The 144,179-nt window shown below is 39.2% G+C and overlaps 3 protein-coding genes and 1 long non-coding RNA gene across 28 annotated transcripts; 2 read left to right on the top strand and 2 right to left on the bottom strand.

Moving 5' to 3' along the window:
- Positions 1 to 13,016: 13,016 nt before the first annotated feature.
- On the bottom strand, positions 13,017 to 15,886 carry LOC135969925 (olfactory receptor 2F2-like). The gene is given in 2 exon segments (XM_065541180.2): positions 13,017 to 15,499; positions 15,502 to 15,886. Coding segments are annotated over 2 exon segments (951 nt in total). The 3' UTR covers positions 13,017 to 14,933.
- Positions 15,887 to 50,667: 34,781 nt separating this feature from the next.
- Positions 50,668 to 102,374, top strand: TCAF1 (TRPM8 channel associated factor 1). 15 transcript variants are annotated; one of them, XM_045387393.2, is made up of 10 exons: positions 50,668 to 50,794; positions 70,675 to 70,847; positions 76,093 to 76,726; positions 90,082 to 91,076; positions 91,365 to 91,462; positions 92,593 to 92,806; positions 93,458 to 93,697; positions 94,556 to 94,893; positions 96,371 to 96,621; positions 99,588 to 102,374. In XM_045387393.2, the coding sequence occupies exons 3-10, from the start codon at positions 76,107 to 76,109 to the stop codon at positions 99,595 to 99,597; spliced, it is 2,766 nt and encodes a 921-aa protein (XP_045243328.2). In that variant the 5' UTR covers positions 50,668 to 50,794; positions 70,675 to 70,847; positions 76,093 to 76,106; the 3' UTR covers positions 99,598 to 102,374. The 15 variants fall into 15 exon arrangements, with proteins under 15 accessions (XP_045243328.2, XP_005551120.3, XP_073892305.1 ...); XM_005551063.4 differs by having other exon boundaries at positions 50,668 to 50,860; XM_074036204.1 differs by having other exon boundaries at positions 50,668 to 50,860; positions 96,371 to 96,647.
- A 4,777-nt stretch (positions 102,375 to 107,151) lies between these two features.
- Positions 107,152 to 116,618, bottom strand: LOC107129341 (uncharacterized). The gene is made up of 2 exons (XR_006696475.3): positions 116,469 to 116,618; positions 107,152 to 109,348 (listed from the first exon to the last, which is right to left on the bottom strand). It is a non-coding gene; the product is annotated as an uncharacterized lncRNA (long non-coding RNA).
- Positions 116,619 to 116,880: 262 nt separating this feature from the next.
- On the top strand, positions 116,881 to 143,418 carry LOC102135532 (TRPM8 channel-associated factor 2). 11 transcript variants are annotated; one of them, XR_012432980.1, is made up of 8 exons: positions 116,881 to 116,916; positions 119,655 to 120,288; positions 135,801 to 136,792; positions 137,445 to 137,542; positions 138,778 to 138,991; positions 139,331 to 139,923; positions 140,479 to 140,816; positions 142,999 to 143,418. XR_012432980.1 is itself a non-coding variant. In XM_045387394.3 (8 exons), the coding sequence occupies exons 2-8, from the start codon at positions 119,666 to 119,668 to the stop codon at positions 143,251 to 143,253; spliced, it is 2,760 nt and encodes a 919-aa protein (XP_045243329.2). In that variant the 5' UTR covers positions 116,881 to 116,916; positions 119,655 to 119,665; the 3' UTR covers positions 143,254 to 143,418. The 11 variants fall into 11 exon arrangements, 7 of the variants coding, with proteins under 7 accessions (XP_045243329.2, XP_005551125.3, XP_005551128.3 ...); XR_012432979.1 differs by having other exon boundaries at positions 119,652 to 120,288; XM_045387394.3 differs by having other exon boundaries at positions 139,331 to 139,570.
- The last annotated feature ends 761 nt before the right edge of the window (positions 143,419 to 144,179 follow it).

The raw sequence follows: 144,179 nt of genomic DNA, 5'->3' as shown, positions 1-144,179 counted from the left end.
AATGAATTAAAACGTATATTATAATCTATAGAGTAACCACTAAAAAGTGTAAGTGGTATAAAGATAAGCTAACAGCAATGACAAAATGGAATAATAAACAATACACACTTGATATGAAGTGAGACAAGAAGAAAAAGTGAAATGGGGAAAATGAAACAACATGATCCTAAATCATATATGGATCAAAGAAGAAATTTTGAAAGAAATTAAAAATACATTTAACTAAATGAAAATGGAAACACAACTTGTTAAAATTTGTGAAATGCGGTGAAAGTAGTGCTCAAGAGGAATTTACAGCATGCAATGCATACATTAGAAAAGAAGAAAGGTTCAAAATCAATGATCTAGGCTTCCACCCTAGAAAATTAGAAAAAGAGCAAATTAAATTCAAACTCAGCAGAGGAAAACAAATAATTAAAATTTGAGAAGAAATCAATGAAATTGAAAATAAGAAATCAAAATAAAACTGGAATAAAACCAAAAGCCAGTTCTTTAAAAATATCAATAATTTTGCTAAGCGTTTGGCCAGACTAATTAAGAAAAAAGAAGAGAAGACACAAACTGCTAATATCAGAGATGAAAAAGAAGACATGACTACGGAGCCCAGGGACATTAAAAGGATAGTCAAGGAATACTATCATAAGCAACTCTATGCCCACGTATTTGATAACCTAGATCAATGAATTTCTCAAAAGACAGAATCTGCTAAAACTCACAAAAGAAGAAATAAAACGTGAATAGGCCTTTATCTATTAAAAAGTTGAATCAATAATCAATGATCTTTTAAAACAGAAAGCACCATGCCTCGTTGGGTTTGCTGGTGAATACTACCAAATATTTAAGGAAGAAAATATACCAATTCTCTACAATTTGCTTTCAGAAGATACAAGCACAGGGACTCCTAACTCATTCTATAAGGCTAGCATTACCCAAATACAAGGACAAAAAGAGACAAAGGCATTATAAGAAAACTAGAGACCAATATCTCTTATGAGCATAGATGCAAAAATCTTCAACAAAATATTAACGAATTGAATCAAGCTACATATAAAAAGAATTATACAATATGACCAAGTAGGATTTATCCCAGTATGCAAGGTTGGCTCAATATTCAAATATCAGCTAATCCAATCTGTCACATCTGTAGGCTTAAAAAAAAATTACATGATCAAATAAATAGATGCAGAATAAAAACTGACAAAATTCAAAATTCAACACCTATTCATGATATATATAAAAAAAAAATCTCAGTAAACTAAGAATAGAAGGGATTTTATGCAGAGGTAAAAGATCCGCAAGAGCCAATACAACATTGAAGAAGAAGAGGAGGAAAGTTGGAAGACTGACATTGCCTGATATGGATTTACTACAAAGATTTCCTAGATTTGAAAAGAATATCTATCAAAACCTACAAGTAACATCATATTCAATAGTGAGAAACTTGAATCTTTCTCATGAAGATTAGGTATGAGACAAGGAAGTCCCCTCTCACCACTGCTTTTTAACATCATACCGAAAATCCTGTCCAACGCATGCAATAAAATAATACAAAGAAATAAAATGTATACAGATTGAGAAGGAAGAAATAAAATTGTCTTTACTCACAAAGGATATAATTATCTATGCAAAAAACCTGAAAGAATAAGAAAAAACTCCTAGACCTAAGTGACTAAATGCTAATATACAAAGTCAATTACTTTTCTATATATCAGCAATGTTCAAGTGGAATGGCAATTAAAAACACAATTTTATTTACATTAACACCTAAAAACGAAACATGTACAAATCTAACAAAATACGTACAAATCTAACAAAATATGTACATGACATATTTGAAGAAAATAAAACTCTGATGAAAGAAACCAAAGAAGAATTAAATAAACGGAGAGAAATTCCATGCTTATGAATAGGAAGACTCAATATTGTCAAGATATTATTTCTTCTTGGTTTGATCTATAGATTTAATGCAATCGCAAACAAATTCCCAGAAAGCTAATTTGTGAATATTGACAAACCAATTCCAAAGTTTTTATGCAGAGGTAAAAGACCCAGAAGAGCCAACACAATATTGAAGAATAATAATAAAGTTGGAAGGCTGACACTTCCTAGTATGGATTCACTATATACCTACAGTAATCAGAAAAGAATGGTATTGATGAAAGAATAGACAAATAGATCAATAGACCAGAACTGAGAATCCAAAAATTGACCCACATGCATATAGTCAACTGATCTTTGACAAAGGAGTAAAGGGAATACAATGGAGAAAAGGCAGTGTTTTCAACAAGTGGTGCTGGAAGAACTAGACACCCACATGCCAAAAAAAAAAAAAAAAAGGAATCCATGCAAAGAGCTGACATTCTTTACAATAATTAACTCAAAATGAATCATAGTCCTAAATGTGGAAACAAAACAAAAATACAAAACTTCTGGAAGATACCATAGGAGAAATTTTAGATGACCTTGAGTTTGGCAATAACTTTTTAGGTACAACATAAAAGCCAAAGGAATGATCCCTGAAATACATAATTAATATGTTGAATATAATAAAATTAAAATGTTCTGTTCTGTGAAATAAGCTGTCAAGAGAATGACAAGACAAGACACAGACTGGGAGAAAATATTTGCAAAAGACATATCTGATATAGGACTGCAGTCCAAAATCTACAAAGAACTCTTGAAACTCAAAAATAAGAAAATAAACAACTCGATTACATAATGGGCCAAAGACCTTAACAAATGACTTACCAAAGGAGAGATACAGTGGCAAATAAGCATAAGAAAAGAAGCTCCACATTATATATCATAAGGGAAATGCAAATTAAAACAACCACAAGATATCACTACACACCTATTAGAATGGTTAAAATCCAGAACACTGACAACACCAAATGCTGATAAAGATGTCATTAAACGGAAGACTCATTCAGTGCTGGTGCGAATGCAAAATGTTACTGCCATTTTGAAGGACACTTTGGCAGTTTCTTACAAAACTAACCATGCTTGTTATGAACTGAATATTTGTGTTCACCCAAAATTCATATATTGATGCCATAGTGTGATGGTAGTGGGAAGTGAGACCACTGGGAGTTAATTAGGTCAGAGGGTGGAGCTCTCATGATGGGATTACTGTTTCGTTTTTCTTTTTTTCCTTGAGGTCGCTCAGGCTGGAGTGCAATGGCAAGATCTCGGCTCACTCACTGCAGCCTCCGCTTCCTGGATTCAAGGGATTCTCCTGCCTCGGCCTCCCGAGTAGCTGGGATTACAGGCTCCTGCCAGCACGCCCAGCTAATTTTTGTATTTTTAGTAGAGATGGGGTTTCACTATGTTGGCCAAGCTGGTCTCGAACTCCTGATTTCATGATCCGCCCGCCTCAGCCTCCCAAAGCGCTGGGATTACAGGCATGAGCCACGGCGCCTGGCCGGGATTACTGTTTTTTACGAAAAGATCAAGAGACCTAGCCCTCTCTCCTTTTGCTCTTCATCCATGCAAACATACAAGGTGATATCCACCTACAGACCTGAAAGTGAGCTCCTGCCAAATGCCTGGTCTTTACCACACTGATCTTGAACTTTCCAGTTTTCACCAGTGGGAGAAGTAAAAGCTTGTTATTTAAGCCACTCAGTCTAAGGTAATTTGTTATAGAAGTGTAAACTAAGACAGTACTCTTACAGTACAGTTGAGCAATCACACTCTGTATTTCCCCAATGGAAGTGAAGACTTATGTCCACACAAAAACCTACACATGAATATGCATGGCAACTTTATTCATAATTGCTAAAACTTAGAAGCAAACAAGATGTTTCCTAGTAGATGTAAACTGTGGTACATCCAAACAATGAAATATTAAGTGCTGAAAAGAAATGAGCTATCAAGTCATGAAAAAACATGGAGGAAACTTAACCACATATTACTAAGTGAAACAAGTAAGTCTTAAAAGGCTATATATTGTACGATTCCAACTGCATGACATTCTAGAAAAGACAAAACTAAGAGTACAGCAGAAAAATCAGTGGTGGCCAGGGGTTGAGGTAGAAGGAGGGATCAACATGCAGAATACAGAGGATTTTTAGGGCAGTGAAACTACTCTGCATGATACTATAGTGATGAATACATTCATTATAAATGTTCCCAAACCCATGGAGTGTACAACTTCAAGAGTGAACTCTCATTTATACACTATCAAAACAATGACAAAGAAGTAAAGGCAATACAACGGGGAAAAGGCAATATTTTCAACAAGCAGTGCTGGAAGAACTGGACACCCACATGTCAAAAAAAAAAAAAAAAAAAGAAGAAAAAGGAACCTATACTGATTTCTTTATATAGTGTATTCCTTTATAAAGATCGGTCAGTGTGCATTGACCAATTGTACAGCTGACCTGTAGGGTATATAGGGGAAATCTTTGTACCTTCGGTTCAATTTTACTATGAACTAAAACTGCTCTAAGAAATATAGTCTATTATGGCCGGGCGCAGTGGCTCACACCTGTAATCCCAGCACTTTGGGAGACCGAGGTGGGCAGATAACGAGGTCAGGAGATCGAGACCATCCTGGTAACATGGTGAAACCCCATCTCTACTAAAAATACAAAAAATTAGCCAGGCGTGGTGGCAGGCACCTGTAGTCCCGACTACTTGGGAGACTGAGGCAGGAGAATGGCGTGAACCCGGGAGGCAGAGCTTGCAGTGAGCTGAGATTGCACCACTGCACTCCAGCCTGGGGACAGAGCGAGACTCTGTCTAAAAAAAAAAAAAAAAAAAAAAAAAAAATTATTATAGTTTATTTTTAAAAACCTGAAAAAAAGAACATGACAAAAAAAAAAAAACCCTAGCAAGATGGTAGATTTTAGCCCTAATAAATCAATAATTACATTAAATACAAGTGATCTAAGAGGACTAAAAGACAGAGATTGTCATATAAAAACCAGCAGACCTAACCATATTTCATCTATAGACTAAACTATATCTACAATAAAACAGTAAACCTAACTATAATAAAATAGTAAACCAAACTATATTTTATCTGAAAGAGTGAAAGGACTGAAAAATATGTATCATGAGAATTCTAATTGAAAGAAAGCTGAAGTAGCTATATTCACATCAGACAAAATAAACTTAAGAACAAAAAAAAATTAACAGCAACAAATAAGAACATTGCATAACAAAAAGGGTCAATTTATCAAAAACTCATAATGATCCTACTTGTATATGTACCTAAAACCAGGGTTTCAAAATTGATGAAGCAAAAACTGATAGAACCAAAAATGGAAATAGATAAATTCACATTTTTGCTTAAAAGTTTCAACATCATTATCTCAATAATTTCTAGAACAAGTCTGGAGAACATCTGTAAGAATAGAGAAGACTTGAACACTGTGAAACAATCTGATTTATTAGGCTGGTGCAAAATCAATTGTAGTTTTGTCACAAAAGTAATGGCAAAAACCGCAAATACTTCTGCACCAACTAGTAATTGGCATTTTTGGAACATTCCACACAACAATAGTAGAACAAACATTCTTTTCAAGTACACTAAAAATTTTCACCAAAATAAGCTACATTCTAAGCCACAAAAAGTTGAAATAATACAAACTCTGTTCCCTAACAAAAATGAAATTATAGTAGAAATCAACAACAGAAAGATGTGTAAAATCTACAAATATTAGAAAAATAAGCAACCCATTTCTAAATAATACGTGAATCACAGAAGAATTTACAAGAGAAATTTGAATATATTTCAATTACATGATTTTTTAAAATCTAAGTTTGCAAGATGCAACTAAACAGTGTTAGAAATTGAGCATCAAGTTCTTAAATGAGAATACAAGGAAAGTCCCAAATCAGTAATTTAAACTTCCAGGTAAAGAAATAAAACAAACCTAAATATATATACCTACTATGTAGTCACAAAAATTAAAAATTTAAAGTTTAAAAAAAGAACAAATTGAACTCAAAGAAGCGAAAATAAAGGCAAAATAAAGATACAGGCAGAAAAATATTGATAAAAGGAAAACAATAAAGAAAAATCAGTGAAACCAAAATCTGGCTCTTTGAAGAGATGGAACTGATAAACCTTTAGCCAGACCGACCAAGCCAGAGAGAGAGAGAGAGACATAAAAACAGAGTGTGATGGAGACTGAGAAAGGCACAGAGAGAGAAGATACAAATAACCAATATCAGGAAGGAAAAGAGGACAGCCTATAAAATGGACAAATTCCTTAAAACACACAAAACAAAGCTTTCTTTAGTAGAAAGAGATAACAGGAATAACTATATATATACTACATAATTAAATTCATTGTTAAAAGGTTTTCAACAAAGAAAACATCAGTCTCAGATTATTTCACTGGTAAATTCTATCAAATATTTAAGGAAGAAATAATACCAATTTTATACAAATGCTTCCATCAATGGAAGAGGGAACATCTTTCAACTCATTACATAAGGTCAGCATTACTCTGCTACAAAAATAAGAGAAAACATTACAAAAGAAAAAAGAAAAACAATAAAGCACTCTCCCACATGAATGTAGATATAAAAATTCTTAACAAAACATTCAAATTAAAATAATGAATATTAAAAATTATAGTACATACATACTAAGCAGGGCTTAGTCTTGGAATACAAAGCTGCCTTATTATTCAAAAATTTATATTCAAAACTTATAATGCATCTCACAACCTCATCAGTCTGAAAAAGTAAAATCACATAATCCTCTCAAATAATGCAGCAAAAAGTATTCATCACATTCAATATCCATTCATGGTTAAAAAGAAAAATCAGCAAAGCAGGAGAAAAGACCTTCTTCAAACTGGTAGATGTCATCGACAAAAACTTACAACTAAAATTTTAATCGTGAAAGATTAAATCATGTAATCATTTCATTCTGAGATAGGGTATAAGGAAATAATTTCTTTTCACATAACTCCTATTAACACTGTAATAAAGGCCCTTGCCAATTTTATAAGGCTACAGAAATAAATAAAGGATATTCAAATTGGAAAGGAAGAAATAATGTTTTGTCTCTTCATAAATGATATAATTATCTATGTAGAAATCCAATTATTCTATAAAACTAACTCATCAGTTTAGCAGGATCACTAGATATGGATCAATATTCAAAAATCACTTATACCTGTAATTACTAGCAATAAATAATTGAAAATTGGAATTTTCAAGCAGTGCTATTTACAATAGGACATAAAAACTTGATAGAATTAAGCATAAATCCAGCAAACTATGTGCTAGGTCTGTCTTCTGAAAACTATGAAACACTGGTGAAAAAAATCAGAGAAGGTCTTTAAAATGAAGACTTATTCACTACGCTCATGTTTAATATTTTTGTTGGTTTTTTTTTTTTTTTTTTTGAGAACGAGTCTCGCTCTGTCGCCCAGTCTGGAGTGCAGTGGCGCCATCTCAGCTCACTGCAAGCTCCGCCTCCCGGGTTCATGCCATTCTCCTGCCTCAACCTCCCGAGTAGCTGGGACTACAGGCCCCCGCCACCACGCCTGGCTCATTTTTTTTTTTTTTTTTTTTTTTTGTATTTTCAGTAGAGATGGGGTTTCACTGTGTTAGCCAGGACTGTCTTGATCTCCTGACCGCGTGATCCGCCCGCCTCGGCCTCCCAAAGTGCTGGGATTACAGGCGTGAGCCACCGCGCCCGGCCATGTTTAATATTTTTAAAAATATCAATTCTCTTCCAAACTGATCTATAGATAAAATGCAAGACCAATCAACATTGCAGTAGGAAGTTCTGTATGAATTAACAAACTGATTCTAAAATTTTTATTCCAAAGCAAAGGATGTTGAATAACTTAAACAATTTTGAAAAAGAATAACAAAGTTGGGCAATTTACACAACCTGATTTCAAAATCTACTATAAATTAAATAATTAAGACAATGTTGTATAGATAAAAGAATTTACACATTAATCAAAGGAAAAGAAAGGTCCAGAAATAGATCCAAATATACATAATTAAATGATTTTTGGAGAAGGTGAAAAGAAAATTTAATAGGGAAAAGATTGACTTTTCAATAAATGGTAATGGACAATTAGACATCTATATGCCAGAAAGGGACCTGAATTCAGAGTTGGAACTATACACAAAAATTAACTCAAATTGGATCATGGACTTAAATATAATGGACTAGAGACTTAAGTGATGATTAAAATCTTTGTGGTTTGGGTTAGGCAAAGACTTCTTAGGACACAAAGAGTACAATTTATAAATGAAACAAATAGATAAATTTGACTTCTTAAAATTAAAACTGCTTTTTAAAAGAAACTGTTAAGAGAATGAAAAGACAAGCTATAGACTAGAAGATATTTGCAAAACATGCATTCCATGTAAGATGTCTGTCTATACTATGTAACAAACCCTGAGAACTCAATAATAAGAAAATAAACATCTCAATCAAAACTCTTCAGGATCTGAAAAGACCGCCCACCAAAAAGTCATTCAGATGACTGCAATACATAGGAAAATATGTTCAATATCATTAGTCCTTTTAAAAAATTCAAATTAAAACCACAATGAGATGCTACTATCAATCTATTAGAATGTCTAATTTCAAAAAATTGTATTAAATTTCATTCCTAACAAGAGTGTACAAGGGTCTTTTATCTCTACGCCCTCCCCAACATGTTGCCTGTAGTATAATTTGAAGTTGGGTAGCCTGATGCCCCCAGCTTTGTTCTTTTTGCTTAGGATTGCCTTGGCTATTCAGTCCCTTTTTTGGCTCCATGTGAATTTTAAAATAGTGTTTTCTAGGTTCATGAGGAATGTCATTGGTAGTTTGATAGGAATAGCATTGAATCTGTAAATTGCTTTAGGCAGCATAGCCATTTTAATGATATTGGTCCTTCCTGTCCATGAGCATGTGATGTTTTTCCATTTGTTTGTGTCTTCTCTGATTTCTTTGAGCATGGTTTTGTAATTCTAATTGTAGATACCTTTCACCTCCCTGATTAGCTATATTCCTAGGTATTTTATTCTTTTTGTGGCACTTTGATTTGGCTCTCAGTTTGGCTGTTGTTGGTGTATAGGAATGCTAGTGATTGTTGTACATTGATTTTGTATCCTGCAACTTTGCTAAAGTGGTTTGTCAGCTGGAGGAGCTTTGGGACCAAGACTGTGTGGTTTCCTGGATATAGAATCAGGTTGTTTGCAGAGATAGTTTGACATCTATGCAGCCATAAAAAAGAATGAAATCATCTATGTAGCCATAAAAAAGAATGTCTTTTTCAGGAACGTGGATGGAGCTGGAGGCTATTATCCTTAGCAAACTAATGCAGGAACAGAAAACCAAATACTGCACGTTCTCACTTATAAGTGGGAGCTAAATGATAAGAACCTATGAACACAAACAAGGAAATAACAGACACTGGGGTCTACTTGAGAGGAGAGGATGGGAGGAGGAAGAGGAGCAGAAAAGATAGCTATTGGGAACTGGGTCTTAATACCTGGGTGATGAAATAATATGTACAACAAACCCCCGTGAAATGTGTTTACCTATGTAACAAACTTTCACATGTATCACCAAACCTAAAATAGACGTTTTTTAAAAAAAATATTTAAAAAGTTGAACTCATAGAAGTAGAGAGTATGATGATGGTTACTAGAGGTTGTGGTGGGGGTGGGATACAGAGGGAAACAAGGAGATATTGGTGAAAGGGTAAAAAGTTTTCGGACAGAAGGAATACATTTTGAGATCTATTGCACAGCATGATTACTATAATTAATAATGATGTATTGCATATTTTAAAATTGCTAAGAGCATAAATTTTAAGTGTTATCATCACAAAAAATAAGTGTATGAGAGGATGGATATGTTAATTACCTTGATTTAATTACTTCATAATATATGCATATATCAAAACCTCATATTGTATCTCATAAATATATACAAGTATTATTTGTCAGTTAGAAATAAAATACTATAATAATAATTATCATTAGTAAATGTTGACAATGATGTGGAATAACTAATATATGATAGTATGGATGCAAATGCAAATGCCAAGTGTACAACCACATTTAAAAGTAGTGCAGCACTTTCTTGTGAACATAGACATGCTCTTGGCATATAGCCTAGCCATACGACTCCTACAGGAGATTTTATTTTACCCAATTGAAATAAACACTTATGTTTACCTAAAAATCTGTACTTGAATGTTTACAATAGTTTTGGTCCAATTATAAAATGTAGAAACAATGCAAATGTACTTCAAAATAGCAAATTGACATATTATGCATGCCTATAATGGAATATTAGTTAGCAATTAAAAAGAATGATCTACTGTAACATGTAACATCATGAGTGCATTATGCAAAGATAAAAGTCAGAGCATTATGCAACTCAATGCATTATGCAAAGATAAAAGTCAGAGTAAAAAAGCTACATGCTACATATATTATTTCATGTATATGATATTTTGCATAGGCAAGCATATAAAGACAGAAATCTAATTAGTGATCACCAGTGAGTGATGTCCAAGAAAATAAATTGAGCACAAAGGAACACAAAGGTATGTTTGGGGAAATGAAACTCATATATCCTGATTGTGGTAGTGTTTATGTAGTTACATGCATTTTTCAAAACATAGAACTGAGAATAAAAAGGGTGAATTTCATAGTCTATAAATCATACCTTAATAAAGAATACAATATAAAAAAGTATTCCTTATTATTTATTAATAGTAGCATAGCATTTAGGCTCAAAAAAATCAAATGCAAATTACGGACTTTGCAATGTTGGTTCAACATCAGTTTATACCATAAAGACTTGAAGCTTTTTGATTGAACATTCTCGGTACTGGTTATTTACTTTAAAAGTTGAAAATCTAAAGCCATCTAAACACATTTATAATACTTACAAAGTCCAGGTTATAAGAAACAGATAACATTGTGAGTTACTTGAAGACAAAAAGCATTTGTAATATATAAGTAGTATAGTTCTAAATGGATATCCTAAGGATATTTCTGAAATGATTATATTAATAAAAATCTTTATGTGTTCTTCAGTAGGCTAATTGCTGAAATAAGCAATTCTAAAATAACCATCAGTTAGCACAAAAAACCTTTCTTTCTCATTTACACAAAATTTTTACGTAGGTGATACTGGTGAAGTGGTTCTTTTGGGTAACTCTCGTCCTATCAGTGACTCCGGACCCACACCTTGTCCACCAGGGACTCTTCTACTGCCTGGGCCCACCCTGTTCTAGAGTCCCAAGATTGAGATGATTTCAGAGCAAGACAATAAGCACCAGAGGCTGGCGATCAGGAGGTTTCAACCAGCCAGGTCTGGAGGTGGCATATTTTCTGTGTATTCATGCTCTAGTGGTTAGAACTTGGTCTTGTGGCCATAGCTGCCCTCAGAAATAGGCTCATATTTAGTTTAATTCTGTATCAAGGAGAAGAAAAAAATAAGTCCAATTAGCAACTAGCCAGTCCCTGCCACAGAATTAGACACTGATCAGATCAGGTCACAACTGAAGTCACGGGTTTATTTCAGACCTCTACAACAAGCCCCTTAGAAGAAAGCCCTGGATAGTAAGAAGCCTAGGATACAGGCTAATGAATACGCATTTGGAAACATTTAGCCTGATAATTTAATTCTCTGCATAACCTTAGCTTTGGAAAAATTATACCCTTGCATACACCTATGATTTCTCACTATTAAGATTTGACTGATACTCATTCTGCCACTTATAAAATTCTTCCCTCCTAAATCGCCTTATATGAAATTATCTAACCAGTTCTTCTATACACATCTATGCTTTCTTGATCACTAGAGCAGAAGGGCATTCCCTTCTTAAAAGTTTTTGGCTGTATCTTTATTCATTTCACAACTCAGAAGACAAGGACCCAGAGGCAGACACTATGCATACAGCATGGCAGCCCAGCCATGCAGGCCCCAGACCAGTCCATCTCTCAGGAAAGTCTGTGGAAACCAACCTACTTCCCTCCACAGGGAGGGATAAGGCCTGGGGAGTGTCTGTTCCATCTTGACACCACACACTTCACACTTCTTAACTCCCTGTCTGCAGGAGCCCAACCAGGGTCATCTTATGAGGACTCAGCAGAAGCACATGGTCTTAAGCCTCAACAGACCAGACCACAGAATCTGATCCAGATTGGAGATCCAGTTTCCTTCCAACTTGGTTTGCTCTTGATCCAAGAAACAAGTAGTGCAAAGAATAGGTTGAAATATAGGCAGGGGACAGGTTGTATTTCATAGAAGCTCATCATAAGTCAATAATCCTTGAAGTTCATCATAAGTCAATAATCCTTGAAGATAATTATGAATAATCTTCAATAAGCCTTGAAGAGTGAGTCATTCATGTCAGTATCTTCAACATTACACCATACTCAGCATAACTTTTCTAAATAGTGAGCTAGGTCATCAAGGCCTAATGTCTGGGTAATCAGACTTGAAATTTTTGCTATAATGATAATGATGCAATTTCCCCTTTTATCTGCACCTGTGCTTCAAAACTCAGTGATCTCCATATTTTCCATTTGGGATTTACCATGAGCTGACCCGGCTATGCTCACCCAGCCTGCTGAGCTCAGCCCTGCAGGCCTAAGATCACCGTCACACCCTTAGTTCAGATTCCTCTAGTGTCTAAATGGTATTAATGGAGCAGCCCACGAGATTGACTCCTTGCTTCCAATCTTTTATTCCTCTATCTCATTTGCCAGTGATATTTCAGAAATGTAAAATTTATCAAGCCATTCTTCTGCTTTAAAATCATTACTGACATCTGGTGGGTGCGGTGGCTCACACCTGTAATCCCAGCACTTTGGGAGGCTGATGTGGGTAGATCATGAGGTCAGGAGATCAAGACCATCCTGGGTAACATGGTGAAACCCCATCTCTACTAAAAATACAAAAAATTAGCCGGGTGTGGTGGCGGGCGCCTGTAGTCCCAGCTACTTGGAAGGCTGAGGCAGGATAATGGTGTGAACCCAGGAGGTGGAGCTTGCAGTGAGCGGAGATCACACCACTGTAATCTAGCCTGGGTGACAGAGTGAAACTCTGTCAAAAACAAAAAAACAAAAAAATCATTACTGACTTCCCATTGCTATTAAGATATAGTTGAAAGATAATTGGCATTCAGTGCCCACCATGAATCAATGCATACCCACTTCATCCTCACTACTTCCTCATTCTTCTCTGCCCTACAAGCACAGCTTCCAGGTATTTCTGGATACTCAACTCTCACCCTCTGCACTTTGGCTCAGGTTTTTCCTTTGCTCTAATTCCTTGTCATCTGGATAACTTGCTCTCACTTTCCTGGTCTCAATCTAGATCTTTTCTGTTGTTTTGTTTTAACAGGAAGATTTCTGTGACACCCCGGAGGGGCTTACCCTATCTGTAATATTTACAACATTACTTTATAATTGCTTCATTGTCCATCACCCCTGCTATGCAACCCAGAATTGTATCATATTCACCACAGAATCTCCAGAACTATTCATTGTCACTGACACGTACTAGACACTCTATTGATAATGCTTAAGTTAACAGCAATAGAAGTTTTAGTTTGCTGCCATTGACATCTTTGGGGATGCTTGCCTACCTTGCAAAATTTAAGACAGAATAGTAATTAAGGTAAAACTGATATTTCAAAAGGGCTTTGGATTATATGAACCTTCTTAAATACCTGAGGTTCTGTGACAACATGGTTACCAGTAGAAGAACAGAAAATTAACTTACTGAAAGAAGAAACAGGACTTAGATTACTTCAAGGAAGTGAGATGATCAGCTACTATCATATTTTTTCTCCTCTTTCCCCTTCTTTACCTTGTATATTTGTTTCTTCTTCTTTTGTATTATTTAGAAATTTTAGCAGCAGTGAGGCCCACTCTCGAGCTCAGATAACTAGGTTTAGAAAGTTGACCAGTGCTCTGTTGTATGTGTGAGAAGGAATAAGAAATATCCTTAATATGGAAACTTGAAAGTAACATTTGCACAGGTGAGGCATCTATCCTGACTCCCCAAAATTCATGCTAAAATTGTCTTCTTTTCACTGGTATTGGCTAAAGAGTGTCATTTCTTAGATTAACTATGTCTTTGATGTTTTATAAATTATCTCATAATTTATTGCTTATTTTGTTTCTAAACATTCAAAAATAGAGTTTGTGAATTTTCCTGAGATTGGACAATTTTAATATGTTAAACAATACCTCTTATGTGTAAAATTCCTCTCAAACTGAGTACTGTGAAGTAGTGCCTGAAACTTTTATTTTCCTTGGCTAATAATAGTCTTCATTACAAACAACCATTTTTTAACCCTATCAGGGCAAAACAAGAACTTTAGTTGATATTTCTTCACTGAATTACCTCCAGCACTCAGAGAAAAACATTTTGTTCACATTTAGAAAGTCCTGCACAAAATCATTTTAATAAGCCTTGACAACAACATCCTTCTTGGAATGTTGACTCATAATTACTGTATGTGGCTACATAAACAACCAATTATTTTAAGTGAGTCTTCAAATGTGAAAATGCATTTTGTTTTAAGTGCAAACACTACAACCTTTCACAAAATGTCAATAAATAAGAACCACTGTTCCAAGGTAAGATGTATGAATAGGTCTATGATTATAAATAATGTGACAAACCAAAACAGTAAGTAGTATTTTTTTCAGTTTTTATCAGAACATAAGAGTGGAGATTGAGAAATTGTGGAAGGTTCTGTTACAGCAGTAGCTAACTCCACTAATCATACTGCTGGGATATAAAATTATCCCCACATCCCACACCGCATCCAACTCAACCACTCAGCCTCCTACATAACATCCCCAGTACATGTTACATCATCTCCTTCCTGGTTGCCAGAGCAACATAGTTTATCCTTGCCATATCTGAGTTGGGTGGAGAACAATGAGGCAAAGCTTTTCCTCAAAGTGATGTTCACGAGTCAAGTTGCCAGCTTTGATGTTATCCCAGAGAATTTCTCTAATAGCTTATGCCAGGCCCCCTTCACCTCTTTATTCCTTAGACTATAAATCATAGGGTTCAGCAGAGGCATAACAATGGCATAGAAGACAGAGATCAGCTTTTCTTGAAGGACTGAGGGACCAGAGCGGGGCTGGATGTAAGTGAAAATGGTTGTGCCATAGCACAGGGAAACCACTGTAAGATGAGAGGCACACGTGTGAAAGGCTTTCTTTCTTCCTTCTCTGGACTGGATCTTTAGGATGGTGGAGATGATCTGGATGTAGGACAAAAGAACCAGGGAGAAGGGTGTCATCAGAAGAACAATGCTAGACACTATGATGGTGGCCTCATTGGAGGAGGTGTCCACACAAGCCAGTCTGACCACAGCTAGGAGTTCACAGGATATATGATCAATAAACTTGTTAGTGCACATGGGCAGCTGAAAGGTGATAGCAGTCTGCACAAGAGAGTTGATGGAGCCACTGACCCAGGATGTGATGGCCAACCTAGCACACAGTGCTCCATGCATGATGGCCGAGTATCGAGGGGGTCACACATAGCCACATAGCGGTCATAGGCCATCACAGCCAGGAGAACAAACTCAATCCCACCCAAAGCCAGGGAGAAAAATAACTGGGCTGCACAGCTCGGGAATGGGATGGATTTATGTTCTGCAAGAAAATGTGCCAGCAGCTGAGGGACTATACTTGTGGCATAGGAGACATCGACAAGTGAGAGGTTGGTGAGAAAGAAATACATGGGAGTGTGGAGTCGGCTGTCCAGTCTGATCAGAAGGACAATGAGACAGTTCCCCAGCACTGTCATGAGGTATGTGACCAAGAACAGGGAAAACAGGGAGACCTGAGTGCACCAGTCACTGGATAAGCCAAGAAGAATAAATTCTCTCACCCACGTCTGGTTATCTATTTCCATTTAAAAATGTGAGGAATATTAATCTGCAGAAAGAGTCAGAAAAAAACAGAAGCTGTTGAATCAGAGAATCACAAGAATAACTTCTTAGGAATGCATACTGTATACGACATTCCAGCCTTGGCCAAATATTTTAGATAATTCACGAGACCAAGATAACAGGCTTGTTTCCAACACACAATGTATTTACTTTGCATTAGAGAGACAGTAGGGCTTTCATAAGGACATGGTGTGGACTCACATAAGCCAGTTAAAGCCTGTACATAATGCAGTGCAATTTTTGCAAGCTTTACCTCTTTACTCACTTACCTCAGTATCCAGGGCAGGGAGTTTGTTTTCTGGTGATGTCAGCAAAAACGAAGAATAGAAAGTCCCAGACTCTACCCTTCTCTACAGAACATTCAGCTAGCAACTATCCCCAGACCAGAGTATCTTTTTTAAAACTCCATTACTTGGACACTAACGTGAGACAACCACAAGGTACATGGAATGAAAATGGAATTAGAAGGCTAAGAAGCATAGTTTCACTTCAACCCTGCCACCTTGCCCCCTGCCAAAGTTAACACAACACCAGACAAAGAGGGTTTTCCTGGGCCCATGGTTTTTAGTAGAGGAAAAGAAAACTAGAGGCAGTCATTCAGCATCTCTAGTATTCCCAGATGCTTCTCAGAAATCCCACTCTGGGCTTACCTCATGGAGAACACTGGAGGTAACAGCATAGCTAGACTACCTGGTGTCAAGTAGAAACAAAGAAAGGAGGCAGAGGTCGTAGTGACTAGCACACAGATCATGGCGTTACCTTTGTATTCTTGCTAGCTGTGGTGCCCAATCAGAGACACTAGTCAACTTCATCGTTCATTTACAAAGCTAAGCTGGTCATCTTCAGAAGCATGGTAGGAAGTGCAACCTAGCTTGAGGCCTTAGATAGCTAGTCCCCATGTCCTGTCTCAGAGCCCACACCAGTGACCTCTGCCAAGACAAGGAGATACACACCTCCACTCATTTCAGAAAGACACATGAGGTAGACCTGCTTGACCCAGGAAGTCATTCCACGGCTCTACTCAGCTAAAAAGCCCCATCAAGGACATCTATATGCCTTTCAGAGAAGCATGAGGGCTAGACCTGCTTGACCTGGGAAGTCAAACTCAATTCAGCCAAAAGTCCATCTTACAGGGAAGAAACCCCACAGGGAAGCTCCACCTTAACAAGCAAGCAACCCTCCACTGTGCTTTTCTAAGGAGTGTAGCCTCTGACCCCCATCATTCTAAGCAGCAACTTCTCCTAACTTTGGAGTTCAGCCTATAGCCCTGCCCAACTGCAAATCCCTGAGGGGGTGGCCTGTCCTTCCACACCTGTGGGCATTTCTCGTTAGGTGGAACGAGAGACTTGAGAAAAGAAATGAGGTACAGAGACAAAGTATAGAGAAAGAAAAAGTGGTCCCAGGGGACGGCGCTCAGCATACAGAGGACCCACGCCGGCACCGGTCTCTGAGTTCCCTTAGTATTTATTGATAATTATCTTTACCATCTTAAAGAAAAGGAAGTGGCAGGATAATAGGATCATTGTAGGGAGAAAGTCAGCAGTGAGACATATGAATGAAGATCTCTGTGACATGAATAAGTTTAAGGAAAAGTGCTGTGCCTTGATATGCATATGTAAACATCTCCATAAACCTTTTTAGTGCATAAAGAGCAGCATTGCGCTAGCAAGTCCTGCCTTTCGCCCTAAGGCGGTTTTCTCCTTTCTCAGTAAACAGGACATAAAATCGGGTTTTATACTGAGATGTTCCATTGCCCAGGGGCGGGCGGGAGACAGATGCTTTTCTCTATCTCAACTGCCAACAACCGCCAAGAGGCCTTCTTTCCTCTTGTACTAGTCCTCCTCAGCACAGACCATTCACGGGTGTCAGGCTGGGGGACGATCAGGTCTTTCCCTTCCCACGAGGCCACATTTCAGACCATCACATGGGGAGAAACCTTGGACAATACCTAGCTTTCCTAGGCAGAGGTCCCTGTGACCTTTGGCAGTGTGCGTATCCTGGGTACTTTAGATTAAGAGAACAGTGATGACTTTTAACCAGCAAGCTGCCTTCAGGCACTTGTTTAACAAAGCACACCCTGCACAGCCCAAAATCCTTTAAACCTTGAGTCACCATAGCACATGTCTCTTGCAAGGACAAGGTTGTGGGCAGGGTCACAGATTAACAGCATCTCAAATACAGAACAAAATGGAGTCTCTTATGTCTGCTTCTTTCTATATAGACACAGTAACAGGCTGATCTTTCTTTCTTTTCCCCACAATCCCCCAAAGCACAATTTTCCAGCCAGGGAATAAATTCTGTGACTAGTCTGACCAGAAGATATTTAAGCACCCAGTCAGTAGCTCTGTGTGATAACAGAGCCCAGTCAGTGGTCTTGCCAGACAGCAGGACCAGTCAATAGCCCCAGCCAATATCAGAGCAAAGGCAGCATCCCAGGCAGGTAGAAAATGCACAGTTAGCTTTGCCTGCCCAGGGTCATTACCAGCTGGTCCTTGAAGAATTACAGGCTACACTAAATAGTATAGGTCTAGCCCTGCCAAAGAACACCTGTAAAGGCCAGAAGGAGGGGGTACCTCTTCAAATGAAAAGATAACAATGCAAAGACACAAGGATTACAAAGCACTGGGGAGTTATGACACCTCCAACAGAAACTAATAAAGTGCTAATAATGGACCCTAAAGAAATGGAGATCTATGGAGTGACAAAGAATTCAGAATAATCATTTTAAGTTAAAAAAAGTACAAATAGAAATTAAATAAAATTTGGAAAAACTACACAAACAAGATGAGAAGTTTTACAAATAAGTAGAAACAACAAAAGAGAACCAAACAGAAATCCTAGAGATGAAGAATAAAAAGACTGGACTGAAAAATTCAATTAAAAGTTTCAATGGCAGACTCAAGCAGAAGAAATATCAGTGAGCTGAAAGAGAACATTTGAAATTATCCAGTCAGAGGTGCAAACAGACAAAAGAATGAAAAAGAATGAAGAAAGCCTATGGGAATTACGGGAGACCAATCCTTTATATAATAGGAGTTGCAGAAGAGAAGTAGGAGAAAAAGGGGCAAAAACCATATTTAAAGAAATAATGGCTGAAAAATTCCCTAATCTGGAGACAGAAACCAACATCCAGGTACAAGAAGTTCAGAGATCTCCAACCAAATTCAACCCAAAAAGGAGTTCTGGAAAACACGTAATAATCAAACTATCAAAATTCAAAGACAAAAACAAAAAAAAAAACCGATTCTAAGAGGAGCAAGAGATAAGAAACACATCACATATAAATGAGTTTCAATACAACTCTTAGCAGATTTCTCAGCAGAAATCCTGCCGGCCAGGAAAGGTTGGGATGATATAGTCAAAGTGCTGAAAGCAAAAAACTTGCCAATCAAAAATACTTTACCCAGAAAAATCTGCATTTCAGAAATGAAAAAGAAATAAAAACTTTCACAGACAAACAAAGGCTAAGGGAGCTCATCACCACTAGGCCTGCCTTATAGGAATTATTAAAGAAAGTTATTTAATCTGAAACAAAATGTGGCTAATTAATAACATATAACTTACAAAAATAGAAAATTCAGTAATATAAGTAAAACAGAGCCATACTCAGAATACTCTAGGACTGTAATGATGGTATATAAAGCAATTATATCCCTAGTACAAGTATTAAAAGGCAAAATTACTAATAACAACTACAGCTAAAATAAATTATCAAAATATACACATTAAAAGTAATGGTAAATTCTGGGCCAGGCGCAGTGCCTCACACCTGTAATCCCAACACTTTGGGAGGCTGAGGCAGGCGGATCATTTGAGGTCAGGAGTTTGAGACCAGCCTGGCCAACATGGGGAAACCCTGTCTCGACTAAAAATACAAAAATTAGCTGGGCGTGGTGGCAGGCGCCTGTAAATCCAGCTACTTGGAAGGCTGGCACAGGGGGAGAATTGCTTGAACTCGGGAGGCAGAAGTTGCAGTGAACTGAGATCATACCATTGTACTCCAGCCTGGATGACAAGAGAGAAACATGGTATCAAAAAAAAAAAAAAAAAGTAATGGTAAATTTCAGTATCAAAAACATAAAATGTGGCTGGGGGACTAAAAGTGTAAAGTTATTGGATGCAATCAAAGTTAAGCTGTTATCAGCTTGAAATAGTCTGTTTTAACTATAAGATATTTTATGTAAGCCTCTTGGTAACCACAAAGCAAAAATATTTAGTCAAAGCACAAAACAAAAATAGAATTAATTCAAAACATACCACTAAAACCACAAAGGAAGACAGCAAGAGAGTGAGGAAGAAAAAAAAAAAAACAGAAAACAATTAACAAATGGTTGTAGTAAGTCATACCTATCAATAATTACTTCAAATGAAACTGGACTAAATGGACTAAATTCTCCAATAAAAAAGACATAGAATAGCTGAACGGATTAAAAAAAAAAAGAAGAAGAAGAAGACTCAACTATATGCTGCCTACAAGAGACTCTGCTTACTTTTAAGGATACACATGTACTGAAAGGGAAGAGATGAGAAAAGATAATCCACACAAACAGAAAACAAAATACAGCAAGGATAGCTATACATATATCAGAGAAATAGATTTTAAGTCAAAATTATAAAAACAAAGAAGACTAGTTATGGTGGCTCACGCCTGTAATTCCAGCACTTTGGGAGGCTGAGGCAACTGGATCACCTGAGGTCAGGAGTTCGAGACCAGCCTGGGCAACATGGTGAAACCCCATCTCCACTAAAAATACAAAAATTAGCTGAGTCCAGTGGCATGTGCCTGTAATCCCAGCTACTCGGGAGGCTGAGGCAGGAGAATCACTTGAGCCTGGGAGGCAGAGATTGCAGTGAGCCCAGACTGCATCACTGCACTCCAGCCTGGGTGACAGAGCAAGACTCCATCTCAAAAAAAACAAAAACAAAAAACAAACAAAAAAAACAGACAAAGAAAAATATTATATAATGATAAAAGGATCAATTCATCAAGAGGATATAAATATTGTAAATATATATGCACCCAACATTGGAGCACCTAAATAAATAAAAGAACTATTAAAGGATCTGAAGTGAGAGATAGATAGCAACACAATAACAGTAGGGGACTTCAATATGCTATGTTCAACAACGGATGAATCATTTAGACAGAAAATTAATGAGGAAACATTAGACACGAAAAACACATTAGACCAAATAGACCTAACAAACATATACAGAGCATTCCATCCAACAGCAGCAGAATACACCTTCTTTTCAAATGCACACTGAACATCCTTCCATATAGTACCTAGGCGAGGAAGGATGGTAGGTAAAATGATAAACAATGAAGACAAACATGGTTCAAATCTCAAGGACTACCCTGCATATACCTACTACATCAAACATGATGAAATGTATAAATAAATTACCAGAAAAGATTCAGAAGAGACAGATGCATAGTAACAATGGAAAGACAGGGTATTAGAGAATCTGGATGTGAATCTTGTTTTTTATGACTTACCAGGTGTGTGATTTGGATTATAAACTTAATTTTTTATGTTCAAAATGGGATAATATTACATAACTCACTAGAATATATAAGCTCAAATATACATAACTCATGGAGAAACCTCTTCATAAACTGAGCCTCAGAGTCAAACAAGCCACATCCCTTTCTGCTTCTTGAGACTTGGAACAAGCTACTTAGCCTTGATGTGCTTCATATTTCTTTATCTGTAAAATATAGATAAATATTGGTTAATCGAAAGGTATGTTGGTGAAAGGTATGTTAGGTAGTAGTACTCTGGTAGTACAGATATTGGTGGTAATATGACCTCTACCCTGGGGGAGACAAAGTAACAAACGAGCTTTCCCCTTATATCCCCTCAAGTTCAGACTTTTTGAAAAAGGAAGAAAAACTGTTAATATATTTAAAGTCTTGGAGGTAACTTATACTATTTGAAGTTCCTGGGAACTTTGGGTCTTACTGAGGATTTAGGCTCTTTCAATCTCTGGTAAAAGAGGAAGGGGAGTGGTAAATATATCTTGTTGTTTTTATTTTTCTATTGTTCTGTTTATTCCTACTCACTCTTTTTATTTTTCTAAGAAAGCCTTTGCATAGGGTCTCAGAAAAAAGATGGTAGGAAAATGGCTGCTTAAGCTTTCTAGCATAAAAGGAAAAACGTGTCTGGTAAGCTTTGTTGACTATATAGCAGATCTGCCTCCAAAGTAGATATTTCATTTCAATTAATTTGGCAAACAACTATGAAGTGCCATTTTTACTAGATGCTGAGATTTCAAGGTGAGTATTACATTTCCCTGTCCTCAAAGAGCTGACCTGGCAAGTGGAGTAAAAGACACTGGACAAATTGTTATCACAAAATTTGTTCCTCTGCTGCACTATGACAGCTGCCTGGAGAACATGCAAGCCCATGACTCATATGCTCTTCTCACCCACTCTGCATATCTCTCTACTACAGCCTTTGTCTCACTATGACTGAATGACAGCATCACATCCTAGAAAAAGCAAGAGCCTCACAGCCAAATAATCCACATCCCTTTCTGCTTCTTGAGACCTGGAACAAACTACTTAGCATTTATGCACTTCATATTTCTTTATCTGTAAAATATGGATAAATATTGGTTAATTGAAAGATATGTTGGTGAAACCTAATGCATTGAAGTTCTAAAGTTGCTACACTAATGACTGAACCACTTTATTGCTCATCATTTAGTGATGATAATTGGTTGGCCTTTCATTTCATGTCCTTGATAACTTTCAGTAGCATATTCTTTCATTTATTCTCCCTCTAGCATCCTCTGGTTTTATTGCTCTTGATGGACTCCCACTTGCTCATTATAAAAACTATACAGACTCTTTTGGGGAGAAGACCTTTTGCTACATAATTATTATTTTAATTCTCTCTTTTCTTTCACATCCAGCGTTCCCAAATGATTGATATCCACTTGTTGGGTTTATTTCCTCATAACATTCATTCTTTAGGCCCTGAAAATCTAATTTCCATCTTCACTAATCTATAGAAACTGCACTCTTAAAGGTCACTTGTAGTTCCTAAAAATCATATCCAGAGACCTTCCTTCTACCTTCATTGTTTGTCTTTTAACCTATTTAACTATGTGTTTCTTAAAACTCTCAACTCTGTGAAACTCTTCCGTCCTGATTTTATTCCAAACTTATTTTTTTTCTGTATTCCTGGATAATTATTTCAAATTTTTCTTATTCCATTGCTGTAAGTATTTTCTAAGTTTCTGTGCTCAGAACTTGCTTTCTCCTTTCTATAGCTTTTTCTTGAAGGGCTTAACTGTAATAATCATTATCAACTCTATATGGCCCAATCTCAATTCTACATTTATCTCCTATACTTCTCTCCAAAGGTTCAGTTGCCTCCTTCAACAGCTTAATGGATGTATTCTAAATATTTCACCGTAGGCTCAACTTGTAGAGTCAGGTCTCTACAACCACCTGACTCCCATATTTCTATCAACGGAACTAAATGTATCACGTTTAATTTTTCTCTTTCTCGCCCCTGCATGGAATACATCAGCTTCTTGTATTCTTGTATTACATACCTCCCATCTCTCCTTAGTTTTCATTCACACTGCTAATGCCTTAACACATGCCCCATCACTCTCCATCTGATGAAATACAACAACCTCTTTATGAATCTCCCTGATTTGCCCTGTGCCAACTCCAAACCACCTTACACTGTACTCCAAACTGATTATCCTAAAATATATTCATACCTAAATTATAACCATGCACAAACATATCTTATGATGTCTGACTACAGGATTAAGTATATTCCGGACAGAAGAGTGTCCAAATTCTTGATAGTAAGTTCTACCCTATCTTTTATTTTATTAGTTGTAGCATTTACTACCATGTATGTGTTTAGAGCAAAGTATTTTACTAAAATATCCCCCTAATGCTAAATACCATTCACAAGTATGTCAGCTAATTATTTTTAATCCATGAAAGACTATATTTAGCATTGCCTTCATTTTAAAATAACTTAACTTTAAAATAACTGATATCCAAATATTCCTGGTTTTTAGCCATAGAGTCCCTTCTTAGATTCATGGTAGATAAAGAAAAATAGAAATAGTGTCAGCATTTAAAAAGATAAATGGAGGAGGAAATGTGTTAGATGATTTTGACACACCCACAGTTAACACCATCTCCTCATTATCTTGGACTCAGTTTTCAGCTAAATAGAGACGGATTCCTAATCTGTCTTCAGAATGAAGAATGAAATAATTGCTAGATAGTGTTTTGCATATCCAAACACTTGGTGTCAGAAGTCTAAAGCTTGGTCTACTCAACTTCAGTGTTTCAGGGGATCTGAAACTATTCCAAAGCCTGTTTCTCATTGAAAATCAACATCAGTGAAAGATAATATCAAAAAAGATAGATTTTTGAGAACGTTTGATCCATTTTTCTCTGTACAAAGCATTCTGGTTTGGTTACCTGGCTTTTCACACATCTGAGTCCAATTATCTAGACCCAATTTCTCAAATATGTGTATCTCCAACATTCACCTTTGGTAGCATAGTTTATTATGGTCTTGTGTAAATTTTCAACTTTATATTTCTCATCCCCCTAGTCTTATTATAGGGCTAAGGACGCAGCTTTTGTTCAAAAGCCAGTTTTGAACATCAGCACAGGTAAGAGTCAGTTCTGTTGAGATTTTCCTCCTCTACAAGCCTGTTTTTGTGCTCTTTTCTCAGTACTCATCCCAACTCCAGCTGTTTTATCTTTTTGAAAGCACCTCATTTTCCTTTAATAATCAATAAAATCCAATTTGACATCTGCTGAGTCCTATTATCCTCATACTGGACACACCTCAAACCATACCTCTCTCTATGTTTTGAGATTTATCTATTCAAAAATAAAGAATGTGCTCTGTCTGTTCAGAACATAGTATTGAAAAATGACATGCCTCTGAGGTTCATGTTCTTAGACATGAGAACCAAGGAAAAAAGACTTCATCATGCCTGCTTTATGAATTCTGGTGGATATAGAGTAATTTTTGTGGTCAGAACAAATAGAACACAATAAGCGATATAAGAAAGTTGCCATTAAAATATTCTGCTACAAATTATCTCCTTGTTGCCATCAATAATGACTGAAATTCCAATATTAGTAATTTATTATTTTATATTGAAATTTTCTTCCTTGTGAATTTTTAGATGGAATTATTCTAAATGGAATTTTAAAAATATGAATTACCTGGCCTTATTGTGATCCTTTAAAATAAGTCATGCAAGAGCAGAAAACTGAGACCCTTACAAATGGGTAGAGATGAGGAATGACATTTAAATTGTAGGAAAAATTAGACACGAGGTATAGATAGCAAAGACCAACTCCTCATTGTTAAGATATTACTTTTGTTTGCCCTAGTTAAAAGTACCATCATATACTGTCTGTTATTAACTTTTATTAATAGTTAAACAGTGAACAGAGCCACGATGTCTTCTATGACAGACGATAAAAGCAAAAAACAAATATTTAGATTCCTAATTTATAAAATGTTTTATATAACAATACAGATAATTTAAAAGTTCAATTGTAGTCAGTTATGGTTTTTTGTGTAAATGGAGAGAATCTAATTATTTAGCATTGAACATATTTGACCTTCTGTTTTGGGGTTCTAAATAATCTTGGCTGGGACAAGTGAAAGCCTAAATACAGAAACAGAGCAAAAAAAGGCAAATGTTTCTTTCTACTAGTCAAAACAACTCAAAGTCATACCTTTATTTTTATTTATTTATTTATTTATTTATTTATTTTTTGAGACAGAGTCTCGCTCTGCCGCTGGGGCTGGAGTGCAGTGGCCGGATCTCAGCTCACTGCAAGCTCTGCCTCTCGGGTTTACGCCATTCTCCTGCCTCAGCCTCCTGAGTAGCTGGGACTACAGGCGCCCACCACCTCGCCCGGCTAGTTTTTTGTATTTTTAGTAGAGACGGGGTTTCACTGTGTTAGCCAGGATGGTCTCGATCTCCTGACCTCGTGATCCGCCCGTCTCAGCCTCCCAAAGTGCTGGGATTACAGGCTTGAGCCACCGCGCCCCGCCAGTCATACCTTTATAAAGTTGAACTGTCAAGAAAAATGGCACCTTCATTTAGAGAAAGATTTCTCTGACTGGTGTTTGAAGAGTTGGTTGATGTAAATACAGTGCGCGTCCACCATGAGCAGGAATATTTGCACTATCCTAATGTTTGGAAACAAAGAACCCCAGGACCCTCTGGATGATGAATATCTCAAAGATAGGTTTGACATCCTGAAAGAACAATTTTTTTTCCTCTTTGGGATCTTGTTATCTTCTTTCAGTCTGGTTTGATTATCTGACTTTTCACATACCAGAGTCCAATTATTTAGATCCAGCTTCTAAAATAGGTGCAACCTTGATGTTCACTTTTGATAGCATAGTTTACTATGGTCTTATTGCGTAAATGTTCACCTTCTTTATATCTCTTGCCACCTGTAGTTAAGAATAAGGCATTCTTTTGCAGTATAAAGTATAATTCTTTCCATTAGCAAGTCTTCATAGTGCAATCCCTACAGCCAATTCTAGGAAGAATAGGGCATTCTTTTGCAGTATAAAGTATAATTCTTTCCATTAGCAAGTCTTCATAGTGCAATCCCTACAGCCAATTCTAGGAAAACCAACCCTAGAATAAGATTTAGGAGACCTAAATTCTAGCTCTAGTTCACTCTCTGAGTGCCAAAGTTCTTTGAATAAGCTATTAATCAACTTACATTTCCATTTATCTGTTATTAAAAGGAAAATCATAATTTTGTGTAGATGAAACCCTTAGGGAAATAATTGAAATAGGAAGCTTTAAAGCAATTGGCAATTTATCTTACTTGGAAATGTACTATACTAATATTCCTACCACCTACTAATCAATATCAATACCTAAATAAAAATTTTATACTTCTGGGATTCTCTAAGTATTATTCTCTCTCTAGGTCAGTACTAAATATCGAAATTGAGAAGTCTGTTGAAAATAAAATGTACCCAAGTCTCAAGCTTCTGCAAAGCAGTTATTTTACATTTGCTATAATACTTAGGATAAGACGATTTTTACCAGCCATGTCCCATACTCCTAATCCAAAGTCCCTAAGAAGTCAAATTATTTCTATTTCATTCCCTTCTAAACCTACAATCCCACATTCTGTGGAAGACTCTCTAAGATTAATCAGTGCCTGACAAAATAGGCATGTCTACTTCATTCTAGGTTTAAGTTGGCTTCTAAAGATTGCCTTCCTCCAACAAAGTGACAGACCATGTAGATTAGATATCCCAAACTCCTTGGGCTCCTGAACTCACAAATCACTGAAGATTAATTGTGATTATGAGAAACACTGCTGGGAGGAAGTTGACAAGAGTTCCAAAAACAGCCAGAACACAGGCCTGACTAACGAAGCTTGGCAGCGGCTCCATTGACAATGTAAGTGGACGGATTCCCCTTAGGAGCCTTAGAATGTTAATTGTTGTCACCACTCCCATTTCTCAAGGGCAGGACCTCGCTTCTGCCCTTCTTCTCCCAGTGGAAAGCTGTTCTCCTCCATTCCTCTCTCCTGTAACACCTTTACTGAAGTCTTAGGTCATTCCAAAAAGTCAGAGGAAGCTAGTACATTTCTTATGGTACAATTTAAAGTCCAATTATCGTAGCATCACATAGACATATTGAAAACTGCAAATCTGAGTAAAGTTGGTAAAAGGAAGTATTACTGGCTATTGCAAAAATAAAATAAAAAAGAATCAAGATCATCCAAAATCCTTAATTTTGTGAAAGTATGACATTTCTACAGCTCTTCAAATTTTATTGTCACTTAACCTTTGTATTTTCAGATCATTGTGGATTCATGCATTATTTTATGAAATAACACAGAAGTATTCCTTGTGCCCTTTGTCCAGTTTTCATCGATGGTAGCATCTTGCAAAGCTATACTAAAATATCATAACCAGGATATTGGCATCGATATGTTAAAGACACAGAACATTTCCATCACCACAAGAAAACCTAATGCTGATATGTTTTCATAGCCATACCCAACCCAATTCTGTCCTGCCCCATCCTCTCCATAACTCTGGTAGTCACTATCTGTTCTCCATATCTATAATTTTGGCATTTCAAGAATGATCTATAAGTGAAATCATGCAGTAAATCCCTTTTGTGATTGGCTTTTTTCACTCAGCATAATTTTATGAAGATTCATTTAGGTTTTCATGTATGTCAATACTTCATTTCTTTTTATTGCTAAGAAATATTCTGTTGTAGGTACCTTTTATTTAACCATACTCACGTTGAAGGACATCTGGGTTATTTCTGGTTTCAGGCAATAATTAATAAAGCTGCCACAAATGTTCATGTACAGGTTTTTGTGTAAGCATTGTGTTCATTTCACTGGGATAAATGCTCAGGGATACAATTGCTGGTAGTTGCTTGATTAGGTCTTGGGGTTTTTTGCTTGTTGTTTTAGGAAACTGCCAAACCATTTTCCAGAATGACCGCACTGTTTTATATTTCCGCCAGGAATGGATGAATGATCCAGTTTTTCTTCATCCTCATCAACACTTGCTATTGTCAGCCATTTTTACTCTAGTCATTCTGATGGTTTTTCTTTTAATTTTACTAACAGTTAATAATGTTGAAAATCATATGTGCTTATTTGCCTTCTGTATATCTTACTCAGTAAAATACCTCTACATGTCTTTTGTCCAAGTTCTATCTGGATTGTTTGCTTTTCTACTGTTGGATATTGGGAGTTTTTATGTACTCTAGAAAGCAGTACTTTGTTGGACATTGGGTTTGTAAATATTTTCTCCCAGTCTATAATTTAACTTTTTGTCTTCTTAATAGATTCTTTCTCATAGAGGAAGTTTTTAACTCTTGAAGTCCAATTTATCATTTTTCATTTTATGGATCTTGCATTTTGTCTCAAGTCTAAGAATTCTGCCCATTCTACATCTCAAAGTGTTTTTCTTATTTTTTTTTTTTTTTGAAAAAAAAAATGTGTAGTTTTGCATTTTACATTTAAGTATATGACCCATTTGGGTTAACTTTTTTATAAGTTGTAAGGTCAATGGAGTTGCTTTTATTTATTTATCTAGTTATTTTTGGCCTATGGATGGCCAATTTCTCCAGCATCATTTGTCAAAAAGGCTATCTTTCCTCCACTGAATTGCTTTTGCACCTTTGTCAAAGGTCAGTAGATTGTTTTTGTGTGGGTTTATTCCTGCTTTTCTATGGTGCTCCAGTTATCTATGTGTCTATTCCTTTGCATTCCAATATTGACTTGATCACTGAAAATCTATCATAAATATTAAAATTGCATAGACTGCTTCCTCTCACTTTATTTTCCTTTTGCAAAGTTGTTATTAACTCTTCTACATTCTTTGTCATTGCTATTTTGTATAAATTGTAAAATACTCTTGTCTATATTTACAAAAAGAAATCCTGCTGAAATTTTGTGTTTTCTTTTTTTATTTTGTTTTGTTATTTTTTGTTCTTACTGAAACTTTGATATGTTAAACACATATATTGATTTGTAGAGAACTAAAAGTTTTACTCTTTTGAGTTTTCTAATTTGTGAACATAGTATTTCTTTCTAGTTACTTAAATCCTTACTAAAACTTTATTTCATTAAGATTATGTAGCTTTCTACATGTTTCTGTAATTCCTGTACATAATTTGTTGGATTTCTACCTAATTATTTTGTTTCTGAGCTCTTATAAAGGGTATTATACTTTGAATTCCAGTGTCGACTTTCTCACTACTAGCATGTAGAAATACAAGATTGCAGTATATTTATCTTGTATCCTCTAACTTTGCTTAACTCATTAATTCTAGAAACTTTTTAGAGATTTCTTAGGATTTTCTGTGTACACAATTATGTTTCTATCTGCAAATACAGACAGTTTTATTTCATATTTTCAAATCTATACGTTTTTATTTTCTTTCTTATTTTATTACATGGATAGAATGTTTAGCACTATGTTGAATTGAGAGAAGATATCATCATCTTCTTCCTGATCTTGGGAAAGAACACTCATTTACCACTGAGTAGAGCATTAACTGTAGACATTTTGTTGACACTTTCATCAAGCTAAGAAGTTCCCTCCTATTCCCATTATTCTGAGGGATTTTTTAATCAGAAATATGTATTGAACTTTGTCAAATGCTTTTTCTGCAAGAATTGATATAATCGTGTAATTTTTCTTTTCTAGACTGTTAATATGGTGAATTACATTGATTTATTTTCAAACATTGCGTGTCTTACATTCCTGAAATAAATCTTGCCTTGATCATGCTGTATAACTTTTTATACATTTATTAATTTTATTTGCAAGTATTTTGTTAAGAATTTTTGCATCTATATTCTAGAAAGATATTGCTTTGGAGAATATTACTAGCTTCATAAATAAAATTGGAAGCTTTCCTCTACTATTTCTGGCCAACACTGGATAGAATTAATATTACTTCTTCTGTAAACATTGGTAGAAATTTCTGCTAAGATCATATGAGCCTGTGGAGTTCTTCAGGAAAGTTATTATTGTTTTTTAATTACTACATCATCTGAAATCAGATGAGATCAGGCATATTTGGGGAAGTAAAGACACTATAAAGCAACTATACAATCAAGTTTACAAAACAACTAGCTAACAATATGATGACAGGATCAAAATCTCACATAGCAATGCTAACTTTGAAAGTAAGCCATCTAAACATTCCACTTAAAAGCATAGAGTAAACTGGATAAAAAGATAAGACCCAACTATCTGTTGTCTTTAAGAGATCCATCACACATGTAACAACACGGATAAGCTCAAAGTAAAAGGGTGAGAAAAGATCTATCACGCAATCAGAAAACAGAATAGAACAGGGATCACTAGTCTTATATCAGATAAAACAGATTTTATATAAACTATAGTCAAAATGGGCAAAGAATAATATTATATAATGATAATGGATTCAATACAACAAGAAGACAACTATTATATAGAAATACATACATATATATTCTAAATCTATCTATACATATGCATATATATATGCACCCAACTTTGGAAGCACCCACCTTCATAAACGACTTTCTCTAGACTGATGAAAAGAGTTATAAATAACTGGGGTCTACTTGAGGGTAGGAGGAGGGAGAGGAGCAGAAAAGATAACTATTAGGTACTAGGCTTAATAGCTGAGTGATGAAATAATATTTACGACAAACTCTCCTGACACATGTTTACCTATCTAACAGACCTTCACATGTACCCTCAAACCTAAAATAAAAGTTACCAAAAAAACAGACTTAGACAGCCACAGAATAACAGACTTCAACATCTGATTGACAACATTAGACAGATCATTAAGGCAGAAAACTAACAAAGAAATTCTGGACTTAAACTCAACACTTGACCAAATGGCCTAACAGACATCTACCAAATATTCCACCCAACAACCACATTCTTCTCGTCTGCACATAGTATACACTCTAATATCAACAACATGTTGGCTGTGAAGCAAGTCTCTATAAATTAAAAAAAAAAAAAAAGGAAATCATACTAAGCACACTGTAAGACTACAGGGCAATAAAAACAGAAATTACCACCTAAAAGACATCTCAAAACCACACATTCCTTGGAAGTTAAACAACTTGCTTCTGAGTGACTTTTGGATAAACAACAAAATTAAAGATAAAACAAAAATTATTTGAAATAAATGAAAATAGAGACACAAGATACTAAAATCAGAGCAGAATTGAATGAAATCGAGACACCAAAATCCATACAAAGATTGATAAAACCAAAAGTTTGTCCTTTGAGAGAATGATATTGATAAACCACTAGCTAGATTAACAAAGAAAAAAACAGAGAAGATCCAAATAAACACAACCAGAAATAACAAGGATGACATTATAACTAATCCCACAGAAATACAAAAGACTATCAGAGAGTATAATGAACACCTCTAAGCACACAAATTAGAAAATCTAGAGAAAATAGATGCGTCCCTGGAAGCACACAATCTCTCAGGATTGAACCAGAAAGAAACTGAAAACCTGAACAGACCAATAATGAGTTCGGAAATCAGTAATAAAAAAATCTACCAACAACAATAGAAGCAGCCCTGGACCAGATGAATTCACGACCATAATCTACCAGATGTACAAAGAAGAACTGATACCAATCTTATTGAAATTATTTCAAACCATTGAGGACGAACAACTTCTTCCTAATTCATTCTATGAAGCCAGCATTATCCTGATACCAAACTCTAGTAGAGACACAATGAAAAGAAAAACTTCAGGCCAATATCCCTGATGAACATAGATATAAACATCCTCAACAAAATACTAGCAAACTGAATCCAGCAGCCTATCAAAAAGTTAATTCACCATGATCAAGTAGGCTTTATTCCTGGTATGCAAGATTGGTTCAATATATTCAAATCAATAAATATGTAATTCACCATATAAACAAAATAAAAACAAAAATCATATGATCATCTCAATAGATGCAGAAAAAGCCTTCAATAAAATTAAACATCCCTTCATGATAAAAAGTTGCAACAAACTAGGCATCAAAAGAACATACCTGAAAATAGTAAGAGCCATCTATGGCAAACCAGCACCCAAAGTTATACTAAGTGGGCAAACGCTGGAAGCAATGCCCTTGATAACTGGAACAAGAAAGGATGCCCACTGTCACCACTCCTATTGAATATACTATTGGAAGTCCCAGCCAGAGCAATTAGGCAAGAGAAATAAAGCATCCAAATAGGAAAAAAGAAGTCAAACTATCTTTCTTTACTGACGATATGATTCTATACCTAGGAAACCCTAAAGACACCACCAAATGGCTCTTGGAATTGATAAACTACTTCAGCAAAGTTTCAGGATACATAATAAATGTAAAAAAAAAATCAATTGCATTTCTATACACCAATAATGTTCTAGCTGAGAGCCAAATCAAGAATGCAATCCTATTTACAATAGCCACAAAAAGAATAAAATACCTAGGAATAGAGCTAACTTAGGAGGTGAAAGACCTTTACAAGGAGAACTACAAAACATTGTTGACAAAAAATCAGAGACAACACAAATAAAGAGAGAAACATCCCACGCTCATGGATTGGAAGAAAATGTATCATTAATATGACCATACTGCCCAAAGCAATTTACAAATTCAATGCTATTACTATCAAATTGCCAACATCATTTTCACAGAATTAAAAAAAAAAAAAAACTATTCTAAATTTATATGGAACCAAAAAAGAGCCCAAAGAGCCAAAACATTCCTAAGCGAGAAGAACAAACCAGAAGTATCACATTACCTGACTCCAAACTATACTACAAGGTTATAGTAACCAAAAAATCATGGTGCTGGTACAAAAACAAACACGTATACCAATGGAACAGAGTAGAGAACCCAGAAATAAAGTCACACATTTATAAACATCTGATCTTCAACAGAGTCAACAAAAAAAGCAATTTGGAAAATACTCCTTTCTTCAATAAATGGTGCTAAGAAAACTGGCTATCCATATGCAGAAGAATGAAACTGGACCCCTACCCATCCCCATAAGCAAAAATTAACTCAAAATGGATTAAAGACTTAATGTAAGACCTCAAACCACAAAAATCCTAGAAGAAAACTTAGGAAATACCTTCTCAATATTGACCTTGGTAAAGAATTTATGGTTAAGTCATCAAAAGCAATTGAAACAAAAACAAAAATTGAGATGTGGGACCTAATTAAACTACAGAGCTTCTGCACAGCAAAAGAAACTATTAACAGAGTAAACAGACAACACACAGAATGGGAGAAAATATTCACAACTATGCATCCAACAAAGGTCTAATATCCTGAACAACCTATAAGGAATTTAAATCAACAAGCAAAAAGTAAATAACCCCATTAAAAAGTGGACAAATAACGTAACAGATACTTCTCAAAAGAAGACATATAAGCAACTCACAGGCATATGAAAAATACTCATCATCACTAATCGTCAGAGAAATGCAAATCAAAACCACCATGAGATACCATATCATACCAGTCAGAATGGCTTTTGTTAAAAAGTCCAAAAATCACAGATGTTGTTGAGGCTGTTGAGAAAAGGGGTCACTTATACACTGTTGGAAAGCAAATTAGTCCAGCCATTGTGGAGGGCAGTTTGGAGTTTCTCAAACAACTGAGAGTTGCACTACCATTCTACCTAGCAATCCCATTACTGGGTATATACTCAAAGGCAAATAAATTGTTCTTCCAAAAATATAGCTGCACTAATATGTTCATCACAGCACTATCCACAGTAGCAAAGACATGAAGTGTATCCAGGTGCCCATCAGCAGTGGACTGAATAAAGAAAATGTGGTGTATGGAATACTATGCAGCCATAAACAAGCACAAAATCATGTACTCTGCAGCAATATGGATGTAGCTGGAGGCCACTATCTTAATTGAACTAACACAGAAATAGAAAACTAAATACCACATGTTCTCACTTATAAGTGGGAGATAAACATTGGGTACACACAGACACAGAGACAAAGATGGGAACAATAGATGCTGAAGGTTCCAAAACATGACAGAAAAGGAGGGGGCAAGTGTTAAAAATTACCTACCAGGTATTATTTTTACTCCTTAGTTGACAGGATCATTAGAATCCCAAACCTTATCATCCATATACCCATGAAACAAACCTGCACATGGACCCCCAATTTCAACATTTCTAAATCCAGTAATAAAATAATAATAATAATAATAAATTTAAAAACCAATTTTCAAAATCTTGGCTCTATCCTCTAACAATTTCACATTAAGGAAGTTTCTTATCCTATTTGTGCCTCAGGAATAAAAGTGCCTTCCCCAAAGGGCAGCACTCAATGCTAAATGAGTTAACACATCAGAAGTGCTTCCAACCACTCCAAGTAAGAACTGAAAACTCAAAATTTTCCCTATATTGTTCAGAATTTTTTTTAAAGTAATTAGTCTAATGCTTAAGGGTTCACAGACTTCATAAGGTAATCCATTACCCAAGTATAATAACTTATTGAAGAATGAATATGACTCCAACTACAAAACAACATTTTGTGAGGTTGCTTTGTTGTGTATGCTCTTTTTGAGTGGTCTCGATTGGGGCAAATGCCCACCTGTGGACATTTGGCAGTGTCTGGAGAAATTTTCGGTTGTCTAATGAATAGAGGCCAGGGATGCTGCTAAACACTCTACATTACACGGGACAGTCCCCCACAGCAAAGTATTGTATGATTCAAAATGTCAGTAGTGCCAGGATTGAGAACTGCTCTAATCTGTGACCAACATATGGTTCTGTTGTTTCCAGAGCCAGACGAGTAGTCAGATCTAGGTTCCAAAGGGCATATTTTTCACTGTTAACACCTGTTGTATCAAAAATTACTCAAGCTGCATCCATGTCCCTACAAAGGACACAAACTTATCCTTTTTTATGGCTGCATAGTATTCCATGGTGTGTATGTGCCACATTTTCTTAATCCAGTCTGTCACTGATGGACATTTGGGTTGATTCTAAGTCTTTGCTATTGTGAATAGTGCCGCAATAAACATATGTGTGCATGTGTCTTTATAACAGCATGATTTATAATCCTTTGGGTATATACCCAGTAATGGGATGGCTGGGTCATATGGTACTTCTAGTTCTAGATCCTTGAGGAATCGCCGTACTGTTTTCCATAATGGTTGAACTAGTTTACAATCCCACCAACATCATTCTTAGCAAACTATGGCAAGAACAGAAAACCAAACACCAAATGTTCTCACTCATAGGTGGGAACTGAACAATGAGATCACTTGGACTGGGGAAGGGGAACATCACACACCAGGGCCTATCATGGGGAGGGGGGAGGGGGGATGGATTGCATTGGGAGTTATCCCTGATGTAAATGACGAGTTGATGGGTGCTGACGAGTTGATGGGTGCAGCACACCAACATGGCACAAGTATACATATGTAACAAACCTGCACGTTATGCACATGTACCCTAGAACTTAAAGTATAATAATGATAATAATAATAATAATAAAAAGAAAAAAATTACTCAAATTCATAATTTTAAAATTAGGAATATTCTAAAATCCTTTATTTACTTTTATACGATGGAGAAAATAGAAAGACAAATCAAGATATTTTTGATTAACAAAAAAATGACTATTTATACATGTTCTAAAATTATACATATTAAGTAATGTTATCCATAGCGACCAATTATCATAAAGGCCTATGGAGATTTAAAGAGAAGTCAATCTTTGAAAGCCAGATGTCCACTGCTTCTCAGCCTTTTGGCTAAGATCAAGTGAAAGTCAAATGTCCCCAAAGGGCATGTTTTATAGATAACCTTCAAGGATGTCTTCATGCCTATTGGAGACTGAATCAGATTTTTATTCTCAAATATTTTCTGGTGCTCGACTTTAAAAAACAAATTTCTTCTTAATGGCTTTCTTGGTTAGAATTTCATCTTATTTTGTCCCTGTATCAATAGCTCCTTCCTTCCTCCTATATGTCCAAATGTCTTTCATAAGCAACTACTAAGTATGAGCGCTTGTAGTCTCAAGGTGGCCCACAGGACTTTAATTTATTAGCACTGGCTGGTAAAATGCCATCCTAAAAACTTAAGACTAGGCCGGGCGCCGTGGCTCATGCCTGTAATCCCAGCACTTTGAAAGGCCCAGGCGGATGGATAACGAGGTCAAGAGTTCAAGACCAGCCTGGCCAAGATGGTGAAATCCCATCTCTACTAAGAATACCAAAACAATTAGCCAGGTGTGGTGGTGGGTGCCTGTAATCCCAGCTACTCAGGAGGCTGAGGCATGAGAATCACTTGAACTTGGGAGGCGGAGGTTGCAGTGTGCCGAGATTGCACCACTGCATTCCAGCCTGGGTGACAAAGTAAGGCTGTGTCTCAAAAATAAAATTAAAAAAAAAACAAAAAACAAAGTAAGGCTATAAAATAAAAAAAGAGAAAAATAGAAGTCTAATAGGTTGACTATGACGTACATGATATTCAGTTTCCACATACTTAATGCCCACTCTAACATTTCTTCTTCAGAATGAAGATTCAGATAACCCCTCGGGTGAATAATCCAAACAAGCTAAGGAGCTGTGTGAGGGCAAAGGGATTATGGAATGGGTGGAGCAGAAAAGTCACAAACACTGTGACCACGTGGCCAGTCACAGAAATGAGGATATAGCATCTTCACAAATTTTTCTCCTTGATGTGTCACGTGTATATTGGTATGTTTGATTAATTCTTTGTTCATCTCTTGTCTTACTATTTTATTTGGGTTTATTCATGGCTGCATATTTTTTAGATTGGTTCGCAGGTTATGGAATATCAAGGCAGGATTTTGACCTTCCAGAGGAGGCCTGGTATTCATCGAAAACATCCAGTCTCGAAGATGGATGAAACTCTAACATCATCTGAGAAGATGGCTAGTGTGTTCTAACTGTGCACAGTGTCAGATGAGAGCATTTTAAGTGGGAGGAGTTGTTAACATGAGAAGAAAGAAGTGTATGTATGTTGAAGGACCCAAAGATGTGAAATGTAAACATCTGTCATGATGTTTTTCTGTCTAGCGTCTTCTTCCTCTGATGCTTGGGGTATCCTCTCTTAGGAGAGGCTAAAATATTCTCAGCGTTGTCTGCAGTAGGGGCTCAGGTTTGTGACCCGGTCTCTATTATTCAGGTGTTTTTGTGCCATTCAAGGACTAGTGATACAAAAAGGGAGGAACTGCCCAGAATTAAATGTGGTGAGACTGACACTAGAGGCAGTAGTAACTCCAGTTTCCTGAATAACTAGTGTTAACAATTCTAGGATTATCTGGTGTACCATGGGTATCAGCAGCACACACAACCCTGTCTGGGCCCCCCACAAAAAACTGCATCGATGCTTCAGAGAATCACTTCTGTAGAATGATTTTTTAAATGTTTTTCTTGATGGTAGTCAACTCCAAACATTATTCTCAGAGATTATGTGAGCTATTAACACTCCTTAATAAATGTGCTTTCTGCTGAAAGTAACCAAAGTTTGCATCTGTTGCTTGCAACTATAAATACCGGATGATGATGATAATGATGATGATGATACATGGAAACTTGGTAAAGGCCATTGCCACCACACCCAGCTAATTTTTGTATTTCTAGCGGAGACGGGATTTCACTATGATCTTTTAAAAACACCACACTTTCTTAATTACTGTAGCTTTATAGAAAGGCTTAGAAGCAAATAGTGCAAATCCTCCGAATTTGTAATTCTTTTTCAAGAGAATTTTGGCTGTTATACACCATTATAAAATACTTGAGATCAGAAAATAACTACTTGTAAGGGTTAAAAGGAACAAAACCCAGTGCTACAATGGGCCAGGAGCAATGCTTATTCCCATCAATCAGACCAGAAGAAAAAAACCCCGCTAATTTATAAGCCTTTGCATAGAGTACCGAGAGCTTCTTGCCTCAGCAGTGCTGAATAATTAACTCTAGAGTAAATGCTGCTCTCGTCCTACCTAACAAATTCGAAAAGCAAGACCCGAAAGAATCAAACTAATTCCAGGTAATTTAATTGAATCCCAGAACAAAGTTCATAAATATTTAGAGGAATACAAAAATACCTAGCACTCAAAATGACAAAAACTCACAATGACTATCAACCATGTATACAAAGGAGCAGGAAAATATGACCAATTTTAAGAAGGAAACTTTATCAGTCAAGAAAGACCCACTTGGTAGACTGAAGTGAGTGGTTGCTTGAGCCCAGGAGTTTGAGGATGTAGTGTGGTATGATCTCACCTGTGAAGTAGCCACAGCCCTCCAGCCTGAGCAACATAGTTTGAGATTCCATCTCTAAAAAAAAATTAAGATTAAAAGAAGACCCAAATCTGGTATAGGCATTTGAACTAGCAGTGAAAAACATCAAAGCAATTATTATAACTGCAATCATATGTTTAAAAGATTAAAGTCATGGAAAATATTTTTAAAGAACCAAAACAAACTTCTAGACATGAAAACATACAGTCCCTAAAAGAAAAACACAACTGGATGGAATTAACAGCAGGATTATGCATTGTAAAAAAAATTAGTGAAGTTGGTGACACAGCAATAGGAACTATTCAAAATGAAATACAAAGAGGAAAAAGAGCAAAAATCTAACTAAGCATATATAAAATATGAGAAACTTAATCTACCTAATTTACATGTAATTGGAAAAATATTTGGAGAAAGAATTCCCCCTCAATTACCAAATTTGATGAAAACTATAAATCCAAAGGTCAAAGAACCTTGGTGATCCCCAAGTACACACACACACATACACACACACACACACAAAACTATACAAAGACATATAATAATTAAATTGCTTAAAATCAGTAATAAAGAGAAAACCTTAAAAATTGTCAGAGGGAAAAAATATACATACAAAAGTACAAAAAGAATGATGAAATCTGACTTCTTATCCTAAACAATGCAAGCCGAAGATAGTGGAGCCACATCTTTTAAGTCAGAGATGAGTAGAAGAGAGGGATTGTAAATGAGCATAGGGAAGGTCTTGGAGATCACCTCCAAATGTTCATTATCTTGATTGTAGTAATGTTTCCACTGGCATATACAGATATCAAAACTTACCAAGTTTTACACTGTTAGAATGTGCTGTTTACTGTAGGTCAGTTACACCTCAATAAAGCTATTAAAAAAATAAATGTATGAAAACAAGGTCAACTTCACTAATAATGAAATGAGTATGAATCAAATCAACAATGATATTTCTTTGTCTCTTTCATGTGCCTGAATATATCATTTTGATCTTAGTAACTAATGCTCTTGATAGTCTAGTGAGAAATGACACTCAATGAATTTTTAATAGAAACAACACTTTGGAAAACAACTTGGAAGTAAGCCTCAGAAACTTTGAGCCATTAGTTCCACTTCTAGTCATATACCAAGAAAATAATCTCAAACAGAAAAAATATTTAATCCAGAATGATTTTTCAATGCAATATTATATGTAAGAGTCCAAAAACTGAACTCAAGGCGACTACTGTGAAAATAAACAACACAATGGCTTTGCACACAGAAGTTTATTTCTTCCTTACGCAAAAATGCAAGCCAAGGGGCATTCTTTCATCCACTGATCAGAGATCCATACTTGCTCTGTCATGAGATTCTGCTATCTCAATACATGGCTTTTACAGGCACTTGTGACAGGGGAAGAGAATATGACAAACTCATACGTTTACTGCTTCTGACCGGAAGTGAACCACGTAATTTTACTCACAGCCCATTGGCCAGCACTAATCCCATGTGCCCTATCCTGAATAAATGAAAGGCTGGTAACTGTGGAACATACAAAACAGCACCACAGGCGCTACTATAATCCACAAGACAAGAATTGCTTTGTAAAACATTGCCTAGCATAGCTCATGTCTTGGATATCCACCAAAAAATATTACATAGAAATTTAAATAACGTTTTAAAAGAGCTGTTAATAACATGAAAGAAAGCTTATGCTAGGATGTTTTAAAAAACACATTATAAACTTCCATATTTTACTCATTCATCTTGCAGCCTTGTGATTTCAGATTAAATCATTTAATCTTTATACATCTTATTTTGTTCATAAGCAAAATGCAGAAAATATATCTCCCTCATCAGATTTCTGCAAAGAAAAACAAAACAGCTATGCATGTTGAATTCTTAGCCTAGTGCCTAAATCTATAAGCTTGTCAAGAAATAATACCAATTTTAAAAATGTATTTTTATCTATAGAACTCATCATCTAATACATATTATATATTCAGTTTTTGGAATTGCTTATTTTTTGTTTCTTCTCAATAGAGACTCAATAGACTTTTACTTGCTTAGTGATGCATTCCTAGGATCTAGAACAGTGCTTGGTACATAGAAAGTGTGCAAAAATTATATGTCGTTAGGGGTCTATATGGCTATAGAGTGGTAGCACAAGGGAGTCTTGTGGTAATGGAATAGTTCTGTACCTAGATTGTGATGGGTATACAAATCTAAACACATGATAAAGTCACATATAACTATATATGCATATATACAAATGAATGCATATAAAAGTAGTAAAATCTGAATAAGCTCTGTAGATTATTCAGATAATCTATTTCCTGCTTGTGCTATTGTACTATAATTATGCAAGATGTTACCATGACAGAAAACAAAGTAAAGGGTGCACAGGAATTCCCTGCACATTTTTCTGCAACTTCTTACAAATCTATCATTATTTCAAAAGGAAAACGTTTATTAAGTTGCTGCACAAATAAACGCAATTTGCAGCTATGTTTTAAAAATAGAAATTTGAAAAGCGAGAAGTAAATCTTTCTTTGGACCTTGTAACGATGGGATACTTATTTTTATCTTTCTATCTTTCTCTTAAAATTCTTAATGGATAAAAAATTAACATTAGGCCTTAATTTTTGGTTTGTTTCTTTATTTCTTCTTTAGCTATTCATTTAATCTCCTGCCACAGGAAGAGGCTTTCAAATAATCTTTGGAATTTAAAGGCATCAATCTTACCTCAACTTCAGCCCCTAATTCAAGCCCCTAATTTGCACTAAGGTGAGAGAAGGTCCATGGAGCATAGTGAACCACATGGATTCTTAGAGAAGCTGTTTGGAGGTTTTCTGATCCTCACAATCTCTCTAAAAGGCTTTCTAATCTGCTTGCCTGCCTTCTGCCACTGCAACAGTCTATTCTTCTTGCTTAGAATTGGAAAACTCATTGAAAGAACAGATTTAGTTTGTGTTTTTTAGCTACTTTGCCTAAAGGAAATATTTTCTCCTTGCCCCACCCACCTGAAACAGAAAGAGATGCTCTGTGGGCAAGTAGTTGCAAAGCCCAAGCCCATGACTAATTCTTTCCATTCCTGGAAGGCAGTGCAGCTTTTACAATCATACTCATTTAGTTAATTTAATACAAAAGAACCTCCTTTCTTCTCCTTTATGCCACTTTACCAGATGGCCACTTGGCGATAATTTTCATAAATCTGTTGGAACTAGTAATCTCCCAAGGTGCAGAATGTCTCTGATAGTACTTCAGTGAGAAGGCTGTATCAGAACCAATGCCTAAGAAAGAACTTCATTAATAATAATAATAAAGCACATTTTCACAAGAGTACACTATTTCTAAATGGTTTTGTAATTTCTTTCCACACAGCTCTATAAATTTCCTAAGCACAGAAGTCCCATAAGTTGTCTCTATAAATAAATCTCACTGAATCATGGGGAAGCTCCACAGCAAAACTCCAGCCCCCTCCAACCTCCAGTCAAGCCCAGAAAGAAAGATGGCGACGTCTATGAACAATAATTCTGCTTTTCACGCTCTTTTCCTACTTTTTTAATCTCCAGGCTGTTTGTCTGTCTCCTCACCACTTCTGTGAAGGTAAATCTCACTCTAAGCACATGTGAACTACAACATTAGTAGCAAAGAGGGTGTCTTTACCCCTAGGAGTTTCTGAAATATAACACATTTAGCTTAAAAGGCTGCAAGGACAATGGGGACAGAGGGACAGTTCCATGGAAAGCAGTCCTAAAGCTTGTGTGCGGTGGAACCTTTGGAAATGTGTGAAACACAGGAAGGTGTGTCTATGGGTTAGAAGTTCTGTAAGCCCAAAGGGGACAAAAGTGTCCTTGATGTTTATGCTTCTGTTTTTCTCATCTCAGAATTTTACGGTCCTGACCTATTCCTTTTTTATTGTGCAGTGTTGAAAGGGATTCCTCTCTCCTCATTTCCACAGCGTGAAAACTAAGGTCCCGAGAAGAAAAAAGGTTGCTTAGCATTACACAAGAGTTCATAACAGAGCACAGGCTGCTTTCCCCAAGTTCTCGGTCTTTCATCTTGCTCTTCTTACTACATGACCGTTAGAGCTGATCTCATTCACCCACTGGCTCCCTGTGTTGGGAGACAGGAGGCAGGGACACCCCACCCAACTGTCACTCTTGGCACACAGACCCAGGTGCAGGCACGACTCCTGATGGTGGAGGAGGACACAGCCCTCCCTCTTCAGTATAACTTTCCCACTTCACCCCCTCCTGACCTTCCCTTCAACTTCTCATTTGAAAATCAAAATTGTACTTCATATTTAACTTTCCAACAACTTAATATTTAGACAAATAATTTTAGTACATATATGTATATATGTATGTACTTGATTTGTATATACTTGATTTTGTATATATACATAAATACACATATTTATGTACTTAAGTTTGTTTGTATACAGAATAAAAGGAATTCTTTGGTCAGTCTTCCACACAAGAGATTGCACAGACCTGGAAATATAAATAAACTTTCTGTACATTAATGTGTATATTAAAAGTAAGATGGTGGAAACCAGTGGTACGGTGTTCCTATGTTTATATTGGGAACAAGTGATACTGTATATATAAAAAAAGGAGATGTTCTAAATAATTAAATAAAAAGTCTTATGTATTTGTACAAATACAAATAATGCCAAATTAGTGGCCTTAATGATGCCATTGGTGCCACAGTTGGAAAGAGTGACTAGTTGGGACTGTAAGGTAGGATACACTAAATTATATTATACGAGAGCTTGGAAGATACCCCCTTAATCAGGTAATGATCATGAACATCATTAGTAATTGGATAAATTGAGATCATGTGACATCTGACAGAATGAAGAGCTCAGCTTCACAGAAGTGATGATCTTGTTAAAATGCATAACCTGAAACTAATCATAAGGAAACACCAGGAAGATCCAAAATAAGGAAATATAAAATAAGTGTCCTGTAGTGTTCAAAAGCGTCAGTCATAAAAGTCAAAGAAAGACTGAGGAACTATTCCAAACTGAAGGTTAAAGAAAGATAACAACCAAATGGAACACACAACTCTAGACTAGATCCTATTGCTATTAGCGCCACTATTGAGATAACTGGCAAAATTCAAATGGGGTATGGAGATTAGAAAGTAGTGATATATCAATGATAGCTTTTCTGATTGTGATGATTATATGAAGCTTATATAGGAGAACTTTCTTAATATTCAGGGGTGATTTGTGGCACTATTTTAGCAACTTGTTCTCACATGGTTCAGGGAATAAAATGTTCTCTACACTTTAAACTCCTGTAGAGTTTGGACAATTTAAATGGTGTTGATTGCATCCTTATAATGCCCTTTTACATACTCCTTTGTTCACTATTTTTTAACGTATTTCTAAAAAAAAAAAAAAGTAGTTCATTTTTTCCACATTTTAAAGTATGCTAAACAAGGATGCCTTTTATAATCAGTGTCAAAAGAACCTGCTGTTTTCCAAACAGAGGAGTACCCCAGGCTTGAACCAGAATTGTTAAGACATTTTTAATATCCTGCTTTAAAATAGATTGGTTTTTGTTTTTCCTTTAGGAGGATGTTAGGGCATTTTTTTCCTTTCTCCAAACCACCCTATTTGAATTTCTTAAATGGGATTGAGGTGGGGCAGGAGAAAGGGGTACAGGTTTAGGGTACAGAGGCTATATATTTCAGGGACCAGAAAAAAAAAAACTTACAAATGTTTCCATTAGATAGTGTAAAAACTATGACTGCTTGAGAAGTCTGTCAAAGAAAATTGGTGAAATCTTTCCAGGAATGAGTTGGCTAGCATAAATGTTTACTTCTGTTAAAAGGCAAAGGCAGAAATTGCCAAATAAAGATGCCAGAAAAATAGATTTCCTATCAATATGTCATACAATAAATTTAAATAAAGTTTTAAAAACATAAGGAATTTTGTAGCATAAACCAAAGTAGGAATGGGACACAATCTCATTCCATAAACTTTGAGCAGTGAATATAATTTAATAGAAAATACAGGTAGGGCACAGTGGTTAACAACTGTAATCCCAGCACTTTGGGAGGCCAAGGCAGGCAGATCACGAGGTCAGGAGATCAAGACCATCCTGGCCAACGTGGTGAAACCTGTCACTACTAAAAATACAAAAAAATTAGCTGGGTGTGGTGGCGCATGCCTATAGTCCCAGCTACTTGGGAGGCTGAGGCAGGAAAATTGCTTGAACCCGGGAGGCGGAGGTTGCAGTAAGTCGAGATTGCACCACTGCATTCCAGCCTGGCCACAGAGCAAGACTCCATCTCAAAAAAACAAAAAAAAAAAAAAGAAAGAAAAAGAAAATACAATGGCATTTGCTGAGCATTTACTATGTGCTAGGCTTTCTTCACACTACATCTTATACAAGAATGTATATTTGAAGCCAGACTATTTGGTTGCAAAATCTGCCTCCATAAAAATAAGAGTCTGGTTCATCTTGGAATGATGCTTAAACACTATCCCCCACTCATTCTGCCAAAGGGCCCACTCTGAGAGATTGTACAAAGGAAAGAAGTTTACAAAACACTAAGAATTCCAACTGATATCATCCTGTCTTCAAATAGTGGCCTGAGGTAATGAGTAGCCCCGAATAAGTCAGAATATTATCCTTCAAGTGTAGAAATGTTTTCCTACCTCCACCAGTGTCTTCTCAGAAACCCAAAAATAACCCCGCAGCACTCACAGTTTCCACCATTCATGGGTACCATTCCTTAATGGGATATCCCCCAATCACATGGAGAAAACCCCACACTTAACAATATTTCAAATGTTCATATTGTGGAGAACCACTTACCTGAGCAATTCTTTGGTTTCCTTATTGAATTCTAGTGAAACTTTTCTTCTGGAGCCTGTCAGGTCACCTTGTGAGGCTGTATCTGCTTTCCCTATTCAGGTTGCAACACTGCAGAAATCCCTTTCACCCACCCATGGGAGTACTACGCAGTGAAAGGGCATGGTTGGGAAACATTCAGGACCTGATTACAAGTCCCACTGCCTACAAAGGTCAGGCAGTAATGTGAAGGGGCAAAGTGGGCCTGGTACAGGATGTTGGGAAGGTAGGGCAGTCTAGCCAACAGAACACTCTTCTAAAGGGGGGCTTTAGATTGTCATGCCTTGAGAATGCAGGCCCTCTGATGCTCTGTTTCCAAATTATTCAAGAGAAGCTGGGAGTCTCCTGCTTATGTAAAAACTCCTGATTCCTTAAATGTTGGAAATTAGTGAAAAGATTTAGAGGACTATCCAGTTCCCCTAAACAGACCCTTGGGGACCAAGTCCAGCCTATGGGCTGCTGATCTGGGACCTCTATTATAAGTAAATTTGGAAAACATTTTTCCGCTTGCACATGAGGCAAGCATCAGTCTCAGCTGAAAATTTCATGTATGTAAAACAAAAATGATTTTGTTTTTATTCAGTCAACTCAGTGCTGACATTGAGTTCCTATCCCACTGATTTAACAGAAAATTCTGTCATAGTCATTGATGGGGTCCCCTGGGCATCCCCTCTGGAGTCTGGTCAGCTCCTTAGGGTACCCCAATAACACATGCGTAGGTCAGCCCATCACTGCTCTTCTAGGGTCCACAGGTCCTACCCCAGGTCTCTGCATTCTCTCCTCTTGGCTTTGGTGCTTTTCCAAGGCCCTCCCACCCTCACCTCACTGTCTAAGCACCTTTGGTAATCTGCCCAGTGGCTCAGGCTTTGACTAAAGACTGACTCCTTCAGGATGCTTTGCAGAAGCAGCTACATAATTTGGGGGCATGGTGCAAAATGAAAATGTGGGGCCTCTTGTTCAAAACATATTAAGAATTCCAAGGTGGAGACAACAGAGCATTAAACCAAGGGTGAGGCTCTCCTGAGTGTGGGGATCCATGGGACTGCAGTGGTCACACATCCATGAAGTGGCCCTGACGCTTTGCTTTCTGCATTGGAAAAGTGCCTAAGGCAAGGAATTACAAATCCTAGCTACCGGACTGAGAGGTGGCAGGCAAGTTGGGAAATGGAGAGGATTACATTGCCATGTTTTCGAGAACTGGTTCAGGTTTAGACATCCTAAAGACAAGACTACAAATTTCATAAAGCTGAGAGCAATTTGCAGGCCACATCACCAAGGACTGGTTTCAGAATTCAGCACCAACCCTCTCCATCCATCCTTTCCAGCTTCCAGTCAAGCCAGAAGGAAGGGAATCAGATGGGTTCTCTCTCTCTTTCTGTTTCTCTGTCTCTCTCTCTCTCCCCCCAATGACCTCACTCTAATATAAATAAGATCTTCTCCCTGCACTGTGGGTTCCTTCACCCCCACCGCTGTCTCTCTCCTCCCTACAGCACCTTTCTCAAAATCAAAACCCTTCCACTTCCCTTATGAGCCCATTTGACCTGTTTTGCCTTTCTGCCCCAATCTCACAGGCCTCCCTCAATTCTAAACCCTGCTCCCCTTTGAATGCTCATTTCACTTGGGTCTTTCTGTCCATCTTCTCTCTTCTATATTGTTCACTTTCATCCCCGAGATAATTTAGTTCCTTACAGGTAGAGAGCATCGTGGGCAGAAACTCTTACCAACAGACCACTTGCCTTGTTGTCTAGTACTGCACTTATTAGCCACCAAAAAGACTGCTGCTCTTCAGAGCTGTAACACATGCGATGATGTGTAAGAAAGGTCATCCTAAACTCCTAGGGGCTGTCAGCACTCTGCTTGCAATCTGGCGGGGCTCCCCTCTCTCCTCCTTTCCTCCCAGGCTCGCAGCCAGTCTGCAAAGAGCAAGTCTGAGAAGGAGAGGAATGGGTGGGGGAGTGGTGGGTGAGGGGTGGAGGAACCGAGGGGTGGCCAGTAGTGGGAGGAGGCAGGTGAAATGGAAACTCCTGGCTTCAGCTAGCCCAGACCTCGCAACGGCCCAGGTCCAGGAGTCTTGGTGTGCTTGCTGGTGAAGGGGTTTTCTCAGCTACACTGGCCCCATGTCCTGCCAGCCCCTAAAACATAAACACACACACACACACACACACACACACACAGAGAGAGAGAGAGAGAGAGAGAGAGAGAGAGACAGAGAGAGAGAGAGAAACATGAGGCGCCGAGAGGACTAGCCAGTGATCTCAGCCTCAAGGACTTTGTACTGCAAGAGCGTTGGCAACTGAATTCCAAGGTCATGCTCCATCTCTACCTGCTGCAAACCCCTTCTGCTGTTTGCATTTACTGTTCCTTTTTCTGTTACTATAAAGGAGGAGAGTGGATGAGATGTTTTAGCTCTGAAATTCTATGAGCAATTGCACCGCAAAAACAACAGCAACCAAAAATGGTGGGTTTTGCTTGTGTGCCTGGAGAGAGAGTGGGGGTGGGCAGGCTTATGTCCTGTTGACTATCAGCTTCTGAGGGGAGGAGGTATCTGGCAAGAGAGACGTGCAGCTGTCTTGGCAGAGAGAATGAGAAATGAGAGAATGAGAAAGAGAGGTAACTGCAAGCAACCCTGGTCTTTTAGAAACACTCAGTCTACAATCCCCAAACACCCACCTGCCCCCACAGTTTCCCCCCCAACACCCCATTTAACTGCACAAATACACCCAGACGCTGGCTTTTCCTTTCACCATAGTAGTCATAAACTACGCCTCTGTGCTAGTAGCTGGGTGTGTTCACTTCTAGAAATCTTTTAGAAGTAAACTACCAATGTCTGTCCTCCAATCTCAGGCCAGGCCTGTGTAGTTTTGAAGGAGACTAGATTTACAGGGAAATGAGGAGAGAATACACAGCTTGGAGATTTGAAGAGCAAAGGAGGCAAGGGTCAAGGAAATCATGGAAGAAGTCTGGAAGGATCTGTCCCTTCTCTGGTTATGGTGAACATTCACATAGGGTTTTCTATGTGCCAGACACTGCTTTAAGAGCTTTATCTGTATTAAGTCATTTAATCCTCATAAACATTCCATGAAGTAGAGACAGTCACTATCCCCAATGTTACAGATGAAAACACTAAGACAGAAGCTAACAAGCCCTTTGTGATAGGCAGGAAAATGGCTCCCTAAAGATGTTGATATGGTTTGGCTCTGTGCCCCCACCCAAATCTCATCTCGTAGCTCCCATAATTCCCATGTGTTATGGGAGGGACTTGGTAGGAGATGATTGAATCAAGGGGGCGGATCTTTCCCATGCCTTCTCATGACAGTGGAGGGGTCGCAGGAGATCTGATGGTTTTAAAAATAGGAGTTTCTCTGCACAAGCTGTCTCTTTGCCTGGCGCCATCCATGTGAGATGTGACTTGCTCCTCCTTGCCTTCTGCCATGATTGTGAGGCCTCCCCAGCCACGTGGAACTGTGAGTCCAATTAAACCTCTTTCTTTTGTAAATTGCCAAGTCTCAGGAATGTCTTTATCGGCAGCACGAAAATGGATTAATACAGATGTCCAGATCCTAATTCCCAGAACTTGTGATATGCAATGCTGCATGGCAAGGGAGAATTAAGGTTGCAGACAGAATGAAGGCTGCTGATTAGCTGACCTTGAGATGGGAAATTATCTAGATTAGCAGATAGGTCCAATGTAATCACAGGGTCTTTCAAAGTGAAAGAGGGAAGCAGGAGACTCGGAGAAGGAGATGTGACACAGAAGCAGAGGCTGGAGCCATGAAATTGCTGACTTTGAAGATGAAGGAAAGGGCTGCAAGCCAGGGAATGCGGGCAGCCTCTGGAAGCTGGAAAAAGCAAGGAAAATAGATTTGCCCCTAGATCCTGCAGAGAGAAACGCATCCCTGCCTACACCAGGATGATAGTCCAGTAAGACCTGTGCTGGACTTCTGACCTATAGTCCTGGAAGATGTAGTAAATCTGTGTTGTTTTAAGCCACTAAATGTGTGGTAATTTATCACAGCAGCCTTAGCAATGAATATACTCCCCAGCTTTTAAGCAGGGGATGTGGTGGCTTCAAAGTCCAGGCTTTTTCCCTGCTACTCCTTTCTTTGTTTCCTCCCTCATGCTCAATATCTGTCATCTATTGATTGGTTAGTAACATTCTCAACGCCTTGCTGTTTTATTAAACTTATAAAAACAATGTATGTGATTTTTTAAAAAACAATTCAGTGGTTGTGAAAGTAAGAATCAACAGACAATTTCTCCACCGTTAGCCCCGCCTCTTACATAAGCACATGCAGCATGTCTTCTTCATGCAAGAATTTAATGCTAAAGCTGGTGCGGTGGCTCAGGCCTGCTATCCCAGCACTTTGGGATGCCGAGGCAGGAGGATCACTTGAGCCCTGGTGTTCGAGACCAGCCTGGGCAGCAAAGTGAAACCCCCTCTCTAACAAAAAATCAAAAACTTAGCTGGGCGCGGTGGCGGAGCACTTGTGGTCCCAGCCACTGAGGAGGTGGAAGGATCGCTTGAGCCTGGGAGGTTGAGGCTGCAGTGAGCTATGACTGCACCACTGCACTCCAGCCTGGGTGGCAGAACCAGACCCAGCCCCGGAAGAAAAAAAAAAAAAAGGAAATTAAGAAAGAAAGAAAGAAAGAAAGAAAGAGATCCTACTCTCAATTTTAATACAACTTGCTTTTTTAATTAAAAAATATATCTAGAACCGATAGATTTTACTCGTCCTTAAAAACAGTCGTGTATTATTTTATATAAACATCTCTCGCTATTTATCAAGGCCCTCACTTGTTCAGAAATAGTCTCACTTTTGTTTTGTTTTCAACAATTTACTCCCTATATTCCTGGGCGGGCGCCTAGGCCTGCATCCGGGATTCGGAGCCACATCTGGGGGCAGGGCCTCTGATGTCTAGGGGTGGGGCGGCAACGCCCAAGCCCCGCCCCCGTGCGCATCGACCAATCAGCTCCCGGGACGGCACCTCCTCGCCACCCCCCGCCCCCGCAGTCTCCGCCTACGGTTTTCCACATCCTGCAGTCTCCAGCCCGCCGCCCTGTGCCTCCTGGGCAGAGAAGCTGCTTCCTCCTGGGAACAACTGCCTGCCGCTCCTAGCAGGTTCCTACTGCCCCGAACCCGCGCTGCAGGGAACAGCGGGGCAAACAGTGAGTGGGGTTCAGCGTAGACTCTGGACCCGGAGAGGCCCGCGGTGACCAAGGCCTGGGCTCCGGGTTAGTGTCCGGGGCGGGGAGCGGTGAGCGGGGTGCGATGCTGAGCGTCTGGGGAGGGCCGGGCGTAGACTGCGGCCTCTCCGCGCTCCCCCAGGTGATAGAGCCGTTCCACCGAGGATCCCTTCCTTAGTCTCTACCCCGTTGATGATTTTTCTCTGCAGCTCGGTCCCTATTTCATCTCGCCGCATTGTTATGCCCTCTGCTGGGCGGGAGGCGATGACCCTCCCTATTTTCGTAGGATTTGTTTTTTGCTCCCAAGAAGCCATTAAGATCTAGATCTGAGCTAGCAGGCACCCTCGAGGCGATTTGATCTCGCCTGCTGGGGGCTTGCATTCTTCTAGGCTAGCTTGTCTCTGTTAAGCCCAGGTGGAAGTTCTTATCCACCCCAGTGCTCTAGGCGCCCACGGGCTGGCTGTGGGTTTGTGGTGGGGGAAGGGACCTGGGGAGGGGTTGCGGTGAGAGCCGCGCGGGGATTCAGGCTGAATGTTAGTCTGGAATGCATTTGGCCTGAAGCAGCAAGTGCTGGATGATACAGTTCGCTGGTAAACAGCCGACAGCTGGCCGCTGGTTTGGCCCAACCTGCAACGGAAGAAGGCCTTGAGTACAGGAGAAAAAGATCTTTGCGAATTGGATAATCATGGAAATTTAGAAGAAGTACAGCTCGAACTAGACATAAAGGACATAATGTGTCTGTCTAGCTGACCAGCCAACCATCGGTCCATCACTTTCATCCTCCAAACTAGTGATTTGTTGATGAATTGGTTTCAATACTTGGTTTTTAAAATGTTTAATAAAAAGTACATGAAACATCTCAGAATGGTCTAAAAAATAATGAAACGAATGCCTGACCATCTCCTTGGGTCAAGAAATAGGGTGCCACAGTACCTTAGAAGCCCATGAGTCCAAACTGATGCCCATTCTCCTCCCTTCTCTGAGATGTGACATCTTTCGTGATTTTTGTCTTAATGATTCCCTTGCTTTTCTTTTTAGTTTTACCATATTTGTGTGTGTATTCCTAAAACATATGTGTTTGCTTTCTCAATTTTGTACTTTTATATCAATGACATTATCCTGTACGTATTCCTAAGTTTTATAGATTCATCTTTCATGCTTCCTTCCATTTTCGTCGTTTATGGTGTAAATGTACATAATTTATCCATTCTACTGCTGATGGACATTGGATTGTTTCTAGTTTTGGAGGTGTATGAATTATCTATAAGCTATGTAACAAATTACCGCAACACCTAGCAGCTTCAAACCAAAGCGAACAAGCAAAATAAATCATGTTACCTCCTATCTTACAGTTTCTGTGATTAGGAATCCAGGAGGGGCTTAGCTGGGAGTCTCTGTCTGACTCAGGGTCTCTCACAGGCTGTATCAACAATCAAGGTATTGACTGGGCCTCAGTCATTTCAAGACTAGGTGTAGGGTCGAGGACCTCGCCCAGGCTTACTCACGTGATTGCTGGCAGGCCGATTGGCCTCAATGACCCTGGCTGGATACATCAGTTCTTTGCCACATGGGCCTCTGTGTAAAGAATGGTTGCAACATGGCAGCTTACTCCCCCCAGAGTGAAGGCTCCCACAGAGAAAAAGAGAAGACAGAAGTCAGATTCTTTTTGTAACCTTAGAAGCGACATTCCATTATTTTTGCCATTTTTTATCCATTAGAAGTGAGTCCCTAGGTCCATCTCACACTGAAGGGAAGGGGGTGATACAAGGACATGAACACGTGGAGGCAGGGATTATTGGGGCCACTTTAAAGCCTGCCCACGTCCTCTAATATTCAAGTACACTTGCGTGGGAGCTTCCCTAGAGTATACAGCTGGGAGTAGAATTGCTGAATTATAAGATTTATGTATATTCAATTTTATTAGGTCATTTCTAAACTGTTTCCAAAGTGTTAAACCAGTTTGCACTCCCTCCAGCAGTGGATGAACGTTTGTTGCTCTACATACTTGCCATAGCTTGGTCTTGTAAAATTTCATTTTTTGTCAGTCTGGCAGGTATGAAATAACATTTCACTGTGATTTTAATTAGCATTTTCCCATAACTAATGAGATTGGCTGTCTTTTTATATGTTGATCAGTTTTTGTGCTCTGTGAAATTTTGATTCCTGTCTCGTATTCATTTTTATATTGGATTGTTTACCTTTTTTGACTCATTGGAATGCTTTCTTTATATAATCTAGGTACTAAACAATAATTGTTAGCTATATATGCCACAGACATCTTTCCGAATTGCTTTTGAGGTTTGTTTTTTCTCTGTCTTTATGTCAGTTTCTTTCTCTGTCTCTATCAATGAATCTAAGTTTTGAATTTAATTTCAAGTTAGTAGTACTTTCTTTTATAGCTTGTCTTGTTTGATAATTATTTTCTCAAGATCATAGATGAATTTTAGTGTATCGTTTTCTAAAAGTGTTATGGTTTTGCCTTTGGCTGTTAGACTTAATTCACATGGAAACTGATTTTTATGTTGTTTATTCCATATGGATAATCAATTGCCCCAGCACCAGTGATTTGCATGAATCAGGATTTCCATATAAGCATGAATTTGTTTTAAGCCCATTCTTATTTTCTATTTGTCTAACTCTGCCTCAATACTAATAATTTTTAACCACTATAGTTTTATTAAAAGCCTTGAAATTTGGTAGGAAAAGTCCTATCACCTGTTTTTTCTTCGTTAAGAGTGTTTTAGTTTTACTTGGACCTTTGACCTTCCATATAAATATTTAAATAAACTTATCAAGTTCTCCAAAACAAGAAACAAACAAGCAAATAAACCTGCTGGAATTCTGATTGATATTGGATCAACTCTGTGTCTTAGTCTGTTTTGCGCTACTGTAGCAAAATACCTGAGACTGAGTAATGTATAAGAAACTGAAATTTATCAGCTCACAGTTCTGGAGGCTGGGAGGTCCAAGATTGACTGGCTGGCATCTGGCAGGAGCCTTCTTACTGTGTCATCATGGCATAAAGGCAGAAAAAGGGCCAAAGAAAGTAAAAGGAGGGTGAACGCCGCCTTTTATAATGAACTCACTCCCGTAGTGACGGCATTAATTCATACACTCTGCCGTCATGGCCTGATGGCCTCTCATTAAGCCCACCTCTCAACACGGTTACATTGGGGATTAAGTTTCCAACACCTGCTTTTTGAGGGACACATTCAAACCATTGCGCTATAAATCATTTTGGGAAGAAATTACTTCTAAGACATTGGCTCTCTTCCTCAATGATCATGGTTTATGACACTATGTCATCTTCAATGTTTTGTACTATTTTTTATTGTTTTCTTTTGGCTCAGTTTTTGTTAAATTTCTAGGCACGTTATATTTTTACTGCTATTGTAAGTATTTCCTTTTGTGAAAGTTATATTTTGTAGCTTATTGTTGCTGGCATACAGAAATTCAGTTGCCTTTTATATATTATATATCAATCAAACTTGAAAATTAATAATTCTAAATTTACCTGTAGCTTCTTTCAGATTTGCAACATAGGCAGTCATCTGAAAATAAGGATAATTTTGTTTATTCCTTTCCAATTCTTATACCTTTAATTTCTTTTTTCTGTCTTATGACAATGACTAGGAGCTCCAGTACACTGTTGAATGAAAGTAGTAAAGGGCATCTTGTTTTGTCCTTAAGATAATAAAGAGAAATATTTCACTATATCAACTTAAAAATGGCATTTGCTATAGTTACTTTGTAACCATCTTCCCCATGATAAGAAAGTTCTGTTCTTCTTTTGGTAAGCACTTTTATTATAAATGGATGTTTTTTCAAATGGTTTTCCTGTAGCTGTTGAGAATATATATACTTTTTTCCTTTAACTATATTAAGAACATAGTATAGTATTTAATTTCTGATATTAAACCAATTTTGTATTCTTGGAATAAACCTTTCCTGGTAAATATGTAGTAACTTCTGTATGTGGATATAGATACAAAGGTAAACATTAGATATTTATATTTATATGTGTGATTTAAGATTGGCATGTAATTATACTTTTCTGTACTATCCTTTTCTGATGTTGGTATTATCATAAAATAATATGAATAGTATTCTCCCTTATGCTATTCTTTGGAAGAATTTGTGCAAGATTGGGATTATCTGGTCCTTGAATATTTCCTTGAATCACCTGTAAAATCATCTGCGTTTGGAGTGTTTGTTGTCAGAAGATTTTAATGATTGTAGAACTACTTAGGTTTCCCTATGGAGTCAGTAGTGATAAATTGTATTTTCCAAGATATGTAACAATTTCACATATACATGAGTGTATTAGTATACATATATGTTTATGTTTATTCAATATATAAAAATACATTTGACCATTGAAGAATGCAGTAGTTGGGATACTGACCCCTGTCAGAATTGAAAATTTGTATATAACTTTTGAGTCCTCTAAAACTCAATACTAATAGCCTACTGGTGAGTGGAAGTCTTACTGTTAATGTAAGCAGTTGATTAACACATATTTTATATGTTATATTCTTAACCAGAGAAAAGAGAATGTTATTAAGAAAATCATAAGGAAGAGAAACATATTTCTCGTTCATTAAGTAAAAGTGAATCATCATGAAGGTCTTCCTTGTCATCTTCACATTGAGTGGGCTGAGGATGAGGAGGAAGGGGAGGGATTGGTGTTGCTGTCTCTGGGGTGGCAGAGATACAAGAAAATCCAGATATAAGTGGACCAAAGCAGTTCAAACCTGCATTGTTCAAGGGTCAAATGTATATACATGAATATATATATTCAAGATCAATAAAATTGTTTATAATATCCTCTTATTCTGTTTATAAATCTTTCCATTATCTATTGATATGGCCACTTTTTTATTATTAGTATGTGTATATTTTCTTTCTCTTTTTGTTTTATTTTTTCCAGAACTTGGTCTACTTTATTAGTTGTTCAAACAGCAACATAAAAGCTTTATGTCTTTTTCATATTTTTACTTATTTTATTACTTCTTCCTTCTTTCTTGGAATTTTTTCTATGATTTATATTCTAAGCTTTTATATGCTTAGCTCATTAATGTTGAGCTTTTCTTCATATGTAAGTTTTTAAAGCTATAAATTTCTATCACTACTTTTTAGCTACATCTTACAAGTTTTGATATGATTATTTTTGATCATGTAGCTTTAATTATAATTTTCCTTATAGTCTCTTCTTTCAGACATGAATTTTTTAGATAAGTACCTTTTAAATTCCGTTTGGCCATTTGAAGTTTCTTTTGTTATCTTGTGGCTGTAGTTGCCTAATTTATATCGTGGTCAGAGATTGCATGGTACCAATTCTTTTAAATTCATTGAAGCTAGCTTTAAAACCCAGTAAGTTTTCTTTGTGTGCGTAAAAAGAATGTGTCGCCTGTAATTACATGATGTTCTGTGTATATCTTTAAAACAACTTTTAATTATACAGCCCAATCTTACATATCTTTAATTTTTTATTTGCATGAATCGTCAATTACAGAAATAGGTATGTTAAATATTCTCACTATGATGGTGGATTTGACAATTTCTCATTAATCTATATATTTTTGCTTCATATATTTTGAGGCTATGTTATCAGTGAGTTGTTGTAAATTGAACATTTTATAATATAGGGACCTTGCATTATGATACCTGTTAATGATTTTTGTTTTAAAATCCTATTTTTTTTTCAAAGATCAAATCAAGGTTTCTTTGGTTTTTGCCTCATTTATCTCTCTTTTATCATTTGGCTCTAAATCTTCTGAATCTATGTTTCAAGTATATATGTAGTAAACTTACTTGCATTTTTTTTAAGTTTGGATTTTAAAAATATTGTTTGACAATTTATAACTTGTCATTGAATAATTCATGTATATTTATTGTGACTAGTAATACATTTAGATTTATTTCTACCATCTTATTATTTGCTTTTTATTTTTCCTGCCTTTTATGTTTCTTTTTTCTTCCTCTCCCCACCTTTTCTTCTAACTTTCTTTGTTTGCCCATTTTTTCCTTTCTATTATTTGGACGTTACATGTTTTAGTTCTGATGTTTTAATTTTATAATATATTTAACCCATATAATTCCTATTTTTTAAGATGTTTAACTAGTTTTATAACAGATTTAATTTAGCATACTTAAGTTAAATTGATCCTTAGTACTTTGTCTCTTACCCTGCAAGTATCAAATGTTGATTGTTATTTAATACCATCAGTGTATTAAATATGTGTTTACCAATGTGTGTTTACAGATTTTTCTTTTTACAAAAAAGCCCGAGGTATAACGTAGAGTAAGGTTGACAAATACTAAGTGTACAGCTCAATAAATTTTAAATATGTATATGGTCAGATCAAGATATAGAATATTTACAGCACTTCGGAAGACTTTGATTTTCCCTACTCCAGGTAATTTTCACTCTCAGAAATAACCACTATTCAGAACTCTGTCATGATATTGGTCCAATCTTGATCTTCACATAAATTGAGTCATAAATAGGTATCCTTTTGTGTTTGTTTTATGCAGCATTAGTTCGATGAAGATTCTTCCATATAGTGGCATATAGCAGTACTTTTTTCTATAGTAATGTATGGTTATTTATCCATTCTACTGTTGATGGACTTTTATTTTTTCCAGTTTTTGACTATTACAAATAAATCTCATTTGAACATATCTTTGGTAGACATAAAAACTTACTTTTCATGAACATACATCTAATCAGCCTAAGTAATGTCAAACAGTTTAGCCACATAGCTGTATCAGTTTACACTCCCATCAGAAATATATATAAGTCCCATCAGCTCCAGATCCTTATCACCATTTGATATTGTCACTATAATTAATTTTAGCCACCTGGAATGGATATAGGTATCTTACTATGGTTTTAATTTGCATTGTTTTGATGACTAATTAAGCATCTTTTTGTATGCTTACTGGCCATTTGAATGCCATATTTTGTGATGCACCTGTAGATGTATTTTGTCCATTTGGGGGTAAAGGGATAGTTTCTTTTTTAAATCAATTTCGTGAGTGTGTTAAATTATATTCTGGATAGGCATATACGTTTTTTCTTGTATCAGCGATTTGCAGATATCCTCTTCCAATCTTTGACTTGCCTTTTCACATTGGCAATTATGTCTTTTAATGAAAATAACCTCTTTATTTAATTTTTATAATATCTAATTTTTTTGTTAGTAAACCCAAACATTTATGCTTAGGACTTGAGTTGTATTGAAGAGAATTTTGCCTACCTCTAGATCACAAAAAGATTCCCTATGCTTAATAGTTCTGTCATTCACATTTTGTTTTATAATTTAGATTATTTTTTGTATATGATATGAGGGATGGGTTAGAGTTCATTGGTTTTTATACAGACATCCAATCGATCAAGAATTACTTATTGAAAGGCCTTTCACACCATTAGACTTTTTGAATCTATGTTCATTGAGTAATATTCGTCTCTAGCTTTTTGTTCTTGTAATGTACATATGTGATTTTGCTATCAAAGTTATGCTGGGTGTAATAAAAATGAGTTGGGAAGGATTTCTTTGTTTACTATTCTCTGGAAGAAGTTTTATAATATTAGTATTATATTTTTCTCAAGTGTTTAGGAAAATTCGCCATAAAAATCCTTCTGGGCCCAAACTCTTTTGCGGAATGTTTTGATTTTGGACTACATTTTTTTGATGTATAGGATTATTTATACTTTGTTTCTTCTTGCTATTTTGGATAAATTATGTTGTTTAAGGAATTTGAAAATTCATCTGAATTTGTTAAATTTATTGGCATATGGTTACTCATAATAGCACTTTGTTATATTTTTAATGTCTTTTGGGATTGTAATAACATCCCCTGATAATTATAATGGATTCACTCTCTGTGTCTCTTTATTGATCATTCTTAGTTTGGTTCATTAAAACCAACTTTTGGTTTTACTGAATTTCTAAATATTTTTGAATTTGATTCTTGCTTTTATGTTTATTATATTCTTTGATTTACTTCAAATTTGTTGTTCTTTTTCTAATATTTGAAATAGTTTACTTTCAGTCTTTCCCTTTTACTAATGTAGGCATTTAGAGCTATATAGTTTTCCTTTATTAAGTAATTGCTCTTGCTGCCTCCCACAAATTTTGATAAATTGTATTTTAATTATTATTTAATTAAAATATTTTCTAATTTCTCTTGTGATTTCTTATCTGACCTTAGGAGTGTTCAGAAGTGTACTCCTTAATTTCCAAACATGGGAATTTTCTAATTAACTTAGGGTTATTTATTTCTGGTTTAATTCCATTAAGATCAGAGAATATATTCTACACCTTTTTGAGTTTCTTGAGACTTGCTTCATGCCAATATATGTTTTATTTGAGAAAATGTTTGACATACACTAAAAATCAAGTATATTCTGTTGTTGGTGGGTGTATATGTACCATATGTGTCAACAGGGTCAAATTTGTTAATTATGTCATTCAAATCCTGTATATCCTTACTGATTTTTTATGCACATGTTTTATCAGATTACTGAGAAAGATGTACTTAAATCTTCAACTATGCTTGTGGACTTGTCTGTTACTTCTTTTATTATTGTCAACTTTGCTTTATAAATTTTGAAGTTGTATTATTAGGGATACAAATTTAAAATTTTTGTATTGCTGTACTGAATTGATCCTTTTATCATTATGAAATGTGTTTTATATCTATAGTAACACTTGTTGACAGTAATGTTTACTTTGCCCATTGTACATCTAGCCATACTAGCTTTCTTTTGGTTAACGTTTGCATGGTATACCTTTTTCCATCCTTTTACTTTCAATATTTCTCTTCTAAATGAACTCTTTTTCTAATTGGATTTTTTAATCCATTTATATTTAGTATAATTATTTACATAGTTGGTATCTTAGTCGTTTCGGGCTGCTGTGACACAAATGTGATAGACTGGTAGTTAAACAAAAAACATTTAAAGATAAACCAGCAAATTTAATGTCTGGTGAGGGCTGGCCTCCTAGCTTATAGACAGCTACCTTTCTCACTGTATTTTCACATGGCCAAGAGAGGGAGCTCTAGTCACTTTTCTCTTCTTAGAAAGATACTAATCCCATCATGAGTGTTTCACACTAATTACCTACATCTAATTACCTCCCAAAGGCCCACTTCCTAATACCATTCCACTGGGGGTTAGAATTTCAACATACAAATTTTGGAGGGACACAAACATGCAATCTATAAAAATTGGGTTTAAGCAAGGTTGCAGTGAGCAAAGATCGTACCACTGCACTCTAGCCTGGCAACAGAGCGACACGCTGTCTCAAAAAAAAAAAAAAAAAAAATTGGGTTCAAGTCTACCAATTTGCACAGTTTTCTCTTTGTCCAATCTCTTCTTTCTTATTTTCTCTTTTCTTGATTTCTTTTGAATTCAACACTTTCTATTAATTTTTCTTCTATATTTTGAATTATAAATTTTTTTATTATTTTATTGGTTACTTGAGATATTACAGTTCACCTTACTGATTTGTTATGACCTACTTTAAATTATTACTTCTGTGTACTCTCAATGTAAAATTTTAAAAGTTTATCTCCATCTTGCAGCTGTACTGATTTCTGTTTTTTTTATATGCTTCTATATTCCATAAGGAATTATATTTGTTTATTTAAACAGTCAGTATTCATTTATATTTGCCTGTGTATTTACTCTTTTCAGTGTTCTCTATTAATTCCTAAAGCACTGTGCTTCTATGAGGAATAATTGTCCTTAATCATGAAAAAATAGTTTTAGTTGTTATATTCTGCTGGGAATACATTCTTTCAGCTTTGGTATATCTAAAATTATCTTTACATTGCCTTTATTTTGGGGGAATATTTTTCTTATGTATAGAATTTTAGGTTGGCAGATTTTTCTTTTTCTGCTTTTAGGAATTCTGTTGTGTTCTCATTTTCATCGTTGTTTTGAAAACTTAGCTGTATTTTTTGTTCATTTAAATGAGAAGTATCCTTTATCTCTGGCAGCTTTTCAGATTTTCTCTATGAATTTGGTTTTCAGCAGTTTGAATGTGATGTGTCTGAATGTAGTTTTCTTTCTGTTTATTCTGCTTGGGAAACGTAAAGTTTCTTCAGCTTGTGGTTTGATATTTTTCAAATCATTAATTAATAACATTTCGCTTGTTTTATTATCTCTCTCCTTTCCTTCTGGGACTCTGATTACTCATATGTCACAACTTTTCACCCTGTCTTGTAATCCTGTTACACTCTTTCTGTATCTTTTGATCTCTTTGTATATCATGTTTTCTTTCCTCTTATGTATGAATACTTTCTACTTACCTTTGCTATACTTCATGAATTCTCTGGTCTTTTGTGTTTAATATGCTATTAAAGCAATCTATCAAGTACCAATTTTAATTATTATTTTTCTTTTTTAATTTTTTATTTTACTTTTTTATGAGTTTTATTTCTGTGCTGAAATTCCACAGCCTTGTTTCTATAGAATTTCTTAACATATTTATCCCAGTTGCTTTGAACCACTTATGCCCATGTCTGTTTTCTGTTCTCTTGAGTTATTGGCAATTTATTCTGTTTTTTAACCTCTTTCTTAATTTTTGATTGAATGCAGAATATTGTGGATGAAAAAATATTAAGGTTTTGGTTGATGTTATTTTCTTTCAAGGGGATTTTTTGGGGAAGTGGGCAGATAAAGTACCAGCAGATTACTTTGATGCTATCAAAGATTAGTTTTAGGCTTTGTTAGGACTAGCCCATTTAAGGTTTGATCTTTCTCCAAGAACATAGTCCTTAAACCATAAGATATGCTTCTTCTTCATATGTCAGGGATTTTCTTATGTGTCAACTGAAATCATGGAGTGTTTATAAGAACCTTTCTTTTTGTTGGGGCATAAACTCCATTGCTTTTCTCAGAACAATATAACCACTGAAATGACTGCTCAAATGTTTAGCTTTTTGGCCACTATTTCCTACAAGTAGCCCTGAGGTCTCTCCTCTTGCATGTATAGCTTAGGAATAAGCCAGTGACATTAGGGGAATTCATATATAAAATTTTATATTAACTTCTCTGGTTTCTTCATGTCTGAAACTTTGCCCTTTGAGCTCCAACTGGTTTGATAGTCTTGAACCAGTAAGACTGACACTTCCTGTTCAGCCTCAGTAACCCTGCACTGTAAAATGGAAAATGTCCCAAAGTAAAAAGCCATAGCAAATATACAACTCATGTCCTGTTTTGTGTTCATCAAGGATTATAGTCCTCTTGTCCTGTTTATGTTGTTTACTTTTCCGAGTCTTCAGTTGTTTCCTATATTTTGTCAAGATTTTATTATTGTTTCAGCCTCAGTAACCCTGCACTGTAAAATGGAAAATGTCCCAAAGTAAAAAGCCATAGCAAATATACAACTCATGTCCTGTTTTGTGTTCATCAAGGATTATAGTCCTCTTGTCCTGTTTATGTTGTTTACTTTTCCGAGTCTTCAGTTGTTTCCTATATTTTGTTAAGATTTTATTATTGTTTCCAATGGGAGGATTGTTCCAAAGATATGAGGGAATTTCAAGAAGTTTGTGGAAAAAATGGAATTAAACAATTAAAAAAAAATGTTGCCTCAACATAAGCCCTTTCAAGTTCAAGACACTTTTATAAGCAGTGATAAAAGCAATTTCATCCCTCACTAAGAAACTGAAGGTCTGGGAATTTAGCCATGTAGATACAGTCTTTTTACATTATTAACTAAAGAAAAATGGGTGCCCTTCACAGATTTTTTAAGATAAGGAAACAAAAGTCAGAAGGAGCCAAATCAGGATTCTAAGGTGGATGCCTAGTGATTCCCCATTGAAACTCTTTCAAAATTGCCCTTACTTGATGAGAGGAATGGGCAAAGTCATTGCCATGGTGGAGGAGGACTGTCTGGTGAAGCTTTCATGGGTGTTTTCCTGCTAAAGCTATGGCTGACTTTCTCAGAGCACTACAGTAATAAGCAGATGTTATCATTCTTTGGTCTTCCAGAAAGTCAACAAGCAAAACACCTCGAGCATCTCAAAAAACTGTCGCCATGGCCTTTGCTTTTGACCAATCTGCTTTTGCTTTGACTGGACCACTTCTGCCTCTTGGTAGCCATTGCTTTGATTCTGCTTTGTCTTCAGGATCACACTGGTAAAGCCATGTTTCCTCTCCTGTTACAGTTCTTTGAGGATATGCTTCAGAATCTTGATCTTACTTGTTTAAAATCTCCATTGAAAGTTCTTCTCTTTTCTGCAGCTGGTCTTGATGCATCCCCTCAAGTGGAGAATTTGCTCAACTTTCATTTTTCAGTCAGAATTGTGTAAGCTGAACCAATTGAGATGTCTTTGGTGTCTTCTCTTCTTTGATTCACTACAAATATTTAGATGAGTATTTCTTTTTATCATTTTAGGATTTGTTAGACTCCCTGGATCTGAGGATTGGTGTCTTTCAAGATCTCTGGAAAATTCAATCTTTTATTTCAATAATAGCTCTCCCACAATCTTTCTGTTCCATCTCTTTGAACCTCAGATCAGATGTGTCTTAGGTCTTCTCACTATACGTTCTATGTCATCTATCCTTTTTCATATTTTCCATCATTTTTTCGATTTTAGACTAAATTATGGATAATTTCCTCTACTCCAGATCCAGCTCGGTAATTCTTTCTTCAACTTTAATCTTCTATTTAGTCTCTTCAATAATTTTTTTGAATTATTTTATTTCAATTATTTTTTATTTCTAGTTTTATTTGATTCTTTTTATAAATACAATTATTTTCTGTTCAAGTTTCTAGTTTCTATTTTATTTTTCAAATGTACAAAACATAGCTATTCTATATTCTGTGACTAGTAATTCATGCGTTTCTGATCTCTTGTTTGTAATGGCTCTCTTTCATTGTGCTTTATTTCCTGAGTGTTATGTGATTTTAAAAATTATTAATGTGAGCTTCTCCTTTCATGTGAATTTTTGTCCTAGAAATTATTTCTAGACATATTAAAGTTAAATTTCTCTAGAAAAGATATGCATGTGCATCTTCCAATTGAATACATTAGCAAATCGGGACCACCTCAAATTATTTGCTTAGGGTTTTTCAATCCACAGACGTAGCATGAATTAATATTGCAAACCTACATGGAAAACTGGTTTGTGGTTATTCATTCTCATTGATCTTTTTCCCCTTCATCTTTCATCAGGGTCAGGACAAGCAAATTGCATCGATTTCTTGTGTGATACGAATTTACTTACTATTTACCTTTACCCTGTTGGAATACCCCTTTGGTGTCTGAGCTTTGTGCCGGGATGTCACTTTAAATTAAATTCTTTATGTGAGCTTGGTCCTAATGTCCTAGGCTGGAAACTCCATAGAGTCACTCCCCATACATTCTCCAGGGTTTTGTGGAAGCATTGTGGTGACAGCCAGCTTTCATGCTTGCTTCCTTCAGTGTTTCCTGCTTTTAGTTTGTTTCTGGCTTTGTGTACTCTTCAATATCATCTCAGTGATGAATTTATAATATTTTGTGTATATATGTTGTTTGCATCAGTAGTATGTTTTGGGACATTTATCTACATTTCTAGAACTAAAACATTATTTTTAATACCTTATTAAAGTTAGATATTTGCATGTGTGGTTATATATCAGTATATCATAAATGTACAGCTTGATACATTTTTACAAACTGAACACGACCTTGGGCCAGCACCTAAATTGATTAAGAGAACATTACCAGTGACCCAGAAGTCTCCTTTGTGTTCCTCTCTAGTCACTACCTGGCCCAAGAGTAAATATTATTCTGAGTCTTAGTATCAAATATTAGTTTCACCTGTTTTTATATTTATGTAAATATAACAATATAGTATGTACTCTCTTGTTTCTGGCTTAGTTCACTACAATATGTTGGTGAGATTCAGCTATATTGTGAAAAATGCAAATCATTCATTCTCATTGCTGTACCATATTTCATTGTGAATATGCCACAATTTATTTAAACATTCTACTGTTGATGGTACCCAGCTGATAGAGAGCAGGGTGGATTAGAGCTGAGAAAGCAGGGAGGGTAGGATTTGAGTAGTTTCCAGTTTTAGACTATATTGGATGGTGATGCTTTGAGGATTCCATTGTCCTTCAGTAAAAATGTGTATATTGGGTGCACACCTAAGAGTGGTATTACTGAATAGTCTTATTTTGCGTTTCAAAATGATACTTGTAACATTTTCAAAATACGAAGTGTCTAAAGAAAAAAATTACTGCTCAACCCTCCCCCACTTTCTGAAGCAGCGAAATTTGTCCTTATGTTTTCTGTGCTTCGGTAAACATAAACACGCAATTACAGTTTTTTCCCCTGCAAAAAGTAGGGTCATACTTTTATTGCTGAAAATATACATTCAGACAATTTCTCAAGGTATGAATTGAGCTCATTTTAAAGAATTGCATAATATTTTTAATATGGATTTTTAGTTGTTCATTTATTCACATGTTGTGGAATATTTACCAAACTTAGTATCTCAAAAGTTATTTGAATACTTTCAGGATTTCATGGCAGTCTTCATTACTCAGAGCTACTCCAAGCAGAACATTAGAAAGGAGAAAAAACTCAAGGGGAAGTAGAAATAAGAAAGGATCCAGGATTTAAAATTGAGCTTGTAATGTGGTGTCTGAGACTGAGAAAGAGGAGATGGAACCAGCTCAATTTGAGGAAGCAGCCAGACAGGGTGGCTTGCTTATACCTGTAATCCCAGTACTTTGGGAGGGGAAGCAGGAGGATCACTTGAGCCCAGGACTTCAAGACCAGCCTGGGCAACAAAGTGAGACCCCATCTCTATAAAAAAAAAAAACAAAAAACAAAAAACTCCCTGGGCATGATGGCACAGGTATCTGTAGTCCCAACTACTGGGGAGGCTGAGGTGGGCGGATCGATTGACCCGAGAGGTGGAGGTTGCTGTGAGCCTCGCTCCATTGCACTCCAGCACAAGACCCTGTCTCAAAAAAAAAAAAAAAAAAAGTAAAATTTGAGGAAGCATTAAAACAAAAGAGCATGAAGGAAGGAGAAAACTTACAGCACAAGAAGTTTGTAGTTTGATCCATTTTGTGCGTTAGGCTGCTGTTTGTTTTGTTGAGGAATGATTCTAAGGATTTTCTTACTCCATTTCATCCATCCATCCAGTGGACATTACAGAGCACCTGTTTGTGATCTAGGTGAAGTGGGGGAATAGAAAGAATAAAATCCAGTTCTTAACCTATGCTTCTCTAGTTGGTGCAGTTGAAATGAAACCGTTAATTTATACGGGATGTCGTACCCCATCCTCTTCACCTCTAAAGCCACCTTCCCCTGGAAGGTCCACTCTGGACACTACACTTTTGTAGTAGGGGAGAAGGCTTTGTGATGGTCTCTTCCTGAGAACAGTTTGGTCCCAGGACAACCCTTCCTTAGGTACCCAGCAAACAGGGGCCAGGGCAGTGAGGGGTGAGGAATCTGGAGACAGGACAGGGGCCATGCAAATCTCCCTGGGTCCCTGGGGACCAGCCATAAGAAGAGACTCCAGGTTTTACAGTTGAGCTCTCCAGGTTAGATAAGCAGATGCGAGTGCAGGACCTGGTCAGGCATAAAGCCAGTTCCTGGTTCCATGGTAAGGTCTCCTGTTCCACTCAAATAACATGGATCAGAATTAGGAACAAAGTTCAAGAACCCTTTCCACAGAGAGAAATCTTATTTGTTGAGAAGCCGCTGCCAGCCGCTTGTGCGAGGATATTTCATGTCGTGTTTTAGTTGATTAAATTTATTTTTATTACAAAATAATACGTGTGACTGTTGAAACGCTAATGAGGTGTATCAAGAAAAAAATAACAAGTAATCCACTTTCCTGTTTGAAGTAACTGGTTCAAGTAGTCTATCTTCCATACAATTTCTGTGTTTATATAAGTACATATGAACAGTTTTGAAGTTTTTTTACACAAAATGGAACGTTTTTTACTATGTTAAATGTTTATTTTAAAAATAGTATATAAACATATATATAGATAGATAGAGGCAATATATAAGTAGATTTATGTAAGTAGATTTAACCCATCCCTGGAAATAGTTGCATATTATTTTATATAGAGATCGTCATTATTTATCTATCGCTCCCTTGTTAATAGTCTCAACGATTTACTTTGAAACAAATGGTCCTGCCGCACCCTCGGGGCGGGCGCCTGGGCCTCCATCCCGGATCTGGGGCTGCATCTTGAGGTAGAAACTGACACAAAGCGGGGCCTCAGCGCTCCGGGGGCGGCGGCCAAGCTCCGCCCCCACCCGCGGCAGCCAATCAGCTCCCGGGGACGCTCCCACCCCCACAGTCTGCACTGCAGCCCACCTCCCCCCACACGCCGCTTCCCAGCCACTTCACTACCAATTTGCAAATCCCCAAGGCGTCTGCCCCGGCGCCTTCCCCTACCTCTGTGGAAGACTCCCCTGCTCCGAAGTAGCCCGGTGTGGAAATTGCTGGACGAAAGGGTGAGTCTCGTCCAAAGCTGGTTTCTGGGACTAGAGCAGGCCTGGGCACACGGACCAATTCAGGGGCGGCTCCCGATGCAGTCCGCTGAGGTGCGGGTGGGAGGAGGAGGCTCCCTGGGGAGTGGCAGCTGGGCTGCCAAAGTGGTCGCGTTTTGGGCCTGAGACTCGTTGGGTTTTGGGTCCAGGGAGATAGATGTCTTTCAAAGAGGGTTCCCTACGCTTCTCCATTGCTGTTTCTGTTTCAGCTTCTTTCTACCCGTCTCTTATTTCTTTCGTACTGCATTTCTTCTCCAGGAACCTAACCAGCAAGTCTGCCCCTTATAAACATGTTTTATTGTGAAATATATTTCAAAGCTACGCACAGAAGATAATATGACAGATTTATTATATGCTGACATTTTATCACCTTTGCTTCAGCACTCCCTCTCTTCCTCCACCCCCCTTTCTTTCTAAGAAATAAAACAATTAAAACCTCTTCCCCCCCACCAAATCTCATGCCCCCATCCTCCGAGGTAAGTTAGCTTGCATCCCTTCCCTTGTATATTTCGTCCTTTATAATTAATGTTTATTTTTAGGTAACCAATATATGCGTTTTTGTTCTGAATTTAAAATTTTTGCACGAGATTCAGTATTACAGGGTTTTAACCTGTGGTGCTGTTAGTCCTGACATTGCAGACCCGGAAGGGACTTAGTGGGTGCCAGTCACCAGCCCATCTCATTTAGCTGAAAAATCTGAACGCTGAAGAAGATAAAAGATGTGTTCACTGTCTCTCAGGTGGCCCGTGACTTGGCAGGATCCTGAATTCAGGTTCTCTTGATATCTCTCCCTGCCATTTCTTTTACATAAAACCTGCCGCTGACTTGTTCCTAATGATCCAATTTGGAGAAAAGGAGTTGAAGGAAGATGGGGAAAGGGAGTATGGCTTGGGTTGGGACTCAAACCCTAGTCAGGATTAAAAGGTATGCATTTTCCTGAAATATGGAATATTGAATCTTAGGATGATTTGAATATTTATCAGGCACTCATCCAGTTTTACCGTATACCAAACTTTTTTTTTTTTTTTTTTTTTTTTTTGAGACGGAGTCTCTCTGTCGCCCAGGCTGGAGTGCAGTGGCACGATCTCAGCTCACTGCAAGCTCCGCCTCCCGGGTTCCCGCCATTCTCCTGCCTCAGCCTCCAGAGTAGCTGGGACTACAGGTGCCGCCACCACGCCCGACTAATTTTTTGTATTTTTAGTAGAGTCGGGGTTTCACCGTGTTAGCCAGGATGGTCTCGATCTCCTGACCTCATGATCCGCCCGCCTCGACCGCCCAAAGTGCTGGGATTACAGGCATGAGCCACCGCGCCCGGCCCGTATACCAAACATTGATTCAAGAACTTTACAAGCATAAACTCACCTAACTGAAGCCTTATAATAAGGCTTAGTATAGGTATTGATTTTTTTTATCCCCGTTGTGTAGGTAATAGCACTGAGGCACTGAGGAATTAGGTAACTTGCCCAAAGTCACACCGTTGGTAAAGTGTAGCTCTGGGATTTGAATCCAGTCCACCTAGTCTGGGTCCCTGTCACCACCCTGCATTTCCCATGCTGGAGCCAGCACCTGTGAAAGGTGAAGTGGCCACACACACAAGAGAGAGGAGCAGCTCTCAGCTGATATCAGAAAGGAAAGAAATGGGGAGCGGGTGTGATGGCTCACACCTGTAATCCCAACATTTTGGGAGGCCGAAGCGGGCGGATCATTCGAGGTCAGTAATTTGAGACCAGCCTGGCCAACTTGGTGAAATCCCGTCTCTACAAAAATACAAAAATTAGCCAGGCGTGATGGCGGGCGCCTGTAATCCCAGCTATTTGGGAGACTGAGGCAGGAGAATCTCTTGAACTCGGAAGGCGGAGGTTGCAGAGAGCGGAGATCGCGCCGTTGCACTCCAGCCTGGGCGACAGAGGGAGACTCCGTCTCCAAAGAAAAAGAAAAAAAGGAAACAGGAAAGAAAGAAATGCGATTTGAACTGTACACCGAAGAATACATTTTAGTTAACTATTGTTTGAACTGTATATTATTTTTAATTTACAGAAGTAACACGTAACTGCAAACAGTGCAGTTATAAAAAGTTGCACCTCTCTTATTTCTCAAGTTAAACAATACTAACGGGTAGAAATAGCCTTGCGTTCTCCCCACCATAATACAAATATATACGGGGTTTGTTTTTCTTATAAAAACAAAAGCATATTCAACAATTTCTACAATTTGTATTTTCCCTTTGGCAATATATCACTGTGTATTCACCGACTAAATGGAGATTCAGGCTCTTCCTAAGAACTGAATAATACTAAGCAGAATGTTTGTCCCACAATTTGCTCAGCCTTTCCCTTACTAATGGAGAGTCAAAGAAGTTTGTATCTTTAATGAAACGGCCATCCACACTGCCAGGATGGGGTCGCCAGGCGTCCCTAAGCCGCAGCAATACCAAGCCACCAGGGCCGGCGACACAAAGAAGCGCTGTCCCCCGCCAAGCGCCGCCCTCTCGAGCTCCCACTCCAGCCTGGGAGGAAGTGAGGAGGAGGGGACTCCCGTGGAAACCCCTCCTCTCCTCCTGCTCCGGTCTCCTCCCCGCTCCCAAATCCCGGCTCGGTCGCCCAGTCACTGTGGTACAGGGAAGCCTCTTCCCTGTGCGACCGTCTCTACGCCAGGCTGCCCGCTCCCACCTGCCCCCGTGGAAATCGCAGGGTAACCTGGTGAGTGGCCCTCTCCAAAAGCCTCGCAGGCTGGAGAAGGGGCCAGCGATGGTGGACTCGGCCTGGGTGCTTGCGGAGGGTGGTGCGGGAGGCCGGGGCGGGGGTGCGGGGCGCGATCGGCGCGCTGTGGGTCTGGGTGTGCTGAAGTCGGGGACAGAGAATCCCCTTTGTGTGCGTGTTTCTGCTGGTGATTTTCCTCTGCACTCGGGCCCTGCATCCCCCTGCCGCATTGCTCCTCCCCTCCAGGTTCTGACATCTGATGTTTGTGTGTGCTTGCTTTGTGTGGTTGAGTTACCTAAGGGCCTGACCTAGAGAACTGCGTCTAATCCGCTGTTTTGGCTGTTTTGTCGGATGAGAATGCCCGGAGCTTGAGCAGGGTCGCGGGTAGCTGGGACAGAGCATCGCTTGTGGCCTACTGTCCTACTGCCCTTTGATCTTTGTGAACACTATCTTCGGGACTGAGATCTGTCCCCCACTGGCACTGGCCCCTGGAGACTGGAGTGAGCGTTCGTGTGTGTGTGTGTGTGTGTGTGTGTGTGTGTTTACGCGCACGGAGGAGCGCCCCCTCCTCCCTGCCGGCTGCCCCCACTCCCCAGCCCTCTCCCTCCTCAGACGTCACCGTTGTGCTCTTTGCAGACTGGCTTTGGGCCTGGGAGGAAAAGAGAGTGGAGCCCCGCCAGACTCCAAGCTGAGTGCTGACAGCCCCTGGGAGTTTAGAACATCCCTTCTCACACACCGTGCATTGGATAGAACACTCCCTGAGGCACGCAGATCCACAGCTGGGGGAGGCAGCACCCACATTTAAAAAGGTAGTAATACCCAGGTCTTCTCACTCCTGGGCTTTTGCTCCTCAATTATGTCATCCTCTTGAGTGACCTGGGAGGGAAGTGAGCGAATAGGGGTGAAAGCAGAGCCTCCGGGGAACTCGAGAATTAAGTAGGCAGTTTGGTAAGGTAGAAATAGAGGACTAGAAGAAGCAAAGACCCCAACCCTGCTTACTCCTGTGGGGATAGTGGAGGGGCTGAATGGGGAGGATCACAGAAGGGGCTTCAAAGATGGTGGTAAAAGTCTGTTTTTTAAGCTAAATGGTAGGTATATGGGAGTTTAATTTTTCAGATTGTTTTATTGTTATTTTACCATCTATATCCCTCCACATGTATTATATACTCTTACAGATGTATGAATTAAACAATCTTAAGTGAAAAATAAATAAGACTGAGCTGGGAATGTCTAGGACAGAATTCAAAAAAGGAGTTGAACTAGCCCCCAATATCTTGGAAAAGATACTGGATGTAGAAAGAAAAAGAAACAGAAGGTTCATGAGAAAACAAAACAAAACAAAACAAAAAAACATGAAGGAGAGAAGACCCATAGAATTGAATGTCTGTAATATAAACCAATTTTCAAGGTCAGGTTAGCCATTTGCTGAAAAAATGATCCTGGGTTTACCCTTATACCCTCATCTGTCATGTAATCATCCAGACATGGAATATCTATTCATCCAAAGAATACAATGTATACTCTGGCCTCACACACTTACTCTAGGTTCAGGATTTGAAATCACACTACCATACGGGACATGGGTGGCGCAGCATCCAGCAGGGCCCTCCATCCACCTGCCCTTCCACGCATTTCTCAAAGGGAAACCAGGTTTACGAGCCATGGCGCTGCTCTGTGGTAGGAGTGGAAGCTCTGCTCTCTCCCTGAGTTACAGGTTGTGCCTTTAATACCTTCTGCTTTGGCAGTGGCTTTGTTTCCAGCAAGCTAAAAGGGGCCAGAGGTGGGCCCAGGAGAAAGAAAGCAGGAACCATGGGAGGGGTTAGGGAGAGAAATAAAAGGACATTTCTTCCAGGTTTTATTCATTTGAGCTTACCAAGATTGGAGGACAAATATGGATTCGGGCATAAAGGGGGCATTTGGTTCAAAAATCAAGTGATGAAGTCACTGATAGCTGGTTAAAGTGGGGACACAACCAGCTGCAGAGTTCAAGGAACCCCCGTAGAGGAGGAAATCAAATTCATAGGTGGGCAGATGCACAACCCGATCAGAGATGAAGGAAGACCTTTTAGGTCCAGTGAGCCAGGATCAGTTGATCAGTCTACCTCATCATGTAAAAACTGTATCTAATATTTTAATGTGTGTTTACATGCTTTGACTAAATTTGTATTAACTCGGTGTTGTTTCTCGTTGTAGTAGCAATACAATTTAAAGGATGCAGATTTGTATAAAGGCAGAGAGAATGGTTCACCTCTCTTCCTAATGTAATCAATGTGATTATGTTGAAATGTGGCCTCCATAGATTTTCAATGCCTATAAAGCCTGGTATGTAACAGATACTTTTGTATTCCTGGTGCTTGAGAGTATGGACTCCAGCACTGGGTTTCCTGGATTTGAATCCTAGATCCACCACCACTTACCACCTGTGTGATTTTGAGCAAATAACTAATTCTCTGGGCATTATGATTTTGGAGTTTTTGTTTTGCCCATCCATAAAATGGGGATGGTGATAGTAAATACCTCATAGGTTTATTGTCAGCATTAAATAAGTTACAGAAATCACGTGTAGTAATGCCAGGAACCTGGTAAGCATTGTGTTGTTACTACTACTAATAATAATTATACTACTGCTACTAATTACTACTACTACTATTATTATCTTTGCCCATACAAAAATGACTTCATGTTCTGCATATCATAGTGACTTGAAATTTTCACTTAAAATGTATCTAGGACATTCTTCTAGGTGGATGTAAAATTTATTCAACTCATCCTTGAACTAGCTCAGAAAACAAGTAGTGAGACAGATATGTGAGGTCTCTGTTCTGGTTGTACTTGTGCCAGCACTAGAGGCAGCAGAGGCTGAGGGAGAAGGGTTCTAATGGGCAACTCTTTAGGGGGTGTGTATGGGTAGATGACTGGGGGCAGTGCTACAGGGTCTTATGCTGTGTACAATGGGATATCTGGGGGCTATGTGAAAGCTGGATAGGTGTGGGTTTGGGTTAGAGATGCTGCACCCACAAGAATCAAAAATGGTTCTAGGAAACATTCTTTGTCATTAGTCTATCTATCTGTACTTCTAGGTTTTCATTTATCTCCATTTGTAATTTGGTGTAGCAGTAAGCATCCTTGTACATATATCTTTGATACTGTCCTTATTTCTGTAAGAAGGGTTATTAGAAGAAGGGTTGTTGGGTCTAAATATAGGCACACCTTTGAAGCCAAGTAGGCACCATAAAATTGTTTTTGAAAAAGAGTGCAGACATTCTCCGTCGTTCTTGCAGATTGTGATGGTCTTTCAGTATTGAACATTATTAGCCTTTCAAATATTAAACCTTATTAGCCACCTTTGTCATCTTCATCTTCATTTTCTTCCCCTTCTCCTCCTCCACTTTCTCCTAGAAAGGAGTATTGTCTTTTTTGACAATATTATGAGCAACACACAATATATTTTCCATTACTTGACTACTAGTGAGATTGAGCATCTTTTCCACAGAAGTGGCCATTTAAATTTTCTTTTCTGTGCCATATCTGCTCTTGGAAGGATAGTATTTCCATAGATAGAAAGATTTGGGAGAGGGAACGGAATGGAAAGAGAATGGGAAGATCATCTAAAATGAAAGCAGGGCATGTCCAGGGGCACCTGGCGACTGGATGCTGCAGGGAGACAGGCAGCAGGAGAAAAGGCAGGAGAAGCCAGGGAGTGGCCAGCTCTGCAGGCAGTCCACACCGGAAGGCAGTAGATTGTCCCTAGAGACCAAGATGGAGCTTTGAGAGTAAATAACATGGTTAGAGTGGTTTTAGAAAAGTAAAGGGTGGGAACAGGTCCTGGTAACTTTGAAATTGGGTCAGTTGAGTCCAGGCATGAATTACTAAGGACCTAAACTAGGTTAATGGCAGTGTGATTGGAAACCATGAACAAGGACATTGATAAGACTTGTGACCAGCTGGATATGGGAGCAGCAGGGAGAAGGGACATACGGTGACACTGTGCGCTTTGCTGTCCTGATTATTTATGAGCACCAGGAGGAGCAGGGAAGAGAAAAGCTTCTTGCTTACCAAATGTTCATGTCAGTATCTTCTCAATAGTTCCCTGAGATAGGTAGGTTATTAATGCTTCTGTTTAACTACTAGAAACATTGAGCTTATGTAATTTGCCTTAAAAGAGCTCCCTTAGAGGGAAATTAATAAATTTAAGACTTTTTTAGTTTAGAGACTGGCTATAAATGGCCAGTGGGGTCTTGAACTCGTTACCTCAAGACTGGGGCTATTTTATCCTGGCTTGCGGAAGGCATATAGAGATACATGAGAAATGAATGTAATAGTAGTTAGCATTAGTGTTAGTATTAATATTGGTAACAAAGTATGAAAACTATTAAATCAGAATCAGTACATGCTCAATTCAGTGCTTATAAAACCTATGTTAGGTTAAATTCTTTTTCCACTTTGCAAGAATTCTCTATTACTCACATACTTAAATGGTTTATTCTTAACCAAATAATTATAAGCATATATGAGTATGCATATATAAATAATTGAATACTTATGAAAAGGCATTTAACCTATGTTATTTCCTTTAATCCTCAGGACAAGCTTATATGGCAGATATTATAATTCCTATTTAATTAACAAGGAAACTAAATCTGAGATGTGTTGTCTAAGTCTCACAATTGTTAAGTAGCAGAGCTGAAATTCAAACTCAGACTGCCATAAGTCCAAAGCCCAAGTTTATAATCATGTTGCGTATTATGTTGAGAGTGAGCATGTTATCTGACAAGGGAAATAGACAAGTGGTAAGGGCCAAAGATTAAAATGTAAGGACTATCTGCATATTCCAAGAGGAGGTCAGAAAAGGACAGAAAGTAAGTGGTTCTAGAGGTTGGATACAAAGAGGTTACCTTGGGCCATACTGACAGAGGTGGTTCAGCCTCATGGACTGGGAGAGCAGTGGTGTCCTGTGCTGCTGAGGGGTCACTGAAGATGAGACACACTGCATGACCTGACCATGAAAACACATCTGCCCTTGGAGGAAGTGTTTCAGTACAGCGCTTGTAGCAGAGGTCAGACCATAGAGCATCGTTAGTGGGGATCTCATTGTGAAGAAGCAGAGGATATTTGTGAGTTCACCTCCACACTGTTGTCAGCTGCAATTAGGATTCTGCAATAATTTCATATCTTGTTACCTTCTGCTCCTGGTGGTAGGAGACTTGCATTTAAACCACAGAGGACTTCCACTTTCCTCTTACCTAGCCTGTGACATTGACCAAAGAACCTTCTCTGAAAGCCCAGGCATTTCACATGGAAGTTCTGAGTAATCTGATTAGTGTGGGAGCCAAGAGGGATGGAATGGGCAGGGAGCACAACATGCCGCTCCACTCTATGAATTCCCAGCAGCTGCTGAAGCAAATGACCACAAATGGGGTGGCTTAAAATAACAGGAAGACATCATTTCACAGTTCTGAAGGCTTAGAAGTTTGAAATCCAGGTGTCAGCAGTGTGGAGATTCTGAGGCAGAATCTGTTCCATGCCTCTCTCTTAGCTCCTGGTGTTTGCCGGCAATTCTTGGTCTTCCTTGGCTTGTAGACTCATCACTCCAATCTCTGCCCCCATTTTCTGATAGCATTCTCCCCTGTGTTTCCAAATGTCCTCTTACGAGGATATCAGTCATTAGACTATGACCCATTTAAATCACCTATGACCTCATCTTAGCTTCATTACATCTATGAAAACCTCTTTCCAAATAAGTCCTATGGGTTAGGATTTCAAATGTCTCTTTGGGGGACACAATTCCATGTTCATTCCTTCCTTCTGTTTGTTTCCGTCTGTGATGGAAAAGTATCAAGCTCTCTAAGTTTGACCACAGAGTTTAAGAGGAGAGGGCCCAGTGGGGTCTCCTGGACTTCAGTCACTAACACCAAGTGCTTGAATCGTTTCCCAGTGTCAACCTCATCTGCATAGTGGGAAGAATCGCCCAGCTACTGGAAGAGTGAACTGCTCTATTTGTTTCTTTGTTTATCCATTGTTCGCCAAGCTGAGCCTTTGCTTTCTTCTCTGCAGAAACCAACAGAGCCATGGCGACTCCTTCTGCTGCCTTCGAGGCCCTTATGAATGGCGTGACAAGCTGGGATGTACCCGAAGATGCCGTTCCATGTGAACTGCTTCTTATTGGAGAGGCTTCATTTCCTGTGATGGTGAACGACATGGGCCAGGTCCTCATTGCTGCCTCCTCCTATGGCCGCGGCCGCCTGGTGGTCATGTCCCATGAGGACTACCTGGTGGAAGCCCAACTCACGCCCTTTCTCCTGAACGCAGTGGGGTGGCTTTGCTCTTCCCCTGGGGCTCCCATTGGTGTACACCCATCCCTGGCACCTTTGGCCAAAATCCTCGAGGGCTCTGGAATGGATGCAAAGGTTGAGCCAGAAGTGAAAGACTCCCTGGGGGTTTACTGTATTGATGCCTACAATGAAACCATGACAGAAAAGCTGGTCAAGTTCATGAAACGTGGTGGCGGCTTGCTCATAGGAGGACAAGCCTGGGACTGGGCCAACCAGGGTGATGATGAAAGGGTTCTCTTCACATTCCCTGGGAACCTCGTGACCAGTGTGGCTGGCATTTACTTTACTGACAACAAAGGGGACACGAGTTTCTTTAAAGTCTCCAAGAAGATGCCCAAGATCCCAGTGTTGGTTAGGTGAGTACCTTACCCCCACTCGGGAGTTGGCTCCAGGGTTAAAAAGCAGACCCGGTTCTTAGCTTCAGGTTGCTCCAAGGCTAACGGAAGAGTGCTCCCCCACACTCAGTTATGGAATCACTACATATCAACTAGATTTTTTAAATGCCCTGAGGCATAGGAGGGGCAAGGTCCTCACTGACCCTGTCTTCCCAGACCAGACCATTTAGCTCTTTGATAGTTGGAACTTACTGATGGCTATGGTCCCAGTGTCTTGCATAATCAAAACTGTGCTGTTGACCCCAACAGTTGGCGTAGTTAATCCACATGGTTTATAAGAGAGGTTGCTTTCAACAGGAATGTGAAGAAAAGGAAAACAGGCATGAAGGACCCCATGAACCAAAGCCTAGAGATGTGTGGGAAAGGTTTTAAAATGTCCTTCCAGGTGAGGTTAGGATGCGATAGGAAGTAGAAGCCTTCAGAAGTTAAGATATCAGAAAAGATGGTGCAAGTTATATGTGCTAAATCTAGGATTTAGGAGGGGCAAAAGATTGATGATCAGTAATGAAGGAGTCAGGTGATGGGTACAGGACAGCCTGCACGGGAAGTTATTGGAGTGTACTGCCCTGTCTGCTTTGCTCTCATTGCACTCCAGCACCACATATAGTGCCTAACAGATAGCAGGTCAGTAGGTGCTCAGTAAACATCTCTTACATGCATGACTGCATGAATGAATGAGAGGGATTAGAAGCTGGATTAGTCCCAGGAGCAGAAAAAGTACATTAGGTTACTCTTTATATTCTATATTAGCATTCTCAGCATCCTCAGAACAAACAACACTGATATTTCTGACTGATGGGAATGGAGCAAGGAAGGATTGGGTGAGGAAGACACACTAAGGGTACCACGAAGGTGTGGGAAATGAGCTATGACTTCTCCTTGGCGTGGTACTTTTAGGGAAGTTTTAGGAAGATCAACCAGAATAGTTAGTCTACTCTGGTTTTGGACAAAAAGATGACTCGTATCATTTTAGCCCAAATATTGGGCTTCTGCAAAGGAGTTCAAACTCTGTTCATTCATCCATTTATTTAGCCAGAGTTTATTGAATAGATTATATATCCCAGGCATTATTTCTTATTTCAAGAACCTGATTTGAAAAGATCTGAGAATTAGGGGTGCAGGAACATCTCCAATTATAAGACTTGGAAACAAAAGTTGAAAACCAAGTAACTGTTGTAGGAAGAGGGCTATGCTGTCAGTGTTCATAAAACCTGGAAACCTGGATCTAATCTACAACCAGTAATTGCACAGTGTGACCTTAGCATGTCCTTTCAATTCTCTTTTTCTCTCTAAAGGAAAGTGTTGGCATAGAAGCTCCTACTGTCCCTTGTAGCTATTATTCCATTTTTCAATCTACAGTGATCTCCGTATACTCACAAAGTCATCAGAGATGCATAGAAAAGAACGCCGTGCAAATGGTCATACTCTAAATGCCCAAATGCTCCAATAAATTTGGTTTGAAAATACCCCCACGAAACCTGAATTGATCAACCTTATAAATTAATGCTATCCATGCCCCCTTCAGTTTGAAAAACGGTGAAGGGATATTAGACACACAAGAGACTTGGTTGTAAGTTTATTTCTAATAAGCATCTTGCACAGCCTTGGAGGTCACTGCTGGTTATTGCTGGTTATATGTTAGGCATATATAGAATCCTAATTAGAGGTTTTAGGTCAGAATCAATGCTCAAGCATGGTGGGTGAATGTATTTACCTAACTCATGCTTTGTACTTCTTACTATTTTCTTAGCCATATATACTAAAGTTGTTTTAACTGATTTTCACAAAATAGAACTTTTTAGAGAGTGAGCACAAGTGGCAAAATATGCTATTTTATACGAGAGATTGCCTCATCACAATTGTTTTCTTTTCCTTTTAATGAACATTTTTTCCTTTTTAATTTTAAAATACGTGCTTCTTGGGAAAAAAGTAAAATAATTCAGAAGCATACAAAGTAAAAAGTGAAAGAACTTTGTTCTCCACCTCATCCTCTGCCTCTCGCTAATTCTTTTCTTCCCCCCTTCCCAAGAAATGATCACTGCTAATGGTTTGGATGGTATCTTTTCTGATGTTTTTCCTCCATTTATGTATTGGAGTTAGAGTTGGGAGAGCTGGACTGGTAGAAAGAGAAGACAGAGAAAAAGAGAGAGATCTGCAACTTGCTCTTTCATTTACTATATCCTGAGCATTTTTTCATATCCCTATAAGAAGATGGGCATCATCCTTTTGAAAACCATCTTGCATTCATTTGGATTGTCCTGAAATTCATTTAACCATTTGCCTATTAGCACATTAATGTTATTTCTAGTTTTTTCTTATAAATAATAATACATTGACTATCTTTTCACTACAATCCCTAAGCTTGACGTACCCCTTTTCATTTTAAAGACTTGGCAATTTCCTTTTAGAAACATCTAATTTTGGAAATTTTTAAATACATAACAGAAATAGAAATAGAACAATGAGCACATGTACTCATCAACCAGGTGATGGTATCAAATCACACCCCACCCACTCCTCCACCTTTCCCGTTTGTTTTGAAGCCAGTCTCCAACAGTGTATCGTTTTACCCATAAAACAGTATATCTCCAAAAGATAAAGACAAATTTTTAAATATAGTCACAATACTGTTAGCCCATTTTTAAAACTATCACTATTTTTCTGTCCTAACAAAATGTCAATAACCATATCATTTTCAAAAGGATTCCATAAGTGTCATCTGTTATGTATGTATGTCTGTACTTACTCTTTAAATCAACTGATTATATAATCAGTTAAGTCATGGAAATATAAATAATATATTTATATTATATATTGATCTAAAGGTTAAGTATAGAGATATGTATATCACAATTGTTTGATACTCTCAATGTGATTTTAGAACTGAATTTGGCTTTTGCTTTATATATTTTCAAAGCTATATTTTACGTTTATAAAAACTCATGACTTTTTTATGGCTCATACATTTTTGACATCTAAAATATTATTTCTTGCATTTAGTATTTTTCACCTTACACTCTATTTTGTCTAACATAATTATGACTCCTACTTTGTTTTATTTGTTGATCTTTTTATTCTGTCTTCTGTTTTTAAAGATATATCTCTTAGTACAAATCTGATTTTTTAACCCAATTAAGAGTTAAAAATGTATATAATTAAGGACATTGATGTTTTTATATAATTAAAGACATTGATGTTTTTCTTCTAGGTCCATCATCTTATTTGATGTTCTTTGTTAAACATCCTTGTTGCTTCTTTTTAAATTTTCCTTTGATGCCTTTAGCTTGATTGGAGTTTCTTTTCTCCTTCTCTCTGTTTGGAAATTATACACAATTTTTGTATCATTATTGTAGCTACCTTTAATTTTTCCCAGCTCTTTCTTTTAAATTTTTCACACTTAAGGAAAAGTCAGAATAACATAATAATCACGACACCCTTTACCTAGATTCACCAGTGGTTACGTTTTGTCACATATACTGCATAAGTATACATAGGAAGAGATTATTTGGCCTAGCCATTTGAGAGTAACCTACAGATCTCAAGAATGAAGGATGCAGGTGATAGGTATGACACATCATACCTGACTACTTCAGCCTGTAGCTCCTAACAAGGACATTCTCCCATATAACCACAATACAGTTATCTCGCTCAAAACATGTAACATTGATAGAATGCTGTTATCTAATGTCCATGTTCAAATGTCTCTAATTGTTCCAAAAATATCCCTTTTTTTAGATTTTTAAAAATATAGGATTTAATCAAGTTTCTGTATCATGTTTCTTTAGTCTCCTTTAATCAAAATAGTTCCCTAGCTTTTTAAAAATCTTCCAGGACATTAGTATTTTTGAAGTCTGCAGTTCAGTTGTTTTATGGAATGGCCTTCAATTTGGCTTTGCCTAATTGTTTTTTTTTTTTCCATGATTACACTCAGTTCACACATTTTTGGCGAGAAAATAATTTATGTTGCTTTCATCACAGTGTCACAAATTAAAGGCGCATGAGCTCAGTTTGTCCAATTATTGGTGATGTTCAAATTGATCATTTAATTAAATTGGAGTTTGCCAGATTTTCCTATTTTACTGATTTTATTTATTATATTTTATTTCTATTTATTTTATTCCTTTTCCCCTTTTTTAAAAAACTAATTTAGTGTGTGGTGTGACAATTTGAGATCTGTACGAATATCCTGTTTGCCAACAACCTTTCACCCAGTGGTTTTAGCCTTCATTGGTGATCTGTGCCTGAGTAAATATTTATGAAAGTGGCTACTTCTACCACTTCTGAACCTTTCTTCAAAATTCATCTCAGGTATCACATCTTTAGAAAGCTGTCCCTACTCCTCTCCTCTCATTCTGATATAGATGAGTCTTTTGTGCTCCTATATTAACCTAATATCATAGCACTTACCTCAGGCTACGTGTTGGTTTACTTGTAAATTTCTCCAAGAACTGATTGACATCCTTTGGTAAATAAGACCTTTGCCTCCCCACCTTCACATTTACTGTTAGGTTTGTTCTTTTTAAATGTTTGTTTTAGTATCACTCTATACTCATGGATCCTTTTCTTTTAAGATCGAATTTTTTTACAATCCATTTATAGTCAGTATTTTTTAAAGGTCAAGTTGTCTCACATTTGGCAAGTTAAAGCCTCATTAAGCTGTCTCCTGGGCCCATCAGTTTTTTTTTTTTTTTTTAGTATTTACTTAATTTCTGACATAAAACGATGTTGCAAGTTTATGTTGTACTTTTCTGGTTCAAAACCTGGATTCAGCCATTTCCTCAAGGAATGCTAGTTCCTTTTAGTGGTGAATGGTATTTAGAAACCAAGATCTAAAGCATGCTCACTGCTATGGTGTCATCATTTCTGGGTTCCTCAGAAGAGACAGCCATGATATCTTTTAATCATACATTCATACTGATACCCCCAATTTTAATTCAAAACCACAGGATTCTTCTTCTCTTTCACTCATTCCATATTAGTATTCTTCTGCCATAGTGAGAATCCTGGTTTCAGCAGCTTCAGCATTTCCTTATTTGCCCAGTCCAGTAATACACACAAATGAGTTTCATGATTACTATACCCATACTGTTACCAATAACAAACTTGATAAGTTATTTTTACCTTCCGAATAGACCACCCTGAGCATATAGAGTCCAGCAAGTACTATATTCAAAAGTATTTGAGTTGCTTTTTACATTTGGGCCTGTTTTTATTCCATGTGGGGTTTTCTCCATATTTGTTTATTTAATTTTATTTTATGAATGCTAACAGTTAGCATGGCTACAATAGCAGAATACACATTCTTTTATGTGCACATGAAATATTCATGAAGATAGACCATTTGCTGTGCTATAAAATAAGCCTTAGCAAGAGTAAAAGAATTGAAATCATACCATGTATGTCCTCATCACAGTGGAATTAAATTAGAATTAAATAACATAAAACATATCTGAAAAATTCCTAAATATTTGTAAATTTAAAAACGTGTTTCTAAATACTCCTTAAGTCAAAGCAGAAATTACAAAGGAAATTAGAAAATATTTAGAACTGAATAAAAATGAAAGCATAACATGTAGAATTCTATTAAAACATTGCTAAGAAAGATATGCCTTTAAATACTTTTATTAGGAAAGAAGAAAAGTTGAAACTCAATTAACTATGTTTCCATATTAAGAATCTAAAAAAGGAAATTGAATTAAACCAAAATTTGTAGAAGAAACAAGGAAATAATAAAGAGAGCAGAAATCTGTGAAACAACTTAAAAAAAAAAAAAGTAAATCACTAAAACCAAAAGCTGATTAGTTGAAAAAAAGTCATTAGAAGTGATTAACCTCTAGATAGACTATGACAATAGGAGAGATAACACAAATTATGAATTTCAGGAATAGAAGAAGGAACATTAGTACTGATCCTACAGACATTACAAGGATAATAAGGGAATATTACAACTTTATGCCAACGAATTTGACAACTTAGATGAGATAGACCAATTTCCTGACAGACAAAAATTACCAAAATTGGTACAAAAAGAAACTTGAAATATATGCTAAATAAATTTAATTGTAATTTTAAACATTCCAACACTAAATGCAATGTGGTATCCTGGATTGGGTCCTAAAAGACATTGGTGTGAAGACTGATGATATTTATATAAAATCTGGAGTTTAGTTAGTAGTATTTGATCACTGTTGACTTCTTAGTTTTGACAAATGTGCAATGGATGTTTTACTATTGCAAGTTTTCAATTTTCTTACACTTCAAAATAGAAATTGTATTTAAAATCAACAACACAAAGAAAATTCCAGGCTCAGACAGCTTCATTGATGAATTTTATCAAACATTCAAGGAACAAATAATACAAATCCTACATAAACTCTTTTTAAAAATAGAAAAGGAGGGAAGATTTTCCAACTTGATTTATTAAAACAGCATTTCTCTAATACTGAAACCAGAAAAGGACATGGTAAGAAAGCTACAAAACAATATCCTTCATAAATATAGATGAAAAGGTTCTTAATAAAATATTAATAGAATACAGAAATATATAAAAAGAATAATACATTATGACCAAGTAAGGCTATCCTAGGATGAATGACTGGTTTAACATTCAATAATCAGATTAACTCACCATATTAATAGAATGAATGAGAAAAACCGGGCATGGTGGCTCACACCTGTAATCCCAGCACTTTGGGAGGCCAAGGTGAGTGGATCATTTGAGATCAGGAGTTTATTTGAGACCGGCCTGACCACCATGGTGAAACACTGCCTCTATTAAAATATAAAAGTTAGCTGGGCATGGTGGTGTGTGCCTGCAGTCCCAGCTACTGGGGAGGCTGAGGCGTGAGAATTATTTGAACCTGGGAGGCGGAGGTTGCAGTGAGCTGAGATCGTGCCTCTGTACTAAGCCTGGGCAACAGAGTGAGACTGTCTCAAAAAAAAAAAAAAAAAAAAGAAGAAGAAAAACCATATAATTCAATAATACACATACAAAATATTGACCGAATTCAATACCAAATCATACCAAATTATGATAAAATTTCAGCAAATGAGAAATAAAAAGGAACTTCTTCAACCTGATAAAAATGTCTATGAAAAATATATAGTTAAAAATATTCTTAATGGTGAATACTGAACATTTCCCCCTAAGACTGAGAACAAGACAAGGAATAATACCTGCTCTCACCTCTTCTATTCAACATTGTGCTACAGGTCCTACCCAGTGTAATAAGGCAAGGAAAATGAGGCATAGAGATTGGAAACTAAAAATAAAAATTTATATATGTGTTTTGTTTTTCTAGAACACTGAGCCAAAAGACAGGAAATGATTGAATCTTGGTGTCAGAAAACAAATTTAAAAGAAAAAAGTATTTTACACATTTAGAAGATTTTTAAATGACAAGATCCATTTAAACATGAAGTCAGCAGAGCATTTCCTAGAATGGAATTATTTTATTTTTATAAGTATTTGCAAAAAGCATGATCATCTATGTAAAAAAAAATCCTAAAATATCTACAGAAAAACTATAATAATTAATTTTAACATGGTTGTAAGATACAAAAATCAATTTACAAAAACCAATTACTTTTTTAATGTATTAGCAACCAACAATTGGTAATTAAAATTTAAAAATACAACATTTAGAATAGAACCCAAATTATGAAGTAATAAGTGTTAAAGTTAACAAGATATGTCATGAGACCTGTATGGTGAAAACTACAAAACATCTTTGAGAGAAATTAAATAAAACCTAAAGAGATGGAGAAATATACCATGTTGATGGATCAGAAAACTTGATATTTTAAGATGTCAGTTTCCCCCCATTAACCTACAGATTTAATGCAGTCCATAGTTCAAATTGATTCTAAAAATATACAAATGAAATAGAACTAACACAGGCTAGTTTTAAGACTTTTTACAGAGATGAAGTAGTCAAAACACTTTGATATTGGCATAAAGATAGACATGCAGATCAATGAAACAGACCAGATAGTTTAGAGATAGACCCACAGATTTATGGTCAATTGTTTTTTGACAAAGTTGCTCAGGTAATTCAATGAGGAAATGACAGTCTTTTCAACATATGGTTCTGGAACAACTGGTGAATTGTGACCCTCACCCCACTCCATAAAAGCAAATATTTAAAAATAGATCTAGACCTAAATGCAAAAGCTAAATTTTAAAAACTTCTAAATGAAAACATAGGAGAAAATATCTGTGACCTTGACCTTTGCAATTTTTGCCTACATAGAACACAAAAAGTACATAAACCATAAAAGGAAAAGATTAATAAATTGAGCGCTATTTTTTTTTTTTTTTGAGACGGAGTCTCGCTGTGTCGCCCAGGCTGGAGTGCAGTGGCCGGATCTCAGCTCACTGCAAGCTCCGCCTCCCGGGTTCACGCCATTCTCCTGCCTCAGCCTCCCGAGTAGCTGGGACTACAGGCGCCCGCCACCTCGCCCGGCTAGTTTTTCGTATTTTTTTAGTAGAGACGGGGTTTCACCGTGTTAGCCAGGATGGTCTCGAACTCCTGACCTCGTGATCCGCCCGTCTCGGCCTCCCAAAGTGCTGGGATTACAGGCTTGAGCCACCGCGCCCGGCCTGAGCGTTATTTTTTAAAAGTAAATAGCTTCTTCAGTTCAATAGTCAGTATTAAGGAAACAAAAAGGCAAGCCGCAGACTGGAAAAAAAATATTCGCAATACTTATATCTGACAATGGACTTGCATTCAGAATACACAGAGAACTCTTACATTCCAATAATAAGACCACCCATGTTTGTTTGTTTTTGTTTCTGTTTCCTGAGACAGGGTCTCCCTTTCTGTCCCAGGCTGAAGTGCAGTGGCACAAACATGGCACTCATGCAGTCCTTTCTCCTCAGTCTCCTGAGTAGCCGGGACTACAGGTGCACACCACCACACCTGGCCATTTAAAAAATTTTTTGTAGACATGGAGTCTCGCCATATTGCCCAGGCTGTTCTCAGCCTCCTGGGCTCAAGCAGTCCTGCCTTGGCCTCCCAAAGTGCTGGGATTATAGGCATGAGATACCACATCCTGCAAGTTTGTTTTTTTTTTAAGCCTAAATATTTTAACACATTTCACAAAAGATAAAATATAAAAGGCCAAAAAGCCCATATGATTGTATCATTAATCCTCAGAGAAATGCAAAAACTAAAATCACAATGAAATACCCTATGGCACCATAAAAATGGCTAAAATTAAAGACTCGCTATATGAATTGTTGACAAGAATGTGGTTTTATACATCGCCAGTGGGAATATAAAATGACACAACCACTTTGGAAGATGGTTTGGCAATTTCATATAAAGTTAACTGACAATTAACATACAATTTAGCCATTTCATCACCCTTTATCCAAGAGAAAGGAAAACATGTCCACACAAAAACTTGTACATTAATGTTTAGGGCAGCAAGCCCAAACCAAAGACTACCCAAATGTCCATCAACAGATGACAGGATTAACAAAGTGGAGACTATCCCCAGGATGGCATAATACACAGCCGTAGATGAGGATGCATTACAGATAGTGCCACAGTATGCATGGTTCTCACGAAGTTATTCTGAGTGAAAGAAGCCAAACTCAAAGGAGTACATACTTTATTATTACATTATATGAAGCTTTAGAAAAGACAAATCTAATGTTTATGGATAGAAAGTACATCAGTAGTTGCCTGTGGTTGTGTGTGGGACCTGGATTGATCATACTGGGGCAAAAGGTAGCTTTTGAGAGTGATAAAAAAGTTGTATATTTTCACTGTGGTGGTGGTAGTGGTGGTTACTCAGATGTATAAACTTAGCAAAAGCTCATCAAGATGTACTTTGTGAATTTTATCACATCAATGAAGATGATTGTTAAAAATGGGCATGTTTGAAATTTCAACACCATTTAAATGGGTGCAATTAAAGAAGTCTCATTCTCTTCCCTATTACTTGTAATCTGTTCCCAGTAACTCCTGTAGGTACCCAATTTCATTAGTTTCTTTATTTTTTTTCTCTGTTTGTTTTTGATGGAAGTATATGTGCATAGATACATATTGTTCCAGATATTTCACAAATTAAATATAGCATACGATGCATAAATTTTTGAAACTTGCTCTTTTCTTTTTTATATTTAAATCAACCCATTTACCATTTTTAATTTATATATTTAAGTGTACAACAAGTTTTGATATACAGAGCAAAATGGTTACCATAATCAGACAAATTTACATATCCATCACCTTCCGTAGTTACTTCTGTTCAATATGTGTGTGGTAAAAGCACCCTACTCTCTTAGCAAAATTTCAGTATACATTATTCAAGATAGTCTTCATGTCATCCATAGTTATCTAGGCTTATTCATTCTACCTAAGTGAAAATTTCCACCCTCTGACGTACTCCTCCCTGTTTCCTCCCCTCCTCATCCCTAGTAACCACCATTGTTTTATTCTCTTTTCCTATTTATTTGACTTTTTTTGTTTCTTTGTTTTTGTTGTTGTTTGAGACGGAGTCTTGCTCTGTCACCCAGGCTGGAATGCAGTGGCGTGATCTCGGCTCACTGCAAGCTCTGCCTCCCCAGTTCACGCCATTCTCCTGCCTCAACTTCCCGAGTAGCAGGAGGCACCCGCCACCGCGCCTGGCTATTTTTTTTGTATTTTTAGTAGAGACAGGGTTTCACCGTGTTAGCCAGATGGTCTTAGTCTCCAGACCTTGTGATCCGCCCGCCTCGGCCTCCCAAAATGCTGGGATTACAGGCGTGAGCCACCGCGCCCGGCCTAATCAATAACTTTTTAGAGTAGCCTGTCCCATTTTTCCAAGAGAGAGATAATATATCTTCTTAGAACTTTCTGATGACATGCAATTCATACTTAGAACATTCTTCTCCATTTGTTGCTGTTGTTCCCTTGGGAGTTTAGTTGGGTGCTTCTCTTTCATGCTGTTAATTCTCGTCAAATATTTGGTGGTTCTTGTCTATTTAAATTTTAAATTACATTTAAATCCTAGGTTGATCATTATTGATTACTGCAGAGCATTTTCTTGGGACAAATGATAATCCTTGGTCCTTTGTTCTCCTGATCTTCTCTTTCACATGTATGCAGTTAGAGTCTTCTGTTCTCATGGCTTTCTGATCAATCAGATTCCATTTGATTTATATTTTTTATAAATGTCCCCACTATCCCAGTTTGCAGATGGCACTCTTCTCAAAATCCCGTGCTATTACGGATTTATTTATTTGTTTATTTATTTATTTATATTGAGACGGAGTTTCACTCTGTCGCCCAGGCTGGAGTGCATTGGCACGATCTCAGCTCACTGCAACCTCCACCTCCTGGGTTCAAGCAATTCTCCTGCCTCAGCCTCCTGAATAGCTGGGATTATAGGCACCTGCCATCATGCCCAGCTAATTTTTGTATTTTTGTAGAGACAGGGTTTCACCAGGATTTATTTTTTTAAATAACTTTTGTTTCACTTCAGAAGAGGGTAAGGAAGAAAAGTAAAATCCAACTCATTTTTTCAATATATGAAAGAACTACTTAGCCCCTACTGTATATAAATCATGGCTGTTGGAACTAATAGACAGATGCCTCCCAGGGTGCCCCCTGGCTAAGCACTGAGCAAGACCTCATGTAGTCTCATTGTTCAGATGAAGTTCTAATAACTCAGTGTCTGAATCTCAGCTTTGCAGGTTTAATATCTCTCATCTTGTCAGTAGACTCGTGTAGAAATCCTGAAGCTGATGTATTCACTTAGAGCACAGTAGCCCACCTCTTCACTGATTTTACTCTTAAAAAAAAATAATTGCATGAAATCTGTAGAGAAGGCCAGGTGCCATGGCTCATGCCTACAATCCCAGCACTTTGGGAGGCCAAGGCAGGAGGATTGCTTGAGCCCAGGAGTTCAAGACCAATCTGAGCAACATAGTGAGCCCCCCTCTCCATTAAATTAAAAAATCAAAAATAAAAGAGAAAAAAATGTATAAACAGAACTCTAATTATGAGAACTAAAACACATTTTTCATTAAATTTTGCATACATGTTTAAAGTACTACAATTAAAAATGAATTTTAAAAAAATTTTAGAGTCACCAAATTAAATACAGACTATCCAAAATGTTGCTTGAATAAAATAAATCAATGTTACAAATCTAGAATATTCTGGTTGGCCTAGCCAGTGACTTCTTTCTCTCATTAGGCAGGTGATCATGGAAAGCAATATTATAATCAGAGAGTTGTTTGGTAAGCCTCAAAACAGAGCAAGAAGAGATAGTTGAATGATGTTAATGATAGTTGTTTATGGAGTTAGAGACTTATCTGCCAATTAGTATGGTGGTAGCTGTATCTTTAGTAAAGGTTTGTACTTGCTAAGACGACCATAGCTTTCCCATCGGTAGAGCTCTGCCAGCCATAGAGAGTACAGCACGAATACTGCAAATTTGTTGTCTACCTGACCCCTATTTTTTGGTGTTATCTTACAGCTGCATCCTGCTATACAATTGCCATAGCTTTACCTAACAAAAGTGACAGAACCAACTCTGGAATCTCAAGCTAGAGAAGCCACTCTACTCCTTAACCCCACCTTATCCAGTGTTCCATCTCAGTTCGGATCTGTGGGCATCTTGAGGACTTCTAGGGCTGGGTTACTACCCACAGACAGTAAACAGATGGTGCTGAGCAAAACCTTATAGCATGGATGTGCATCGCTTCTGTTGGGCAGGCAGTGAACAAGTGGAGTTCTAGATGCAGACAGTAAAGTCCTCTTGGGCTCCAGTAACCAGAAGTTCCCACTAGAGTTGAGGCCAGTCAGTTCCCCTACCCCACCTTTTGAGATAATGATTCTTCACTAGCACTACTGACTTGGCCTTCCAGACTTTATTTGTAGGAAATTAGCAGCAATTTCCTGCATTTATAAATAAGACGCCTTACAAGGAAAAAAAAAAAACCACGATTTCCCATTCTTTTTTTTATATATGTATTGCTTAGAGGGTTGAAATAACCATGAACTTAAATCTGGAGTATTTAAGACATGGTATTGGGTAAACACAGCAGGGCTCCCTTTGCAATTTCCATTGGAGAATTTGTGCTCTAAGAATGAGCAGAGCAGAATTAACACTGAGTCCCTCTGCCACCCCTCCAACAAGTCTCCATACCCAGTGAGGTCAGATGTGTCCATTTTGTTCTCCCAACTTTCCCCTAAGAACTCAAAACAACAATATTAGCAAAGTTAACACATCTATAGCACTCACTGTATGCTGTCCACTGTTCTAACAGCTTTGTACAGAACTGTACCTCTCATAAAGAATGCATGTGTCTTTTGCAGTTGTGAAGATGACCTCTCCGAGGACAGAGAGGAGCTTCTGCATGGGATTTCAGAGCTGGACATCAGCAACTCGGATTGTTTCCCATCCCAGCTGCTAGTGCATGGGGCTTTAGCCTTTCCTCTAGGGTTAGATTCCTACCATGGCTGTGTTATAGCGGCTGCCCGCTATGGCCGGGGCCGGGTGGTTGTGACTGGCCATAAGGTATTATTCACTGTTGGTAAACTGGGCCCCTTTCTGCTCAATGCCGTCCGCTGGCTGGATGGGGGCCGCAGAGGCAAGATCGTGGTGCAGACAGAGCTGAGAACCCTGAGTGGCCTCCTCGCAGTGGGGGGCATAGACACCAGCATCGAGCCCAATCTGACCAGTGATGCAAGTGTCTATTGCTTTGAACCCGTGAGCGAAGTGGGGGTCAAAGAACTGCAGGAGTTTGTAGCAGAGGGTGGCGGGCTGTTTGTTGGAGCCCAAGCCTGGTGGTGGGCCTTCAAGAATCCCGGAGTGTCCCCTTTGGCTCGATTCCCAGGAAACCTCCTCCTCAACCCCTTTGGCATCAGCATTACAAGCCAAAGCCTCAATCCAGGGCCCTTTCGTACTCCTAAAGCAGGGATAAGGACCTATCACTTCCGCTCCACCTTGGCCGAGTTCCAGGTTATAATGGGCAGGAAGAGAGGAAATGTGGAAAAGGGCTGGTTGGCAAAGCTGGGACCAGATGGTGCAGCTTTCCTGCAGATTCCCGCAGAAGAGATCCCTGCCTACATGTCTGTGCATCGACTCCTGAGGAAGCTGCTAAGTCGATACCGGCTCCCAGTAGCAACCCGAGAGAACCCTGTTATCAATGACTGCTGCAGGGGTGCTATGCTTTCCCTGGCCACAGGGCTGGCCCACTCCGGAAGTGACCTCTCTCTGTTAGTCCCAGAAATTGAAGATATGTACAGCAGCCCCTATCTGCGCCCCTCAGAATCTCCTATCACCGTCGAGGTCAACTGCACCAATCCAGGTAAGGAACAAGGGTTGGGAGCTCAGTATTACGGGAACGGAGGAACGGGGACAGGCTGACGTCAGCAGTCCATTTCACGGACCCGATCATGTCCAGAGGGTGGTCTCCATTTTTTACCATGAACTTTGAAGAAGATAAGGGTTGGGATTTTAAGTACTGTTTGGAAGAGTTGAGTCGGGGCAGCACGAAGGGGAAGATATGTGCTTATGAGGGGTCTCTGGTGACGCTGGGTGGAGATGGCATCATGGAGGAGGGATAAAGTCTGCCTACCCCTCCTGCTTTTGGCAGGCACCAGATATTGCTGGATGAGTACTGGGCTCTACATACCTGGAAGGCAAATTATAGAAGTCTCACTGCCTGAAGCTGCTGCCTCTGCTGACCTGAAGGTAAGGCCATGCCCCACCTCACCATGTGACATGCAACCCAAAGGCTTTTCCTAGCACAGTCAGTATCTTATTTGATCCTCACAAAGCCCTGTTGGTAATACAGAGCAGGTGATTTTACCCTTGTTTTAAGGATGAAGTAACTAAGGTGCAGAAAAGCTGATTGATTGATTGATTGATTGAAATGTATAGAGCTAATACAAATAAGTGCCCAGGACTCATACCTAACTAATTTCTGGCTCTTAAGTTTTGTGCTTTTGACTTACATCCTAGAGTAGGGAATAAGAGATATGAAATGGAAGGTAACCTCGCACAGAGTAGGCATTCAGTAAATCTGAGTTCACTGTTCATCTCCGTATCCATTCCCATGGTAGCACAAGGTCTTTCTGACTTTGGCTTCTTCCCCGTGACACCCAAGACCATTCCTCAATTGCCCAGTTCACCTTCCCTCTGTCAGTTTCACGTAGAGATACACCCCATTTGCAAAATGAGCTTGCTGTCCTTCCCTATCCCCCTTGAGGGTCACTGTGATGGTTAGCATCTATTCTGTGCCTGTGCCTATCCTGGAACTTGGTGAGCATAAACCCAGGGAAAAGAATCCTAGGACTCTGCCAAGTACCTGCCCAGGAAGAGAGCTTGGAGAAAGGGGAGAAACTGAATCAACCCTCCACTATCTTAGCCAGATTACACCGCCTCCCACTGGGCCCTCTCTCTGATCAGCAAAAGGCAGGGTTCCCTCTGCCCCATTCCAAATGCCGGAATCACCACCATGAGATAGGAGACCGAGTGTTCTATTTGTTAGCAACACCAGAGGACTGGGCATGGGAGTCAGCCCTCCTCAGAATTGGCCTTATAGGTTACACCTGGCACTCCTCACATTAATATCTATCTAACATGACCCATTATGGAGCTGTTTGAATGCCTTGGGAAAATATTTATACATTCTTCAGCCCATATGCCCCAAGGAATGCTACAGTTTCGCGGGGGTATCACACATGGTTCATCAGTGGTGGGAAGGCTGGGCTCGCGTGGGGTCATGGCTGAATGACCCATCCTGAGTCCCTTGCTGGGCTCTCTTCTTCCACCCATTCGTGTCCCATGGTGACTCTGTGGGGGGAATCTCTCTACTCCAGATACAGATCGGCTGCCACACAGATGACCTGACCAGGGCCAGCAAGCTTTTCCGAGGCCCACTCGTAATTAACCGGTGCTGCTTGGACAAACCCACAAAATCGATCACGTGCCTCTGGGGTGGACTCCTCTATATAATTGTGCCTCAGAACAGCAAACTGGGTTCTGTGCCCATCACCGTGAAGGGGGCTGTGCATGCTCCATACTACAAGCTGGGTGAGTGGAAGCCCTGGGTGCTCCCAAGGGAAGGGGAAGAACTGGGATGACTCCAGAGAGCATGGGAGTCCACGAGGTGACTAAAGCCTGTTTAATGCACAAGGAGAGAGACATGGACTAATAGAGGAAGGAGGGTCAGCTTCCTTAGATTCGGCTTTGGGGTTGTACAGATAAAGACCAAACCACATCCTTGGGGACTTCATAGAAAAAGCATAGAGAAAAGGGATATGGCCTCAGCAAACTAATGCAGGAACAGAAAACCAAACACGACGTGTTCTTACTTGTAAGTGGGAGCTGAAGAGTGAGAACACATGGACACAGGGAGGGTAACAACACACATGGGGGCATATCAGTGGGGTGGGTAGCAGGGCAGATGGAGGGAAAGCATCAGGATAAATAGCTAATGCATGCTAGGCTTAATACGTAGGTGGTGGGTTGATAGGTGCAGCAAACCACCATCACACACTTTCACCTATGGAACAAACCTGCATGTCCTGCACACGTATCCCGGAACTTTAAATTAATTTTTTTCAAAAAGAGGAGGGATGTGGCAGTTCATGATTTTGGTGTTCTCTTCCTGGAGTCCAAGCTGTATGTTGTCATTTGTGGGATTTGGGAAAGGATTTCAAGCTCCATGATCTCTCTTCCTAGGGGAGACCACCCTGGAGGAGTGGAAGAGGCGTATCCAGGAGAATCCAGGGCCCTGGGGAGAGCTGGCCACGGACAACATCATTCTGACCGTGCCGACCGCAAATCTTCGTACTCTGGAGAACCCTGAGCCGCTGCTCCGCCTCTGGGACGAGGTGATGCAGGCTGTGGCGCGACTGGGAGCTGAGCCCTTCCCTCTGCGCCTGCCTCAGAGGATTGTTGCCGACGTGCAGATCTCAGTGGGTGGGTGCTCCAAGCAAACCCTCTGTGCATGCTGCCTCCGAGCGCCTTCCTGTGCTTCATCAGCCATGCAGTAGGCAGCCATTAGGGGAAACATATTTTGCTAGCAAGACATATAGATGTATCCTTGATATTTAAATGGGAAGGAAATATATATATATAATATATATATAACAGTTTATGTCAGCATGTCAAGGACATCAAGAAATGTCACCTGAGCTTTCACAGGCATTCATCAGGGACTTCAAGCCGGTAAAAATGGCAGAGGGCCTTGACCTAGGTCAGAATTGTTGGGTTGGAACAGGGATATTTTACAACTTTATGAACACACTGAATAAAGTGATCTTTGCCTATGGTCAAGTAACATGAAAAATGAGGGAAATATACAGACATTAAAGAAACATGGGAATTTCTCTGGACCCTCATTTTCTTCTCTTATACAGATGCTCACTGTAAACTTGTGTTGATGTGGCAACGCCATATCTGAACAGTGAGAGAGGAGCTACCTTAAAGAGCTCTGAATTTTGAGAAAAGGTTATAGTGACACAGGTTCCCATGGATAAGGCATCCTCATCAAAATAGAAAAATTGAATGGTAACATGAATGGCTCCTTATCTCTAAGCTGCGTCTCCTTCCATAGTCGCACTATTTTGTGTCAGAGTGAAGATGAAGGAATTCTTACAGAATGAGAAGAGGAGAAGGAACACCTAGCAGGGTTTGGGTTTGGGTTGCTTTTCTGAGCGTTATGGTGTGCTGGAATTTGGCTGGGGTTACTGTTTTCAAACAGACACAATACACAGAAGAATGTTACCAGTTAAATGGGGAGGACCCTAACTCTCTCTTCCCTCCTGCATTTTCCAGGCTGGATGCATGCAGGGTACCCCATCATGTGCCATCTGGAGTCAGTGCAGGAGCTCATCAACGAGAAGCTCATCAGAACCAAGGGGCTGTGGGGCCCCGTCCACGAGCTGGGCCGCAACCAGCAGCGGCAGGAGTGGGAGTTTCCACCACACACCACCGAGGCCACTTGCAACCTGTGGTGTGTGTATGTGCATGAGACGGTCTTGGGCATTCCTCGAAGCCGTGCCAATATTGCTCTGTGGCCCCCAGTTCGGGAGAAAAGAGTCAGAATCTACCTGAGCAAGGGTCCCAATGTGAAAAACTGGAATGCATGGACCGCACTGGAAACGTATTTACAGGTACTGGGCAAGAATGGCAGGTGATGGGGGACCCCTACTGTGGGGACCATCTGGGGAACTGTCAGATAATATTCTAGTGGCCCAGAAGACCTCCCATGGCCCCTGTCTCCCACACCAGGATATGGGGGCCCTGACAAAGTCCAACTGTGACAGTCGTATTGATGATGTCTCTCCGTGTATCGCTTTGCATGACCCTCAAGTGGATTTAATTGCCTGAGCCTCACCTTCCACCCCATAGAGCTACATGATAGTAAATAGAAAGCACTGAGAAAGGTTAAAAATGGTAGAGGCAAATAAAGTACTATACATGTACTCACTGTCTCTGGCTTTAAAGCCAGACATACCTGAGACTGAAGCCAAACTCTCCTACTTGATAGCTATCTAAAACCAGTCTCCCCTCCCCCATACACATAATCCATAGGCTATGACTTACGTTTTTTTCCTTAGATGAATGTACCATCTTCTCATTATGCCTTGGCCATGCCTCAGAGTCCCCGTTATGTAGGCAGTCCAAGAGTCCTCACTGACCTGGACAAGGAGGTGGCCTTGCCTTTGACCAGTTGTTTAATGCCCAGTTCCCTCCCTGCAATGCCTGGATCAGTTCCTGGCATGAAACTGGAGAGTTTCATCACCTTGAATTTCAGAACTCAGTCTCAGGCCAAGCATGCGCTATTCTGGTTCTTCCACCTGCTGGAGGCTCTCTTATTCATTCCCACTGCCATGAGAATTATGGGAAACAGCCAGCGAGGCTCCACTTCAACCTTGTTATGGCTGCTTTGCCCCAGGAACACCAAGTTTCTCACTGGTGAAATAAATGTGAAGTTGGTCTGGAGAGCTGCTCAAGTGCTTCATAATTCAAGCTCTGTAACTCAACAGCCTCAGGATGGCTGCCTTTATCAAAAATTACAACTCACTCTTAATTCTAGTTACCCAGACAATCTGTAGTCTTCTACTTCTATCCAAGTCACTTTTTTCCCCAAAGGCCATTTTAATAGCCTTGCACATTGACAAAGATCTATGATTAATGAGGATTTCTTTGTGCCAGGATGAGGTGGAAGTTTCCCTATTATTGAGGTTTCACTTTTCAACTCTTGAGAGATAAGAGGATTTTTCCAATTCTGCCCATTTTAAATCCTTGTGTAATATCGTATCTCCATTTGCATGATCTAGTGGGATATATGGATAATGACAGTGGTAGAAAATATTGATATTAAGCATTGCAGTTATTACCATGGCCCTCACTGATTGAGTGTTCACTTGGTGTTGAGCACCGTGCTGGTCCCAAGGCCCTTCCTAAGATTAGAATGTGGGAGAGCAGGGCATGAGGCCAGTAGGCAAAATGGAGGAGAGCAGGTCGGTGATAGACGTGAAGCTGATGGGTAAGGGGTTACATACACTAAGTTCACTTACTATAGTGGTTCTTGTTGGACCCTCTTTTATTTCTCAATCTCACCTGTATTTTTCTTTCTCTTTCCAGCTACAGGAAGCCTTTGGTTGGGAGCCATTCATCCGTCTCTTCACCGAGTACAGGAACCAGACCAACTTACCCACAGATAATGTTGACAAAATGAATCTGTGGGTCAAGATGTTCTCCCACCAAGTGCAGAAGAACCTGGCTCCGTTCTTTGAGGCCTGGGCCTGGCCCATCCAGAAGGAAGTGGCTACCAGCCTGGCCTATCTGCCTGAATGGAAGGAAAATATTATGAAATTGTACCTCCTCACACAGATGTAAGGAGTGCCCATCGAGGTGGCAGGTAGAGAGGTTTGGGGAGGTAGGCAGAGGTGGGGATTCATTCCTCTACCTCTGCCTCCCAGGGTCTGGCCTTGTCCTCTTAGTTCATTGCCGTATACCTTATTACCGACTTCTGTCTCTAGGAAGTGGGTTCAGAACACAGCCAAAAGTGGAATCAGAATTTCTCAGGTGCAAGGGCTTCTGTTTCTGCATCTTATTCCTCTGCTCTCAGCTGCCACATTCCCTCCTAACCCTGCACTGGCCCAGTTCCGAGAGCTTTGGCACCTGCTTCTATATCAGCCCTGATTCACCATCATAGGCCATAGCCCAGAGGGGGTAGTTCTCATGTTGGCATCCTGAGGACTCCCTTTGGGCTTTTGTTTTTGATCATTTGTTCCAAAAACTTGACCATAAAACTCAACTGGAACACAAATTTACCATGAGACCCAGACAGCTCCCGGATGGGCGCATATATTTTGTGACTTGAGCAGTTTTCAAAGTGCTAGACAAGCATTCTGGTATAGTGGGAAGAGCCCAGAACTAGGTAGGGTTAGCTCTTGGGAAAGTCATTTCAACTTGGTACTCTCATTTCCTGTGTGTAAAATGGGGATAAAAATTCCCAGTTCACAGGGTTGTCTGGAGGTTCAGACTGATAAATTCTGAAGAAGCTTGTGAGGTCTGCAGAGCATGTCATCTAAGGGGTTTTTCTATTTTATGCTGGTCCACAGGATAATGAGCTTACTATTTTCCATCCTCTCTCCAGAATTTAGAGGTTAGGATAACTCTTTCTACAAGTAGCTTGCCTGTGTTCAAATTCTGGTTCTTTCACCCACGAATTGTATAACCCTGGCAATTTCCTTAACTTCACTTGATTTAGTTTTCTCATCTTTAAAATAGTATCTATCTCATAGGATTATTGTGAAGATTACATTTTATAAGACCTTTAAAAAGCAATGGAACAGTCCCTGGCAGGTAGTAGGTGTTGAGAAAACGTCTGCTGCCATTATTATTATCGAATTGACTGATCATTTTTATGAGCTAGACTTGACTTTTAGATTATATTTACAGAGGCGGTTGTAGTTAATCCTAGCCCATGTTGCACTTTATACAGCAACCTCTGAAAGGATTCTGCTATGTTGCCTTATGAATCTAAAGGAAGAGCTCTAGAGAAGAGAGGAAAGGAAGAGAATTTAGAAATTAACAATAGGTTTTTTAAAAATAAATAGCTAAAAATTTTAGTTTTTTAAACTTAGATTTGTAAAGCTATTTATAAGAACCCCATTGTGAATTTGGAGCTCTTCCTTGGATCTCCTTACCCAGTTCTATCTTACAGATCCAATTCCTTCTTTGATTAAATCAAGACTAGATGTCTTGAAGAAACGAGATCAATTCCATAATGACATTTGGCCTTAACAAACAGAGTGTATCTGGTTTCATGACAGTGTTTATATTTCTGTAACGCAGATTCAAGACACAGTCCCTGTCGAGTTACTCACCAGTTTGGCAGACAAAGTCCACACACATAGAGGACTTTACTTTGAAACAAGATAATTGGATAGAGTTCACCCAAACTTACTTCCTTTTAATTTTATTCAGAATCCCCTATTTCTTTATAGTTTTAACTAAAGTTGGCTCCTTTTGATTGATGTCATATACATCCAGCCAGTTTTTCTTTAGCTCACTGTTTATTTTAATTATTTTAATATATCATTTTATTTGCTTAATTGGTAATTGGGTAGATATGTAGACTGTAAGATTTGACCTATAGAGTTTTTTCTTTGGATTTTTTTTTTTCTTGAGATGGAGTATCACTCTTGTCGCCCAGGCTGGAGTGCAATGGCACGGTCTCAGCTCACTGCAACCTCCACCTCCCAGGTTCAAGCGATTCTCCTGCCTCAACCTCCCGAGTCGCTGGGATGACAGGCGCCCACCACCACACCCAGCTAATTTTTTTGTATTTTTAGCAGAGATGGGGTTTCGCCGTGTTGGCCAGGCTGGTCTCAAACTCCTGATCTAGGTGATTCACCCACCTCGGCCTCCCAGTAGATTTCTTTATCATGTTATTTGTCAGTCCTGGGATTATTTCTCCTGATTGCATGAATATCCATTGCCTAGCTGCTTTAAACATTAGACATTGGATATTTGTTCAACATTTAAAATAATTGTTATCAATTATTAGGTGTATACCAGTTATTGTAGTGATTCCTTTATATAGATTGTTTCATTTAATCTTCACAATAATCTCATGACATGGCAACTATTATCACTCTCATTTTATTTTATGAAACAGAACTGAATTTAATGAAGATAAGGTAAATTATCTGAGGCTATATTGCTAATAAGTGGTTGATCTGGGATTTGAATTCAGGCATTCTGATTATAGAATGGGCATTCATAACTACAGTGCTTTGAATGACCCAATCAATGGGTAAATAAATAAGCCAACCAGCAAACCAAAGGATCATTATGTCCCTACTTGCCAGAGCTTTGGCTGCATATACTTACCCATCATCTATTTTTATCAGAACAAAAAGTCATTTTGTTTATCCCAAATGACAGTTCAAAGAATTTAAGGTAGGCTCCTGAAGTGCTTCCCAATATATAGTGCTGGAGTGAGCCCTTTAGCATCAGCCACATCTTTTAGGTTCTGGGTTATTCTTTCTAGGGTACCATGAAAGTGTTCTCTAGTTTGTTGGATTTTGAATGATGGACTATTTCGGTGAAGTACCTGACTCCCAAAGATCCCAAACACTGCAGGTTCTCAGAGAGGAAATTAGAACCTCCATCTTTGAGAATATGTGTATCCATTCTTGCCCTCTTTAATATATTTTTAGCAGTACATCCCAGGGATATATTTAAAATATAAAGTTATCCATGTTACTTCCGTGTCTAAAAGCCTCCAGTGGAATTTCTAATTTGAGATAATGAACTAAACATAAGTTTACCTTCCCTCCCTCCCCAGGCCCCACTGAAATTGAAGTCAAGAAATGCAAAAAGGAATTGACACATCTCAGCAAAGAAAACTGAAGGGATTTGGTTATAAGTGGAGAAGATCTCAGCACATTTCTGGAAGAGAGAAAGTGGATGAAACATGATAATGAAAGAGTGAAGAACCTTTCAGATAAAATATAAGCTGATCTGAACAACATAACCCCAAAGAGACTTGAGCACCTGAAAAGTTTGTCTACTGAAGAATTACTCCGGTTGTAAAATTGAGCCCTCTCCTACTCTTCCCCAACTCTTATGCACAGAACACAGGCAGTCTCCACTATTGATACCCGTTAAAAATGTCTTGTTATTGTTGCTGTTGTTTGTATAAAGGAATTGAACAGACTGCCTGCAGAGATACAAGAGTTGGTGCTCCAGAAAAAAATTTCTCTTCTAGTGGAAATAAGTGCCCCCAGCCAGTAGCTGATTCTCTACTGACAGCTGAGACCTCCTACTCAAGTGCCTGTTGCCTTCAGGTATAGAAGAGATTTGCTGAAGAAACAGACCTAACCGTACAACAGCAGAGGAAACCCATGCTGACTGTTATAGAAGTTAACAGTTATGTTGATTCTTAAATGGGAATAGTGAGTTAGAAATTCCCAGACATGGGTGATGGGGAGGGAAGAGGAATAAGAAAAGTCACCAGATAGAATTAGGGGCCTTGAAGATATGACAAACTCTGAGGGAAACAAAGACAATGTAGAAAGAATAACTTAATTTTAATTCCATCTTCAGAGAGAGTTGAGGTGTATTTAAGATGAAAAACAGGATACTACAAAGAAACAGAAAACTCAGGAGTTCGAGACCAGCCTAGGCAAGATGGCAACACCCTGTCTCTACAAAATAATTTTTAAAAATTAGCCAAGCATGGTAGCATGTGCCTGTGGTCCTAGCTACTTGGGAGGCTGAGATGGGAAGATCACTTGAGCCCAGAAGTTCAGGGCTACAGTGAACCATGATGGTGCCACTGTACTCCAGCCTGGGGGACAGAGTGAGACCCTGTCTCTTAAAAAGCAGCAAAAGAAAGAGGAAATTGAGAATAAGAAGATCTCTTTGAAAATAAAATAAGACTGCTATAAGTATTTGGTATACGGTCTTGAAAATAAAGTTGAGGGAATCTCTCCAGATAAAGAGCAAAAAGAGATAGAAAATATAAAGAAAAGAGACATAGACAATCAATATTTAATGTTAGGAGTTCCTGGAAGAGAGAACAGAGACAATGTAGGTGAAGAAGTAAAAAGAAAAAGAATTGAAGAACAGAGCAAGCTAAGTCTCCAGATTTAGAGGTCCCAATAAAATCTACATCTAGACACAATATTGTAAAATTTTGGAATATTAAGAATAGAAGGAAGAGATTAAAGTGGCCAGGGAGAAAACAAATGAGGTCATCACAATTAGCTCAACACAAAAATGGATGAGAAATAGACTGCTGACAGATTTATCATCAGCAACACTGAATGCCAGAAGTCAATGGGTCAACATCTTCACATAGCTTATGGAAAATTTTTATACCTAGAATTTCACAGTAAGGCAAACTGTCAAGAAGAATATCAAAGTGAAGACATTTTCTGACAGGCAAATTTTCAGAAAGTCTCCCTCCTTTGCACCCTTACTGAGGAAGTATCTTGAGGAAGCTCTCCAGCAAAATGAGGATGAAAACCAGGAAAGAAGAAGGAATGGGATCCATAAAACAGCAGAAAGAAGAAGAAATGGGATCTATAAAACAGTGGACCTTACTTAGGATGTCTCATTCTAGAGTGACAGTTATCCAAAAGGATGTCTTACTCTAGAGTGACAGCTATCCAGCAGCCTAATTTCAGATGAGAACACAGTCTTGGGCTTTCTGGGAAGAATGTGCATTCAGTGCCATAGATGGTATCATTGAGAAGCTGGGATGCTTGAGAAGGTTATTTAGTCAAGAAAAAGACAAATCAACAATATGTCAAAAAATTCAGGTCCAATTATAGAGCAAAATAAAATGAGGCATGATTTTGAGTTATTCATGAAAAATAAGAAGAGGCTTGATAGGTACATTTCCTTTTCTGTGGCACAGGCATGATGATATTGGGTGTGTAGGGAAGAAAATATCCTAGAAAGAAAATATAGTAAGCTCTCAGTAAGAAGTATCTAGCCAAAATAATGTTGATATCATTATTAGTATTCAGTGTTCAGATCAGCCTATTGACAAACTGTGAAAGCCTTCATTTTTTATTCAGAACTGAAGTTGAAAGTAATTAATGCTGACAAAGGGAAAGAAAGCAGAAAGAGATTGAGAATTAGAGGAAGATAGGTGGAATCAACGGTAGAGATACTTATATATTCAAAGTGGGGATGAAAAGATCTTCAGTTAATGGAACAAGAACTAGAGGATTAGTATATTGTTCAAAGCTATAAATCAAACCAATAGATGTATTAAAAAGTGATGTAACTATCAGACATTTGGAGAGAGATGGACAAAGGAAAGTGGAGATAGTGTAAGTTAAATCCTTATCTTTTGTAATGGGGAATTATTAAAGATGGTGTAAAGTCACTAAGTCAGGAAATTATTGCTCAAACATATTATTTAAAGTTAGAAAGTTAGTTACCAGACGATCTAAAATAAATATTGTTAAAACATTACCTCTAGGGAATGGGACTAGATGTAAAAAGGGTGGGATGGGAAACTGTGTTTTTCATTTTAAGTCCTTCTGTACTATTTAATTTTTTACCTTGTGCATGTATTACTTTGAAAAAATTTCTAATAAACCCAAATAAAAATCTTCCAGTGACTTCACATTGATTAAGATGCAACCCAGCTAAAGCTTTTAACATGGTTTTCAAGGTCCTCAAGTACCTAGGTCCACTTGATGTGTCCAGGCTCATGATATCTCCCCACTAGTCTCTTAAGTATCTTCCAGTTGTTAAAACACATTAAGTATCTTCCAGTTATTAAAACACACTTCACATTCTTTTGTTTGTACAGGTGTTCCACAAAAAACAAAGCCTACTGCTGATCTCATCATGTCTGCTGAGTAAGCTTACCAGCTAGTGGTTTTTTTAATATTTGTTGCATGAAAGAATGTCCAATACAACATTGAATGAAGTTTGCCAACTTTATTCTTTTCCAAGAAGGCCTTTGATGTTTGCCCCTTTTCTGGGAAACATTTCAAGAAGGACCCTCCAGGGCCCTAAGCTTTCCTGCACTCCTCTTCATTTGACAGTTTTAATAAGTTTTAGTCTTACATGAGGCCAGCTGGTGTCAGAGGATTTCTGTCCACCTGTCAGTCTCCCTGGTGTACTCTTTGCTACTTTCCCTGAACATCATAACCTCTTTTCAGCTATTTTTAACCCCGTACTTTGGAGAAACAGCCAACTATCTAATGGAAATCTTTAGGCCACCAAGTTTCTTTTTAAAAAAAAAAAAAAAAAAGTTTTATTTTACTTTTAATTGACTCATAATAATTGTACGTACTTATAGGGTATAGTGTGATGTTTTCATACATGTATACATTTTGTGATGATCAAATCAGGGTATTTAGCATATTTTTCACCTCAAACATTTATCATCCCTTTGTGGTAAGAACATTCAAAATCCTCTCTTCTAGCTATTTTGAAATATACAATATACTATTGTTAACTATAGTCACCCTACTGTGCAATAGAACACCAGAACTTGTTCCTATCTAACTGAACCTCTGTACCTGTTGACCAGTCTATCCCCATCTCCCCTGCCCCACTACCCTACCCTCCCAAGCCTCTGGTAACCACTATTCTACTCTCTACTGCTATGAAATCAAGTTTTAAAATTATAGAATCTACTTTTGTGTGAGATTGTATAGTAGTCATCTTTACATGCCTTGCTTATTTCACTTAACATAATGTCCTCTGGGCCCAATCATGTTGCCACAAATGACAAAATTTCTTTTTACAGTTGAATAGTATTCCATTGTGTATATACACCACATTTTCTTTATCCATTCATCCACTGATGGACACTTAGGTTGATTCCATGCAGCTATTGTGAATAATGCTGCAGTAAACATGGGAATGCAGATATCCTTCCACATAACTGATTTTATTTCCTTTGGCTATATGCTCAGTAGTGGGATTCAGGATCATACGGTACCTCCATTTTTTAATTTTTTTAAGGAAACTTCATTCTGTTTTCCATCATTGCTGGACTAATTTACAACAGCATATAAGACTTCCTCTTTCTTCACATTTACCCCAACATTTGTTATTTTTTGTCTTTTTGATAATAGCCATTCTAACTGAACTGAGGTGATATGTCATTATGGTTTTAATTTGCATTTCCCTGATGATTAGTGATGCTAAGCATTAGTATGTCTTCTTTAGAGAAATGTCTATTCAGGCATTTTGCCCATTTTTAAATGGAATTATTTATTCTTCTGCTATTGAGTTTTCTATATAATCTGGGCATTAACCCCTTGTCAGATGCATAGTTTGCATATGTTTTCTCCCATTCCTTAAGTTACCTTCAATCTGTTTCTTTTGCTGTACATTTGAATTTTAATTTACTGTAGTACCATTTCTCTATATTTGCTTTTGTTGTATGCTTTTGAGGTCTTACTCAAAAAACCAATGTCATGAATTGTTTCTCCCATGTTTTCTTCTAGTATGCTTACAGTTTCAGCTCTTAAAGTTTTTAATAAATTTTGAACTGATTTTTATATACGGTGAGAGATAGGGGTCTAATTTTATTCTTCTACATGTGGATATTCTGTTCTCCCAGTGCCATCTATTGAAGAGCCTCTTCTTTTCCTAATGCATGTTGCTGACACTTTTGTTGAAAATCAGTTGGCTGTAAATGCATGGATTTATTTCTGTTCTGTATTCTGTTTCAGTTATCTATGTGTCTATTTTTATACCAGTACCATGTTGATTTGGTTACTATAGCTTTGTAGTATATTTTAAAGTCATGTAGTGTGATGCATCGAGCTTTACCTTTGCTCAGGATTGCTTTGGCTATTTGGGGTCTTTTGTGGTTCCATAGAAGTTTTAGGATATTTTTCTATTTCTGTGAAGAGTAGGGATTGCATTGAATTAGTAAATTGCTTTGGATAATATGGACATTTTGACAATGTTAATTTTTGCAATTCATTGTTATCTTTCCATTTATATGTGTGCTCTTCAATTTCTTTTATCCGTATTTTATAGTTTCCACTCGAGATCTTTCACCTCCTTGGTTTACTATATTCCTGGGTATTTATTGTATAGCTATTGTCAATGGATTGCTTTCTTGATATCTTTTTTTAGGTAGCTTGCTGTTGGCATATAGAAACACTACTGATTTTTGCATGTTGATTTTGTATCCTGCAACTTTATTGAATTTATTTATTCTAACAATTTTTTTGTGGAATCTTTAGGATTTTCTATATATAAGATCATGTTATCTGCAAACAAGGACAATTTGACTTCCCCCTTTCCTATTTGGATGCCTTTCATTTCTCTTGCCTAATTGTTCTGACCAGGACTTCCAGTAATATACTGAACAAAAGTGGTAAATGTGGCATCCTTGTCTTGTTGCACATCACAGAGGAATAGCTTTCAACTTTTTCAGTATGATGTTATCTATGAGCTTGTCATTTATGGCCTTTATTGTGTTGAGGTATGTTACTTTCATATCTAATTTGTTGAGAATTTTTATCATGAAGGGATGTTAAATTTTATCAAATTTTTTTTCTTTGTTGAAACGATTATGTCATTTTTGTCCTTCATTCTGTTAATGTGATGTATCACATTTATTGACTTACATATGTTGAACCATCCTTGCATCCCTGGGACAAATCCCACTTGATTGTGGTGAATTATCTTTTCAATATGCTGTTGAATTTGTTTCACTTGATTTCATTAAAGATTTTTGCATCTATGTTGATAAAGGAGATTGGCCTATAGTTTTCTTTTTGTGATGTATCCTTGTCTAGTTTTGATAATATTGGCCTCATAGAATGAGTTTTGAAGAATTTCCACCTCTTCAACTTTTCAAAATAGTTTAAAAAGAAGTGATATTATTCTTTATATGTTTGGTGGAACTTAGCAGTAAAGTCATCAGGTCCTGGGCTTTTCTTTGATGGGAGACTTATTGCTGATTCATTCTTGTTACACATTATTGACCTGTTTAGGTATTTTATTTCTTCATAGTAGTTAAATTTTGGTAGGTTTCATGTGTTCAGGAATTTATGTAGTTCTTTTAGGTTTTCCAATTTATTGGCATATAATTTCTCATAAAAGTCTTTTATGATCCTTTCTATTTCTGTGGCATCTGCTTTTTTTTAAATCTCTGATTGTATTTATTTGAGTCTTCTCTGTTTTGTTAGTCTAGCTAAAACATTTATCTTTTCAAAGAACCAACTCTTTGTTCTACTGATTTTTATGTTATTTTCAGTCTCTATTGCACTTCTGCCTGATCTTTATGAGTCTTCTGATAGTTTTGGGTTCAGCTGGCCCTTGTTTTTCTCATTTCTTGAGGTGCTGCATAAAGTTGTTTATGTAAGATTCTTATACTTTTTTGATGTAGGCATCTATTGCTATAAACTCCCTCTTAGAACAGCTTTTGCTGTATCCCATAGGTTTTGGTATGTTATGTTTCCATTTTTATTTGTCTTAAGGAATTTTTAAATCTTCTTTTTAATTTCTTTATTGATGCTCTGGTTGTACAAAAACTTGTTTTTAGTATTCATGTATTTGTGTATGTTCCATAGTTCCTCTTGGTATTCATTTCTAGTTTTTACTACATTGTGGTAAGAGAAGATGCTTGATGTGATTTTGATTTTTTAAAATTTCTTCAAATATGTTTTGTGGACTAACATATATTCTATCCTGGAGGAAGTTCTATGTGCTATTGAGCAAAATATACATTCTGTAGTTATTGGGGGGAAGGTTTTGTAAATATCTGCTGGGTCTATTTGATCTAGAGTGTAATTTAAATCTGATAATTCTTTGTTGATTTTCTATCTGGATGATCCATCCATTGCTGAAAGATGGTGCTAAAGTCCTTTTTATTTTATTTCAATTTTTCTTTCCCTTTAGATCACATAATATATGCTTTATGTGTTGCTTTATATATTTACTTTATATATTGGGTGCTCTGGTGTTGTGTGCTCATATACTTACAACTGTCCTAACCTTTTGCTGAATTGAGTTATTATATAATGACCTTCTTTCCTCTTTTTACAGTTTTTTACTTAGAGTCTATTTTGTCTGATATAAGTATTACTACACCTGCTCTCTTTTGGTTTCCATTTTCACAGAATTTCATTTTCTATTCCTTCACTTCAGTCTATGTGTGGCCTTATAGGGGAAGTGAGTATCTGATAGGCAGCATGTTGCTGAATCTTTTTTTTTTTTAATCCATTCAGCCACTGTATGTAATTTAATTGGGAATTTATTTCATTTACATTCAAAGTTATTATTGATAGGTAAGGACTTCTGCCATTTTGTTCATTATTTTCTGGTTCTTTTGTTTATCCTTTGTTCCTTCCTCTCGTGTTTATCTTTCTGGCTTGATGAGGGTATTTGTTGTGTTAAGCTTTTATTCCTTTCTTTTTCTCATTTGTATGTCTGTTGTAATTTTTTCTTTGTGGTTAGTATTGGGGTTACATTAAAAACTCTCATACTTATAATAGACTATTTTAAGCTGATAATAAGTTAACTTTCATTGCATACCAATACTCCAGACTTTTGTTCTGCCCCCAAATTTATAATTTTGTTGCCTTTACATCTTCATATATTGTTTATTCCTTAACAACTTATCATAGCTATAATCATTATTATCATTTTCACTTATTGGCATCTGACAGAACTGCATTTTTTAAAAAAACAATTTTTTTTTAAATGGGGTCTCATTATGTTCTCCAGGTTGGACTCAAACTCCTGGGCTCCAATGAGACTTCCATTTCAGCCTCCTAAATAACTGGGACTACAAGCACATGCCACAGCACCCAACTGTTGTGGTTTTTAACCTTCATACTAGAGATTTGAAAAATTACATATCACCATTGAAGTAATGAAGTATTAGGAATTTGATAATGCATTTACTGCCAGCAGTGAGATTTATACTTCATGCTTTTTAATGGTAGCAATTATCATAAAAAGTTTTTTTTCCAATAGAAATACTCAAGCATTTCTTGTAAGTCTGGTCCAGTGGTAATGAGTTCCCTCAGTTTTTGCTGATCTGGGAAAGACTATTTCTCCTTCATTTCTGAAGAAAAGATTTGCTAGTTATAGTATTCTAGGCTAGCAGCTTTTTTTTTTCTTCTAGTATTTTAAATATATCATCCCATTCTCTCCTGGGCTGCAAGGTTGCTGCTGGGAAATCTGCTAATAGTCCAATGGCAATTACCTTTTATGTGACTTGATGCTTTTCTCATGCTGCTTTTAGTATTTTTTCTTTGACTTTTGGCAGTTTGGTTATATGCCTCAGAGAGGATCTCTTTGGGTTGAATCTCTAGTATCCTTTGAACTTCATGGATCTGGATGTCCATAGCTCTCCAAGAATTGGGAAGTTTTCAACTATTACTTTGTTAAATAAGCTTTCTTTGCCTTTCTTCATCTCTTCTTCTTCTTAAGTTGTCAAAATGCGAACATTTGTTCACTTATGGTGTCCCATAAGTGCCATAGCCTTCTTCATTCCTTTTTTTTTCTTTACCTCTGACTGGACTATTTCAAAAGGCCTGTTTTCAAGTTCAAAAATTCTTCTGTTTGATCTATTTTGCTGTTGAAGCTCTCAATTGCATTTTTAATTTCATTCATTGAATTTTTTGGCCCCAAGATTTCTGTTTGGTTCTTTCTTATGATATCTCTCTCTTTGTTGAATTTCTCATTCAGATCATGAATTGTTTCTCTGGATTGTTGAATGATCTGTTTGTGTTCTTTCATGCCTCACCAAGTTTCCTCAAGCTCACTATCTTGAATTCCTTTTCAGGCAATTCATAAATTTTTATTTTTGGTTGATGTCAGTTACTAGATAATTATTGTGATTCTTTGGTGATGTCATGTTTCCTTGCTTTTTTATGTTTCTTGTATCCCTGCACTGGCATCTGTGCATCTAATGGAATAATCACCTTTTCTAACTTTGTAGAGTAGCTTTCATTGGAAAAGACTTAACACCTGCCAATGTGTCCTAGCATGTTGGTTGGGTAGGGTTACATTTGTTTTTGTTCTGGATGGATGCAGTAGTGTAGTCTCCATGCAGCTTCGTTAGCTGTAGTTAATGTCAGTATTGCCTGCAAGTACCTCAGTGGCCTTGGCTGCAGAAGTTTGTGTGACTGGTATGCCTACTCAGATGCTTGTCCCCTGAAGGCTGGGCACTGGGCTGTTCTGTTTTCTGAGGATCCATGGCCGGTAAGTTCTCCTTTGGTGCTTATCTTTTGGTGGCTGCAAAGTGAGCTGGTCTGTGGTCTAGGGAAGTGCAGGGCTTGTTGTCCAGTAGCTCTGTGGTGTTGCTCCCCCTTGTAGGCAAGGCACCAGACTGGTTCATACTCACTACCAGGTTTTTTGTGTCCTACTATCCCTAGTTTCTTGGTAGCCGTTCCTTCTCCATCTCCATTAACATTTCTGTCTGAAGGTAAATATTTGTATAAAGACCTTTTCTTACCTGAATTAGCATCTGTCCTATTTTCCATGTATTGTAATAGAGTTTATCCTCACAAATGGGAGTAGTTTCCAGATTGTTCATGTTATCACAGAAATAACCCAAATTATTTTGTCTTCTACCATACCACTGAGTCTGAATTCCTGTAAAGAGAAATTGAAATATGTCATGAGTTTACTTTCCTCTGTTGTCTAACTCCCATAGTCAACTCGAGCTCTCTGATGAGTATTGGCCTTAAAGCCAATATTCAAAGCAGTATTTATCAGAAATATTTCCTATCTCCTCTTCACAGGATTAATCTGATCTATTCAGTGCTTAAAGCAATGTCCTCACCCAAGGTCAAAACCTAAACTAACATATGTCCCTAACAGGCCAACAGATAACTAGGGATGGCTTTAGATGTTGACTCTTTTTTGCCAACAAAAGTAACATACTCTATCCCTTCTTTAAATACTATTTCCCTCCTCTATTCTCTACTCCTTACAAAGCCTCTGTACACCTGCTTGGCTTCTACTTTTAAAATGATTTCTTTCTTTGACCCACATCATTGCAGTCAGTCTTCGATAGGGAGGGGGCAGAAGGTGATCTTCAGCTTCTCAGAGATCTTTCTTCTAACTACACAAAAAAACAACTTACCTCACAATCAAGAGAACTAAGAAATGCTTCCTATGCATTTGGATTCTTGTGCATCTGAGTGCTATAAAGAAACATGTCTTTGATAGGAAAGTTTGAGTAGCTTAAGTTACTGATGTTCTAGTCTGAGACTGGATGCATTTCATAGGTGCTCATTATATTATAAATAAATAGAATAAAGGGATGAGTAAATAAATGAAAGATAAATAGAGATTGGGAAGCAACTGCACCTTTTTGTAAAAATGTAGTGACCAATGACGACAGTCAGGAACGAAGGTTTATTTTAATTCAAATATGTGTACCTGAGGGTCATTAAAAAGTTACTTCTAAGGAACTCAAATATACATAATTGGTTAAGAAATCTATACATGTACGTACTAAAAAATATTTCCATGAATTGCTTAGTGACATAAAATTCACTTTTTACATACTGCCAAAATTATTTAGTATATTTAAAGTCTGACATAGTGCCCAAAGGGGGTTAGGGGAGGATAAAGTGATCAAACATACAATGTAAAAACAGTCTATAAAAGAGTCTAGAAGAGATCTCACAGGTTTAGAGAGAAGACCCCTCTTCTTCCTGAACAGACCCTGTAGGCCAGGACCCAGCAGGCTTACCCATTGTCTGTGAGCCAAAAACCTGAAAATAGGTTCTAAACCTTTTCTTGACCCTCCACCAAGGCAAGTGGAGCTTTAATAAAACAGAGTTTTTCCTTTTGTTCTTGCTGCTTGTGTAGCCTGGGAGCCAAAGTATTACAAAGGAGAAAATAATAAGCCTTAATTAAGGCTTTTGACATTTAATCACAAGACAGCTGGCACTCTGAGCTTGTGGCTTTCAACACCTAGAGCAGACTTAAATCTCAGATCCTCATACAAAACTCTGAGATAAACTATTTCAGCTGGCAAAAGCATTAAAAGGCAAGCCACTGACTTGTGTCAGTAATGTTAGAGGGACCTTTAACAGAAAGCCTGGTGGATCTCTAGCACTGGAAAAAGTACTTTTGGCTGTAGGGCATTATTAATATTATTAATGCATTAATAGTACATAATATTATTAATGCCCTACAGCCAAAGACCAACAGAAACACACCTACAATTAAACAAGTTGAATCTACTGTTCATTGCAGCTAGGGAAAATGCACACCATAGGGAACTGTGGGTACATCAGTAAAAAGGTGTCAGAAAGAACCTATTACAGGCCTTGGGCTTTGGTTGGATAATTTTGGGAAGTGTCTGACTTTATTTTGGATGACATACTGTCAAGAACCAGAAACAATTCTACAACTAACATCTCAATAAATTTCATATACAAGGAGAGCTGACTAAAATGAGCATAAAGGCTAGGCACAGTGGCTCAGCACTTTGGGAGGTAATCCCAGCACTTTGGGAGGCCAAGGTGGGCGGATCACCTGAGGTCAGGAGTTCGAGACCAGCCTGACCAACATGGAGAAACCCCATCTCTACTAAAAATACAAAATTAGCCAGGCATGGTGGTGCATGCCTGTAGTCCCAGCTACTTGGGTGGCTGAGGCAGGAGAATCGCTTGAACCCAGAAGGCTGAGGTTGTTGTGAGCTGAGATCACGCCATTGCACTCCAGACTGGGCAACAAGAGTGAAACTCTGTCTCAAAAACAAAAATTAAATAAATAAATAAAATGAGAATAAAGCTGCGATTGGTTTCTAAAAAGTGCAATTACTCATTTTAGATAAGAGAAGGATAATCAGTACTTTGTGGGTTGCATGGTGATCTTGTATGTGCCTCACTTTGTGATGGTCTCAGAGTGACCTTGTCTGATGCTGATGTTTTCTGAAATTGTTTTTGTACAATAGAAGAACAATATGGCCTAGCTGTTAGTGCCAGACAAGTTTCTGGATGGCAGGGGCTGTTGCTTTTTTTTTTTTTCTCAGTTCAAAAGTAAAAAAGGGAGAAACTCTGCTCTTCTTATAGAGATTCAAATCTGCATTTCTCTTGATTGCCCACAAGGGACAGATGGAAAAAAAAATAATAGCAGAAAGTATGTATGATGTACCTTGGGAAAGGACGGTCCCTACAGATCCCCTAGACTTGGTGGAAGTCTTGGGGCAAACCAAAATGAAATTATAAGTCTCAATATATAATGAAAAGCCTTGAGAAGGAACGATCTTGATGTCACAGGAACTTTGTAATAAATCCATTGGGAAATAATTGCTTACATTTCCAAATAAAGAAATAGACGATAATAGGCACTGGTCCCGTAGGAGTAGGGATTTTGACTCACTCTCTGTAGGAATTTTCTTATATAGAATTGACCTACTATGACCCTCAATTCCCATACACTATCCCCCCGACATATTGGTATCTACAACCCTTGTGGGATTGTGAATGAAGACATTTATATTACATTGATGTAGGTGCAATTAAAGAAAATTGGATCTATTGAGCACCTGTCCAGTGAATCTAATATTTCAAAGACAGAAAGAGAAAAAGGACAACCACTCTCATTCTTGGGCTAACTCAGTTCCACTGGCTCCCAGACAACTAAAATCTTCAGGACAAAACCAAACTTTATGTCTGGTCTGGTCATGGAAGAAAGTTTAGAAATGTAAGAACATCTCTTCTCACCCCCACCCCAGCCATGTCCCTGACTAGAGGAAGAAGGTTTCAGCACCTCTGGAGTGGCAGTGATATGTTCCAAGACATCCTCTGTGATTGGAATATAACTGGCTCTTACCACGTATGTTTCGTACACTTATGATCCAAACAGAAAAAAAAAATGTATGCCCAAGTATATTTTACAAATATGCCAAAGCAGAATATGAAAGCTTTCATAACTCTGAATTAGGGCTGGCCACTTGTCAAGAGAAGCAACAAACTCCCTTGTTGCTTCAAAGTTCCACTGTTTTCAATGAAGAGGCAGGCAGGAACTTGCCCTTGGAGATAGACCATGCTATAATTGGAATAAAAGTTATTATAAATGTGCTAAAGTATGAAACTTAATGGGTGAGTGTTTCATAAATACTCTCAAGTTAGTAACTTTGCTTTTTACTCCCACTACAACACAATTTTAGTAATTACGCTTGAGAGATTTAAAGTGAGGAGATATAATTATGACAGTACTTGTGTTATTCTAGGTCCTCCAAGAAGCAAAAGCCAAGAGAGGATCAGATATGGAAGAGATTTATTAAAGGAAATGCCTGTGAGAGAAAATGTGGAGGGAGCCAGAGGAGGCCGGGAGAGCCACCATTAGACTGCAATGTAGGTTTAACCCTTGGGAAGGAGAGAGCAAAGGAAAGAAAGGCTTCCACTGAAGTACAGGTCTCAGAGAGTTTCTTTCAGGATCATGAGGAGTCCTTGAGCCAAACTCACCCATCAGGAGAGTCCCATGTTTTCCAGGAATGGGCCTGCCTTAGGATCCTCACTACATTTAATCACCAGCCTGGAGAAGCCCTTGGCAGCATGGCCTTGGCGCCAAGGATTCCAGAGCACACCAGCTGGGGCCAGCTGGCAATTTCATACCCACCCCCTGCAGCTGGACATCCGAGAGGAACATTTTCATCGCCACCACAGGACTCATTCTTAAAGCAGCTGTAGACACCTGTTCTGGATCATCTTAAATAGTGACTTAGTAAACCTCCCCAGTAACTCATAACAGGAAATGTCCATAGGTGGATTCATCCATCTCTGTTCCTAAATTAGAGTGTGGCTAATTCTTTCCAGATTCTTAAGGTCCTTAAAAGAAAGAATATATGGTACCACATTAAGTTAAGCTCATGACTGAAAATAATTTAAGAAGGAGGCCAGTGACTATTAATACTAGCCCACAATTAGAAGGCACACGTATGAGTTATCCCTGCATTTGGCGTAGTGATAAACTGCAATTACTGCAGCAATTTCTCTCTATTTGACAAAACATGGACTGATGTACCACTGGTAAAAATAATATTTCTGATTTCTGTTTGCCTCTTGTATATGCTGGACAATGAAGTATAATATTGTTTATGTATATTCATTTTGTATAACCCAGAAAGAGTCTGTCATGGAAGCACAAAAAGTATGAGTTAGCCTGCCTGACTTAAGCAAATATAGATCTACCCTTGGAACTGGAGATGACTTCATTGTTCCCTGAATCTCATAAGGGAGAAGTGGATTATCTGATTAAAAAAAAAAACAGATTTGGTTAGAAAGGACAATAGGAGTAGTGTAAGGAATAGATGTTGAGGAGGCAACCACAGTGTTTACTAAATGGTGCTTTCAAAAAATCTTCCTCCAAACTGTAGAATGGAATCCAAACTCCCTAGTATGGCAGCCAAAGTTCCTCTAAACCGCGCCCAAACTTCTCTTTAGAGCTAGCACTATGCAAGTTCTGCTAACAAGTTTCAGTCACTATGAATATTTTGTCTTTCTCAAATTAAGCCTTTCACATTCATATCTCCGTGCTTTCGAATATTATACAGTCTCACGTTGTAATACCTTCCACTCTTATCTTCCCACAAATATACATTTTTCTAAGCTGAATTTCTGTGTCACCTTCTCCGCACATTCTTCTCTAATCCTTTGATCAGAAATAATTGCTGCTTCTTTTATGTGCCCTTGCACCTAATTTGTAGCCAATTTTGGTATAGTTGTTTTCATGTCTTTTTTCCTCTCAGATTTACTGACCATAATAGCATTTCTATCTCCCAGAGTACGTCACAGAATAAGTCCAGTAAGGAGATAAATGGCTTCTGTTTTCTCCCAAGTCAAAGGAAACATCTGGGGCCTGCACTTTTGCTTAAGTAATAACCATTTCGAAGCTTATCCAACCTGCCTTATTTTTGTTGTTGTTGTTGTTGTTCTGTTTTGTTTTATTTTAGACTTCTAGCAGCCTGAACTCATGGTTTTTAGTTTCTGTCTCTAGTGAAAGAAGAAAAAAGGGATGAGGAAGGGGTTTTACTCACCCAACCAGAAACAGAAACTAAGAACCCATGACTGTATTCTCTGTCAGACACCATTTAGGCAGAACGTAAATGCTGCTCCCTCCCTCCTATCCCTCCCTCCCTTCCTTCCTCCCTCCCTTCCTTCCTTCCTTCCTCTCTTTTTTTAATGAGCCATTATGTCGATCCTATGTTGTTAGGTTCCATTCCTCAGGCAGCTCCTGCTCCCAAATGGCAGGTACTTTCTGCTCTCTGACCCTGGAAAATCACCTTTGTTTAAAGCCCTTTCTTCTATTAGAGCAACACCAAAATACTCTCAGGAGTTAATTTCGAACAATAGTGGTGCTTTACCATGAGGAGTGAGGTTGATGGCTGGAGTGCAGTGGCATGATCTCTGCTGACTGCAACCTCGACCTCCCGGGTTCAAGCAATTCTCCTGCCTCAGCCTCCCGAGTAGCTGGGATTACAGGCCTGCGCCACCATGGCCCGGCTAATTTTTGTATTTTTAGGAGACGGGATTTCACCATGTTGGCCAGGCTGGTCTCAAACTCCTGACCTCAGGTGATCCACCTGCCTCGGCCTCCGAAAGTGCTGGGATTACAGGCGTGAGCCCCTGCACCCGGCCCTGAGTCAGCTTTTAACGTGGAAATTTACTGACCCACTTTTTTGATGTCCATCTCCCACTTCAACTCCCAAAGGTCTGTTGTTCCCTGATATGAAGCCTAAGAACTCAATGTACTTCACCACGCGCTGGATTTCTAACCTGAATTATTCCAAATTCTGGCAAGTCTTATCCACACTTTCTTTTCTGTGTAAGTTTCTCCTTGCTATTTGTTTCTGAAACCTGAATGTATTTGGTCCTCTGCCAATCAGATTTCCACTAGTCCTCCAAAGAGTCAGTTATTAACTCACTAATTCGACAGATATATTTGGACGTTCACTGTATCCTTATTTATTTAGCATATATTTAGTTATTTATTAAGAAACTAAAGCCTATTCTATGTCAGAAATGAAAATAGGCCATGAGGACCCAATGGTGGGCAAAATGCAGACAGACTACTCTTTTTTCCCTCATTCTAGCATAGTCATCACTTTCCTAGGAAAGACCTTCCTAACCTCCAGACTCCACCAAATCCTCCTCCTGACCACACCCTTCCACCTTGATTTTCACCTTCTGACCTCTCTTGCGTAGAAATTCGAGCACTAGCCACTCTATAGCTTTAGCTTAATTTCTCCAGCCATGCATGGACGAATCTGTGTTAGTGATGCCACAGGCACGTTTCCTTCCCAGCAAGAATATCACTTACTGGGCAGCATTTCTGTGGATACTACCAGAGAAAAATGTCCTCCTAGTTGAGCACCCGCCCCATGGCCGTAAGCATCCACCGGGCTCGAAGTGCATGGCCTGCCGCCGACCACTAGGGGGCAGCCCTCCACGCAGAGGCTCGAGCTACGGGGGCGACGCAGCGGCCACCGGCTCTGCTGAGCCCACCCCAGAATCAGAAGGAAGGGAGCCTGATTCCACGCGGGGCCTCCCCCGTGGCATACGTTGTTGTTAGGCAACTATTCGCCCCGAATATGGTTTATTGGAGACTTAGGGTTTGCTTTTCTTATCAAGTGCGACAGCAACCTGGCTGGGTCCCCTCTCGCATTCAAGAACCCGCAGAGACTCTGGGGGAGCCGGTTGGAGGCCCCATGCAGGCCAAAGCATCCCTCCGAGAAGGCGGGGTCGCTCACCTGGTAGGTGCCCCGAGAGCCCGCAGCACGGCCCAAGGTGGGATCCACCGATGGAACAGGAGACCACGGGCGTGGCTCAGGGCGCAGTAACCGCTCCCCGGGCCCGCCTCAGGGACGGCTCCGCCTCACCCCAGCCTGTGCCCCGCCTCCGGGACAGCCCGGTTTCCGAGACCTCCCAACCTCCGAGACAGCCCCGCCCCCAGAACAGCCTGGCCTCCAGGACTGGCCCGCCTACGGTACAACCCGCCTCCGGGACAGCAGGGCTGCACCTCCGAGACAGCTCCGTACCCAGGGACGGCCCCGCCTCCGAGACGGCCCTGCCTCCAGCACGGCCCCCACCTCCGAGACCGCCCCGCCTCCGGGACCGCCCCGCCCCGCCTCCGACACGTCCCCAGCGCACCACTGCAGAGCCAGTCCATCCGTCCCCAGGGATCCGCACTGCTCAGGGGTGAGTTTTCCAATCCGAGCGGGTCCTGGGTGGGGGCGGTGGCTGAGCACCTAGGGCACTGGGAGTCGCCGCAAAGGGCTAGAGGCCCCAGGCCATTCCCGGCGTCAGGGGGTGTCCCTCCCTTCTTAGGTCCAGGTCTGGTTTCATTTCGTTTTGTTAGTCTGGTGCTATTTGCAATTTGTGTCAAAACACATTTCTCCCTCCTATTTGAACTTGTAAATTATGAATTTGACAAAGATGAGCATGGTGTGTGCGTGCACGAGGACACATGTCCTTGCGGAATGCTGGGTCAGCTTTCCGGGACATATTACTCATCTGAGGTTTTTTTTGTCTGTTTTTGTTTATCCTGTCAAACTGGTTCTGCCTCAGAAGTGAAAGACGTCGCTTGTCTTTTGGAAAGTAGCTAGCAAGATCTTGAGCTCAGGCTTCCGGATCTCTCTCTCCGCTGCTTTTTTTTTTCCACTGGTAACTTCTAAGGCTGAGATCATGTACCCGCATTCTCAGTGCTCTGCCGAGTATTGGCTCTCTTTTGTGAATTTCTTTCCCGCGAGCATTATTAAGAAAAAGGTGGTGGATAGGAAGGGAAGAGGGGAAGAGATGGAATTCTACAGGAAACGCAGGGCATGCTCAGAATGCCAACCTTTCTGAGCTTGGAGAGATTTCGTGGAAGAAAGTAGCAGGGAAAACGTCCAGTAATCACTGGGATGCCAGACCTTGGAGAAGTCAGGCTGAGGCGCTCTGCAAGTTTCACCTTAGAGAGAGTGGACGAAATGTAACGGTTCTTGTTAGAGTTCTTGTAGAGGACGACTGTGGATGAGAATACATCCCGGGGACTAAAACCAGATTGGTTTAGTCTAGAATTATTGCCAACTAAAGGGACTGATGTTTGAGAGCGATGGTGAGAGATTAACAAAATGAGGTGGTTGACTGCATATAGGAACAGGAGGAAGAAAGGAAGGAGGCACGTGTGGCTCAAGGGCTTGGTGTGTGTTTTAGTTTAGATTCTCCCCTAAAGCAAAGCCTTATGCAAGGGCTTACCTGCAGGTGATTTTTTTGCGGTAAGGGAGACCAGAAAGCCCAAATGAGGAAGTGGAGAGAATGAGACAAGGAAAAAGAGACAGCTGGGAGGGGCATGTGGCTGAGGGTCTTCCACATGGCGCTCCGTTCCTTTGGGTGCCTTCCGAGGATCTCTGTGATGGGCCCCTCTGGAAAGCCACAGGACACTTTTCTATGACTCCCCGCTCTACTGGGCGAAGCTCACCCTGGTGTCAACTCACTGCTACTTCAGGGCTGCCCTGTGCATCTGCAGAGGTGAGAAGCCATCTGAACACAGAGGAAAGTCCCTCACAGTGGGCTCCTCCGAGATGCGCATAGGGAGGTGACACAGGCAGCCAGGGGACTACTGCAGGACTGCAATCTACAACACTGTCCTCATCAATCGGGGAAACTAGAAAGGACAGCAAAGGGACAGACACTCTCGTTTATTCCTTGCCCACTGTGTGTGTACCAACTCCAGACAAGGCATTTTTAGCCGTATTCTTTATTTTGTTTTATTCTATTCTATTCTATTCTATTCTATTCTATTCTATTCTATTCTATTCTATTTTTTGAGGCAGAGTCTTGCTCTTTCGCCCAGGCTAGAGTCCAGTGGTGCGATATCGGCTCACTGCAACCTCCACTCCCGCCAGGGTTCAAGAAATTCTCATGACTCGGCTTCCTGAGTAGCTGGGATTAGAGGCACATGCCACCATACCCAGCTATATTTTGTAGATTTAGTAGAGACGGGTTTCGCCATGTTGGCCAGGCTGGTCTCGAACTCCTGAGCTCAGGTGATCCACCCGCCTCAGCCTCCTAATGTGCTGGGATTACAGGCATAAGCCACTGTGCCTGGCCCATCCATATTCCTTTAAACTTCAAAAACAATCTTCCCAGGGCTGTATTATTCTCTTTTTGTAGATGGGGAAACTGAGGCTGAAGTCATTTATCCAAGAGGAGCTGCTTAAAGGGAAAAATAGGCTCAGTTTAGGCACAGCAAATTTTAAAAGACCTCCGGAAACTGCAGAATGCTACCAAATAGAGGGAGGCCCTCTCCATTAGGGCAGACTTTATAAATTGGGGGGCACTTTCCAACTTATCAGAGCTGTCAGAAGAAATGCATGTTTTGACAGGTCTATGACCTTTCTGTTCAAAAAGATCAGGTACTGTGTCAACTCAGGCTCACGAACTTAACTACCACCTGGATCTACCAGCCCCACAGGATCTAGCCCCTCCTTCCCTCCTCCTAGGCTCTGGCTCTCAGCCACCCCAAAGTGGTCTCTTTGCTGGAATGCTCTTTGCTCACTGCATTTCAAGTTTCAGCTTCAATGCCAGTTTCTCAGAGGCCTTTCCTATCACCCAATCTAAAATAATCTTCCAGTTCCTCCATATCACATCATCATGTTTTATTTTCATCATAGTGATTGCTGCATTTTATTTATTTTTCTACCTACCTATTTATTCTTCTTTCTTTCTCCTTCTAAAATATTCAACTCACAAAAAGGGAAACCTTATCTGTTTTGTTTCTTGCTGTACTCCCAGTGCTAGAACACTGCTTGGCCCACAGTAGAGAATCCAGTAAAATTTGGAGGTGAATGCATTTAGTTGTTTGCTTTTTTCACCTGTTCCTTCATCTGTTCTGACCAGCAGTGCATATCAGTATCTCTTAAATACATGAAAGTTTTTGCTTCCCCCTGCAGCAGCTGATAGAACCATGGCGACCACTGCCGCTGCTGCATTCGAGGCCCTCATGGATGGAGTGACATGCTGGGATGTCCCCAGAGACCCCGTCCCCAGTGAACTCCTTCTTATTGGAGAGGCTGCCTTCCCCGTGATGGTGAATGACAAGGGCCAGGTGCTCATTGCTGCCTCCTCCTACGGCCAAGGCCGCCTCGTGGTTGTGTCCCATGAGGGCTACCTGTTGCATGCGGGCTTGGCTCCATTTCTCCTCAATGCAGTGAGCTGGCTGTGTCCCTGCCCTGGGGCTCCCATGGGAGTGCATCCATCCCTGGCACCTCTAGTAAACATCCTGCAGGATGCTGGGCTTGAGGCACAGGTCAAGCCAGAACCAGGAGAGCCCCTAGGGGTTTACTGCATCAATGCCTACAATGACACCATGACTGCAACACTGATCCAGTTTGTGAAACATGGAGGGGGCTTGTTAATCGGGGGCCAGGCCTGGTACTGGGCCAGCCGGCACGGCCCTGAGAAGGTTCTCTCCAGGTTCCCCGGGAACAAGGTGACAAGTGTGGCCGGAGTGTACTTCACCGACACCTATGGGGACAGAGACCGGTTCAAGGTCTCTAAGAAGGTGCCCAAGATCCCACTCCATGTCAGGTGAGTGTCGGTTCCCCTCTTAGGGAGTCTGACTCAGGGTAAACAATAGAGTTGGTTCCCCTCCTCAACGAGCTTCCATTTTTCAATACAGGTGATTTTCCACCCAGTTTGGAACCACCACAAATCAAAAGCAGGATGATTAAAATGCACCAAGACACAAGAGAGGCGGGGCCCTCACTGCCACTCCCTCCTGTGGCCAAAGCTGAATAGAAAAGCTTGTCTTACTCACCACTCTATCTCCACATCTAGTACATAGAACATAGAGAGTGCTCATCGGTACCTCTTAAATGCGTGAAAGAATAGTTGTTTGTTTGCATGAGCACCTACTGTTGGTCACGCCTCATTCTGGATAATGGGGGTCTAGCAGAGATCGAGGCAGGCAAATCATGCCATCATGAGGTTTGTATTCCAGGGGAGAGATAGGCAATTAAGGAAACTAATATATATGTGCTCTGTCAGGCATTGCTAAAATCCATGAAGGATAATAATATAAGTGGATAGCATGACAACTGGAAGGCTGATGGAGGCTATTTTATTTAAGGTGTTCAGGGAGGTCCTATCAGTCAGGCCAAGTTGGATTGGTCAGGATTTGTTGGCATTGCTAGCAGAAGGGATTTAGTGTGGGGAATTGACTATACCCATGATAGAGGAGCTGAAAATACACACAGGGGACAGCAAGAAACCCAGAGATCAGCAACAGCAGAACCAGCAGAGGGAGATGGTGGTATTACTGCAGTCCGGGTGCTGCGGCCGCCTGGTAGAAGCTGGAGCCACGCTATGCCTTCCCAGCAGGAGCTGGAACACAGATGCAAGGTCTGTCTGCTGGGAGCTGGAGTCTCAGAGGAGACACTGTGGTTACCAGAAATACAGCCTGAAGAGAGAAGCAAACACTTAGCCTCCTTCCCTCTTCCTTCCTGATTTCAGTCTTCTACCTCTGCCTCCCATGGGCTGAACCCACCAGGATCCAGGGAACAGGGGAGCCACAGAAATGCAGTTTTCTGCAACACGGAGGATGACCAAGATGAAAGGGGAATGGAGATGAGTACAAACAAGCCCATGGCTAGCTTGGAAGGCTGGTCTGGTAGGTGACACTTGCAAGGAGACCTCAAGGAAGTGAGGGAATGAACCATGTGGGCATCTGTGAGAGGAAGATTCCAGGCAGAGTGAGGAGCGAGTGTGAAAACCTGGAAGGGAAGCCTGCTTGGTACTTTCCAAGGGAAAGGGAGTGGCCCTTCTGTAACGTCAGAAGGCTCTGCAAAGCCCCGGGGGAGAATAGCTGAGGCAGCTGTTCTGTGACCCTGAGGCAGAGGGCAAGGAGTAGGTACAAGTGAGTGTAGGGGAATTTGTCTTGATCAAACTTGTTTGAAGTTGTACAGGAGCTGACCTTTGAACATCTGCACGCATGATGTTCTCTGAATGAGGAACAATAAATGTTAGTCATTTACGGATTGTGTAGGCTCCAGGCTTTCGGTATTATGCCTGCAGTAAATAAAAGCAAGCAGCTTCAGCTTCTTGGAGCTACTCTCTGGCCACTAGAGCCAGGCAGTCACCTAGCTGTTCTTACACTGCATACCTGTGTCTGAGCACTCATTTCATCCATCAGCCAGGGACACACCTGGCAATCAAGGAAGCCAGAATGATGGGAGCTCAGTGAATGACAGCTCAGGTCATGTAAGAACTGACAGGCCAGGAGTAGAACTTTAGATCTTATTTGCAGTGAGATGGGAAGGCATTTTGTATTCTCTACAGAAGATTGCTATGATGTGACTTAAATTTCAAAAGGAACCCTGTGATTGATGGTGGAGAACAGACTGTGGGAGGCAAAGGTGGAAGTAGCAGACCAATCAGGAGGCCACTGAGATAGACCACAGGAGAGATGGTGGTGGCCCAGACAAGGCTGGTAGAAGCTGTGGAGCTACTGAGAACAGGTTCCCTTCTGGAAACACCTCAAAGGGAGAACCCAACAGGCTTGGCTGATGGAGTGAGTAAGGAGAAAGAGGGTTTGAGACTTTTGGTCTGAAAAAGACAAAAAATTAAACACAGGTGATGCTGTTTAGTGATCTTGAAAGGACAATGAGAAGATGGATTAGAGGAGATCAGGAGTTTCATTTTGGATGTTTTGGGTTTCAGATATTAGTGACTACTTACTTATGTTTGCCCACGTGTAGCAGAAGCCTTAGTATAGCAGATTAACCATGTAGCTGTTTATTTTGTCTATGAAACATGAAGTACGGGTAGGTAGTCCAACTCTGGGGCAGTGACTCCATGACGTCCCATGGTCGGTCGCTGTCTCCCTATCACTGCCTGCCCCTGTCATGGTGTGTCATTTTATCCTTATGGCTACAAGATTGCCACTACTACCCCAGGCACCATAATTACACCCATGCAATAATAAATTGGAATGGATACACCTACTTTAAGTTTATACAATCATACATTTTCTGGAAGTCCTAGACTTCTATTTATATTTTAGTGGCCAGCCTAGTTAAATCAGTAGTTCCTAACCTTTTGCTCCCAGGGACCTGTTTTGTAGAAGATAATTTTTCCATGGACCTGGCAGGGGTTTCAGGATAATTCAAGTGCATTGCATTTATTATCCACTTTATTTCTATTATTAGTACATTGTAATATATAATGAAATAATTATACAACCCACCATAATGTAGAATCAGTGGGAGCCCTGACTTCCAGACCTAACTACCAGAAGGTCTGAAGGGTTGGCTATTTTTAAATGGGCGCTGGCGTCTCTGAAGAAATCAAGATTCTGTAGAAAGAAGAAGGGGCATTCAGATACTAGTGAGCAGCTGGCAGTGCCCCGAACCCCCAGCCCCGAACTCTGGACCTCTTTGAATTCCTTCCCTTCTGAGAGATTTGGGGAGGGGATGAGTTTTTTCAGAGACATTAGAGTGGATCTGATTCACTTCAACTTTTTTATTCTAACACTAAGGAGGGACAAACAGGTGAAATCTCATCACCATAATGCCTCTTAATTGCCCCAAGGGACTCTCCTATTTAGCTAACTCAACCTGCTTTTCTTCATCTATACCTACATTTTTAATCCCTGCCACCAATTCTCAGGTATATTTTGTGTGTTTGTTATTCTAACTCTTAATTACTGAAAACATTAAACATATGCAAAAGTAGACAGAAGAGTACAATGAACCCCCATGTAGCCATTCCCCATCCCCAAAATAGTCAACTCCAGTTCTATCTTATTTCACCCATAGCCCCACTCTTCCCCACCCAAGATTATTTTGAAGCAAACAGCAGACATCATGTCTTTTCATCTGTATTTAAATATACATCTGTAAAGGTATGAAGTATTTTGAAAACATAAATGCAAGTCACCATTATCACACCTAAAAGAATAATTCTTTAGCATCATCATTTATTTCCATGATTGTCTTATTTTTAAAAATTTGTTAATGTTGGGCCAGGCGTGGTGGCTCGCGCTTTTAATTCCAGTACTTTGGGAGGCCAAGGTAGGTGGATCACTTGAGGTCAGGAGTTTGGGACCAGACTGGTCAACATAGCAATACTCTACTAAAAATACCAAAATTGGCTGAGTGTTGTGGTGCACGCCTGCGGTCCTAGCTATTCGCGAGGTTGAAGTTGGAGAATCACATGAACCCGAGAGGTGGAGGTTGCAGTGAGCCGAGATCGTGCCATTGGACTCCAACCTGGGCAACAGAGTGAGACTCTGTCTCAAAAAAAAAAAAAATATGTTGACATTGACATTTAAATAAAGCCCAGATATTCTGATTTCCTGATACGAATTTTTTATCTCTTTTAAGATACACTTTTCCTTTCCAACTTTCTGTTTCTTGCAGTTTTGTTGCTATTGTTGAAGACACCAGCTACTCCTTATCAAACAGTTTCCTTCAGTTTGGACTTTGAAAGTAGACCTCAAGGAAGTCAGGGAATGAGCCATGAGGGCATCTGTGAGAGGAGGATTCCAGGCAGAGTGAGGAGCAATGGTGAAAACCTGGAAAGGCAAATTCATTGCCTTCCTATGGTATCATTTAAAACAGGGGTGCCAGTCTATGGCCTATGAGGAACCAGACCACACAGCAGAATGTGAGCAGTGGGTGAGCAAACAAAGCTTCATCTGTATTTACAGCTGCTCCCCATCACTTGCATTACCACCTAAGCTCCGCCTCCTGTTAGATCAGTGGCAGCATTAGAGTCTCATAGGGACACGAACCGTGTTGCAAATTGCTCATGCAAAGGGTCTAGGTAGTGTGCTCCTTATTGAGAATCTAATGCCTGATGATCTGTCACTGTCTCCCATCACCCCCACATGGGGCCATCTAGTTGCAGGAAAGCAAGCTCAGGGCTCCCACTGATTCTACATAATGGTGGGTTGTATAGTTAGTTCATTATATATTACAATGTACTAATAATAGAAAAAAGTGCACCATAAATGTAACGCACTTGAATTATCCTGAAGCCCCTGCCAAGTCCATGGAAAAATTGTCTTCTATAAACATGTCCCTGGTACCAAAAGGTCAGGGACCACTGATTTAACGTATTCATCTTTTTCTTGTATTTTCTGTATAATACAAATTAAAAGTTAGATCTCGATTTTAGGTCAGGATTGACAAACTTAGACCAGCCCCTGTTTTTGTGAATGAAGTGTTGTTAGAGCACAGCCGTGCCCATTCATTCACAAACTGTGACTGCTTTCAATCTCCAGTGTTTACCGTTGTTGAGTAGTTTTAGCAGAGACCACGTGACCCATATTTGTCTAACATATTTGTCAGGCCTTTTAAGGAAAACTTTCCTAACTCCTAATCTAGAGGTTTGATCAGATTCATGTTTGAATTTTTGACCTACTTTATAGGTGGTAGTATGCACTTCCATTGGATAGAACACAGTGGTCTAATTTTCTCTCTTACTGTGAGGTTGGCAGTCCTTAATAACCATTGCTTAGCCCTAGACCCATTAATTTGTGTTTATAAAATGATGACTTTAAAATTTTAATATTCTTTTTATTTGTTATTTGGAATAGTTGTGGAAAACACACTTTCCTTCACCAATTACATAGTCTATGGTATAATTTATATAGGAAAGGCAAAATAAATACTTAATTCTCTCTTTCTTATTTTAAAACCAGTTTCCAATATTGAGTTGGTTCCCTAGCATCTTCCAGAGGTCACCAATGTTTTTAAATTTTTCTTAGAATTCTTATGAAATCATGATTGGAAACACAATGTGTTTCATTTATTGTCCTTACTGATGTTGAAATTGTCCTGTTTGGCCATTGTGAGCCAATTCAGGATGATTCCTGAATCTTTTCCACCCAACCTTAATGGGCTTCCTGATTTTTTAATATAACAGGAAGGTTCAATTTGGTCTCATGTATTTCCTTCTCAGGCCCAGGAGCTGCCATTTCTCCAAAAAGCCCTATTTTTTTTCTTTCTTCTATTTTTTTTTTTTAACATACAGCCCATATTTCTGGGAGTCCTAATTTGCATTTAGAAACCCCAATCTTGGTGTTAGATGTGTGCATTGTTTGATCATTGTTTCTAGGCCTTCTAAATAGGCACAGCTAAGAAATGGATCTTTTTGGTTTATACTGATACTTCAGATCAGATTTGGGGCTACAGGGTTTTAATTTGATTTCAGCAATTTACCTCTGCATCTCCTATCTCTCATGATGAAAAATTCTGGTTCTATAAGACACCAGTGTAATTATCCATTTGCTCTATCCCATGATATACAAACAACAGTTGCAAAATATGAATAATAGCACTACTACCAGCAATATGATGATTATTGTAGCAAAGATTACTTGCAGTTTTTTTTTGTCCCAGTGAGATATATATACATATATATATATATATATATATTTTTTTTTTTTTTTTTTTTTGAGACAGAGTCTCACTCTGTTGCCCAGGCTGGAGTGCGGTGGCGCAATCTCGGCTCACTGCAAGCTCTGCCTCCTGGGTTCACTCCATTCTCCTGCCTCAGCCTTCCAAGTAGCTGGGACTACAGGCGCCCTCCACCATGCCCAGCTAATTTTTTGTGATTTTATAGAGACGGGTTTCAACGCGTTAGCCAGGATGGTCTCGATCTCTGGACCTCGTGATCCGCCCGCCTCGGCCTCCCAAAGTCCTGGGATTATAGGTGTGAGCCACAGTGCCTGGCCCCGATGATATATTTTATTATATATATGTAAAGTCAAAATACTATCTTTAAAATCACTTCCAATACTTCCTCTCTTTGTGGTTATATTGCTAAACAGATGTACATGTCAATTCATTGGTTATTTTATTTAGTTTTGGAATTGCTTGTGTAATTTAATTTTGTTTAAAATTATGTAAAATAGTAATCTGGGTCCAAAGTAAAATTTTAAGAAACCTATATGCTGTCCCTGTTTCCTTCAAACAATTCCCTTCTTCCTTCCCTGCTTTTTTAATGGTTATGCTCCATGATTTGTTTATATATCCACAAACACACACATATTAGTAGTCTTCTCTTCACTGGATAAGGCAATTACATACTCTATACATTTTTTCCTCCTTACTTTTTTTCACTTGACATTATTTCCTGGATATGGCCTCAGAGTAGTATGTAGAGATACACTGTATACTCTATTATACCATGGTATATGGATATGATATTGTTTATTCAATAAGTCCCTTATTGACAGGCACTTGAGTTTCCAGTATGTGTTATTTTTCTGGTACTTCTACTGTTACACATGTGCTGCACTGAATACCTTTGTACGTGCATCCTTATATTTTGTGATATCATTGGAAATGGGACTTCTGAGTCATGGGGTAAATTCATACGTAATTTCACTAGGCACTGCTAAATTCCCCTTGTTGCAGCTGGGGTTCCTAGGAATCTGACTCAGAGACAGAGACAAATGTGTGGGAGGTTTATGAGGTTGTGCTCTCAGGATCAGCAGCTGTGGAAAGGTGAAGGAAGAAGCATTGGAGACAGGGAGAAGTCGGGCTATGAACCAAATATTTTTTACCTATATTTTCACTGTTAAGTGAAATAGTGGAAGAAACGTGTGTCTGTAATAGAATATTGCTTAAATATTCAGATATTTTCTAGTTGAGTACTGGGGGGTTGGCGATAACATATGTTATCCATACACATCTTTGAAGTATTTTAGAACTGTCCCTCAATGTAAAGACCACAATATGTAACATTAGGTTTCTTGTTTTATAAAATATCAAGCTTTCTCTCAGCTCTTGAAAATCCAATTTATTCTTCTTAATTCATTTCAACTCAAACACCCTCCTCAGAGCAGTCTTCCCCAGTGGCCATACTGAAATTAGGACTTTCCATCCAGTTTCACTTCATCACATTTCTCCATTTATTCCTTAAACATTATCACTCTCTATAACTATCTCTGCTGTTTCTTGCTAGGGCCTCTCTAACCAACCAGAATATAGAGCTCTGTGATCTTCTTGCCTGTTGCATTTACTGCTTTATTCTCAGTGCCTGGAGTATTTAACATTAGAGATCAACAAATATTTGTAAACTATATAAATTAATGAAAAAATAGGAATGAATCCAAATCCATAGCAAGAGAAAAGGCAGCCTCACATACTAGTGTTAATCCTGCAGACAGCTTCCTGCTAGGGAATATGGGGCTAGGGGTTGCGCCAGAGCCTTCCAGCCTCAGTCAACAACAGAGCCAGAGCTAACCAATTCCTTGAGAGTCTCAGAAGGTCAGAGTCTGAGTCTCTGGCTCAGATTCTTCCCACCTTCAGAGCAAGTCCCATTAGAGGTTTTCAGTGAACATTCCTGCCAACAAATATTGGTCAAAGGCGCTTGGACTGACCCAGCAGGTTCCTCAACTTCAAATCTCGGCTGGAAGGCCCTGGAGCTTCTTAAGAGAACTGATTGCTGGCTTGCCCCAACTCTGCCTGCCAAGGAGTGGGGCAGTCTCTAAAACCCAACAAAAGCTCCTCTCACGTCCTATCTGCAAGGGCACACCTGTGTTTATATAACAGGAGGATAGTGTAGTTGCTTTAATATTTAAAAGCAAATCCAAAGGCACTTGCTACCTTTATACCATGACAGAAGAGTCTGGAGGAAAAGTTAACCTCAGATACCAACCAGCCACCCATTATACTTACACATGGTATAATCTACAAGCTCTAAAACATATTAGTAAATATGTACCTGGGCATGCTGATGCACACGTACTCACATACTCGAGAGGCTGAGGTAGGAGGCTCTCTTGAGGCTGGGAGTCCAAGGCTGCAGTGTGCTATAATTGCACCTGCAAATAACCACTGCCCTCCAGCCTGAGCAACATAGTGAGAACCTGTCACTATTTTGTAAGTAAAGATTGTAAATATGTACTAGTGGCTTAAGCTTATGACTCTCTTGAGAATTATTTATTATCTCTGTCCTCAACAAAGTCCTGTAGAGTAGAAAGTCTTTGTCCAAAGAGTTCCAGATGACAAGCACCACATACCTTTGTGTATGTATCATTATATTTTGCCATATCACTGGAAATGGACTTTCAGAGTCACGGAGGAAATTCATACGTAATTTCTCTAGGCACTGCTAAATTCCACTTGTTTTAGCTTGGGTTCCTGGGAATCTGACTCAGAGACAGAGATAAATGTGTGGGAGGTTTATAAGGTTTATATTCAAGATCCGTGAATGCAGTTTCCAGGTAAAAATTGTGAAATGAGGCTAGATCCCAGAATTGCTCTATCAAATTTGACGAAATGAATGAAAAATAATTAATAAATGACTGGATATCAAAGGTTTTTATGATGATGACATACATTCCTATACACTGGCCAAGGAGAACAGGTGATTGATGAGTGGCCCAGGATGGAGTATCTCCTAACACCAATCAACCTCCCATGAACAATGGAAAGAAAATAGTCAAAATCACAAATTCAATAGTTATCGTTAATGCTTTCTAATTCATAGAAACGTGAACAAATTGGGTGAATAGACAAGAAAAAAAACTTTCAAGTATAAACTCCCCATGTGAGTTCCATCTGTGGTTTGGTGAAGTGGGCATAGCTTACTAGGTCCCCTAAGAGTGAGGAGACCAGGCCTAATCAAAAATCCAAAATCTGAAATGCTCCAAAATTCAAAACTTTTTGAGTGCTACCAACGTTAACGCCAGAAGTGGAAATTCCCACTTTTGGGACACCTTTGCTTTCTGATGGTTCAATGTACACAAACTTTGTTTCATGCACAAACTTATTTAAAATATTGTATAAATTACCGTTAGGCTCTATGTAAAGGTATATAGAAAACATAAATGAATTTTGTGTTTAGAGTTGGGTCCCATCACCAAGGTATCTCCTTATGTGTATGCAAATATTCCACAACCTGAAAAAAATCAAAATCTGAAACACTAGTGGTGGGTCCCAAACATTTTCCATAAGAGCTGCTCAACCCTATATTATCTCCTTCAGTTCTAACAATAATCTTCCAATAATATTGGAAATGTAGTTTATTAAACCAGGAGAAAGAGTAAACATTATGACATTCATAGGAATGTTTGTATGTTTAAGCAGGGTTTTGGTCTGACATATAAATATGGATATATCTGTGCTCACAGTCAAAATACATCTGTGTTCTGACTATTCCAAGTGAGTAATTTATGTACCTGCAATTTGTTACAAAAGTGAGTTTTCCAAATTATTTTCTTAAATCTGACAGGTTAAATAGGTTAAATAAAATTGTGTGTCTAATAGGCATGATTGAGACCTAAAGAGATTTTACCCTGTATTTACCAGCTTAAAATAAAAGAAAAAAAATACATTTACAATTTCAAGGCACCTCTCTGACCATCTATACCCATATTGTTCAGTGATGATGAAGACAGTTTTAAAAGTTTTGTTCTTTACTATGGTTTATCTGTATTTAAGGAATTAAAAATACAAAAAAAGATACTCAAGTGTTGGGGGCTGCAGATCTTCAAAATGTTTTATACAGCATCTGATCAACATAGTGCTCTCTAGTCCTTTTCTTGATGTTACAGATCCTAAGAAAACATCATTTCTAGATTCTAGTATTTCTGTCCTGTTCATATTTATCAGAGTGAAATAAATCCAGAAGAGTATTTTTGCATCCTATACAATCTGAACAGAAAAACAAAACAAGCTAAGTGAAGATATATTTGATTACTACCAGTAGACTTCATTACTTTTATGTTCAAGAAAAAATATATAAATTGTTAGATGTTTTACCTTCAATATGGTGAAAATGACAGCAGCGCACTTCACACTTACTGTTTTATTCAGTGCAGTACCTTCCTAATTTGGCAGTTTTTAATTTGTGCTTCCTTTGCACAACATATACCTGTCGATAACCATGTACCCAGATGTAGGTTCCGTCAAAGCCTCAGTAATTGAGTGACAGAGTTCTGGTGTGTAGACATCAGTGGATTTGGAAGAAATCCAGCCTGGGTTTAGTAAAAATTAAAGAAATAGATAAGAAACATGATAGATGGCTTGACAGTCAAGGACAGGTTTAATTTAAAGAAAACAAACATGAGAGGGGCTTCTGGCCAAGTTAGGTCAGAGGCACACTCCCTTACAGACTAACAGTTTTTAAGGATTCAGGGTGGGAGAGTTTATCAGAGACTTCAACTGCTTCTTTGTCTCTTTGTTGTGCTTATCTGGGAGGGAGAGTTGTGTCTCTGTTCCCATAACTCTTTCTGCATATGCAGGCATACCCCACTTTTAGCTTCTTATCTTTTAGCTTCCCTGACAGTGCACCCAAAGGGAAAGGAATGTGCTTATTAAGGCCCACTGTTTAACTGGGGCTCATTGTGTGAGGATGAAGTTGGGCAGTTACCCAAGAGACTTTGCTCCCTCCTCCCTCTGTGCCAGAGCTATCTTATCTGTGTTTTTCTGTCTGCTCTTTCTGGCTGCTTGTAGTTAAAAGAGAAGTGATTTCCTTGAAATGCATGGGGCTACAAAGGGAGCTGAAACATAAATTAGTGGTGTGTGTCTGAGATGTGCTCCTGCTCTGTCAGGTTTGCTTCCTGTCCCTGCCAGTTATTAGCTAAGAAACATGGAGAAAATTGCCTAGCTTTTCCAAACTCCATCTTTAAAGTGAGAATAATAACTTTCAAGTTTATTATAATGATTGAAAGAGATAATACATATATTAAATGCCTAGCATATATTAAACCTCATTAAATAGCAGCTACTTTCATTGTTTTCCACACTTAAACATTGTAAACAGATATTATACAAGATTTAATATTGGTAACTAGCTGTCTGAGATCATTAATATTGCCCTTAGGATACTGTCAAATCATCTGTTGAAATTTACCTGGTATCCTAACTGCTATGCTTACTCACTTTTCCCTCCCTCCCTCCCCACTTCCCACTTCCCTTCCCCTCCCTCCCTCTGTCATCCCCTTCCTTCCTTCTTTCCTCATTTCCTTTCTTTCTTTATTTTTCTTTTTAAGAAATGCCTCCTTATGAAAATATTTCAAAAGGAATTCAAATTTATTGTGAAAAAAATGCGCACCAATACAGAAATATAGAGAGGAAAATGGCAACTCATCCTCCTCCCCACACCACCAGCTCCAGTCTCGTGCCTCTGGACCGAGGTAGCCAATCCTAAAAGTTTGATCATCTCAGATGCTTATCTATGTGTGTGTGTGCTCTGCACATTGATTTTTTAGTTAATGTATCATGTTGGAGAATGTCCGCCTTTTACTTTATATTTATGCAACAACTTAGCAGAGCACAACCTTTTAGGGTCTCATTTTCTTGTCCTCAGCATGCAGGACAATTGTCTTCTGGCTGTAAGTAAGCTTGTAAGTCATTCTGATCAAATCATCTCCATCCTTTTTTTTTTTCCAATGGATGCTGAGAATACATTACCGTCTCCAAATGTAATGTCAATTCATATTTTTATTTTCTTTGTAGCAGTTCTTGCTTTCAGTATTGTGTTTTTGCAGGACATAAAAATTAATAAAAATTTTATTTTGGTTAGAGTGTAACTGTTATCCACAGAAAATGTTCATTTTTAATTTTTCCTCTTTGAAATTATTGTATCCCTTAGTAATGCTGACATGTCTGCTTTTTTGTTTTTGTATTTTTTGAAATAAAACTTCGTTGATTTTGTCATTTTCAATGCTTTTATGTCACTTAGTTTCAAGGGTATCTTTTATAAGCAGCTTATATCCAGATGTTTTTAAACTAATCTAACAGCCTCTATCAAATAGAAATTCAATACATTCATATATACTGTGATGATTCCAATGTATTTCTTGCTCTTACCCCCTTTTAATTTTATTTTCTATTTTTATGCTTTATTTCTTTTTACATTTTTCCTTGCTTGCTACTAAGTTTTATCCATTTCTTAAATTTCCTCAACACATTTGTGGATTATACATTTTACTTCTATTTTTGGAGCAGTTATCTTAACATTTTATATTTAATTTTGAACAACCTGAGAAATATAATTGTACATTCTCCTTATTTGAAGAAATAAATTATTGAGGCAAAAGCCCTTTTGATCATCTCTTTCAATGTCAGTCCTTTCTGTCTATCCCACAATCCAATAGAAAAACTCTTATCCATTTATTGTGGTTGTTTCCTGACATTCTGGATATATACTGATGTATGTTTACTTTGCTTTATATTGGTCTTCCATAAGTAACATCACCAAGTTCTGCTATTTTTGAAATTGTTTTCCTCAACAAATGTTTTGAACATCTTCCCTTGTTAATTAACATAGGTGGACCTATTCTTATTGACTGGTAAATAGTAATCCATCGTATGATTAAATGCCAATTTTTATTTGCATTCATGTTAGTGAATATTTAACTTCTTCATACTTTTTCACTATTGCCAACAATTTGCAATGAACTTCCTAGTACTGCCTCCGTGTATACTACTACAGGCTATTTCTATTTTTAATGTTATTGGATACTGCCAAATTGATCTCCAGATTTTATGAAAGATTATTTTTCTCCACACTCTTGCCAGCACTTAATATTGTTAGCTTTTGAAACTTTCACTAATTTTCTGGATAAAAAACATTATTGTATATAATTTGCGTTTACATGATTATATCTTTTCAAATGTTGGATATTTCACTTGGATTTCATCTTTCATGAGCTGTTTGAGAATATAATTTAAAACTATTTTCAGTTTTTTTGCTTTTCTGTTTATTCTTAGAAATTACTCATATATTCTGGATTCTAATTTTATATCTGTTCAATCTGTTGCAAATATTTTTCTCTCAATGATCTCACCTTCTTTAACTTTATTTATGCTGCCTTTATGCTAAGAAGTTCTTGGGTTTTTTTCTTTAATTCTATGTGGTTGTTGCAACTTTTGTCACCCATTCTAGTCACTTCCTAGATTCCCAATGCTACTGTGGTTTGTATGTGTGTGTGGGCACGTGGATGAGTGTAAGCAATCATTTCAATTAGCTGTGGAGACGGTATCTGCAGCTTTCTATATTGAAGGTTTACTGCCATTAGCTGAGACTTTGCCAGGTGCCTGTGAGAAGATGCTAAGCACACTTAGAGTGGAATGTTTTATTATTAAGTCTTGTAGCTCAGTGTCATTAACTCCCCAAATTATCTTGAGTTTCAACAGGTAACAAAAAGCCACAGGCAGAACTGATACCTGATATGACATTTACCATGTCAGCCTGAAAATGGGATGGCAAAACTAAGACATGCCATCTCCTCATTTTCATGCTGAAAAGAAAGAGAATCTGAACAAGTGTTACATTTTTCAATAATGTTTTACTACCAGAATAAATGAACTATACTTTTAAGAAATATAACATTTAATTTTTAATTATAAGAGAAATAGATGTTAATTTTAAAATTTGAGACAATAAAGTTTTATAAGATAATTAAAAGGACCTAAAATCCCACCAGCCAAGACAAACCACTGAAGACTTTATTTTTTTTATTTTTTTTATTTTTTTGAGACGGAGTCTCGCTCTGTCGCCCAGGCTGGAGTGCAGTGGCTGGATCTCAGCTCACTGCAAGCTCCGCCTCCCGGGTTCACGCCATTCTCCTGCCTCAGCCTCCCGAGTAGCTGGGACTACAGGCGCCCACCACCTCGCCCGGCTAGTTTTTTTGTATTTTTTAGTAGAGACCGGGTTTCACCGTGTTAGCCAGGATGGTCTCGATCTCCTGACCTCGTGATCCGCCCGTCTCGGCCTCCCAAAGTGCTGGGATTACAGGCTTGAGCCACTGCGCCCGGCCAAGACTTTTTTTTTAACAAAGATATTTTGATAAATATGCTTTAGGTTCTGCTTCAATGTCTGGTTTTATGGTTTTTTATTTTTTCCCCTAAAATTTGGCTTATTTAGACCATGGTATCCTGGAATCTAATCTTAAAAGTTTTTCCATTAAGCATTTTTCAAATTATCTGATAATTATTTTCATCACAATATGGTTTGCAATCTATTGTTAACCATAACTTATTTAACCAACCTCCTATTGCTTGACATTTACAGTATATACAAATTGTTTTTAAAAATTCTTGAAATACAAAACCTTTTCTTGATTCATTACATTTTGGCTATTCCTTAATAAAAAGAAGTGAATACTCTAACCAGATCTAAGTGAATTTTTAAAAACAGTGTGTGTTTGTATAAATCTTCAAGTGTAGTGTTAAACAATTTACTTCTGATGTGTTCCTAGATCAGAACTACCCTATGGAGAGTCCAATTTGGTGTTTTTGCAATCTTCCTTTGCAGAAAGTTAGCTCGAGTAATTCATAAGCAGTACTACTTTCTCTGGACATAATAAACTAATTTTTCCAACTTAATTTGTTTATATGTTTAATTATTTTAAAAGTCAAGAAACTGAAGCCACAATATTCAACATTTAGTTGACTAAATGGGAGGAATTCCTGGAGGTGTTCATTTAGAAAATGTGGATTTTAAGATATGCAAGTAAGGGCACTCCCTCTATAGCGTTTCCTGAAATCTATGACAACATTGATTGTGAAAAATGCCATTATTTTATGTATCACTGAGAAAGACCACGCTGGACGTGGTGGCTCACGCCTGTAATCCCAGCACTTTGGAAGGCTGAGGCGGGCTCACAAGGTCATGAGATCGAGACCATCCTGGCCAGCATTCTGAAACCCTGTCTCTATTAAAAATACAAAAATTAGCTGGGTGTGGTGGCATGCGCCTATAGACCCAGCTTCTTAGGAGGCTGAGGCAGAAGAATTGCCTGACCCCGGGAGGCAGAGGTTGCAGTGAGCCGAGACTGTGCCATTGCACTCTAGCCTGGTGACAGAGCAAGACTCCATCTCAAAAAAAACAAAGACCAAACATTGCCAATTAAATGATAATATGCCATCAGTTGTAAAAAAAAGTGAAAAAATATGTCTTAAACATGATAAAAATAAATGATGTTAACATGCTGAAATCCTAATATTAGTAAGAATGTGAAGATTGACATCAACAATGCAATCTTCCTACCTGCACATAGATTTCTCTATTCAATGAGTTTGATTCAGTAGCTCATTAACTGACTGTAGACTCACGGTTTCTCCTGTCTCTTCCAGGTGTGGGGAGGATGTCAGGCAGGACCAGCAGCAGCTCCTGGAGGGGATCGCAGAGCTGGACATCAGGACAGGGGGAGTCCCCTCACAGCTGCTGGTGCATGGAGCCCTGGCCTTCCCTCTGGGGCTGGATGCCTCACTCAACTGCTTCCTGGCAGCTGCTCGCTATGGCCGGGGCCGTGTGGTCCTGGCTGCCCACGAGTGCCTGCTCTGTGCTCCCAAGATGGGGTCCTTCTTGCTCAATGCGGTGCGCTGGCTGGCCAGAGGCCAGACAGGCAAAGTTGGGGTGAACACAAATCTAAAAGATCTGTGTCCCCTCCTATCGGAACATGGCCTGCAATGCAGCCTGGAGCCCCATCTGAACAGCAACTTGTGTGTCTACTGCTGCAAGGCGTACAGTGACAAGGAGGCTAAGCAGCTGCAGGAGTTTGTGGCTGAGGGTGGGGGGCTGCTGATTGGGGGCCAGGCCTGGTGGTGGGCCTCCCAGAACCCTGGCCACTGCCCCTTGGCTGGTTTCCCTGGTAACGTCATCCTCAACTGCTTTGGCCTCAGCATCCTGCCTCAGACTCTCAAAGCAGGCTGTTTCCCTGTTCCCACCCTTGAGATGAGAAGCTACCACTTCCGCAAGGCGCTCTCTGAATTCCAGGCTATCCTGAACCATGAGAATGGGAACTTGGAAAAGAGCTGTCTGGCAAAGTTGAGAGTTGATGGTGCAGCCTTCCTACAGATTCCTGCGGAGGGGATCCCTGCTTACATATCCCTGCACAGGCTCCTGAGGAAGATGCTACGAGGGTCAGGCCTCCCAGCTGTGAGCCGGGAAAATCCAGTTGCCAGTGACTCCTATGAGGCTGCCATGCTCTCCCTGGCCACTGGGCTGGCTCACTCTGGAACTGACTGCTCCCAGCTGGCCCAGGGGCTTGGCACCTGGACCTGCTCCTCTAGTTTGTACCCCTCAAAACACCCCATCACTGTGGAGATTGACGGAATCAACCCAGGTATGAAAACAGGAGAGAATGCCCAGAACATTAAAGACATAGGGGAAAGTGGGATTGGCTGACACTACACAGGACGTTGCAAGTACTTACCTTCAGGAAGATTGACCCCAATCCTTTTTTTTTTTTTTTTTTTTTTTTTTTGAGACAGAGTCTCACTCTGTCACCCAGACTGGAGTGCAGTGGCGCGATCTCGGCTCATGCAACCTGCGCCTCCTGGGTTTAAGCAATTCTCCTCTCTCAGCCTCCTGAGTCACTGGGACTACAGGCACACGCCACCAGGCCCGTCTAATTTTTGTACTTTTAGTAGAGATGGGGTTTCATAAGCAGTAAGAGAAATAGCATAAATGCATAATGGTAAGGCTGGTCTGGAATTCCTGACCTCAGGTGATCCACCTGCCTCGGCCTCCCAAAGTGCTGGGATTACAGGCATGAGCCACTGGGCCCAGCAGACTGCATTCTTTATCAGGTACTTTCAAGAAGATGGGGGCTGGGACTCTGCTTAAGGTTTAGGAGGGATGAGTCTAAGGAGAAGTGCGGATGACTTGAGATACACAGGGGTGAAGCTGTGCCACTGGGAGAGACTGGGAGGCCCCAAGTGGAGATAGAGTCACATAGGAAGGAAGAACTGAGCCTTCTCTATGACTTTTGTCAGGCAACAGTGATTGCTGGGTAAGTACCGGGCTCTACCTCCTGGAAGGACAAAATGCAGAAGTCTCACTGTCTGAAGTTGCCGCCTCTGCTGGCCTACGGGTAAGGTCTGAACACCCACATCTGCCGCCCCTCAAAACCCGAGAGCTGTGTCATTCTCATCCACTGTCTAGCTCCAGCTCATGGCAATGCTGCCAGGAGTACAGAGATGGATTATTCTGCCCATTTTACAGATTTTACAGATGAAGCAGCTAAATTTTAGGCCATCTAAGTGAGTGACTGAAGTGCCTAGTGTCATCAAGCAAAAGAAGCTCACTGCAGAATGGACTAGAAGCCAAAACTATGACACTTGAATGTTTCATTTTAAAAAAAGCATTTTATTGCAATTGGACTAACAAGGAGACAGGAGCCCAGCTCAAATCTGTCCCATTGTACTTAAAGAGTTACTTTATTAGAAAAGGTTTAGGGAGTGGATGATGTGATTAGTAGGTGACTGACAGAAGGTAAAGGAAGGGCTGGGAATCCTCGGGCATGGGCAGTTACCTCTTCATGCCTCCTCATGGGTCCCACGTGCAAATTCAGAGGGAGTTAGTATGAAACATGTGGTAGAAATTTGGGCTGGGTGTCAGCAAGCTCATTCTGCACAAACTCTGGTTTTATCTCTTTATCTTGACATCTGAAGGGTGTGAAAATCCCATCACTCCCCAAAATATGCCCTACATGCAGAATTTAAATTCATTCGGCCTCCTTGACTCTGAGGGCCACTTCCTACCACAGCTAGGGCCTCTTTTCTGTCAGCATTCTTTCTGGAGCTTGCTTATATCAAACCTAAGAAAAGCAACTCCAGGACTCCAGACAAAACAGATCTCCACCCATCTGGCAGCCAGAAAGGGAAGCTCTGGACAAAGAGGGAGAGAGAATCAACCTTTCACTCTGGATGGGCCTCCTGTGTGTTCACAGAGGACAGAGCACAGTCCCCCAGCTCATCCCCAACATCAGTGTCACCAGACTGGCTTAGGTCCTGTTATAAGAGCCCAGGATTTTGCCTGGCAGAAAGACAGAAGACCTTTGCCAGGATTAGCCTGGTCTCTCACCAATTCATGTCAGGTGAAGATTTATGGTGGAGCTGTTTAAATCCTTGGAAAAATGATTTTACGTGCTTTGAAGTCCAGATGACTTTGGACTGCTAAAATTGAGAAGTTTCCATGCCTAGCACATAGATAAGGGAAGCTGGGGTTTCATGGGCATGTTTGTCTAATATCTTCCATCTAAACAACCTCACACGCACATCACAAGGATTCTAATTCCTCCATCACTTGGTGGAATCACCTGTCCAGGTACAGATTGGCTGCCACACCGACGACCTAACCAAGGCCAGGAAGCTATCTCGAGCCCCCGTGGTGACTCATCAATGCTGTATGGACAGGACTGAACGGTCAGTCTCCTGCCTCTGGGGCGGCCTCCTCTACGTCATCGTGCCCAAGGGCAGCCAACTAGGCCCTGTGTCTGTCACTATCAGGGGGGCTGTGCCTGCCCCATACTACAAGTTGGGTAAGTGGAATGAACATCTAGGGAGGAGGAAGAGCGGCAGATGCCATGGAAACTGTGGGATGGTTGCTAAATGGGAGAGAAATAAGGTTTGGTGGAGAGAAAGAGGAAGAACTGTTGGGGGAGAACGTGGAGGCAGGAGATATGGAATACCCTGTGTCTATGGATACTTCCGAGCAGACAAAGAGAAGAGTCAGGAAGCGTTTTCTTCACTTTATAGCCTATAGACCCCTGTGATAGGAGTTCATTATTGCAATGTTCTTCCAGAGTTCAGGTGGTATTTTTCAGCTCAAAGGAAGTCGGGGAAGTGGGTGTGGTAGGTTCCATGATATTTATTCCCAGGTAAGACATCACTAGAAGAGTGGAAGAGGCAGATGCAGGAGGACCCGGCTCCCTGGGGAGAGCTGGCCACGGACAACATCATCCTGACAGTGCCAACCACAAACCTCCAGGCCCTGAAGGACCCCGAGCCTGTGCTCCGCCTCTGGGATGAGATGATGGAGGCTGTGGCCAGGCTGGCGGCTGAACCCTTCCCTCTCCGCCGTCCCGAGAGGATTGTGGCTGATGTGCAGATCTCAGCTGGTGGGTGCTCCCAGGGAATCCTCCTAGTCAGTGGAAACCATGTATCTATTACTTTGCCTTTTATGAACGTCCAAGATGTGTAAGCATATTTTTATTAGGAAAGCAAGGGAAAAAGATATAAAAGACATTGACCACAATGGGGATGAAAGAATGTTTACATGTGAAAAAAACGAACTATTGATATCTACAAGGTGAGATTTCAGCAGATGGTAGAACAATCTCAGAAAAAGTTGTACTGCGAATTCATAGATGGCAACCAGAGTCATTTCAAGGACAGCATAGAAAATCAACTATTTTCTTCAAACATAAGCAGAGTTGGAAATGAAAAGAGGAAATACATAAGGAGGTTTATGGTAAGTACTGAGTGATTAAAAAGAAGGAGGTGCATAGGAAGAGAAATAAGGAACTGCGGATCCCACATGGGGAAAGTTCATACCTCAAATTTCATAGCTTCAAATAAGGACAAAAATTACCTCTATCATAGAGTGTAAATTTGGACAAAAGTAGTATACATGGGGAAGAAAGAATAACACTGTTCTAGCCCTCAAGGATCTCAGATCCAGTCATAGGACATCATTATATCAGACTGACATGTAAAGGACACTCACACACACAAAATGAAGGTGTCGAATTATAGCAAGAATGACTATGTAAAGTGTAACCGTATTCTCCGGGGCCAGAGTGAGGAGGAGGCCACAACTCAGGTGTGAGAGGCTAAGAAGGAGATTAGGTACTATTCAGTTTCTGACCAAGTAGGAGAAAGCTATTTGCTTTCCAATCAGCACAGAGATTCTGCAATTATTGGGGATAACCAGGATGGTGAAGAAAAGTCCCATAATGGAGAAGAATGAAGGAGACAGTTTGGGCAGACCCTCCTCAATGCTCATCTCTTCCTTCTGTGTTCCCAGGCTGGATGCATTCAGGATACCCCATCATGTGCCACTTGGAGTCTGTGAAGGAGATCATCAACGAGATGGACATGAGGAGCAGGGGTGTGTGGGGCCCCATCCATGAGCTGGGCCACAACCAACAGCGGCATGGATGGGAGTTCCCCCCGCACACTACTGAGGCCACCTGCAACCTTTGGTCAGTCTACGTGCATGAAACAGTCCTAGGGATCCCCAGGGCTCAGGCCCACGAGGCTCTGAGCCCTCCAGAGCGAGAGAAGAGAATCAAGGCCCACCTGGGAAAGGGAGCCCCTCTGTGTGGCTGGAATGTGTGGACAGCCCTGGAAACATATCTACAGGTACTGAGCAGAAATTCTGGGAGAAGGAGATGACCAGACCCTTCAGTTATGTAGCGACCTGGATCTCAGTAGCTCTCCAGCTCCTTCACCACCCCACTAGGTCCAGGGACCACCACCTCCCCTGGAAATGAGAGGGACTGGGCCACATGGTGGTGCTTCTTGAGTTATACCCCTCTAAGGCAGAGAGACTAGCACCTGTCTCACTCACCTTCTGATTTTGAGATGTACGAGGAAATGAAAAATATTATGAAAAAATAGAAATATAGCATAAGTTATAAAGAATTTAAGCAACCTGTCCAGTATCCCCCATTTAAATGAAGGACCTAGAACTTAAAATCAGGACCTAATGACAAGCCCCAGGCTTTCGCATTGCCATGCCCTTTCTTAGTTTTTTGTGCCTTTCACTAATTTTGTGAAGAGTGAATGTGAGACAGTCCCAGTTAATGAGGTAACTTTGTACTGCATTCATTTCCATATCCTTAGATAGCCAGTCTGGGGGTATATAGGACCACTGACCACAATGGTAGGTTGACCCTAAACTGTAAATTTAAGCCCTGATTCTGTCCTATTCTGCTACCGACTCACTGTGGAGCCCTGAATATCATTTCTCAATAGCTCTAGAGAGACCAAGTCTGGGACTTGGCCTCAAGACAAACAGGCACCTTCTGACTCCTCTTCCCACTAGCGGGCTTCTCCCCAGCATCCGTGCTGCTGCTGCCTTAGCTCGGGCCTCGTTAGTCTTCCCTCAGTGCATTCCAGTAGCCTTCTAAATTGTCCTAGCATCTTGCCTCAATGCTCTATGATTCATCTTCCTTACACTCCTTCCAAAATAATGTGAATACTCTGTCTATAAAATGCTTACAGTGTTCTCTAGCACATATAGGGAAAAGTCAAAGCTCATTAGCAGGGCATAGGAGGCCCTTCATGACCAGCCCCACCAGTGCCTCTAGCTACATCTCCTGCTGTCACCTCCACATTTACCCTCCGGCATGCCAACCTGCTTATGCTTACGGACACATCTTGCTGTTTTGGCTTCTGCGCCTCCCGTTGTTTGCTTCCTGCTGCTGAATCATGCTGGAACATCTTGTTCATTAGCTGTCAAGTCACTTGTCCAAATTCAGCTCTGTTGTCCCCTTCTCTCCTGGACATCGCCTCCTTGATAAACCAACATTTTTAATAATGTGTTTATTTACTTGTGTTTCTCCCTTTGGCCAGTGTTCTCTAGAAGGACAAGAGCTCTTAATCATGTTTGCCTAGCACAGTAGCTGGCAGGGTCTGGATGTCTAATACATGTTATATGTTTATTAAATGCTTAATTTATTGACGTATTCATTAATAAGTGTCAAAGAGCAAGCCAGTAAAGAACAGATGAGCAATAATGAGGGTACAGCAGTGAGACTCTGAGGGAGGCTTGACTTCGATAGTGTTATCTATCCTTGGGCTTTTACAAGCTAGAGTCAGAGAATGCTCATCTATTAAAGGGAGAGTAGAGATGGAAACCCCAGACCCCTGCTAACTAGAAATTTGTATAATCTTAGTGAACAGGGGCCTTCTGCCAAGGGCTTTCCGGAGGGCTGCCCCTTAAGAAGTATGAGCCACTCTCATTTGTAGCCCCTCAAGACAGGCTGGAGTATTTTCTTTTTCTGCCCTAAATGCAGTGTTCTACAGAGCAATTTTGTATCATTGCAGATAGTCACAGGTCTGAGACGGTTATCTAAAAAATAAGGATTAGTATCATACCTGGAAAGTATAGTATTCGAGGTTTGCAGCCTTTTAGAATCTCAATAGGCCAAATATGTAGGAAGTGAGGGTTTCTCATCTCAGTAAGGTCCAAACCTGTCCTGATGCTAAGGAAAATACTTGAGATCTGGGAAGACAATTTTTTAAATTAAAGATACTAATAGTGGACATTTATTGAGTGTTTACCTCTATTCAGACATTAGGTTTCCCCTGAGCACCCCCCACTAGATTCAGGGGGTGATGTTTTGTGGCTGAGAGGTGGAATGAGCAATGAAATTGCATTATTGTGCAGGGGTAGAGTGGGAAGATAGGGACACATACCCAGGATGAAGGTAACGATTGAGGGGAGGTGATCATGTGAATGAAATATATTTAAGAACGCACATGTCGCATCACTTTTGCAAACTTGACACCTCATTCTGTTCCTTCTTTCCCTTGTCAGCTCCAGGAGGCCTTCGGGTGGGAGCCATTCACCCAGCTCTTTGCTGAGTACCAGACCCTCTCTCATCTCCCCAAAGACAACACTGGCAGGATGAACCTATGGGTAAAGAAGTTCTCTGAAAAAGTGAAGAAGAACCTGGTTCCCTTCTTTGAGGCCTGGGGCTGGCCTGTCCAGAAGGAGGTGGCTGACAGCCTGGCCTCCCTACCAGAGTGGCAGGAAAACCCCATGCAAGTATACCTCTGTGCCAAGGAGTGAAGGATGCCCCGCAAGGCGGGAGAGAAAAAGCAGGGTCACGCCGGCAACTCCACCACTAGGCTTTGGCCATGTGTGCTCAGTATCTGAGCCTGGATCCCGCTTCCAAGCCTGACCACTAGATGGTGGCCAAGGTCATAAGAAAAAATGGAACCCCTTTCTGAAAAAGGTGCCTTGTGCTTCTTTTTATTGTTTTTCTGCTTACACTATTGCTTTCCCCAAGAGACTCACCTCACCTCTTAGTCTCCCAGAGAGGATCTTTCATCCTGCCATCCTGAGGCTTCTATTTTTGACCAATAGCTCTAAAGACCATGGGTTCCCATAACAACCTGATACCTCTTTCTCATCCCTGCCGTCCCTGAACAAGGCTTCTAATTTATTATGCTTGAAGAAGTTTTCGTAAAGCAAGCGAGACACACTGGAATAGTGGAGAGAGCCCTAAACCAGCTTTGGTTCTATGGAAAATCACTTCACCTCTCTGTGTTTCTGTCTCACATCCATGACATGAGCATACAAATCTTTTCCTCGCACAGCTGTTGTTGGATAATGGTGAACGTGTTTGTGCACCACCACATGCAGAGACATTACGTGTCTATAAGGGTATTCCTGAGATTTCTCCTGGTCCCATAGTGGACTGTTACGGTGTTCAGTCTAGCGTGCACATCCTGGGCACTGAATCTCTCTTCAGTGTTGACCCCCTTGGCGTTAGCATTCAGTCCTTGTATATTTAGAGAATATCAGTGTTTTCCCAGACATGATAATAATGGTAGTTGTCAGCAGTATCCTAGCCCTTTCTCTATTTATTCTCCCACTTCTGGAATGATTCTCGGGTATAACCTAACCCAAAGAAAAATGCCATGTGCTCAAACTGAGGGCTGTGAGGTTGGGTCTTTGGGGTTAGCTCCATCTTCCAGGGTTTGCCCTTTGCC

Source organism: Macaca fascicularis, chromosome 3 (genome assembly GCF_037993035.2).
Source record: "Macaca fascicularis isolate 582-1 chromosome 3, T2T-MFA8v1.1".
Classification (NCBI taxonomy): domain Eukaryota; kingdom Metazoa; phylum Chordata; class Mammalia; order Primates; family Cercopithecidae; genus Macaca; species Macaca fascicularis.
This window is presented reverse-complemented; position numbering and strand designations above follow the sequence as displayed.

Coding starts and splice junctions, on each gene's coding strand:
- TCAF1 (XM_005551067.4), top strand. CDS start 76,107: ATGGCGACTCCTTCTGCTGCCTTCGAGGCCCTTATGAATGGCGTGACA. Junction 91,077..91,364: donor GGTCAACTGCACCAATCCAG/GTAAGGAACAAG, acceptor TGCTTTTGGCAG/GCACCAGATATTGCTGGATG. Junction 92,807..93,457: donor TGCTCCATACTACAAGCTGG/GTGAGTGGAAGC, acceptor CTCTCTTCCTAG/GGGAGACCACCCTGGAGGAG.
- LOC102135532 (XM_045387394.3), top strand. CDS start 119,666: ATGGCGACCACTGCCGCTGCTGCATTCGAGGCCCTCATGGATGGAGTG. Junction 137,543..138,777: donor CCGCCTCTGCTGGCCTACGG/GTAAGGTCTGAA, acceptor TCACCTGTCCAG/GTACAGATTGGCTGCCACAC. Junction 139,571..140,478: donor TGATGTGCAGATCTCAGCTG/GTGGGTGCTCCC, acceptor CTGTGTTCCCAG/GCTGGATGCATTCAGGATAC.